Source organism: Lygodium microphyllum, chromosome 25, assembly GCF_053477565.2.
Source record: "Lygodium microphyllum isolate KBCC chromosome 25, Lygodium_microphyllum_v1.1.10, whole genome shotgun sequence".
NCBI lineage: Eukaryota > Viridiplantae > Streptophyta > Polypodiopsida > Schizaeales > Lygodiaceae > Lygodium > Lygodium microphyllum.
This window is the reverse complement of record NC_141159.1, coordinates 106,781,163-106,902,986: the sequence shown is the minus strand read 5'-3', so window position 1 is coordinate 106,902,986 and position 121,824 is coordinate 106,781,163. Positions and strand designations below refer to the sequence as shown.

The following is a 121,824-nucleotide window of genomic DNA, read 5'->3' as shown; positions in this document are numbered from 1 at the left end:
TGCATAACATTCACATCCAAAAATTTTGAAATGTGAGACAGATGGTTTCTTACCAGTGTAAGCCTCATGAGGTGTTTTTCCCTTGAGAGCCTTTGTATAGCTCCGATTTAGAATGTAGACTGCAGTATTAACAGCTTCAACCCAAAAATGGTTAGGCAATCCCTTGCCCTTTAGCATGCATCTTGCCATCTCCACAATGGTGCGATTCCTGCGTTCCACAACACCGTTCTGCTGAGGTGTGTGAGGCGTCGTCAATTGACGCTTGATCCCTTTGCTCTTGCAAAAGCCTTCAAACTCCTTTGAGGAACTCACCACCACCATCTGTTCTAAATTTCTTCACACTTTTCCCTGTTTCATTCTCAACAAGTATTAGCCATTCTTTAAACTTACCAAAAGCTTGAGCCTTATCACGAAGGAATTACACCCACATCTTCCTACTGTAGTCGTCGACAATCAACATAAAATAAGAAGATCCCCCCAAGGCCTGTGTAGGCATCTTACCACACAAGTCAGCATGCACAAACTCTAGAGGAGCCTATGCTCTATTCTTGCTTTCTTGTGGAAATGCCTTTCTCTGTTGCTTGCCCATCATACAAGCTTCACATGGTTCCTTCAATTCAGTTATTGTAGGTAGGTGAGCAACCATACCTTGCTTTTGCATCTCCTTCAATACTGCAAATCCGATGTGTCCAAACCTTTCATGCCAAAGCTTACTTGTGCCCACTCCAGCGGTGGCTGTAAGAGCACTTAGCTCATACAGGTTGTTCCTTCTTTCTCCTTTGCCAACAATTGTGCCAGCACTATCAATAATTTCTGCACCTGTCTTCTTGAACCTCACTTCATGACCAAGATCAGTTATGGCAGCAACTGATAAGAGATTTCTCCTGATTTCGGGAACATACAACACATTCGAAAGCTTTTTGACTTCACCATTTGCAGCAACAAAAGAAATAGTACCTGTGCCCGCAGCAGGGCATTTAGCATAATTTCCAACCGTCACAGTGATGGATTCTTGTAGAGGCTGCATAGAACTGTATAGGCCTTTCTTGTTGGTCATGTGACGGGAGGCCCCACTATCCAACACCCATGAGTCAGTGGTAGATTCTTCTTGCGCCGAGGAGCACACTTCCTCAATGGTCGCCATGAATAATTCCAACTCTGCTTCAGCTGTATTGGCTGTCTCTTTCCCTTTACTTTTAAGGGTACCATTCTTTTCATCTGCCTTCTTGACACGACAATCTGCAATTGCATGTCCTTTCTTCTTGCAGTAGAAGCACTCTCCTTGAAACTTCTTCTTGCCGCCCTTCTTCTTTTTGTCACCATCATTTTTGGTGGAGGAGACACCTTTGCCTTTTGCATTGGCAGAGAATGCATTATCTCCATTGTTGCTTCCTTCTCGAGCTTTCAACCTCAATTCCTCCTCCATTAATAATGCACAAAACTCCTCAAAAGTCAAAGCTTGAGGTCTCACCTGAGTATTAAGGGCAGTTACTAGTCCATCAAACTTTTGTGGACAAATCCGAAGACACCTTCGAGCTAGCTCTTCGTTAGTCTTTTGTATCCCAGCGCCAGCCATCTGGTCGCGCAGATTCTTAATCTGAGTGATGAATGCTTCAACCGTCTCTCTTTCAGCAAACTTCTCCGCTGCTAGTTGATTCTCCAAGTTTTGAATCCTTGTTTGGTTTCGTGTTTCATACTGACTCCTTAGCACATTCCAAGCCTCTGACACTTTGGTTGTATGCTGAATCAAAGTCAAAGCACTGTCAGAACAGCTTGTAACTAAGGCACACAATGCATCTGCATTCCTTCGTTTCCAAGCTCGTAGAAGATCTGCATTCGGAGGAATCATCACACTAGGATTTGATGGGTCGGGGGTAGGCTATGGTTTTGCGTCAGTCCCCAGCATAGTCTCCAGAAGCTCATAAGAATCAAGGATAGTTGTAATTTTGAACTTCCACAAGGTGTAGTTTGTACCATCTAACTTGCCTTCGCTGAAGGTTGGTGGACGAATCCTCAGTGTTTGAATAGCCGGTACAGCAACACCACCTCCTGCACCGCTTCCGAAAGTTGACATAGTTTCTCTTTTCTGTTGAAGCCTTTGCCTCTTGCATGCTCTCCGATCTCTAGAGCCCCCTGGGCTCTGATACCATGTAAAATATTACACGGCGCAACGAACAGAATCTGAGAAAGAGATAGAGAGTACACAACAGATAAGAGGAGAATCAGTAAATTCTTTAACTCCAAACAACTGATACAAAGATGGCTCTGTCCACCCGTGCGCTTCCACTGTGTGAAGCTTAGATGGCGATCTAGACAGAAGATAGGTGAAGAGCTTAAGGCTAGCTGGAACAACAACTCTGACTGGGTGAAAGATGAGTGAGTGATGGCTGCGAAGGGGTTTAGCTTTTATAGCCCGCGAAGGTCGTTAGGTCGGCCTGCTGACCGACCTACCATATGAGCCTCCACTAGTCGGCCAGGGAATATTCCAGGGAATATTCCCTTTACCATTGGGCCGGGGGCACTGCCCTCGGACCCCCGCCAGGGGGGCCGCTGGCCTCCCTGGGACCCCCCAGCCAGGGGCCGCTTCCGCGGCCCCTGGACCCCACAATAGGGGCCCCTTTTAACTCCCTTACCACACAACTCAATGCAATGTGCCTCGAGTTGCTACCAGGTTAACTACTCCGTCTAACCCAAAGATTAGACCCACAACAGTCACCTTTTTGCCATCCCTTCACATAGACCTCATCTGATATACAAGTCAAGACCCAACCAATGTCCGGGCTCACATTTGGCTTATCCTCATAATGGGGGCCTTACAACTTTGAGCACCATGGATCATTGGTAGCACGTAATGAGGGTGGGGCATTGATCATATCTAACACATTTGTCCATCAAATCAAGGAGGGGAGATCTCTGAAGCACTTAAAGACCCATTGAAGATTTGAAGACCTCTCATAGACTTGAGCTCCAAAGCATTCAACCACATCAAGAATCACCATCTTCAACTCTAGTATTCCTTGATACTTAAGAGTGTTGATTTAACACTATTTTCACTTGTGTTTTTTGACACATTGAAGATCAATTTGGTTGCCACTTACTCATAGATTTGAAGCAGATTCTTGGTCATATCTATGATAACCAAGAAGATTTCTATGTGGATGCACTTCATGAAAAGTAACATGACCTGTGTTGCTTATTTACACTACATAGAAGATTTTTGTGATCTACTTGCAGAGAGACATGGAGTTGCTCATACTAAAGTGCAATCAATGATTCCATCTAAAGTTTTTGAAGACACTCCAGTTACCTTGGCCATCATGAAGAATGAGATGTCTTTGCTTGAGGGGGACAAAAACATAGACATGAAGAATAAAGCTGCAAGTAAAGTCCATGGGGAACCAGACCAAGAAGACCATAAGATCAAAGAGCAAAGGAAGAAGGACAATAAGAAGATCAGCCATAAAGAACAAAAGACCACATCATTCAAAGCTGAAGAACTAAAGATGAAAGACAAGAAGATTTTCCATGCTGACAAAGAGAAATCATATGCTGAAAAAGACCACAAGGGCCTATTGGTCCTTGTCTCTCATTTTCTGTTTTAAAAGCATTGTACATGCCTTAATGTTCCTTTCATAAGCTTGAAAAAAACTCCTCATGTAGCCTTGTACTACAGTCCCTGTACACTTTGTGAGGCCCCTATTACAGCCTCTGGATGTCCATCATGTTTTGGTGCCCACATTTAGCCTTTTCTGCGACAGCCTCTGGTGTCTACCATGTTTGTGGTGTGCCCACACTTTGCAGGTGGTTCTCATTACAGCCTCTACACACTTTGTGCCTTTTTTTTAATAGTTGTGATTGAGGAGGGGTGTTGAGAATCAGCAATCACACTCACTAAACAGCCTCTTTGTATGGAGCTTCAGGGTCAAGGATATGCAGGCCAACTTATCCCATATGCACAATGGTGCCTATTGCAGTTTCATACTTTCCTATAAAGCATTGTACTTGCTTCCTTTTCTTAATGCAATGATAGTACTCTTTTCATTTCAGTGAAGTGTCAATGTCATTGTCCACATACACAAGTTTGTGTTTATGAGTCCAAGTCTCAATCTTGGAACCTAATTCACTTGTGTAACAAATAGTGTCTTTATCTTCTTCATCATGAGTCCACACTTCTTCTTTCATCCACCATAACTCACTACCATGCTCTAGATCCCACATTTCTCACAAAAGGAACACTCCCACCTAGATCAAAATGAAAAGAGTCAGTCGGATTATAAAAGTACTCTTGCCCAACTTCTTTCTCAAGATCATCATTTTCAGCATTAGGTGCAATTGCATTAGCCTCATCAATCTTATCTTCAAAATCCTCAAAGACTAACATACTATGAACCTTGGCTTTTGCATTTTTGTATACACACTTTGTGGCATGATCATGTGTATACTTTTCCTCACACTTGAAGTATAAGCCTTTTTCCTTTCTTTCTTTGTAAAGGTCCATAGGAATAGACTTGGGATTCATATTGGCTAAAATAGATTTAGACTTGATGTCTCCTTGTTTGAAGTTAACTCTAGGATTGTTTGCTCTCCTCAAAATTACTTTGATATCTTGAAGCATTGAACAGTGGATAAGTTGGTACCCTTAAGCCTCCATTTGGCGCATGATTGCTACCATAAACATTACCAACTTGTCCCTATTTTAAAAAATTCATTGGTTGTCCATATGGCTGAAATGAGGACTCTCTTTTATATTTCCTTCCATAGTGCTCCGCAAGCTCAATAGCTTTGAAAAGAGTAGTAGGGTTTTTGGCCATGACATCAGCTGATAAGGATGGACATATACTTGTAGAGCTTAGCCTCATCACTGATGCTCTCTACATACATGGTCAGATTGAGGAATTGGTTGGTATTGTCTCTTACACTTAGGCCTCTTTGCTCTAAACCATACCATCTCTGTGCCAATTTCTCTTTTTCAAGGGTGGAGACAAAAATTTCGACCATAAGTGTCTTGAAATCTTCCCAATTCTCTACAAGTATGTTTTCCTTTTTAATATACCTCCACCAAGTATGTGCAAATCCCTCCAAATGCAAGGAAGAAAAATGAATCTTCATATCATCAGTTTTGGAAATATGTCAAAGTAAGATTCCAATTTGGAGGTCCACTCCTCTAGATCAAATGGTGAAGATGAGTGACCATTGAACTTAAACAGAATGATCTTATCTTTCAGCTCTCTTTCATGGAAGGGTTGCTGTCCTAAAATAGATTGGTCATGAGTACTAGGCATTGAACCCCCAAAATGTGATGGAACTCTCCTTATAGGTGGTTGAGAACCAATATGAAACCTTCCCGTTGGTAGAGGACCTCTAGGAAGTTGGGTATTCAGCCCAAAATCTTGGGAGTTGGCACCATTCAAACTACCCAAATAGTCATCATCTCTTTGTGAAGTCTCACCTTCATATTGGCAATTTGGGATACCCCTTCGTCCAATGATTCCATGGCCTTGACCATTTTGGTTAGGTAGCTAAAGTGGGACTGAGGACTCACTATTTAAATAACATTTCTCATTTGCTTCTTTAGATCCCATTTGCATTTGCATCCATTGGGAGAATTGAGCCATTATTTGATTGTTGGATTCTACTGACTTGTCAATAGAAGCCTTTTTTTGAGTAGTTAAATCCACTAATTTCTCAATAGAATACTTCATTTGATTAGTAGAAAAGACCATGTGCTCTACTCTTGATAATAGGTCCTCATGACATTGGGTATGCCTACTTTCATGTGCACATAAGGTATTATTAAGTGCATTGATTTCTCCATGCACTTGGGGCTCTTCAGGGCTCTCTTGGGATGCCTGATCTGGACTGATTTTTCAAAAGTAAGTTTTGGCTACTACACATACAATTGTGTGCTTTGGTTTGTCATTGTAGTCTCAATTTTGTGAGCAATATGGAAGTAGAGGATAAGTTTGTGTTGCTCTATTGACTCCCATCAATGGTTCCCTATGATGAAATGGGTGACTAAAGCTAGGTTTAACATAACGACTAGTGCACTTGAGTGTAAACATGCACACATAAAATTTTCAAATAATTCAATGCATTTTATTGATAGCTTGAGTGATAACATGCACACATACAATTTTTGAAACTATGAAAATAGGGCTCTTTGTCATCTTGGTAACCTCTACAACATTTTTTGATACTTTACTTTGGGGGCCAAAACTTTATCACAAAAGGAGGAAGTCATTAGTAGAGTGGGCCAAAGAGTGACTCTTATGATGGTTGGCAACTTATGGAGAGATCATTGTCCCTTATCATAATGGATCAAGTTAATTTATTAATTTTAAAAATTATTAACCCCCAATCAAATTTTTAACAAGGTACAGGGTCGATGGTTACTTTAGCACTACAAGGTACACAACCTATGGGGGATATGCCTACAATGTTGTGGTGATGTGTGAAGGTGGAATAAGGATACATGTCTAACATTGATTGGTTGGAACTCCCTTAGTGTGTCTCACACTTGATGACTCGATCAATGATAAGGGGGTTTTGATGTAATCGATCCAAGAAGCCATTCTTCATGCAAGCTAGTAGTTGCCCTACCTTTGATATGCCTTGGATGGCATGTGAAGGAAGGGGCTTGGGAGTTTGTATATCTAGTGCATGTGAAGCATTGCAATGGGATCATGTCATGGTCTACAAACAAGCTCACACACCCAAATTAGAACATGGTTTAGAGGTATGTGTGCATGGCTCAAAACCATTATGCACATGACCAAGGGCACGATTCATAAATATGTGTGCATGGCTCAGACTAAAATTCAAGTATGGCTCTCGAGCTCAATGTAGAGGCCATGGAAAAAGTGGTTATAAGACACCTTGAAAAAGATAACTTCTTGAGAATTGAATTAAAAATACAACTTATTTTGGATTAAAATCTAAGCACAGGAACCCTATTATATATTCAATAAATAGGTGATGAAAAGGTCTTAGCACATGCACGAGCATGGCCAATGTCTAAGTCCTATCACTTTTTGTATAAACTTTAATTTTCATTTAATTTGTTTTTTATGTTTAAACGCACTTTTGATTTATTAAAATCTTAATATTATTAGAATGCCCCTTGATGTTGATGTGAGGACATTGCAATCAATGTCAATCACTTACAATGATGTTGTTAAGTGTTGGATGCTTGGTAGCTCATTTCACACCCAATGTTAAAGGTGAAGGTGTTGATGAAGGCTCCACTTTGAAGGTGCTTGCATGAAAAGCCCCAAGTTTTATAAAGGAAATTGCAAGAAATTTCCATTAAAAGTCAAAAATCCCCAAATACATGTGAAATTTTTGTCAATTAATAAGAAGATTAAGGTCAAAACCTCATCTTTGCTCACATATGACAAGTGAGGTGGATGATGGGTAGAGCACGATGACACCTAGATGATGTGGCATCACCATGTAGAGGGATGGCACCTAGAAGAGATAATGTGGAAGATACCAGGTCAAGTAGTGCATGCCATACAGGCAACAAAAATCTAGTGACATGCGACATGGAATGAGTGAAGATGGTGAGTTTGAGGGGCAACAGATCGATAGCATAATAAGTTAAATGGTCTAGGTTATCTGGTGGCAGGCGTGTTGACATGGCATAGGGACAAGCACAACACAAATGATATGATAAGTGGAATGTTAGCCTAGCGACACATCAGAGGTGAGAGGGTTGCAGAATCGAGATCTAGTGCAAAAGCAGTTCGGGTAGAGTGCTCTTGCTCTACTACTGGATTCTTCCAAGTACACACAAACTAAAAGAATCTATATCTACATTCTATACTTCTATATTTCTACACTACTACTTAGGTAGGTGCCTTTTTCGCCATCAGCATTGCTTAGGGAGCCCCAAGGCCTAAATATGATGGGACATCCAATATTTCATATGACAACTAAGTTTATTGAAGTGTCTTTCATTTATGTAGATTAAGTCTCAAACTATATAAAAATATAACTATATTATGCACAATATTTGTGAAAAACAAGATGGATAATCTTAAACAATATATGTCATTGGATGGATATAAAAAAATTAAACTTGTTTTGACAGGCGAAATGCCAAAAATAGGAAAAATAGATGTCAAATTTACTCACACGTAGCTGCCAAATGCCCAAGATTTCCCATAAGGCCCAATCACTATTTTGGGCTTCAATAAGGCAGGAGGGCAAGTTCCCCTACCCTGTTATGTCTGTTGCTCATGAGAGCCAAGCATAGGTTGATGGCAGGGCTAGTCCATTTCCTACCCATTGTTGTTGCTCTCTTTCCCATTGTTACTATGCATTTATGTGCAAGTTGAATCCTTTAGGCACTGATCATCAATGATTGCTATCCCTTTTGCAAATCATCTAATCAAGTGTTGGCATTCCCATTCATTGTCATAAAATTTCTGCCCTTCTACTATTCATCATCGAACATCTACTCCTCACCAAGGATTTTTCGCTAATTGTTATCACTGATTATGAATGTAAAATCCACATGCATCTTTTTATTATTTCTCCTACTTCCATATCTTGGAGGCATCTTGCTGCCAAACTACATCTTTGTTTTCACAAGTTGGTTGATTAATAATGCACCTTTAGTCTTTGGCTAAAGTTCTCTTGTTCATAGTTGAAGTTTTGCTACTCGTCATCATCGACTATGTACCATCCATCATCACCATTTCTCAAGGTTAAATTGCATGCTTTTTTCACCTCTTATACACTTATTATTTCTTCTCCTTCTTTCATTATTTCTCCTACTTCCATATCTTGAAGCATCTTGTTGTCAAATTACATCTTTATTTCCAAATGCTAGTTGATTAATCATGTGCCTTCAGTCTTTGTCTATAGTTGATGTTCACAATTGAATTTCTACTAGTCATTGACTATAGATGTATGAATTTAGAGGAAGGATGGAAAAAGAACAAATGCTAGGGGGGGGGGGGGGGGGGCATTATAGGATTTTAACCAAACCATACAATTAGAAAACAAATAGGTTTATATCAATGATAAGGTACATGAACAACACCTTGGATAAGCATATGAAGAAATGAACTAGCTAATATCGATTAAGGTAGCTAATCTAAAGTAATGTCACAATGAGTTCTTATGCATGCTAGTAGGAGATCTTGCCAAAATGACCCTTTAGAGGAATGCATGGAGGGAGAGAGAAAATTTCCAAATGGCTAATTCTTGGAGAGAATTAAGACCTTATTTCTATCTGTATGAAAATTGGAAATCTCTAATTGAGACCAAACTAAATGCACTCCAAGATGCCCTTAAGCATAAGTTCACCTTGTTGGGGTGAAGGCCAATGTGAGTGGCTGCCTATTTTACTCACTAGCCCTAATTATATATGTACACACTCATTCTTTATTCTTTGAGTAATAAGACAATAAGATGTTGCTCACAAGGAGACCCATTGAAGGCACCACACATAGGGCCTTATCTCTTTTTGTGTATGTGTGTGTGTGTGTGTGTGTGTGCACGTGTGTGTGCATGCATGTGTGCAATCATTCTCCTTCCAACTTTAATGACTAGTATTAGAGTGGGAGGAAATCTCCAGGCAACACCACCAATAGAAAGCTTCACTTTCTCCATTTTGGATGAGATTCGATGTGTGCAGATCAATAAATTGTTGGGGAGAGTATGTAAAATAGCTTATACTACTCCTTTTTTGGTCTAAGGTTGCTTCATGCTCCGTTTAATTGCTACACATACAATTTTGTCCTTTTTTGTAATTCTACATGGGGTTTTTAGAAATTGCATAAAAGATCAACCATTACGATGTTCATGATAGAGACATTGCATATACATTACTAGGCATTGGCAACTAGTGATAGACTATCAAGAAAAGCAATTCTAGGTCACAAGTTGCTTGATATAAGTTGCAAATCAATCTTCTAATGTACTTTTGCATAGTTGGATATTGTTGTGATTGTTGGGATAAAGGCCCACTTTAACCTCTGTGTATGGTACATGCACATTGTACATGTGAATGCACCCTTACGTGCCCTAAGTATAAATACATTTTATTTATCGAATCGTACTTGACTCTGCTCTCTCTCTAGCCATCACACTCTCATGCTCACTCCTCCTCGAACTTCCATCATTCTCAGTTGAGCTCCCCAACAACTGGCATTAAAGCACAGGTTGTGTTGAATGCTCTAGTAGTCGTGCGGGAGTCGGTCATTTAGTAGGCAAAGTCGGAGGTGTAGCAGGCTGCACAACGTGTGGCGCTAGGCATCACACTAACGAATGATAGTAGGCATGACCTGCAGGTTGTGCAACGACTAGGTGTGCAGGCAACTCAGCGGCGGAGTCGCAGTTGATGAGCGGCTAGGCCAATGACTAGCGCCCAACGTGGGAGCAACTAAGCGAGTAGGTGGGGCAAGGATTCATGTGTGAAAGCACATTTGTCAAATTTGACCTTGTCTATGCTTGGCAGAGATATTCAAGTCGGAAATTGAAGACGTTTTGTGTGGTGACCTCAATTAATTTGGGGATTTTAGCAAATTTGTTAGAATTTTTGAGTAAAATTTCTTGACATTGGATCCCAAAAATTTGGGCCTTTTCATATATTGGAAAATTTTTTCTCATTTGGATTAGATTGGGTGACATTTATGCAATTTCAGACATGGAAGTTTCGAGATTTGTGTAGAATTTGATCAATTTTTACATTTTTGCTTGTGTGGTGGCTAGTTCATGTAAAACAATAGAGATTTATTTTTGGTTGAGAAAGAACAGTTGTGTATTTTGCTGGTTCAGCTTGTGCTTCTGCAATTTAGTGCATTTACTCTTATGTTCATGATAAAATGGCTACAACTTTTTCCAGTTTAGACATCAAGAGTTTGATGGAGATCAAACGGTTTGATGGTTGGTCATGGCTTTGACCTTTGGAAATACCGTATGCAAGGCATTTTGTTTCTAAAGGATTGTGAGGATGCTTTGCAGGAAGATAAACCCGCACTAATGTCTGATGTAGATTGGGCTAGAGTAATTAAAAAGGTTGTGGCTTACATAAAGATGGGTGTCACTAATGACATCTTGACAGACATTAAGGGTTTAGATACAGGTTATGCAATATGAGAGAAGCTAAAAACTACCTATGAGATCATCACACATGTTAATCAAGTGCATTTAATGTGCAAGTTGGTGAATATGCAACTGGATGAGTCAAAGCTTGCAGCTAAGCACTTGAGTGCATTTACAGGGATTCTAAATCAGCTCAAAGATGAAAATTTGGACTTCGATGATAAGTTGAGGGCAATCTTTTTTATCATGAAATTGCCGAGCCTTTGGTGGTTTCACTTAGCAATAACCCCAATCTCTCATATGATGGGGTGAGGGTTCTATCTTAAATGAAGAGATTAGAAGTATGTTGAGTGGATAAGGGAGCAACTGTGCTTTTAATGTAAGAGGCAACGTTGAAAAGAAAAATGCAAATGAAGGACTGAGAAATAGGAGCAAGAGCAAAGGAAAAGAGTAACATTACATGCTATCATTGTGGTTGGAAGGGCCACAAGAAACCTGATTGTAGGTATTACAAGAAGGAACAAAAGAGAAGGAAGAATGCATGAGATAAAAGGAAGAAGAAAGATAAGACAGATGTATCTGAGGCAACCAAAGGCAAAGAAAAGGCTAATGTGGCCTCTAGTGTGGTCATAGAGGAGCTTTCAAATATAGAGGCTGATGTATTATGTGCAGTTGATTATGATACCCTTGTATGTCACATCCAGGATATGAAAATTACCAAGAGTGATGTGATTGATGCACTTTTGTCAGTGGATGATGGTGTCACTTAGACTTGGATTATAGACTTTGGTGCCTCTGTTCATGTAATTCCTTGCTTGGAGTGTTTTGCTATGTTCAATGCAGGAAATTATAGAAAGGTATATCTTGGAAATAACCATGCTTGCAGCATTGATGGGATTGGCAATGTACACTTGTCTTTAGACAATGGTAAAGAGCTTGTGTTGAAAGATGTCAGATATATGCCTACCATTAAAAAGAATTTACTATCTGTTGGTCAACTTGACTTGCATGCCTAAACCACACTATTTGGTGGTGGTTTGTGGAAAGTAAAAAAGGGTTCCATGCTGATTGCAAAAGGAACCAACCCTCTCTTCCCCCCCCCCCCCCCCCCCCCCGATTTTGCCTCTCTAGGCCCCATTCCCAACCCATCACCCATACCAAAGATGAAATGCTTGAGAACTAATAATGAGGGTGAGTTCACATCGACTGAATTCAAGTCCTTTTGTGACTTGCATGGTATTAAGAGGAAGCTTACAGCCCCTTATAGCCCTTCTTCAAATGGGGTGGCTAAAAGATATAATAGGACTTTATGTGAAAAAGTGCACTGCATGTTGTCCATTGCTAATCTCTCTCATGAATTTTGGGGAGAGGCACTCAAAACCGCGGTTCACATTTGCAACCGCTCTCTAAACATGTCCTTAAATAATGGCATCCCTGAGGAGGTTTGGTCTGGCAAATCGGCCTCATATGACCATTTATGCATATCTGGTTGTGATGCTTTTGTGCATGTTAGGGATGAGTTGAGGAACAAACTTGACCCAAAATCCACCAAACGCATTTTCATGGGCTATGGTGATGAGGGTGAATTTGGCTACAGATTGTGGTTACCTCAGTCCAAGAAAATTATTCGCAGCCGTAATGTTGTGTTTAATGAGGCAAAATTGCTGAAAGGGACTTTAGCCTCTAATGAAGTTCTGAAAAAGCTGAAGTTTCAGAGTGTGCAACCACCTATTATTTCAAAAAATGAGCCTCATGGTGTTGTACCACAGGCTAAAACTGATGATCAGTTAGTTATTTTTGAGCCAGAAAATGATGGACAACAAATAGGAACATAAGGAGGTCACAGACAACAAGATCGGATGAAAGTGCAGGTGCTCGTAATGGAAATGAAGGTGTTGTAAACTTCACTTTGTGGAAGGAGCAGATCCAAGATATCATTATTTAGTTAAGGCATATTAGAGATGTAGATGGAAAATCATCACACATGTTTGAAGATGATTGGTTAGAATTTGATGCATTGGCCAAATCCACTATTAGGATGTACTTGGAAAAAATTATGTAAAGTACAATTATGAAAAAGACCACTATATATGACTTATGGAAGAAGCTATGTGACACTTATGAGAAGGAAACTACCTTTAATAAGGTGTATCTTATGCAAAAGTTCTTTGAGTTATAGGTAAAGTAGGGATCTACTATCGCCTCCCACCTTAATGAATTTAACATCATATTTAGTTGGATGCAAGCTCCAAAGTCGAAGTTGAAATATGAGGTTAAGGCAATATTTTTGTTGTGCTTCTTACCTACATCATGGGACACCTTTAGAACACCCACCATTAACTTAGCCCCAAATGGTGAGTTGAAGTTTAATGAGGATGTGGATAGTTTAAAGGTTGAAGAGAGAGCACAAAATCCATGGACCAAGCCAAAAATGGTTAGGCATTGGAAATTTATGAAGAAAGAGCAAAAAACAATACAAAGACAAGAACCAAGACTATGAATGGTCATGTAATAATGAATCCAGATCCAATAAAGACATTAAGTGCTTCCATTGTGGTAAAACATATTATATTAAGGATTGTTACAAATGGAACCAAGAGCAAAATGATAAGAAGAAGGAGAATAAGGATGTTGATATGAAAGAAGGTAAAGAAAATGTAAAGATTGAAGAAAATAGTATAGTGATTGTGCATAATGATGATGGTGAGGTGTTATTTACTTCTAATATTCATATACATATGCTAGTTGTAGCAAATAAACAACTAGCTCAAGATTGGATTCTTGACTTTGGTGTATTTGTTTATGTGATTCCTCATAAGGAGTGATTCTGTTCATATAATAATAGTAGTAGGCATGGATCACTCCACCTTGGTAGTGACTATGTATGTGATATAGTTGGTGTAGGTGATGCACAATTTACTTTTTATAGTGGATCTACCTTTACTCTTTAGAATGAATGTCATGTACCTAAGCTTACTAAGAGCTTGATATCTTAATGGTTAATTGAAGGACTTGGAAAACTCATATACTTTTGGGAGTCAGTCTCATGGAAAGTCCATAAGGGATCATTTGTTGTTACTAAAGAAGCCAAATATGATAGTTTGTATCCCCTTAATGTATCTCCTATTAAAAAATATGTAATTACAATAATTAAGTAGCCAAATATATCTTTTTGGCATCACCATTGGGACATATGTCTGGAAAAGAAATGGAAATGCTATCTTGTTTGGATTACTTATCTTCTCTTGATTTTTTAAATCATTCTCATTGTAAGCATTGTATATATGGAAAACATGCATGTTCAACATATAAGAAAATCTTAAACATGAAAAGGAGCGAGCTACTTGACTTATGCCTACAAAGTCTATAGGGGAGGGCATCCTACTTTATTACATTAATAGATAATACAACTAGGAAAGTGTGGACTTTCACTATGGGTAGGAAAGCTGAGACTTTTTATGGTTTTCAAAAATTTATAGCACTTATAGAAAATCAATTTGGCAAGAGAGTTAAGTGTCTCAAAATTGATAATGGTGGAGAACATGTCTCTTTTGAGTTAAGAATTTTTTATGAAGTAGATGGGATAAAAAGGGAACTCATAGCACCTAGTAATCCTACCCAAATGTGTTGCTAAGCATATGAATAGGATGATACATGGAAGGATGTTGAGTATGCCATCGTCTAATGTTGGTCTTACTAAAGGATTTTGCATTAAGACTATGGCAACTACTATAATTTGATAAATATATTTCCTAAGAATACTTTGGATGATGGCATTCTTGAAGAGGCACGGTCAAGTAAGAAGCCCTCATATGATCAATTAAGAATATTTGGTTTGTGAAGCTAATGTGCATGTGCTAAAGAAAAGGCATAGTAAATTAGAAACAAAATCCGCTAAGTGTATCTCTTTGGGGTATGGAAAGAGTGGCAGGACGAGTTATCACCTTTGGGATCTAGAAGTATAAAGATTATTTGTTGTAATGATGTAATCCTCAATAACAAGATAATGGATAAGCAATCTCTTAAGGAAGTGGAAATAAGAAATATTACTTTCTAGGATGTAGTGGCACGTATTATTTGCCATGTAAGACAAGTGCTTGTGTACTAAGTTTGCAGACAAAAGGCACAAGTGACTTGAGCAAGAAGCATTGAGATTTATTAAACAATAGGTTGAGAGCCCTATGGCTACTTGTATCTCTTGTCCCCCTAAGAGATTTTGAGCCTAGGATTGATTGTGTGATGTTGACAAATTGTGGGGAGCCATCTTGTCATAAAAAGGCTATGAATCATGATGATAAACTTAAGTGGGACCTAGCTATACAATTTGAAATGGATTCTATTATAAAGAATTGAACTTGGGATTTGCTTCCTTTGCTAAAGGGAAATTTCTTTGCCATCCAAGTGGATCTATAAGTTAAAGGTTACATGTGATGCTAAATCAAAGTACAAGGTGATGTTATTAGGGATAGGACAAAGAGATTGCTTTATCTATCCCAAAAATATTATGTTAGCAAAGTGTTACAACGTTTCAATATGGAGGGTGGGAAGGCAATAAGTACTCCATTGCCTCTATATGTGAAAATTAGTACTGATGATTGTCCCAGATCTGATGAGGAGAAGGTTGAAATGGCCAAGATTCCATATTCATCATGTATGGGTAGTCTCAAGTATGATATGATTGCCACTCACTTGAACATTGCATTTCAGTGGGAGTAGTGAGAAGGTACATGTCAAATTTTGGTAAGAAGCATTGGGAAGTAGTGAAAGGCATTTTGAGGTACTTGACTAGTATAAGAGAGATGTGCATATGCTTTGGAAAAGTAGTAGTGGTGTACTTGGATACATAGTAGTGTAGACTATACATGGAATGTTGACAAAAGTCGATTGTAAGATATGTTTTTACCTTGTATAGTGGTGTAATCTCATGGATGTCTTGCTTATAGAAATTTTTGGTATTATCTATAACTAAAACTGAGCATAATGTAGCCACAAAGGTGTGCAAAGGAACCATATAGATTACTCATCTAGTGGGAGACAGAGTCTTAGTGACCACATGCCATTGTTACACAGTGATAGTTAGAGTGCCATCATATTGGCAAAGAATCCTATGTTTTATGCAAAAGCCAAGCACACAGAAGTGAGGTATCACATCATTTGTCAGGTTCTTGAGGATAAGTGAGTTGGGCTTATTAATTTCACATTGATGATAGACCTACAGACTTTCTCACTAGGAGTATACCCTCCAAAAAACTTGCACATTACAAGAAGTTGATGGGCATTGGGTGAGGGTAACTCATGTATATTATATCTCACATATTCTCTCATTATTTTGTCCCCCTGAAAGGCACATGGGTGTTTAAGTGAGAGATTTTAGGGGTAAATGCCAAGGTGATCAATCGCCAATCTTACTCACTAGCCCTAACTATATTTGTACACACTCATTCTTTATGCTTTGAGTGATTAAGACAATAAGGTGTTGCTCATAAGAGAGTTATGTAAAATATTACACGGTGCAGCGAACAGAATCTGAGAAAGAGATAGAGAGTACACAACAGATAAGAGGAGAATCAATAAATTCTTTAACTTCAAACAACTGATACAAAGATGGCTCTGTCCACCCGTGCGCTTCCACTGTGTGAAGCTTAGATGGCGATCTAGACAGAAGATAGGTGAAGAGCTTAAGGCTAGCTGGAACAACAACTCAGACTAGGTGAAAGATGAGTGAGAGATGGCTGCAAAGGGGTTTAGCTTTTATAGCCCACGAAGGTCGTTAGGTCGGCCAGGGAATATTCCAGGTAATATTCCCTTTACCATCGGCTCGGGGGCGCTGCCCGATGGTAAAGGTAGCCTCCACTAGTCGGCCAGGGAATATTCCAGGTAATATTCCCTTTACCATCGGGCCGGGGGCGGTGCCCCCGGACCTCCGCCAGGGGGGCTGCTGGCCCCCCTGGGACCCCCCAGCCAGGGGCCGCTTCCACGGCCCCCGGACCCCACAATAGGGGCCCCTTTTAACTCCCTTACACCGCAACTCGATGCAATGCGCCTCGAGTTGCTACCAGCTTAACCACTTTGTCTAACCCAAAGATTAGACCCACAACAGTCACCTTTTTGCCATCCGGTCACATAGACCTCATCTGATATAGAAGTCAGGACTCAACCAATGTCCGGGCTCACATTTGGCTTCTCCTCATAATGGGGGCCTTACAACTTTGAGCACCATGGATCATTGGTAGCACCTAATGAGGGTGGGGCATTGATCATATCTAACAAGTTATTGGAGACACCACATGTAACATCCTCTCTATCTCTCTCTCTCTCTCTCTCTCTCTCTCTTTGTGCAATCTCCATTCTCCTTGCAGCTTCAACACAACTTCGAGTTACCTTATGTCAAGAATTTTGTATAGAAGAGAAGAGATCTTAGATATCCTCTTGGATTCAAAATACTCCCTAGCAAACATGTAGGCCTTGGGAAATTTTCTTACCTGACCATACCTCTACAACCTAATAGGAACCTCCCACATAGTCATTCCACCCATGATCAAGATCTTGGGATGGATGAGTTTCTTGCATCCCCCACCTCAATAATAACTACTTCTATGGAGGCTTCCACTAGTGAGACCAACCCCAAGCTGAATGTTACCTTCACCAACTATCTAGTTCTATCGCTTTTGGTCCTCTATAACTATCTACACTTATTGAATCTCCTACTAAAATAAAAGTCTATAGTGTTTGGGGAATGGTTGCCACCCTTGCTCTTAGATGTGAACATCAAAGTTGACAAAGTGCAATAACTAGGCTTGCTCTCCATACTACATTCTTACTAGCTCATCACTTAGAATTGTTGGTGGACATGGTAAAACACTTGATATTTTATTCATCTCTATTTTAATAGTGTTAGTGTGTGCCAGTCACTTGATATTTTGTACAACCCTACTTGATATTCCTAAGGTTGCGTATATATGTTCATTAAGCCCAAAGACATTGTCTAGACTTTATATTTTATTTAAACATTAGGAAAATATAAACTATTCTTGAAGAGGAGCAAAAATGGTGGATGTAATATCATATTCTTGGGCACAAGATCAATGAAATCAATAAATACATGCATTGAGAAGAGTCCTCTCAATGCACGAGGGAAGATTGTACCCAACTAGTGTTGTATTCTCTTCTTGCATTTCTCTCTTATTTTCATTTGTGTTATTAATCTATGGTTAGACTAGATACATGTAAAAATTGAAATATAAATATATTATTCTCATAATATGTTGAGATGACAAGCTCAACACATGCGGACATTGATGATGGACCGCCTGGTTAGATGGGTCCACATGTCTACACTTAGCACGTCGGTGGTCATTAAGACTCTCACATGGCCACTGACTCATTACTTATTATATTTAGGTTCTTACACCTATTTGTAGAGCTGGCATACTTATAGCGCTAGTCAACTAGTATAGTCGGTTATGCATTGTTTGACTTAGTAGGACACTTTCCTTTATGTTGTATCTTATCTATACTTTGTGTACATTGTAAAGAGTGTGGCAGAAGAAGAAGAAACCAGCAAGAAAACGTTTTGGCCTCCATCTCTCTTCTTGTCTCTTGAGTGAGCTTCTCCTTGTGCATTCTGTGTGTGTTTGATGCTTCATCTTGAGCAAGTCCCCCCACCACATGATTCTTGTCATGGTATCAGAGCTACGCCACTGAGAGAGGCTGAAGTGAAGGAGAAGAAGAAAGGTTCGAGCAAGCAAGCTACAGGTAAGAAGCTCTCCCATCCTTCCACTCTTTCTCTTGGATAGTGCCTGTGGAGGTACCGAAAGCAGGGCAGAGCAAAAATCTCAGATTGCAGTGAGATTTGGTGTGCGCAAAGAGCGATGTGTATTCTGCAAATGAACCTTTAGGGCTTTCCCGCAGTTATTTTGGGCATTTGAGACCGTTTCAGGCCCTGTTTTAGAGCCACAAGGTTTCGAACATTAGTTTCAGGGTACACTATGATTTCGGCTGTTTTGACCAAAAGCGGGTGCGCAGGTTACAGATTGCGAATCTATTATTCTTGAGGTGTTTGTACGAAGCAAACATAAGGTTTATCTACAAACAGGTTTCAGATTGCATGAATTGTTGAGGAGACAGTGAAAAAGGCTGTCTGGTGTATTGCTATGCACTACAGGTCAAGGGTTGCAGAAGATTTGCTTGCTATTTGGTATTAGTTTTGTGATAATGGCAGAGAATAGTGGAAGCCCCATCATTGAGAAGCTCGACAAGAACAACTACTCTTCATGGAAGTTCCGTGTCACGAACTCCCTTATTGGAAAAGGCCTCTACGTGTTTGTTTCAGGTGAAGAAAAGGAGCCAGAGGTGAGTGATCCTCCAATTGTAGAAGAGACAAAGGCACGAAAGGAATGGAATGCAAAAGACAAGAAGGTCATGTATTGGCTATCTGTAGTAATTGACAATAATATACTGGGACATATTAGAAATGCAAAGAATTCATATGCAGCTTGGAACATACTTGAAAGTATGTTTTCTGTAAATACAAAGGCATGAAAGATTCAACTCAAGCAAGAGTTGAATAGATTGAAGAAAGTGAAGATGTCTATCAATGAGTATGCACTGAAGGTAAGGAGCATTGCAGATGCATTGGCAATGATTGATGCAATGCCCGATGATGATGATTTGGTGTCGTCTACCTTGGGTGGACTTAACAATGAAAAGGCTTGGAAGTCTTTTGTAACTTCCGTATATGTCAGAAAGCCATTTCCAGATTTCGATGAGTTGGTCTCCCTTATGATCACTGAAGAGATCAATATGCAGAGTGAGACATCTGAAAGAAGTGGTGAACAGGTTCAAGCTTTCTACTCCAGTTCAGGAAGGGGACGTGGCAGGTTCTCTTCAAGAGGTTGTGGTATAGGATGTGGTAGTGACAACCAGCAAAACAGATTGAATCAGCAATTTGGAGATATGCAGGTTTCAAGAGGTCGTGGTAACTTTAGAGGCAGGGGGAGCTTTAGAGGAAGAGGTGGATGGCTAAACAAAGGCTCTAACAACTCTGGTATTGTGTGTCACTACTGTGGTAAAACAGGTCATATTGCAGCCCAATGTTATGCTAAGAAAGATGATATTCGCAGTGGTAAGCTGTAGCAAGGAAACTATGCATCGTCTTCACGACAGAATGAAGACAAAAATGAACATATGTTTGTTATACAACATATGTTGAATGCTGTTACATGAAAGGGAACACATGATGATGTTTGGTATGTTGATTAAGGTGCATCCAATCATATGACTAGCCATGCAGAATGGTTTGGAGAGATGCAGGATTTGCAAAATGCAGGTTATGTGCAAACGGGTGATGATTCATGCCACCCAATTTCACACATTGGAAAAGTTTCCTTGTCCTTGCATGATGGTAAGACAAAGAGTCTTTCAAATGTATTATATGTGCCATCTATTACAAAGAACTTGGTGTCAGTCAATCAAATGCTAGAGCAAGGGCTGCAAGTCAGATTTAGTGCAAAGGGCTGCTTTGTAGAAGACTTCAATGACAAGTGCAGGTTGGTAGCAAAGGGAAGTAGAGTTGGACGTATGTTTACTTTGGATGCTGGAATTCCTACTATGAATGCTGCTATGTATGCTAAAGGAAAAGATGTTCTTGCAGATATTGAAATTTGGCACAAACGCATTGGACATGCAAATGTACACAGGTTGAAATTAATGCAGTCCAAAGGGTTGGTTACAGGTTTGCCTACATTTAGAGTTGTAGAATTTCATAAGGTATGCAAAGCATGTTAGTTTGGTAAGCACGCAAGACAACCCTTTTCACATGACAGAGATGTAAGCAGAAATATCCTTGATGTTGTGCATACAGACATTTGGGGGCCTACACAAAATGTATCTCTTGGAGGTAGTTCATACTTTGTCACATTCATTGATGATTATTCTAGAAAGCTGTGGGTATATTTTATGAAGGAAAAGAGTGAAGTGTTTGAGTACTTCAGAACTTTCAAGGTTGCAGCTGAAAGAGAAACAAGCTTGAAAGTAAAGTGCTTGAGGTCAGATGGAGGGGGAGAGTACCTCTCGAATGAGTTCAGTGATTTTTTGAAGTCTCATGGGATAAAGAGACAGTTCACCTGCAGGTATACCTCACATCAAAATGGTGTTGCAAAAAGGAAAAATAGGCATATTGCAGAAGTTGCATGCGCCTTGATGGCTGAAAAGAATATGCCTAAGCATTTTTTGTATGAGTCTATTCATATTGCTGTTTATATTATGAACAGAACTCCCACAGTTGTGGTTCATGGGATGACTCCTGAAGAATGCTTTACTGGCAGAAGCCCGATGTATCGCACTTGAAGGTATTTGGCTGTGCTGCATATGTTCATGTGCCAGATGAGCTACAGAAGAAGCTTGATCCAAAGACAAAAAAATGTGTCTTTATTGGATACTCTTTAGAGCAGAAAGGGTATCACTGTTATAACCCTGACACATGTAAGTTTAGAGTGAGCAGGGATGTCATCTTTGATGAAATGAGCAGTTGGTATGCATCTAGTGGTGATGCATTCAATGATGATGATGATCATGACACTCATGTGCAGGCTGAAAAGTAAGAATCACAGACTCTTAGTGGACTAGAGACATCATCTGGTAGTCCATGGTCTGGGAGACTAAGGAGTAGCTCTACATCTTCAGGTGCATCTAGTAGCACTAGAGGTAAAGACAAAGGAAAGAATAAAGTGTCAGATGGCATTGATGCAGTTCTTGATGGAGACCCTAGTGGCTCAGAGAGCTTGGATGATGAGCTTCGTATTCCTTCTGTCAGGACACCAGGTGTACAAAGAGCTCATAGTAATGTAAAGGCTCCATTGAGTGATCTAGTGGTACACAAATCCAGCAGGGTCAGATATCCTGTTAAAATATTTGGTTTTGAAGGTTATGCAACTCACCATTATGCTTATATGGTGAAACTAGTTGAGGATTTTGAGCCCACTTGCTTTGAGGATGTTGTTGGTCATACTCATTGGGATGCAACAATGGATGAGGAGATGGCTGCATTAGAGGCCAATAAGACTTGGGATCTAGTATCATTGCCAAAGGGCAAGAAAGCTATTGGATGTAAGTGGGTTTATAAGATTAAGCACAATGCAGATGGTTCTATTAGTAGGTACAAAGCTAGGATGGTTGCAAAAGGCTATGCCCAGACATATGGCATAGATTATGAAAAAACCTTCAGTCCAGTTGCTAGGATGGTAACTGTCTGATGTGTGATTTCTTTGGAAGTAGCCAAAGGTTGGAGGTTGTAGCAAATGGATGTGAAGAATGCCTTCTTGCATGGTGATTTGAAGGAAGAAGTGTATATGGATCAACCAGTAGGCTATGAAGATTTAGAGTATCCCACGTATATGTGCGGGTTGAAGAAGGCACTCTATGGGCTCAAGCAAGCACCTAGAGCATGGTCTGACAAGATCAGAGAGTATCTTGTCAATATTGGCTTTTATGTTTCTGATGTTGATCACTCACTTTATGTGAGAAAGGGAGATGCAGGTTTGGTCATCATAGTCATCTATGTGGATGACTTGATTATTACAGGTGATAGTGATAGTGGGATTGTTGAAGTCAAGGACTTTTTGAAGAAGAAGTTTGAGATGAAGGATTTAGGTGAGCTAAGGTACTTCCTTGGCATTGAGGTGATCAGATGTGATGATGGTATATGGCTATCCCAAAGACAATATGGCTTGGATATGTTGTCCAAGTATGGTATGACAACATGCAAACCACTTTCAGTCTCGTCGGAGCAGAATGTAAAGTTGAGTGCTGATGTTGGGGATGAGATAGAAGACCCTACTATGTTCAGGAGGATAGTGGAAAGTTTGATCTACATGACCATTACAAGGGCAGACTTGAGCTACGTTGTTGGTCTTGTGAGTTAGTTTATGCAAGTACCTAGAAAGCCACATTTGGATGTAGTTAGACGCATATTGAGATATATGAAGTTCATATTACATTATGGACTTTTCTATGAGGTAGGTATAGATGTACATGTGTTTGGATACACAGATGCAGATTGGGCTGGTAGTATGTCTATCTACAAGTGGATGCAGATTGGGCTGGTAGTATGTCTATCTACAAGTGGATACATGTTCTCTCTTGGCAGTGCAACAGTTGCTTGGAGTAGCAAAAAGCAATCTACAGTTGCTTTGTCGAGTATAGAGGCTGAGTATAGAGGTGCTGTTGTTGTAGCATGTGAGGTAGTATGGCTACAAAAGTTAATGGCTGACTTGGATGTACAGGTGGAAGGTCCATTTGTCATTTATTGTAACAACATGAGTAGTATACAATTGACTAGGAATCCTGTGTTCCATGCCAGGACAAAACATATTGAGGTAGACTACCACTTTGTGAGAGAGAAGGTACTCGCTAGTGAGATTGACTTGGTGTATGTCCGCACACAAGATTAGATAGCTGACATCTTCACGAAGGCATTGGGTACAGAGAAGCTTCAAAAGTTTCAAAGCTTACTTGGAGTTGCAGAGATGTAGTTGAGCTTGAGGGGGAGTGTTGAGATGGCAAGCTCAACACATGTGGACATTGATGATGGACCGCCTGGTTAGATGGGTCCACACATCTACGCTTAGCACGTTGGTGGTCATTATGACTCTCACATGGCCACTGACTCATTGCTTATTATATTCAGGTTGTTACACCTATTTACAGCTGGCATAGTTATAGCGTCAGTTGACTAGTGTAGTCGGTTATGCATTGTTTGACTTAGTAGGCCACTTTCCTTTATGTTGTATCTTATCTATACTTTGTGTACATTGTAAAGAGTGTGGAAGAAGAAGAAGAAACCATCAAATACCATATTGAGAAATATGGTAATTTCTCATAAGTTTGGGACACATGGTCAAATCTTTGGTTTTGTCATAACTTGAACACTATAACTCCAAATCGAGGGCTCTATAGCTCAATAGATTCCATTTTTCAAGCGCTTTCCAATGATAGGTCACATCATATAGTTTTGAGAAACTTATGGGCATGTTATCCGTGTGCCACCTTTTTAGTATTCAAAAAATGGGAATTGGGAGAACTCGCTCATATTGCGTAAGCAAGAAAACGTCTTGGCCTCCATCTCTGTTCTTGTCTCTTGAGTGAGCTTCTCCTTGTGCATTGTGTGTGTGTTTGGCACAGCATCTTGAGCAAGTCCCCCCACCACGCGATTCTTGATATAATATAAAGGCAAGCAATCATTTGTGATGGAATAATACTAGTGGTTATTGGTGTGGTATCATTAATTTGTTTATGGTGTAAGTTATTAGCAAATACATACATGTTTAGATGAGAGAAAAAATAAAAAAGGTGGCTTTCACAACTAAAATAGAAGACTTGTGTGAATGATTAACTTGAATAGTCAATGACAATGGTTTTAAACTTGCTTGGGTTTTTGGCCACATAGAAGGTACCCATGTTATATTGAAGTAAAGGGTTGCAACACACTCTTTGTACTTGTAAATTAAGGTTTTATTGTCAGAGAGAGAACTAGGGAGAGAGAAAGAGGAGAAGGGGAAGCCATAGAAGCTTTGAGCAAGATGGGAGAGAAAGACTGTAATTCTATTAATGTGTCAAAAAGATGTGTAAAATTACATGTCCTCTCCTTTTATACCAATGTCAGTGTGACATGGCATAATGTCAATGTTATTTACACTAAATCCTTATTCTTAGCTTCTTACAATCCATCCCTTCCCAAAAGTTTTTGTCCTAAAAAACAAACTTGAAAGACTAGAAAAGGATAGATGAAACAGAGTACTACTCTGATACAAGGGCTACAAAAATAGGAAAAACACTAGTTTGTACTAAGGAATGGAGAGGATCATAAGTGGGAAAGGTGAGTAGGCCATATGAACATCTATTTTGAAATGATAAACTGAAAACTGAACCATCATAACTCCAAGAAAGGACACCTGCAAGAGATAGACAACTTGTTGTCTACTAGAGAACCCACTGTAGTAAAATGGAGATATCTTGGGATGGGCATATCCAAATCAAGTGTGCTATGAGTCAAAAGAAAACTCATTAGACATACTTGCAACCCATATAGATATCCTTCTTTTGTAATCAAACCAAAATTGACGCTGAACCAAAACAATAAGCTGTCCAGAAATTGTCTGCAGTAGAACCAGAGATAAATGGACTATTGGCCTAATGAAGGTGCAAAATCTTGCTCAAAACCTCTTGGATCAAAAGGTATTCCATCATAATGATTGTCCAAGAGAATAGAATGTCTCTCAACCACATACTCTAATCCACCCGGATCAAATGGATACGATGAAGTATCCCCATAATCAAGTCCATGATCACATCCATAATCCTCCGGATCATAGGGAAGCACAATGCCATCTTCATATTCATGTATGCCCAAATCATGTATTATATCATCATCAGACATGTGCTAGTCATCATAACCATGATCAAGGTACTCATTATCAAATGCGTTCAATGGCTGTTGTAGACCTTGATTAAGTGTAAACTGATGCCCAAGAATATCATCATGAGGTTTCTCTAAGAGTCTAAAACCTTCAACATGACCATCTACATCTGCAAGTGCTTCATGTGATTCATCAACGAAGATGCCATCAGCTTGTACATCTTGCTCATCTGCAAGTGCCTCATGTAATGCATCAATGAAGATGCCATCAGCTTGTACATCTTGCTCTTCATTGTTCCCTTCTTGTACATCTTCTTGGGCTTGTATATCTTCTTGGTCTTCTTGCTCATCCTCTTGTTGATCATATTGTTCATTATCCAAATCTTGTTTTTCAGCTTGCTCATTGTTCTCTTCTTCATCATTAGCATTTGGAAAAGAACTCATCATTACATTTGGATAATCATGAGGTATAAATTGATTGGGATATGGGGTACCATGGTAGTTATGAACTTGCTACTGATCAAAGCTAGAAGAGTACTGATAAGCATAACCATTATTGTCACATCCATAAGAATTGGGCTGCTCAACTAAGAGAGCTTCACAAGTATAATCATAAGTATGTTGCTGAAGAGGTGAATTCTCATAAGCATAAGCATGTTGTCCATAACAGCCATTTTGCTGCCAAGGTTCAATGGAATGATACTCTGCATTATGATATGGTACATCATATTTATAAGCATTAACATGTTGTCCAGATGTACTTGCATATTTCTCATATTCATTTGCATGTTGTATATGTTCATATTCATAAGATGCATGTAGATCATAGTGTGTACTATCAGCATATACATGTTGTCCATAAGCATAAGCATTTAATTCAAGTGTATATACATGTTGGCCATAAGCATAAGCATTTGATTCAGGGCTTGCTCTTTTTTCTATAACTGCTTCATAAGAGCAATACACCGATCAGCTAAAACTCCAAGTTTGTTAATATTAGCCTGTGTTTGAAGCCAACCTTCAGCTAAAACTCCAAGTTTGTCAATATTAGCCTGTGTTTGAAGCCAACCTTGTTCACTAGAGCTGGAGCTATTGTTCTTAGTTTCCATTGTAGTCAAGTTGCTGTGTTGGTGAATTTTAGGACCTCTATCCACCCACCACTGATTGATTTGCAATTGTATCAAGCTTGCATTTGATAAGACCTTTTGAAGTCTGAAAGGTTTAGCTACAGATTTCAGGACATAGCTTGCAAGTATGAGGGCATCATCATCAAGTGTGGAAGAACTGTTTTTGTGTCTTCTTTAGTTATGCTGAGTTGCTTTCTTCTTGAGTCATGCTACCACTATGAACATGTGCTCCAAATCTATAACCCTGCAATGCATGAACCAACCACAACAATTGATCTCTCTCAAGAACACCAGCAAACGCCAAGCCTTCAGTTTGCAAAATAACTTGCAATCAATGAAATGGAAAATCTATAATCTGCTACCCCTGAACAATCAGAGAAGGTGTGTATTGTTCAAGTAGACCAATGCATATCAATGCTGCAACTCCACACAAAGCATTGGTTGTTTCTAGTAGATAACTACAAAGGCTTCATATCCATCACAAGCATACATTACTCCTCCATATTCTTTGCATACATTTGCAAACAACACTCATCAATGAACAGGTCCGTGAATGCAGTTAGGGACACCAGAAATTGGCTATAAAACATCTGTAGCAGCAGTACTGACATGGGCCTTCAGTACAACAGACTTTTTGCATTAACTATAGAAAGTATGTTAGCCTCCCTGATGGCAAAATTTTGATGATGCTAGCTTCCCTCTACAGATGATCATCCATAATATCACTATCTTGCCTTAAAATTCTGGTTTCACTCGTCTGACATGCATACTCACAAAATACACAATCCCCAAATTAGGACCATCAGACACATTCAACTGTACCCTATCCTAAGATTCAACACATTAAGGTCTTCATTGTTTGAAGTAAACTCGATTTCATTTGTACGCAGACCAAAGGAAAATCTCTGATAATCCAGCAGGGCACCACATTGGAACACTTTCTTCAATGTAGCATTAATTGTCAAGATTTTGCATGTTTAAAAAAAAAACCTGACTGCCCTGCTCCTGATCACTGGTCTTTGAAACAAAAAGCCTTGTCTCCCACCATATAGTCACCGAGTCCATACAATCCTTGCAATCATGTTGGCTTGCCATCTACACCTTCATAAAAGGAGTGGTCTTCCACATGTTCCAGTCATGCATTCTCCACCTTGTCCTGGACTGTTAAGGATCAACAGGACTGGAAGATACCTCCCTGTATCTCCACTTGGAACAATCAGAAGGGATACACTATTCCTCTTGACAAACGGCTTGCAGCAGATGGTAGAGGGCTCCGGGATGTCCAAATTAATGACAATTTTGCCAAACTCTATGAGGCTCTTTATGTTACAGAGAAGAAGGCTAGAGAAGCAGTGGAGATGATGACAAAAATAGGATTCTGATTACGTATTGCCATTGGTCTGAAAGCAGGTCTGATAAGCCTTGATGAAGGCTTGAATCCATCACGCCTTTGCATGAAAGCCTGATGGAGGTCAGAGGTTGGAGGCTGATCTTGGCAATAGTTACAGCTAGGACTTGCATTCCAATGCCAAGAATATTATATCTGAGATGACCAACAAGTGGGATTATCAATTAGCTGCAATGCACTTGGTGGATGCTCACCTTTGTAGTGATCCTGGGAAGTATCTCAACGCACTGTTGCTTTCCTTATCAACAATGCTACATTTGGAGCTTCCTCATATTAATGTGTTATCAAAACTGATCTTATTGAAAGCTATGGCAAGCTAGTTTTCAATCTAGACTTTTACACTGATGTGCAAGATCTCTCCTACTTGCAGTTTGGCCTCAACCAAGATCCACATTTTGCGAAGTACAGGAAGCTTACCAAGGATCTTTGTGAGCTTGTGGAGGACTTCTCCCTAGTGAACTTTACAACACTCAATATACAGGACAAGGAAAGTGTGGCAAACATAGTAAAGCTTATTGATAAATGCAACGGCTATGTCTTTTTTGGAATTGAAGGTAACATAAACGAATTTATGAAGTTGGTTGCCAAGGACATGGACTGGGACTACTATAGAACAGATGCTGTTCAGGAGAAATATATGGCATATAGCTTCCCCGCCCTCCCTCTGCATGAACTGTGCTGTTTTTGCGTCTCTCCCATTCGGAATTCCCCCTCTCTTGTTCATTGTGCCGGTTCCGGAATGGCTTTTCCTACATGGAAGCAACACCCTCCTTTCAGCCCTTTCGCTCCCGGTGCTACATGTCTGTGATTTCACCTGCGGTTCTGTGAGGAAGTGGGCAAATCTTGGACTTCTTTGAACTCCTGATCCAGTGTGCCAGCAATTGGAGGTGGATCAGCTTAACATATTGGGTCTGGAAATGCTTACTGTTCTTCGCCAAGATGGAACCTGGAACTGTGGATCTGGTCTCCAGGACTGTTGCAATACTCTCCAAACTGTTCAAGTATGCCAATGTGTATCAATGTACTGCAACTCCACGCAAAGCATTTGGCTTCTTCCATTTTTGCCTCTAGCTTCTGAAAAATCTTCACTACTACCTGTTGTCTTTAGGGTTTCAAAAATACAAAATACTTGTGAAGAGAGGTTGTTGAAAACACCATAGATACTGGAAGGAATCCTTGAAGAAGGAGAAAAAGAAGAAAAGTTTGCTCTCTAAAGTCTCTTCAAAGCCTTCAATAATGGTGCTCCACTTGTTAAGAATGAAGAGTAAAGAAAGTTTCCATCATGAAATGCCTGTAAAAACCTCATGGTTGAAAGCTAGGAGAAGATCTATGTTGCAAACTCCATGAAAGCTTGGAAAAATCTTGGAGAAAGAGGAAAGGAAAACCTCTTTTGAAAAGTAACCACAGTTTAACCCCAAACTAAGCCCTGTTAACCATCCTTTACTCTAGTTACCTCCATTTTTGCATGAAGTTTGATGACGACCTACCATTTAAGCCATTCTCCACGGTATCTGACCTTGGATATCTCCAGATATAGTCTCTTACTAACTGTAGATGATCTGCAGCACTCCACTAGTCACTGTCTTGTACAATTTTTGTCTGAAATTGATTTTGATAGAGGAAAATAGGACTGAAAATAGAAGAAAAGAATGGATCAAAGACCAATGCTTTGATACCACTTGTCAGAGAGAGAAAGAGGAGAGAGAAGACTGCAGAAGAGAGAGAAAGACTGTAGGAAGAGAGAGAAGAAGAGTGGCAAGGAGAGAGAAAGACTAGATTTAGAGAGAGAAAGACAGGAAAGAAGGGGAAGCCATAGAAGCTGTGAGCAAGATGAGAGAGAAAGACTGTAATTGTATTAACGTGTCAAAAAGATGTGTAAAATTACATGTCGTCTCCTTTTATACCAATGTCATTGTGACATGGCATAATGTCAATGTTATTTATGCTAAATCCTTATTCTCGACTTCTTACTGATACCACTTGTTAGAGAGAGAACTAGGGAGAGAGAAATAGGAGAGAGAAGACTGCAGAAGAGAGAGAAAGACTGCAGGAAGAGAGAGAAGAAGAGTGATGAGGAGAGAGAAAGACTAGATTTAGAGAGAGAAAGATAGGAAAGAAGGGGAAGCCATAGAAGCTGTGAGCAAGATGGGAGAGAAATATTGTAATTGTATTAATGTGTCAAAAAGATGTGTAAAATTACATGTCCTCTCCTTTTATACCAATGTCAGTGTGACATGGCATAATGTCAATGTTATTTACACTAAATCCTTATTCTCAGCTTCTTACATTTATTGAGTTTATAATATCATGAGCTACTTCAGATTGCTTGGGGTCACCATATGGTTGCCCTTGGGATTTTTTATGCTTTTGGGATATTTTAATGCAGATATTGCAAGGCAACACCTATAGGTAGGTTATGCGTTCTCCTCAATTTGTGTACTTGAATTGAGTAGCACATTAACAATAATTTATCACATAATAAAATTATCCTGAAATATCATTCACATGCCATGTAGCACTTTCTTAATGAAATATAAAAATCATACATTTTTCTCCAATTCTCAAATCTGATACTCTACCCACAAAAAGCATAAAACACATTAAATCTCTTGTTATCGCATAATTGTTGGCTTGAGTAGTATATTTTAATTAAGATTATTTTATCTTCTCCATTTACTTCATGTAAAGTTTTCATGTGATCATTCATTAAAGAATTAGCTCTATTGCTAGTATCAATAAATATGATTGATATAGGAATGGACAAATTTTAAAACCATAAATGACCTCAAAAGGTGCACCATTGGCAGAATGAGGAGTATTGTTATAAGCTAATTGGAGGACACATAGATATTGACTTGGAGGGTCACTCATAACTATATGTGTATATCACATGGGCTCTCAATCTAAGGGATTTTCAAATACCATTTTTACACATTTGTTACATATAGAAGGATATTATATAAAGGGACGTTTTCACAAATTGAATAGAAAAGGGGTATGTTCTATTCAATAAAAATTCATAGATAAGGGCATTGGTAAACAAGCCTTGAATGCATGTGATATATAGAGGATATACATATAGTGAATCCCCCAAGGATGTTGATCCCACTTTAAAAAATGGCCAATAGCATAAGACTTAAGTCAAGTATAGTACTATCGATTGCTTTGGTTGACCATTGCTTTTTAGATGGAAAGCTGATGTAAAGTCCATTTAGAACCTTATACTTTCCCCTAGTTAACTTCTAACTCTATTTGGTCTATTCACTTCTCATACCCCCAAACCTTTTTTACAATCTTACTCTTATTTACAAGGCACATAACCCTCTCTATTCACTTTATATATTTTTTATTTTATTGTTGTTGTTATTGTCATCATTATCATCCTCATTATTTTGCTTATAGTTTTCTCTCTAACTAAACAAAACACTTTTATAACTAATGCACTCCACTTTTACCAATACCCTCTAGGAGATGCGTGTAGATAGTCTAATGCCTAAAGAGGGGGATCCATCAAATGCTACAAACCATCTTTGTATTGAACCCTAAGGACCTCCCAAAAGTGCTCATAGTGATGAAAATATAATTCTTTTTGCCAAAACCAATGATCATTTTCCAAGAAGAAATACTCATGTATGGGCCAACCTAGATTCTCACAATTGACATACTCATAGTAATATCCTTCCGTATCTACCTCTCATATGAGTATTCCCATTAGCTTAGGTTCATTAGATTCTTCCTGTGTTTTCTTCTTTCAATGTACTATCTCTTTCTTTCAAAGATTTATTGTGTTTATTATTTAGGTGAGCCCCTCTCAGAGTTGGTTCTTTTGCTTTACTTGTGTGTTCTTAGATGGGTATATTCAACTACTTTCCTCTCTTCTTCCAACTCTCTTCCAAATTTTCTTGTCCTCTCCCCCCTCTCCCCCCCCCCCCCCCCCCCCCCCTTTTTTTCCCCTCATTTTCTACTTGAATTTGCTACCTAAAATCAATGCAATACTAGTTGTACCCTTTTCAAAATATATAACATTAAGAACTTGAATTTTTGTATTAGTATAATTTCTTCAAAATGCTCTATCAACTCAGATTGTAGAGATATGTTACAATATTGATCTTACACAAAGAGTATAACTATAGGATTGAAAAATTTTGTAGATTTAAGGTATAGTTTACAGGAGAAACAACTATTTGTTGATGTAAAGTTCTTTTATTCTAGCCAACTACTTATTAGAGGAATATAGCAACGATGTTATAAAAGGAGAAGCATTGTTCCTTTCCTACTTAGTAGACTTTACAACTGATTTTGCATCAAAGAAAAGTAGCCTCCAACTTCTCTAGAGACCAATCATTGTTGTGTTTTTGTTAATGTTGCAGTATTTTGAATTCAACACAAACCATGCATTTCCCTAAAACCATGAGGAAGTTTTGTGTTACACAAAACTACCATAGTTCAGCCATCTAGTAAGCCAATATGTAGATTTTTTATTCATGCAAATTGCTTTTTCCCTATTAAAATTTTTAATTTGTGCACATTCCTTTTCTGATGTTAACTTTTTGATTACTCAATGGTAGTTGTGAGAGCCTTCCTCCATGGTGAATGCTTGGAGCTCTCATGTGCACAGGCTATGATCAAAAGTGCCCTTAGATCCTCCAATGGAATGCTCTTTACACATCTAAGATAGTTACTAAACTTGTACACTAAAGGAACAAGTGTGAAGTCCCCACGAATCTCCTCTCCTCCTCTAAAAATGCTTTCACTACCCTCTTCTTTTTTTTATCCAACCTCCCAAAATGCTTGCAATTCCCATGCTCCCTTCAATTTGGAATATTTAGATCCTCTTTTTTTGGAATTTCAGCCTTTGATGCTCCTCTACTTGTCCACTACAAAGCCCATCAATCAAAAAACATTGCTCTAGTGTTGTTGCCTTCTCTTATGAAATTGTCCTCCTCCCTCACAATCAATGTAGGCCCTCCAATCTCTCCTTATCTTTGCTCAAATATCTCCTTCTTTTCTTGGATAGTGTTTCCTCCCCTAAATTGTCTCTCCTTGCCATTTGTGGTCACCCTTCTTTCATCTCAGATGTTCCATCCCTCTTCTTTCTCTTCTCATGCTTACCTTGTCTTTTGACTTTTCCACCCTCCCACTAGTAGAGCTAGATCTTCTCTATTTTAGCGATAAGCTCTCAAGTTGATTACCTAGGCTCATTCTTATTCCCCCATTGTAACCTTTTGTTACCATAATATCTCTTCCTACTTCTTTATGGTTCCCTCATTAAACCTTAAAGGTAACATTGCTTCTCTCGCTCTCCTATTATGTAATAATATATCTAATTTTAATCTCAACCTCCTACCTTCCAATCCCCTTGCTCCATCATCCAAACTTCCAAAACATGTCATTAGGCATCTCAAGTTGTATATCACTATGTAATCCTAGGCCCTCTTCTATCTACAAACAAAAGAGCAAATAGAATTTTTAACTTAGTACTTCCTAACACTAAAGGGCCATAAATCCCCCCTAGTTCTGCCAATTGGTTTTTTGTAATGGAGGGGAAATTTCTAATTGAAATGAAATTTAATATTCTTGGAAAAACACATGAAATATAACTAAGAACCCATAGCCAAAGCATATATTCATGCGATGCTGGCACTAAGGCCTACTCATGTAATAATACACAACTTCTTACTAAGTGGTCAAGGAATCTCATCTCCATGAAAGGTGGGAGGATGGAAACCTCAAAGCTCCATGAAGGAAAACAATTATGCAATGATTGAAAAGTTATACAAAGTGGCTTAGCAAACATTATTTATGCTAAACCCTAATTCTAGGCTTACTGTAAGTGACAAGCTCTAAAATTCCTACATTATAGACCATCCCTTCCTAAAGTAGTTTTGTCCTCAAAACTAAAGATAAAGTAAATTTACAATAAAATCTTATGTAAAAGAAACTCTTGTCATGTGGGTCTTTTGTTGAAAATGATCCATGAAAGATGACAAAATTAAATTAAATTTGTGAAATTATTACACATAGTGAGAAATAGGGTTGGTGAGGAAAAATGCCCATAATTAAGTATAGATAACACCAATTTGCATGGATGAGGTATCATTATTAAGTAGACATTAGTAGAAATATCATAAAAAACTTGATAAATTTTGGATTAATTTCTTTACTATATAAATTTTATATAGCAAGCTGTTTCTTGTTCTATAGCTCAAGTAATATCACTATTTGAATGGGAAATCATAAGGGACTTTGAAGATATTAATAATTTGGAAAAAATAAAATACTATCTGCACTAGCCAAGCATAAGGTGACACCATTAGTTTATTCAAATGCAAAAATAAAAATTCACATCTTCCATCTATTGCTATTTTCCACAAAGCATATTGTAGAATATTAGACCATGAAAATTCACATCTTCCATCTATTGCTCTTTTCCACAAAGCATATCATAGAATACTAGACCATGTATCTACAATAGAGTCTCAAAGTTTGATTTTGCAACCATTTGAAAATAATTGGTCATGCCAATCAAAACCATTCCATTAACCTGGTACACAACTTAGCTTGACATACCCAATATTTCACAATGATCACCTGTGCGGTTGGATCCTCAGTCAAACTTCTTGAACAAAGTGAAGCAAAGCCTTCTACCCTTCCCTTGTAACATTTGAACTCATAGATTACCATGCTAGATTACCATACTTTATTGGGAAACTAATCTTGGGCCAAGCAATGGAGTGCTTGAGTCAAGCCATATAGAAGTGATAAACCTTTAATGCGACCTTCCCATATCTTCCTTTCTATGTTTGTAAGGAAATTCATATTCTCGTATGCACTCTCCATGATGAGTTTCCACATCCTTCTATCAACGATAAGTTTTCCAATGATTATAGTAGATTTGTATATTTAAACACCTAGCCTATGTTTGCTAAGAGACACGTGATGCCTACAATTATGGGTTAGGAAAACTTGGGTGGCTTGATTAGGACTCGTGGAAGATAAATAAAAATATAGAGGAAAATCTTGATAGTGGGAGTAGCATAAGGAGGTGGTGTGTGTGCATGTTGCAGTAGGATTGAAGTTACATCTTGAGACTAGTACTTGGGCCTCCTTTGAGATGGACATCATAAGTATTATGCTTTAGTCTATTCATACTCTTTGTTTGAAATTTATAATTTATTTTTTTGTTCTATCAAATTTCTAGAATCTTTGTTGAGTATACTTTTTTCCATGTATGGGTTCACTTGTCATCATGCAATGAGAGAAAGAGTATGCCTTATGTTAGGGGCTTTTTTTATTCTTGGAGAGGGTATGGACATAGGGAGGAGAGGTAATAGATCTATATGTACTTGTCGTATTACTAACACATGTGCATTTTATGTTTTATCTAAGGGTTATTATAATCTATGTTTGTTTCCTGACACATGATTAGAGGAGGCATTATGTGAAGATGAGATATTCAATTAGGGATCTCATCTTGTTGTACTTGACATATTTAATTGTATCACATGGATTTATAGTTTTAGAATTTTAATTGAATTATTTGTAGTTGTATCATTTCAATTTATAGGTATTCAGTTATAGTAATATCATTTGAACTTTGTTGTGTCTTTATCCTACTTTCAAGTGCCTCATTGTAAGTTGGTTGTATCATTTGGACTTAGTTGTATCTTTATCCTACTTTCAAGTGTCTCATTGTATGTTTGTTGTATACATTTAAGCACCTTGTGTATATTTATTTCAATTCAACCACTCCCATTGGCTTTTCTTGAGATTTATATAGGTTTGAATTGTAGTCTATGTTTGACAATATAGTAGACATAGACGACAACAATCTAGCCTTGATATGCATTAAAATTTTTTCTTTGCATTTATTAGTATAAGTATTTGTATATCCTTTGAAAGTTTCTTTGCACACCTCAAAATATTTGTCCATATGTTTGCTTGAATAAGTATTAAAAAACCATAAAATTTTCATTAATATGTCCATTGCACTATATATCGAAAGATATCGTGACACATATTTTGATGATAATATCAACACTTATACCAACATACTTGTTTTAGTATATCCTTCATTTGTTATAGTAACTACTCTCATAATAATCTAGATGCTCAAGGATTTGTTGTATATCATGTAACTGAAGATCATCTTTTATGTATATTATTGAAAGACTCTTGTTGGATTTCACATCGCAAAGAGAGAAATAGATAAAATCGCTTCTCATAAATCATCGTCCCCCTGCACTCCCCCACATATATTAAGTAATGTGAATTGATATAATTCATTGTGATAATTAACTTTAATTAGTTTACATATATATATATATATATATATATATATATATATATATATATATATATATATATATATATATATATATATATATATATATATATATATATATATATATATATATATATATATATATATATATATATATATATATAACATATTATACTATATATCATGATAATAACTATAAATTTTAACATGGACATAGTATATCTATTATTATAACATAAATTATATTACTATTTTATATTTAAAGGAGTTTTATCAATTTACATAGACGTAGTAGAGTTGATACAAAGTGTGATGTTAAAAATAGTTAATACTCCATATTATTAATATAATTTAACTAATATATTATGATTAACATAATATATAATTTACATCAATATTTTGATACTTTTAATAGGTTATTTGTAGATTAAATAACATAATATATTGCTAATTAATATATAGTTTAAAATATATTTATCAATTTTAATATTCTTAATATATTAAAATTTATTATTGATATAATTATTAGAATAAGACATTAATATACATAAGTATGGAATGTTTATTAATTGCAATACATTAACATATTAGTATAAATTTATTATTATAAGTGATCAATATAAATATATTAGTAAGATTGATAGTATAAATTATGATATTAATAAAATTATTAATATATAAAGACAAATAGCATTAAGATTTTGACAATGTTATAGACATTATATAAGGGTATGTTATTAATATCATTAACTATATGAAGTACTTAGCTCTATCGACGTATATTGCTAATGTTATTACAATATGAATATTATGTATGAGTATATAATATTTTATTATGATATGCTATTAATATTCTTAAAAATTTTAAGTATTTAAGACTATTAATACATATTGATAAGGTTACTATTATGTATTCACATTTACTATTGTTATTCTTATTGTTATTATTAGCATAGTATTAATATAAACATGAAAATAAGAAATTACACATAATTATACTAACATTAATATTCTTAATGACATAGTTAATATTTAAGGAGATTTATAGTATATTTAATATCCTTGATTATTACTTATATAATATACTAAGTATTTTATAATACATAAAATTATACCTTAACTATAAACTTATACTAAAACATGATGCACACCTTTGTAGAAGTGCTCCACAAAGGGTAAATTCCAATGTATAAAGTGTCTTTTAGTAGGTGAAATATAACAACAAAATATGATGCCTATGTGTGGACTATGTATGGCGAATAATACTTGCTACATGAAGCCTGGCTTAGGGTACAAAACACACTTCATTTGGGTAACACCTCGGTTTCCATAGCCTAGGCATCAAAATGACTAGTCTTGTATGATAGCAAGGAAATGAATTTGGTAGCCTCTCTATATGTGCTTTGCAATTGTGTCATGGCCCATGTGACAACCATCATATCTGTTGCAAGAGAGCCTTTGCATTTATACTAGTAGTGTGTTGAACATCATTTTTTTGACACATAGCATAATGCTATAAAAAATCTCTTTATTGACACACATCACAATGCTATAAAAAGCTTATTGTTGCTACTTTAGGCAAATTTTGAACTTCAATAAGGTGCCTCCCTTCTCTACCATTTTATTTCTAAACGAAAACCATTGCTAATATTTGTAGCTCTATATATCTCAACAAGCTCAAATTGTCTAATTCTTATTATACTTCAAGTAGAGTAAAAATTAGAGGTTTTAGAAAGTCAAGTACTGTAGCTTTACACATATACTTGCAAATATTGAAGGTGTTGGAAAAGTACATTATTGTCTTAAAAACAAGTGTCCTAACTTTAACAATGGCTAGGAATAAGAGTAATAATGAAGCTGAAATGAAGTTGTCCAAGCTCAATAAGGACACTAATGATTTCTTGCAACAATATAAAGAGAGTTTTCGTTAATTTTTGCCTGGAAAACTCATATCAAAGAGGCATGAGATCATTTTAGTTGTCTACTACCAAAAGTAATATAACAAGTTTAACAAATCTAGGCATTACTATTGATATGAGCATCAAAATATTCATATGAATAAGTGCATTGGTATAAGCATTGATGTGATTGTTAAAATATGTGTTAGGATATCGGTCACTATATAGTGCAACACACATATCAATGCGTATTTTGATGGTTTTTTGACACTTATTAAAACATGCATACCGATGAATATCCCGAGGCACGCAAAGAAAATTATGACAAACATACTGGTACTAGTATAGAGATAAAAAGTTTCACAAGGATTAGGGTTGCATCCCTACTATCTATGTTTGCTATCCTATCAAACATAGACTATTGTTCAAACTTGTATAAATATGAACAAAAGCCATTGGAGGTAGTAGAATTGCAATTAAAATACACAAGGTGCTTGAATGTATATGATGAACATACAATGAGCCATTTGAAAGTAGGATGAAAACACAAAAATGAATATTTATAAATCCAAATGATACAACTAAAATTCTATAATTATAGAGAATATAGTAAAAGACCTCAATTAATAAAACTTCAAACTATACAATAAAGGTACAATGAGACGCTTGAAAATAGGATAAAGACACAAGAGAGTCCAAGTATAGACTGAAATGATGCAACTGCCTCCTTATGCTACCTCCACTTGTTGTCAAGATTTTCCTACATATCTTTCCTTATCTTCTTCCATTGATCCCAATCAAGCCACCCAAGCTTTTCCAACCCATCATTGTAGGCATTACATCCCTCTTAACAAAGATGGGCTAGGTTTCTCTAGGTATGAGTCTGTTATAATCATTGGAAAACTTATCTCACTAATAGAAGGTTGTGGAAACTCATCACAAAGAGTGCATGCAATAATAGAACCTTTGCTTTCAAACATAGAAAGGAGGATATGGGAAGGCCACATTAAAGGTTATCACTTCCAAATGGCTCAAGATTTTTCACTATGTTTATTTTTTACAACAATTCCACTAGTAGAGCTAAGAGGACCTTTGTTAATGAACTTTTAGAGAGCTTGCAGATATTTTTCTTCTATTGTAAGCATTGTAAAAACTAAGTTGATTTGTTGGTATTGGAATCAACAACCATATTGGATTGCAAATTTGGGATTTAATTAGGGAACTATCTTTGTTGATCCTCCATATTGTCAACTAGGTCCACTAGGGGTACAACTCAACATCAAGCAATGCTTTTGGTGGATCTACAAATAGATTAGTATAAAACTTGGAAATCATGTAATATGTGTTTTAAGTTTTCTTGATAATATGTTTCTCATCAAGAATATATGTAGCATGTTTAGTCCTTGTTGCCTTTGTTTTGCCTTTCAATAAAGATTCAAACAACATTGAGGAACTACTTTCCTTGGAATTTTGGTGATCAAGGCTCAAGCGCTCCATTGCTAACCCAATATTTCTCCCCCAATGAAGTATAGTAATCTATGTGTCAAAATGTTACAAGGGAAGGATTAAAAAACCTTTGCTTCACTATGTCCAAAAATAATGATTGATGATGATTAGCCATGCATCAGCTATCATTTTAAGTTGTTGAGTTTGTCAAGGTAAGTTGTGTATTGGGTTAATGTAATGGTTTTGATTGGTAGGACGAGTTATTTTGAAATGGTTGCACATCAAACTCGAAGACTCTGTTGTAGCTCAATCTCTTAATATCACATGGTCTAGCATTCTAGAATTGTGGAAAAGAGCAATAGATGGAAGATGAAATTTTCTATTTTGGTAATTGAATAAAGTAATCATGTAGCTTTTGATGAATACTTCATCTCCATTTAAGCATAATCCCAAGCTCTCCAAAATGCCACTCTCAAATGGGATCAAGGTATGTTTTGACATTTTAGGTGGTGGGAAGATGAAATTTTGGTTCATAGATAGAATATAATCACACTTTGATCTCACTAATTGAGAAATAAAGTGGATGTATTAGGTATTATAAAATGAAGTAAGTGGTGCCATGTAAAGAGAAACTTGGAAAGCTTTGTGTTAATAGGTTGGTAAACGTCTTTTGTCTTATTGAAAGGGGGATGATTTTGAAAAGCCTATTGATGATTGCTACATGAAAATTTGGACTTACCTAGATTCCCTCATGGTGGAAAGAGATGTTGGAAGTTTTTGCACTTTTAGAGAATGGTGAGCAAATATTTCTCCTTCAGAGGATCATCGTTATAAAACAAGTTTCCACTAAATAGAGGACTTGCAAGTTTAAGCAAATGTCATGTTTGTATCATTAGTGCAAAAGCTGTGGTGATGTGGCTTAGCATCTCTTCTAGGAATGCAAAAAGTGAAACATTTTTGTGAAAATATTTAGACATGGTTTAGAGATTCTATTCAATCAGCCCTGCTAGCATGAAATCCACATTTTTATTTGAAGATTAAGGCTTTTGGATTAGAAGAATAGGTCAGTGAAAAGGGGATGAGCGAGGCTAAATCAACCCCTTATCCAATAATTCCTTCACTTGAATCATGATTTCTTCTTGTTAGGATGCATTAACTCTTTATGATGGGTGGTTTAGTGAAACACTACTTGGCACTAGACCATTGGTGTTATAAGATCCAAGAAACACCCTCGACTTTCTTATATACTTAAAATATATATGGTGAATATTATGTTGGCTCCAAGAGAGAATAGATGAGAGAGAGAGTGATGCCAGGAGGCATATTCTACGGTGGATTCTGTGCCACGGTGGATTCCGCGAGGTTTTACGGTGGATTCCGTAAAATTTTATTACCGAGGCTCATACACAAAGTGGATTCTTTGTGCGAGAACTCGATGGGGACGCCTATCATTTTTGGGCATTTTGTTAATTTTGTGTGTACATGGGTGATTCCATAGTGGGTGATTCCGCAAAATACATATTTAAATTAATAAAAGTTTATGATTTTGGAGTACGCACTCGTGATAAATTAAGGTTAGGATTGATGTCTAACCAATTTATTTATGTAGTTGAAGATTGCTAGGTATTCACTTTTGTCTGTTTAATTGTATTATTTTTCTAACAATTGTGAATGCTTCAGTTGATGTGTAGAGCGAGCAACAGTGGCATTGGGAAGCATTGGAGGATAGCATGTATTCAAGTTATCGTCAATATTTTTGATGGGCGCGTATCTTAGGCATGGCGCGTATATTTTGTCGCACTTATTTATCAAAGCACTTAATATTTATTTATTATTTTGTATGCGCATGGGCACACGATTTAAATACTTGTATTGGACATTGTATTTGGGTATCGCCTGACTTCTTGGGCGCCCATTAGCTTTAATTCTTTATTGGCACAAAAGCAAACTCAAAAGCTAAAGCATGCTATTTTGTAATTTGGGCTATTATTTGAGCTTGAAGATGAATAATATATGAAATATATGCTTTGTGGAGCACTCACACAAGGCATGGGGAGAGATTACACCCAATTGGTCTCTTGTTCATGTCGTGCAAGCTTTCTACATTGATTTGTGTACAAAAAGTAGAGTTATTTTGTTCTTGGGGAACTTCTGACCCTCTCTACGCGTGCATACGGTGATCGATCTGTGCACTAGTGGTATCAGAGCCAAGTTGAGATTGAGAGCTTCCAATCGCTTACCATCTTGCACGAAGGCAGAGCTCCTGGAACAATCGAGATGTACAGACAGTTTCGTCGCAAACGGTCGCTACCAGTGTGTTCTTGGCGATCAAGAACCCCCTTCTGCACTCTCTGATCGCGAAGGACCACCCTCTGTAGACGGAGGACCACGCGGATATCTCCTTCATCAAGTCGTGAGTAAACAAGTAAGATTCCATAGCTTCATACCTTCAAAGCTTTAAAAGCTTATTAAGCTTAATAGTAAGCTTATTTAAAAAGCTTATTCAACCAATTCGTCAAACGGCGGTAGCGGCATGTCTTGGACGGCGTCAAAACGGCCGCCAACATACTCAGATACACGAAAATCACGCAGGCAACATAAAGCTTAAAGCTCTTAAATCCTCAAAGTCCTCCAAGTCTTCTTAATCCTACAAGTCACAGAGGTCACTAAAGACTTACTCAACAACTATCATAGAGACAATTCACACACAGAAGCACAGAACCAACCTATTGCTCTCTAGTAGACCCTGTTCACATTTGCAGACTTATTGAACCAGTTTCAGCAAGAACAGAAGTTTATACGCAGGTCATACGCAGATTATACACAATTTCTACATAACACTATTCTCTTGGACGACGGTCGTGACAACGAATTCCACATACGTAAAAGAGAAAGACTACAAAAGCCAAACAAAATATACAAGCCTTGTATACCCACCTTGAGCTACGATCATTCTGCTAATAAGATTTTGAGAGTGTGAGGTCTTTTGGATTTTGCAGGATGACTGAACAAAACATGGACGATTTTATGGCTGAAGGTGATTTACCCGAACCAACGATGGAGCAAAAGTTGGATTTGATTATGATGCAGCTCGAAGAAGAACGAAGAGCCCGACAAGCTTTGCAAGTTCAATTGGCCAATTTGCAACGATCTACCACCGACCAAGATGGACCGCAACCCGAAGATCTTATACGACGTACCATCGATGCGACACTTGAAGCCCAATCCATCCGCAAAGAAACAAAGACAAGTAAAAGAAACTTCAAATTTCGCACTTTCAATGGATCACGCGATGAAAAGACTATACTTGCTTTTATCAGTCAATTTGATGATTACTTCCATGAAGAAACATGCGCTAAGAAAGACAATTAAATGTGTCACTAACCATTTAGTTGACCGAGCATCTTTATGGTGGACTGTGGTCTGCAAGAGCATTGATTGCCCCACTACATGGGAGACTTTCCAATTTTTTTTTTTTGCAGAATTTCCTTCCTTCTCAGTTCCATGAAAAAGCCATCAAGCAATGGGATCTTCTACAACAAAGAGATCACGAACCTATTTCCCAATACACTGAACATTTCTAGAATGCCCTACTGCAACTACGTATGCTCGAAGATGTACCTAAAGCAACTCATAAATGCAAGTTTATGTCTGGCCTACTTGGACATCACTATGCAGAAGTCAATATGTTCAAGCCAACAACCCTTGAAGATGCAATTTCCTTGGCTCATGACATTGAAGACAAGATTCAAGGACGAGACAAGCGACCACAAAAATTTCCAACTAATGGTAACTATGGTTCCAAACAATTCAATTCAAATTTTCAAAGATTCAATCAAAGTCGTTTTCTTCCATCTTCATTCCGTAAATCTTGGACACGACCACCTACCTTGCCATCAAACACCAATCCAAATCCTAAGCCATCCTCACAGTCAAATTCCAACATTCCTAAACTTCCTTCCATTACCAATAATGTATCTAAAGCTAAACCCATAGTTTGTTACAAATGCCATCAACCTGGTCATTTAGCAGCCAATTGTCAAACCAAAAAGCCACCTATCCATATCAATTATCTTGGCGCAATGGAAGAGAAGAAGAAGAACATGAGGAAATGCCTGACTTTACAGAAGATGACTTCGGATACTTTGCCAGGTATGCCAACTCCTCATTCTTTGTTAACAATGAAATGTTTTGTGCATGGTAAAGAAAAGACTATTTTACATAATGATGGGAGCATACATGACTTTATTTCTACAAAGTTAGTCAAAGAATTGAATTTACAAATTGTTTATGCACATTATCGCATCAAAGTTGCATTCCTAGGTACAAGATATAATGGAACACAAGAGGTGCATAATTTAGAAATTAAAATTGGTGAAAACCAACAAAATATTGGGATCAATCCTCGATATGTAATGCCCAAGTGCAACATTCTTTAGGGAGCTACCACCAACTCTCGATCCTTTAGCTCTTCCCAAGAAGTTATCCTCATCTCCAATCTCTAAATGTAAAAGCAACAGTCAAAATGAAAAAAATGAAAATATGTATGTGATTCCACAAAAACAAAAGAATGCATTGGAATAAACTTTACTCTTGTAACTACAGTTAACCTGAGTAATATTTATGGCATCTATTTTGAGCCTAGAACTTGCAAATGATTAGAGATACTCTAGCAAGGAATGACAGTTATAACTTGCAATGAATTTCTCTTAAGTCATTTCTTCTCAACTAATATGGATTGGGTCTTACCAGAATGTCAAAACTTGGAAGTATTCTTTAGTATTTCATGCAAAGTCGATTGGCCATGGAACTCCATCCCGAACTAAGAAGAGGACAATCAGGGAACATAGTTTTCCAGATAAAGGATCACTTCTATTTGCTAAAAGGATCCTGGGACAATTTGGTCTAAAGAAGAAACTCCTGTCAAGGACAACGAACCCTAGAGATTAGTGTATGGATAGAAGGATGTTTCATTTCAGATGCATTGATTAATGGAGGATCATCAGTAAACATAATGACAGATGTCACAATGAAGGACTTAGGGTTCCAAGGGATTCAACCTACATAGTGGCTCATCAGTTTGGTAGACCAAAGCAGAGTCAAACCATTGGGCATCCTCCCATACATAAAAACAACCCTTGCAGGAAGAGACTATTGGCTGACATATTTGGTGGTCAAACCAAATTATTATGGGACCTCATACCCTCTGCTATTGGGAAGACCTTGGCTTTTTGAAGCAAGAGCTAGGATGAATTGGTTCAAAGGAACCCTAACCCTAGGCGGAGGACCCAATAAAGCGGTATTGAAGCTGTATGGATCACAAAAAGGCAATGGATCCACATCCATTGAAGTCATAAAACTGACTCCTCTAATGAGGTAACAGATGGTACATCAGGAGATGAAGAGGCTGTTAAGCAGATCTTTTCTAAGAAAACAAATGCACAGTCCCTAACAATGGGCACTGTAAGCCAACTCCCAAGGAAGCAAAATCCTTGTCCATGGGAGAATACCTCCTGCCTCAACTAGTATCAACTTCTGAAATCACCTCTGACAGTGAAATAGAAGCATAGATGCATTGTTCTCCTTGTTACATGACAGTCGTAGAGACAAAGCAGAGACAGTATAGTTACAGAGCAGAGACAGTACAGAGGAAGAGCATATACAGAGTGGCTACAGAACACAGAGAGAGTGGATACAGAGATAGTAACAGATACAGGGACAGAGCCAGAGGCAAAAGTAGAGTCAGAAGTTGTGACGGAAGTAGAAGCACATGCAGAGGCAGAAGATCTGTTCTTCTATTACAGAGCCTCTACAGAAGCAGAGACAGAGCCTCCAAAAGAAGAGGATGAAAATGATGAGGAAGAAAATGAAGCGGGTTATGAAAGTGCAAATGAAGAATTTCCTTTGATAGAGGATGATCTTGTTAATGTCCCTATTACGGAGACCTTAGAGGTTGGATATCTCCGGGTGCTGGATGGAATGACTATGGTTCTATTTGGGTTGATCAATGGACCACAAAGTATGCAGAATTTGTATAAGCAATGGATTAGAAGCATAAAGATTAAGTTCATTAGTGGCTCTTGTCGCCTTGACTGTTCAGCCTGAAGAAAAGATGATGATGATGCCCCCCGCTAATAGAAGCCAAAGCCCTCCGAGCCACGGCCCCTAGAAGGTCCATGCTATGTGACATTCCTAGATGCATCTTCTGAAGATGAATCCCCAAGTCCAGAAGCAATCACCACTCACATAGAAGCAAACGAAGCTCTGATCCCCTTCCAGCAACCTCAACAAACAAATGAAACATCTGTTTAGAAGGAGGACACTGGTTCTAGTGGAACATCAGACGAGGATACTACTCTCTTGAAAGAGTCAGACCTCTACCCAATATGTGGGATGTTTATCCGTGAAGTGGAAGGTGAAAGACAAGTGACATTCCTGGATGCTGAGGGTACCGAACGTCACCTAAAAGTGGGTCTCAATCTTCCAAAAGAAGAACTAGTGGTCATGCGAGACCTACTCAAGGAGAACTTAGATGTGTTTGCTTGGTCGTACAAAGACCTGAAGGGGATTGATCCCACAGTATGTCAATATCACATTGATCTAGAGCCTGATGCCAAACCCATAAGGCAAAGACAAGGGTGAATGAATCCTAATTATTCTGCTCTGGTGAAGGCCAAATTATTGAAACTTCTTGAAGCAGAGCTCATCTATCCTGTGGCTAACAGTGAATGGGTTTCGCCCATTGTGGTAGTACCCAAGAAGAATGGGAAACTTCGAATATGTGTTTAAAAGCTCAATTCAAAGACGAAGAAGGATCATTTCCCTATCCATTTTACAGACTAACTGTTGGACACAATGGCATGCCATGAGCTTTACTCCCTCTTGGATGGATTCAACGAATATAACCAAGTCCAAATCGCAGAAGAGGACCAATCTAAAACAACCTTCACCACGGAATGGGGGACCTATGCCTACAGAGTGATGCCATTCGGGCTCTGTAATGCTCCTGCCACCTTCCAACGAGTAATGATGGCTGCCTTCTAGAATCATTTGCATGATTTCATTGAGGTGTATCTTGATGACTTTTGTGTCTATAGTTTGATCGGTGAGCACTGGGGACACCTAGAGAAATGTTTTGACAGATGCCGAGAGTATAGGATTTCTCTCAACCCTGACAAATGTGTCTTTAGCGTCTCCTCAGGAGTTCTTTTAGGTCATCTTGTCTCTGCACAAGGAATTGCAACAGACCCAGCAAAGATTGAGAAGATTCTCGCTTTAAGATTGCCACCTTCCAATGAGCAATGATGGCTGCCTTCCAGAATCATTTGCATGATTTCATTGAGGTGTATCTTGATGACTTTTGTGTCTATAGTTTGATCGGTGAGCACTGGGGACACCTAGAGAAATGTTTTGACAGATGCCGAGAGTATAGGATTTCTCTCAACCCTGACAAATGTGTCTTTAGCGTCTCCTCAGGAGTTCTTTTAGGTCATATTGTCTCTGCACAAGGAATTGCAATAGACCCGGCAAAGATTGAGAAGATTGTCGCTTTAAGAGCATGGACAAATCTCAAGCAATTGAGAGGATTTCTTGGCCATGTGGGCTATTACAGAAGATTTATTACACATTTTGCAACTAAGGCAGCGCCTTTGCACAAGCTCCTAAGGAAAGAAGCTGATTTCCTTTGGACTGATGACTATGAAGAAGCCTTTAATACCCTAAAATAGTGCCTGATCCAAGCACCTATTTTGCAGCCTCCTGATTGGATGAAGGAGTTTCATGTGAAAACCAATGCATCAGAAGGGCTAGGTGTTGTCCTATGTGAAAAGGGCCCCTCTAAATTAGATCAACCGATATATTATGCAAGCCGAGAGGTCACTGATAGGGAATGAAACTATACAGTGACAGAGCTTAAGTGCTTGGAAATGGTGTTTGCACTGGAGAAGTTTTGACACTTTATTGTCAACACATTTCAAATTCTACATGGATCACGAAGCCCTGTCCTTCTTGATGAACAAATTAGATGTTAAAGGACGACTGATGAGATGATTGCTCCTATTCCAAGAGTTTGATTTTGAAGTGGTCACTAAGCTTGGCCGTTCCCATGTCTTAGCCGATCATCTGTCATCACGGATCCCTCAAACAGAAGAAGAGGAATAGGATGATCCAAACCTTCTTGATGCTTCTTTGTTTCTAGTTGAAACAGTTACTCCTTGGTATTTAGACATATCTCCTAGCAACTCAACAGTATCCTCCTGGCATCTCAAGCCGTGAGAAGAAGATGCTTCTGTTAGAATCAGCCCCCTACACTTGCTAGGCGGTGCATTGTACAAGAGAGGCCAAGATGAACTGCTGCAAAGATGTGTTATAGGATATGAAATCGGCATAGTATTGAAAGCATGCCATGAGAAACCATGTGGTGGACACTTCGTAGGAGAAGCGACAGCCAGGAAGGCTCTATTAGTAGGATACTTGTGGCCGACCCTCCACAAGGATGCATATAATTACTGTAAGAGATGTGATACTTGGAAAAACCCACCAAAACAAGTGCCATGCCACTGCAACCCATTCTTCCCCTAAAGCCGTTTGAGAAGTGGGGGATTGATTTTATGGGTCCCATTGATCCACCCACCAGATGGAAGTAGAACAGATACATCTTAGTATGTATGGATTATGTCACAAAGTGGTGTGAAGCTAAAGCCTTGAAGTAGGATGATGGTAATAGCGTAGCCCTGTTCATGTACGAGAATATTAACACCCGTTTTGGTAGTCCCCTCGAGCTGGTAAGTGACACAGGTACTCATTTCCTTAACAAAATCATGGAGGAGTTGATGGAACTATATAAGATCCGCCATCGTAAGTCCACTCCCTATTACCCTAGAGCCAATGGCCAAATTAAAGTCACCAGTCACATCCTTTGCTTGATTCTGACAAGAACGATTGCTGCACATCGTCATGACTGGAACGATTGACTTACAGAGGCCCTCTGGGTGTATAGAACCTCTTAGAAGGCAACAACAAGACAGACCCCTTTTCAACTAGTGTATGGTACAGAAGCTGTCTTCCCCGTTGAACTGGAATTGCCCTCTTTGCGAGTGGTAGTTAAAGAAATCTTGGGAGATAATGATCCACTACAACGCCATCTCCTGCACTTGGAATGCTTGGATGAGATATGATGGATGGCCCTACAGTACACGGAAACCACTCAAGCACGATGCAAGACCTATCATGACAATTTCATCAAGCACAAGGAGATTTGGCAAGCTTCCTAGCAAGCTCCAACAATGGTGGATGGGCCTGTACAAGGTACTTGCTGTGTCAATCCTAACGGTGCTGTTTAGGTACAGACCATTGATGCCTCTGATGATCTTTCCTTATCAATGGCTATTGTCTAAAGATGTACTTTCCTCCTTGGGGATCTTGACAATCACAGTCAACCTATCCTCTCCCTTTTGGGCGTTGCACTGTCCTTCTTGTCATGCTTCTAATAGCCATTATGATTCTCCTCATGAGGCGGTCTCGTTCTGCTACCCCCTCACAAAACATCTCAACCCGACATTGTTCTCTTCTTGTCTGATCCAGCAACGGTGGCGAGGTTGGTCCTGACATATGGTATTTCCAACATTCTCTTTCTTAATGAAAAAAGAAGAAGAAGAAGAAGAAGAAGAAGAAATTAAAAAAAGAAAGAAAAAGAAAAAGAAAAAAGAAAAAAACAAAAACAAAAACAAACAAAAGGAGTAGCTATTGATTGGAGCACTTACCTACTCACCAAGATGGATCAACATTTCGTTAAAGTAACCAGGGGCAATGCCACAAATGTCACCTATGGATCTTACTTCTCTACTTTCTTGACATACTCAGGTTTAAAGAAGGGTGTGCCTCCACCTCCTCCATCTGATCCAGTACCTCCTCCACCACCTTCAGAAGAGTCAGAACCTATTGATATAGAGGATCTGGATTCTCCTCCTCCCCTGGTCATTCAGCGAAAATGCTTGAAGCAGGTAGCAGATAAAGCTCCTTAAGTTCTTCCTTCAGTTACAATTCCTGCTACATCTGGCAGTGACCTCCCTGCTTATCTCACCTATAACAACGTGTTCAGAGCACATAGAGAAGGTTCCTTGGACATATCAGTCCCTTCACTGAATAGTTTAGTGTTGGGAGATGCCATTTCATTCCTATGTAAAGACATCCAGATTTCAATTGAACTGTCAGTGACAGCTTGTGTTCAACAGATATATTCTTCCTTTTATGAAGAACTCATGTAGTCCAAAGACTAGTTGCATAAGGCAACATCAGAGTTAGCCTCTACCAAAGACACACTAGCAGATCTGTTTAAGTACATGGAGCAACAAACCCACATGATTGAGACCCAAAGAGAAGAGATATCTTCTTTGAAGATTCAGTTAATAGAGACTCAGCCCAAAGTCACTAAAATCTCAGAGGAGAAAGAGAGGATTTCTCAAGACGCGCAAGAGTTTCAAACTCTTTTAGATGCAAAACTCTCAGCCTTACAGATGTGGAATCACAAGCTTCCCAAATCAAGTAGTTGCAAGACCAACTAGCATAGTCACGGTCTGTTCCTCCAAGCCCTAATGTTCCACTAATCCCTTCTCTCTCACAGCAGGACTTGGCAATTCTCCAGAGACAGGCTACCTTGTGTCCTTTATTCCAAGATAAAGTGGAACGATTGCAGTCCAGGATGGATCTACTATGGTCTACATTTGAGCATTTCCAGGAATATGTTCCTCCAGACCATTCTTTCTTTGTCCACTATCAATTGCAAAAGTTGGCTTTTTACATGAAGCTGTCAACGATGGATCTTCCTCTTCCAGAGGATAGTTGGAGTGGGGCTTGGTCTCCTGAGTGGCTGACAACAGTGGTCCGTATGGTGTTTGAAGATTCTGTCACGACGGATACCATTTTGCTATCATATATGTATCTACGAGGTGACTTGTTGATTCTAGATGAAGTAGATATGGCATGGTATGTGGGAAATGTGGTTTTACAAGCTATTTTATATGTCAACTATTTAGAGTTGTGAATAGATGACATATTCCAGAGTTACTCCTCAAAAGTGGCTACTTGCCCCGATAATTCCTGGCACTCAATAATTGATTTTGTGGTCCTGAATCAATGACAGAACACAGCTTCTACCTATGTACAGAGCACTAACCAACTGAGGGTGAATCTCTTAGCTCACCTTTCCAAAAATAATCCATTTGATTCAACCTTTTTTTATGCCTATCAGAGAATATCGATCTTAGGTCCCTCTGTTCCTAGCCTATTGTATTACCAACAAATGGCTCACCGTTATGATACCTATCTTTCCCTTTATCAAACCAATTCAACAGCAATCTTACCCCTTCTTTTCCAACCTCAATATTTTCCTCAAATTCCCATATTTACATATTGCTCTTTTATCAAAGATCGAGTATTTTCCCCTTCTCCCCCATGCCCTTCTCCATCTATCCATGTAACTTCTACATTTCCTATTTATCAATTAACACCCTTCCTATTTGATTCCCTAAAAATTTTGGCCACTCCTTCTTTAACCTATTCCTCCTTTTATGATTTTTCCTACCCATCTCCTCATCCACTTTTACTTATTCCACTTTCATCTCCTGCCACTTCTATCTCTCAACCCCCTCAGTTGGTTAGTGAATATGAAGGGTTTGATCAGCAGATTACCAGAAGACGAGGATGGAGCTCCAATGATACTGGCCAATAATTCCAGGATATTGGACAACTGCCAATCAAGCATACCAAAACTACCTTCATTTTGCTCACCAATATTCACAATCTCTAGATCCTTTTGTGAGATTGACAGCTCATTTTGCTTGGTATTCAGCATACATGCATCAGCATTCCCATGATCAAAAGGCCATTCCAAAACTTTATATGAATGTCAATGTGAACATTGATTCCCACCAGTTGGATGTCCTATATTTTCATGCCCTATGTCTCCCTAGCAGATACCTTGTTTTGCTAGAAAGGATGTGCTGCTTGCAGTTCTTTCAAAATCCTCCAAAGACATTTGTAGATGAATCCTTCTCCATGGATCGCTTTCAAAACCACCAAGCCTTCAAAAGGGATCATCTTCATTGATGCCTTTGCCATGTATCTTGGATGATTCTTAATTATATATATATCTCTTTTTGGAGGTGTCATTTAGATGGTTGTGTTAATGCTTGTGTGTGTTGTAATAATTGTATGTGATGAGTTCGTGCTAATTGAGAATAACTTGTTCGAGTGCTCTTTTCAACCGATTGCTGGTGGATGGAACGCCTATGGTGGAAAGCTAAAGAGAACCTCTCATATCCTTTACAAAATTTTTATGGCTTTTAAATGATTAATCAGACGAGTTAATGAATAATGGAAGTTTTCATTTAGTAGTTTTTTCTATCAGATACATGTGATAAGTTGGGGTCGTGTTTTGAAGAGATTATTGAAGATCCTATGGAAGATCCCAATTGAGCTCTTTAGTGAACTTATATTCTTCTTTTCCTTAGGTCGCGAGGACGCTTCCTTTCTAAGTGTGGGGATATGTTGAGAGTAGAAAAAGACTGAATTTTTGACTGATTTTTGTTGTTTTTGAGGACTAAATGATTGATTTTTGATGGATTTAGAGTGATGTATGGTTGTTACAGGAAGTATTTGAGAGAGTTTTGGATGATATTGATTATGTTTTGGAAGTTCATGATGATTCTCAGTGGAGATATGAGGTTCTCTAATGTTCTATTGAGGTTCTGATTGGTTCTGTAGACCTTTTGTAGAGCCTCTGTCTTTGCTCTATCTCTGCTCTGTCTCTGTTCTGTCTCTATACTGTAATTGTACTGTAGCTGTTCTGGTTGCTGTACTGTAACTGTTCTGTAGACCTTCTGTAAGTGTTCTGTAGAATGTATGTGTGACTTTGGAAAATTTTTTTAACCTTTGGAAAGGATAAATCTAAGTTCAAAAGAGCTAAAACAGTGGAAGAGGCAGTTGCTGAAGACTGAAGAGAAGACTAAGTGACAGTGACAGTAGTGAGCCGTGAAAAGACACTGTAGTGGCTCTAGTGACTCTTCATATCAGAAATACCTCTTGGGAGGTGCATCCACGACCTAAGAAGGATTATTGAGGTTATTATGAGATCATTGTAGTGAGGATATGATGTAATATTGATGGAGAGAGAGAGAGAGAGCCAGAGATAGCCAATTCTATCAAAACAGTGTAACTGTATGTGAGAGATTGAGAGAGAGAACTATGAAGATATTGAAGAAGGATAATATGTGATTGATTTTCATTCAAAGTTGATTTATTCCTTGTGTTCCTTGCTCGATTGAAGAATTTTATGAAGATGTTGAAGATTATGGTTGATTCTATCAAATCCGTGGGAGATATCTACTATGATGTTGCGTGAAGAATTACTGTTTTCTTTGTTTTGATGATCAAAAGAATGAAATAAAAGCTTGTTGATGTTACAAGATAGATTTTCTTGCAAGATAATTCCCTTTTCCTTTGTGTTCCTCTTTGGGCTCCATCCCCTTGCAAGCAGACACTCAAAAGGGACACCATCCCCCCCCCCCCCCCCCCCCCAATGTATATATGATACAATAAAAAGGGGGATAGGGGGAAACCCCTTCCACACTTTTATGTAATATAATAAAAGATACTGGGGCGGGAAGGGGTGCCCAAGCCCCCTATGTGCTTGTGCATGCACACATGCCTAAGGGCTCTTAGGGCTCCCCCAATGTATATGTGATAAATTAAAGTGGCACCCCCCACCCCCTTTCACACTTTTTAAAGGTGGGGGGGGGGGGGGGGGGGATTTCTACACATGTGTTCAAGAGGGCCCCTAGGAATTCATGCATGCACAAATTCTCAAGGGACTCCCTCTCCCCTCCCCTACCCCCTTAAAAAAAAGGTATATGTGATAAAGTAAAAAACGGGTAGGTGCAGGGTGACCATAGGATTACCCCCCTTTCCACACTTTTCAAGGGGATTTGGGGGGGGGGGGGGTGGTATAAACCCCCTTGCACATGTTTAAAGGGTGGGGGATGCCCAAACCCCCTCCCCCAAAAAAAGTATGTGATAAAATTAAAGGCGATGGGTAACCAAAGGTCACCCCTCCTTCCACACTTTTCAAAGGTAGGGATGACTTATACCCTGCAACCCCCCTACCACCCCATGGGTATCTATGCATGTGCAGATGCTCAAGGGGGCTTTTAGCCCTCCCAAAGTATATGTGAAAATGAAAAGGGGGGCTATAGTTGCCCCCCCTTCCACACTTTTCAAAGGGAGGAGATGCATGTGCCCCCACTCCCTCCTCTCCATGTGGGCATTCATGCATGTGTAGATGCACGAGGGGGCTCTCGGTCACCCCTTTCTCACCCCCCCCTCCAATGTATATGTGCTAAAATAAAAAGGGGGGCTGAGCATAGGGTCACTGCACCTTCCACACTTTTCAAGGAGAGGGGGTACCCGTACTTGCCTCTCCTCGCACATGCATCTACCTCTATGAAAATGCATGGGAGCTCTCTAAATCCCCTTCCCCTCCCCTCCTCCATCATCCTGGCCCCCCCCCCCCCCCCCCCCAATAGTGCGCCAAACATATATGTGATAAAATTAAAGGGGGTGGGTGACCATAAGATTGCCCACCCTTTCACACTTTTCAAGGTAGGGGATACATGTGCCCCCTTGTGAATGTCACTTGTAGATTTGGAGGGGCAAGGGGCTTTCAATCCTCCCCCTCCCCCCAAGTATATGTAATAAAATTTAAAAGGGGGAGGTGGAGGGAGACCATATGGTTTCTCCCCCTTCCACACAATTCAGGGGGATGGGGGTGTCTTTGCCCCTCCCTCCCTCCACACATTCCTCTATGAGAGCGGAGTTTTGAGCTCGAGATGTGCCTAAAATTTGCCAAAAAATCCAAAATTTAGGGGAAAAATATTCAAGATCAAAGGCGGTGGCTCCAGCTAGGACGATTTTAAGCACCAAGTGAAATATGACTCTTAAAAGGCACCCGAGCGACACTTGTTGATTTTTGATAATTTTTCAGAATGCCATGCGGGTTGTCAGGAGTTGCCAGCCAATGCAGATGTCAAGTCAGACACTCAGGATTTTTTAGAGCTCGATTTGGAGTCCGGACGGGGAAATGGCCAAGAAACTGGTCAAGATGTGAAAGGGTGGACTTCTTTTTGGCCAAATGAGTGGTGACCTTTGGGCATTGGACAACTTATGCCACATGAAATGTGGCATGCAAATCATGGAGAGAGGAGGGAAGAAGAAAACGTGGCGAGACAGGTGCCGAAAAATGCGCTTGATGCATGGAGATGGAGGTTGCAACCTCAATGCAACCTACCCAAGTGATCATGGGGCTTGCCTACCCTCTGCCTGTTGATCATTTCGCCGCCTCTCAATTGCGCAATGATGGCCTGGATGAAGAATTATGATTTCAATCTTTCTCTCTCCTCTCTCTCTCTCCCTAAAGGGGCCGTTCTTGTGTGAAAGAAGACAATGAAGAATGGTGGAGGAAAGCTTGTCCGAATGAGACCGGATTGCTTCTGGATGGATGAAGACTTGAAGAGTGCTATTCTTGAAGATGCTGAGCATTAAATGCATGTTGGAAATTAGTCCCGTAATCAAGACCAAGAAACCGAAACCTGAAAATAAGCGGTAATGCTATTTTTACAAAGAAAAATGATCTTTTTATGCTATTTGCTTTATGAAACCTTGTTCATATGGAATGAAAGTTCATTATGATATTGTTTGCCATGAGTTTCAACTGTTTGCAACTTGAAAATCAGAAAATATAAGGCTACATGGCCAGAATTAGTGTCAAAATACATAAAAACATGTGTTTTAAGGGTAAAATTGGGGGTTTTGCTATATAAATGAGAAATATGATATGTTACACCAACTAAATCTAAGTTTTTGCTGTCAAAGAACCTAAGGGCCACATCCCAAAATTGACTTTCATTTTCAATCATTATTTATTAAAGAAAAATAGGAAAAAAATCCAAAAATGAAAAAAAAGAAATTAAAATTAGGAAAAAATAGAAAACGGACTGAGGAAAATTAGGGAAAATTATATCTATGTTTGTGCGATGTATAACGATGGAAAAGCACAAGGTGGGCCTTGATTTGTCCCCGTTTCTATGTTGTATGTGTATTTATCGTTCTTTTAAAAGGGAGAAATGCATAGAAATGAAAAGATTTGATTTATGCATTGCACTTGGCATATAGGAAACGGTTTAAATAAAGAGGATGGTAGCATGAGCATATGGCTCGGTGCCTCCTTTCAACGTAGGACACGCTAGTAAAATTCATGGAAAAGAATGCTTTATGCACCATTCACGATGCTGATTTTCTTATGTTTGTGCACTAAATCATTCACATTATGCACTATGCATGGTTCATGGTATCAAAGGAAAATCTCCTGGACTGCATAGCAATTGTTTCCTTAGGACTTTGACCCACGATTGAGAGTGTGAGATTATCCCTTGCTGTAGGATAGAGGGTCCGTTTCCTAAGGGACTGTGAAGTGAGAAAACATTGTATATCTCTTGGAAATACGAGAAATATAAAAGAGAGGAGTTTGTGCTCGTTTGTGTTATATGTTTAGCAGCACGTCAAAGGGCCAATCCCTACAATGTAGGAGAGTTGCAATGGGGCTCTCGGTGGAGTGCCTCCTATGTGTGTGTGATCGTGGCATTGCCAATAAGTATGGGATCTCCCTCTGAGGAGTTTAAGGAAAATGTTGGACTATAAACTATAAATGCATGAATTAAGCTTTAGGGCAGTTTGTCCTTCAGCATTGGATTGACGCTCCTGGTCCACGAGGCCGCGAGGATGTTTGTGTGTCATGAGCATGAGGTCCGGCTAGTGCTATAGCCAGTGCCGGCCCATTTGAGGTCCCATCAGTGGTGCGTTTGCATGGAGCTGCTTATAAGTGGTGGTTTTCGAATCTAGGGTTTCTAGGTACTAAAAGGAAGTTGGTTTATGTCCTCTGGAAAGGACCGTCAAGCCAAAATCCAAAAAGCAAAACGTGTAGAGAGAGCTAGGCGGCGGTTAGAGATAGTAAGTCGTTATTCTCCTCAAAGGAGTATCTCGGTATGTATAAGAGGCAGTGGTCTTAGTCACCTAGCTACTCCACATAGTCTGTTAGGTGTAGGAGGAAGCGTAAGTTCTTCCTTTTCTTCACCAAGTCTACCCACTTCAAGTGGGGGGGTGAACCCACCTGTTCAAACTCCCTTTGCTAATGCGATTGTCGCCATGGCACAACACATTGCAATTCCTGTAGGGACGCTGGATTTACCAGCTTTAGGAGTTCCCTTGCCCATTTTTAATGGGATAGCAGAAGAGGATGCGGAATTTCACATTTGTGAGTTCCAAAGATTGATGTTCAATTATCGCATCCAAGATGAGGGACATCTCATGATGTTCTTTAATATGATGTTAAAAGGAAGGGCTGCGGTATGGTATCACAGCATAGAGTCCAAGACCATAACCACAATTGATCAATTCTATGTAGCTTTCCAAGGAGAATATGCCCTTGAAAGAGGTGGCCAATATTGGTTGCGTGTCTTGAATGTAACACGCCAAGACCCTCATGAGAATGAGAAAACATATGCCAAGAAGCTTAAGGAAGTGTTTCGTAAGTTACAAACTTACATTCCCATTCCGTCGGCTACCCAATTGCAATACTTTTTGCATGGGTTGGATTTTAATATCCAAGTACAATTGAGCAGTGTGGCCTTGGCAGATATAGACACCGCTATTACATGGGCAGAGGGAGTAGAAGCACGATTACAAACGGCCTACTCCTCTCGAATGAACGTTAATGCAGGTTTAGTACCTAGAGGCAATCTACCATTGACGAATGGAAGTCAAGGGATGCCTATGACTAACCCTAATGGGAGAGGAATTATGGTTCAGAATGTACCTTTGCTGCCAGCTCCTCCCAATGTGACTATGCCTATGGCAAGTCAGTTGGCTCCACCAAATGTTGGAGGCCAAGTTTTGAATTCTAATGTTGTTCTTGTGGGTCAACAGCCAATGCCAAATTAGATTGTTAGGCCAATGGAATGATGGGTCGATGATCGAGGCTATGAGTTGAGTGCATCTAATGTCCTTGGCGAAGTTAAGGATATGATGAAGCATTATACCGATATGATTTCCTAACAATATTGACAAATAGCTTTTGACGTTAATTTCTTGAAGAAGCAGCATAATCTAATAGGGAGTCGACGCCCTGAAGAGGGTGGACCCTCAAGATTCAGTTGTAAGTGGTGCGGTGGACATCACTTCCCTAGAAACTGTCCAAATGTGAAATGTGACATTTGTGCGAAGTCAGGCCATTTAGCTGCTACCTGTTGGAGTAAGATTAGTTCTCTCCAACAAGGGAGTAAACAGCTAGGCCCACTGAATCATAGAGCACAAGGAAATAACTTGTAGCAGAATGATGCACTAAGACAAATATTGTAGAGGAAAAAACAACTATAGAACAGTTGCCACAAGACAACGGAGTCAGCCTTATTGAGGTTGTACAAGTCAATGATGCTGAAACCTCTAACTTAAGATCCGTGACAAGAGGCCAAAAGGCTAAAGAGGTTGACAAAGATAATGCAAAGCTGGTTGAGGGAAACCCTAAACAAGGGGACGCAAGTCCAGAGTCCTAGCATGGAAGGTGGACCTCTAAGGACTATTGACAAGAAAGTCGATCCTAAGAAGGATGAGAAAGTGCCAAGAAAGAAGGCAAGAGCTAAGAAAGAGGCACCAAAACCAATTCAAAGACCAAAAGAGAGGATGGTTTGGCGAGAAAAGAGAGCTTTGGCTACCCATCATGACTTTGATTTAGCAAGTTCTCTTTGTGAAGTTAAACCAGATGTGAACCTCTTGCAATTGATTAAATTATCGCCTGGAGTACGCAAGGAATTCAAGAAGATCTAGCGTATTGGGTATATTGTAGAACCTTTGGGCATAGCATGAGTAGGGGAAGATTGGTTTGACCATGCTGAAAAGAATTGCCCTAGGGTTCCAGCTTATGTGGATGGAATATTAGTGGAGCATGCTATTGTAGACATTGGATCCTCCATCAATATCATGAGTTCAGAGTTGATGGAGAGGTTGGGTCTAGGCATCTATAGTAAAAGGACCCATTTTAAAAGAACCTAAAAAGGGGGAGGTGTTCTATATATTTTCAGCAACCACCATGCATAGTATCAGCTGCTGTTTAGCCCGAATTTGGGAGGAAAAGTGGTATCATCCGATAGCTTTTGCTAGTCGAAAATTGGGCATTTCAGAGATCAATTATACCTACATGGAGAAGTTGTGTCTGGCGATGGTCTTTGGGACTAAGAAATTCAAGCACTACATCCTCTATGAAAAGGTAGTGTTCTATACGAAGGCGGAAGGGCTTAGATTGCTTATGAATAAGCTACAGCCGCCTGATCGTTTGGCAAAGTGGTTAATCACTTTGTAGGAGTTCAATTATGAGATTAAGAGTATCACCGAGGCTGCAGGGTATTGTGGAATGCCTTGTGGATTTTGGGGAGCCAAAAGAGATCTTGGCTGAAGGAAGTGATATTGAGGAAATGTTTAAAATTGATACAGCTTCTATTCCATCTTGGTATGCTGCTATTACGCATTATCTATCAACAGGGGAGATGGGAGCTGGTCTGTCAAAAGCTGAAAAGAGGAAAATAAAATAACATGCTTTGAAGTTTTCCTTGATTGCAGGGACACTATATCGGCAGGATGTTGATGATATTTATCGCCGATGTGTGATGCCTGACGAGGTTCCTTTCATCTTGGAGGAGTGTCATGACTCTGCATGTGGAGGCCACTTTGCAGGACTGTTGACAGTGCAGAAAGGTTGTTAACCCTTAAACGAACGAAGGTGGAAAATTTGAAAAAGCTAAAGCAGAAGACAAAGACAAAGGCCAAGGCAAAGAGAAATGGAAGATAAAGACGCACAAGGAGAAGAGTCCTAAATAAGGGAGAAAGGTGCACAAGGAAAAGCACAAGTCAAAACTTTTGTAAAAGAGTGCAAGCCCATCATGGTTTAATTCAAGGAGCGCCAGGCTCTCACCCGCGCAATTTGTAAATGTAGATGGGCGGTGGAAAGGAAGCTAGGAAGATAGAAGGAAAATGGAAAAAGGGCCTAGGCTATGGTCGGCTATGTAAAAAAGGGGAAAAGGGGACGACTGCCCAAAAGGGATTTAGGGTTTTGTATATAAAGTTGAAAAGTGAATGAGAAGCTCATTATGGTATGTGGCTAAAAGTAGCTCTCCTCTTCTTGTTCTTGTTCTTGTTCTTGCTTGCTTGAGCTTGTGCTTGAGAGAGGGAGTGTGAGAGTGTGAGGGAGTGAGCGTGTGAGGGTGAGGGACCTGTCAAGATTGTGGGAGAGAAGGAAGGAGTCTCACTTGTAGCTTTCTTGCTTGCACAATGGGGGAATACACACAAAGGTGGAGGCTGAAAATAGTTTTCCTCTTCTTAGTTGTGTAAGCCAAAAAAGAACTCTCATACAAAGAAATAGAAGAACCCTATATATGGGTCTCAAACCAAACTCAAATAACTAAGGTGGCATACTAAGTGAGCCACGAACTAGAGTAGATAAGGATAGCTATCATGTAGCTATTATTCATGGGCGGTGTACCAACCGCGTCTGCAACTGACAAGTCGGTGACATAAATACACAACGGTCACCCTGGCGTATCACGAGTGGAGCTCGATATCTCAACACTCCCCCTCGAGCTCAATCCCAATTCCTGCACACCAAGCAGGTCTCTGAACTTGCGCAGCTTCTCTACGCCCAATGCCTTCGTGAATATGCCAGCTACATGATCCTCTGTGCTGACATAAACTAGATCAATAAGACCTAGTAAAACCCTCTCTCGCACATAGTGATAATGCAACTCAATATGCTTTGTTCTAGCATGATAGACTGGGTTATTTGCCAAGTGTATACTACTCATGTTGTCACAATAAATGACAACTGGCCCATCTGTAGGCTGATGCATATCATAAAGTAGCTTATGCAACCAAGCTACCTCACATGCAGCCATTGCTGTACCCTTGTACTCAGCCTCTGTGCTAGACAAGGCAACTGAAGGCTGTTTCTTGCTGCTCCAAGTGACTGCAGCACTCCCCAAAAGAGAACACATATCCACTGGTAGATCATCTATCAGAAATGCTACCAGCCCAATCAACATCAATATATCCATGCAACTGTATTTGAACCCCAGTCTCATAAAATAGTCCATACTGCAATGTGGACTTCACATACCTGAGTATGTGTCTAGCCGCATCCAAATGTGGTTTCCTTGGAGCCTGCATAAACTGACTTACCAATCCAACAACATAGCTCAAATCTGGCCTGGTAATAGTCATATAAATCAAGCTTCCTACTATGCGTCTGTACATAGTAGGGTCTTCCAGAAGCTCACCTGCATCTGCGCTCAGCTTCACATTCTGCTCCAAAGGAACTGAAATAGGCTTACAGCCTGTCATCCCATATTTGGACAGCATGTCCAATCCATACTGCCTCTGTAAGAGCTGTATCCCACTTGGTGATCTAATCACCTCAATGCCCAAGAAATAATGCAGCTCTTCCAAATCCTTCTGCTTCAAGAGCATTTTCACATGAAGGATATCTTCATCACTGTCACCTGTCATAATCAAATCATCAACATAAATGACAAGTAGCATAATACCTTTCTCTGTTTTTCTCACATAAAGTGAGAAATCTGCCTTGGAAATCTGAAAGCCAATAGTGACAAGATATTGTCCTATCTTGTCAGACCATGCTCTAGGTGCTTGCTTCAAGCCATACAAGGCTTTCTTCAACCTGCAAACAAACTCAGGATAAACAGCATGCACATAACCTGGTGGCTGCTCCATATAGACCTCTTCTTGCAAATCACCATGCAAGAAGGCATTCTTTACATCCATTTGATGTAAAGACCATCCCTTTGATGCAGCCATAGCAATGACTGCTCTTACGGTTTCCATCCTTGCAACCGGACTGAATGTTTCTTCATAGTCAATGCCATATGTTTGTGCATACCCCTTGACTACTAATCTTGCCTTGTATCTGTTCACAGAACCATCTGCATTGTGCTTCACCTTATAAACCCACTTACAGCCAATTGCATTTTTACCTTTAGGCAAAGGTACCAATTCCCATGTAGCATTTGCTTCCAAGGCATCCATTTCTTCATCCATGGCTTTCTCCCATTTTTCTTTTCCCATGGCTTGCTCAAGAGAAGTGGGTTCTGGTTCCTGTATCACTTTGACCATATATGCATAGTGAATGGCTGTAAATCAATCATATTTCAGCCTATCCACAGGATACCTAGCTCTCGTAGACCTGCGCAAAGTAGGTTCACTCCCAGATGCTCTCAAAACATCCCTGGTCTTCGTTACTCCAGGTGTAACAATAGAAGGAATACCCAACTCATCATCAATGCTCTGTTCTGAGCCACTGGATTCACCATCCACATAAGAGTGACCTGCATTCACATCAAACATGGGCTGATCTATCTTCTCTTTTCCTTTTCGTGATACCTCTATACCACTATTTGCATTGCTTTGAGAAGATTCTCCTGATCTCAATCTGCCTGTCCATGGCGAAGAATGTGAACCACTACTAGAGGACGCTCCAGGTCCACAAATATTTTGTGACTGCTGCTGTGAATTCTGTGCAGCATTACCATTTTGTGCATCTACATCATCAATCACATTTATTGGTTTATACCAGCTACTCATCTCATAAAAAACAACATCTTTTCTCATTGTAAACTTACGAGTAGAAGGGTTATAGCATCTATACCCTTTTTGCTGCAGAGAGTAACCAATAAAGATGCACTTCTCAGCTTTTGGATCCAACTTGGATCTCAACTCATCTGGCACATGTACATAGGCAATGCAACAAAAAGTTTTCAAATGAGAAATATCTGGTTTCCTACCAGTATACCTCTCCTATGGAGTCATCCCATGTATTGCTGCAGTGGGAGTCCTGTTCATTATGTAGACTGTTGTAGCAACTGCTTCAGCCCAGTAAAAATGTGGCAAGTCTTTTTCGCTGAGCATGGCACAAGATACCTCTCCAATATGCCTGTTTTTCCTTTCTGCAATTCCATTTTGTTGTGGGGTATGACTGCATGAATATTGCTGTTTTATGCCATGCTCTTGCAGGAACCTTGCAAACTCATTTGAGAGGTACTCTCCCCCTCCATCCGACCTTAGGCATTTTATTTGCAGGCCTGTTTCTTTTTCAACCATGGCTTTAAGAGTTTTGAAATGCCCAAAAACTTCACTTTTCTTTTTCATAAAATACACCCAAACTTTTCTGCTATAGTCATCAATAAAAGTGACAAAATAATGACAGCCTCCAAGAGATGCAGCTTTAGTAGTCCACACATCAGAGTGGATTAATTCCAATGACTTCTCACTCTCTTGAACCTGTCTAGGAAATGGTTTCCTTGCCTGTTTTCCAAATTGACAGGCTTCACATACCTTATGCATTTCTACAACCTTGAATTTAGGCAATCCTGCAACAATATTTTGGGCCTGCATTGATTTAAGTCGCTGTACATTAACATGACCAATGCGTTTATGCCAGATATCAATATCTGAAACTACACCGGTCCCATGTGCAAACATTGCTGCACTTAATTTAGGCATGTCTGCATCCAATGTAAACATTCTGCCCTTCTTCTTTCCTTTTGCTATCAAGCGACCTTTATTTTTCATATCCTCAACAAAGCATCCATGAGGATTAAATCTGACCTGCAAGCCCTGCTCAACCATTTGACCAACAGAAACCAGATTCTTGGTGATATTCGGGACATGAAATACATTGGACAGGTATTTCTTTTTCCCATCCTGCATAGACAAAGGAATTTTTCCAATCTGCACAATAGGATGTGCAGTATCATCACCAGTCTCCACAAATCCTGGTTTTTCCATTTTCCTTGCATCCTCCATCCATTCTGCATGACCTGTCATGTGGTTTGATGCACCTAAGTCAACATACCAAACATCATTGCTTTCTTCTGCACTTGTCACAGAATTGTTCGCGATTTCTATAGTAACTTTTCACCGACCTGTAGAACAGTAGTCGCACCGCCTAAAACTGGGCCTTTTCCTGAGTGTGTGCAGAAAACTTTCACCTCCAAAACAGGCCCCGAAATGGCCTCAAATAAAAAAAACAGGGTCGCCGCGGGCTAAAGCCCTCGCCCGCAACATATACTGCCCTCTTGCTTCACCGCGAAGGGCGTCTCAACCTGAGACAATGCACTCTTGCAATTTCCGGCTGTGCTACCTGCAGAGATATGCTCCCAAAACAAAAAATGAAAGCAACACTGCTCCTCTTACCAGAACACCGCAAGCTTGGCTTGCTTTCTTGAGCTCCTTACCACGAACAAGGCTTTGATACCATGTCAAGATTGTGGGAGAGAATGAAGGAGTCTCACTTGTAGCTTTCTTGCTTGCACAATGGGGGAATACACACAAAGGTGGAGGTTGAAAACAATTTTCCTCTTCTTAGTTGTGTAAGCCAAAAAAGAACTCTCATACAAAGAAATAGAAGAACCCTATATATGGGTCTCAAACCAAACTCAAATAACTAAGGTGGCATACTAAGTGAGCCACGAACTAGAGTAGATAAGGATAGCTATCATGTAGCTATTATTCATGGGCGGTGTACCAACCGCGTCTGCAACTGACAAGTCGGTGACATAAATACACAACGGTCACCCTGGCGTATCACGAGTGGAGCTCGATATCTCAATAGGATTGTGGGGTGGAGAAGCTCTCCATCTTCTCCTCTCTTCTTTTCTTCACTTCTCTTCTCTTGTCTTGCTCACGGCAATGGAGCTTGGAGCTTGGAGCGGGAGGATCAAGCTTGCTTGAAGCTTGCACTTGGATCGTGGAGCTACCGGAGTGCGCGGGAGAGAAGGTAACTGGAACGGCACGGAGGTAAGCTCACTACACCTGTAGATATGGATGGCGCGTCGGTTATGTGAGAGGTAGCCATTAGTGCTCGGCTTGGAACGCTTGAAACAATAAGCGGTTTGTGGGTCTTGGCGGTTGAGCGAGAGCTCCTACATTTTGGTTCCGTTGCCGGGACAAATAGATTCAAGCCTTGAGCGCTTGCGCGCTTCAAATTGAGCATTGGAGTAGGGTTTTCCTTGAACCGGTGCTTGAGGTAGATAGGTAGCAAGCGAGGGAGTTTGAAGATGGTATTCAATCTCCTTGGCAAGTAGGTTTTTTGATTTTTTGAGATTTATGTTGTGAGATGGAGTAGTGTAGGTATTTACTTTGTGATTTGGATACATTTAGGATAGGAAAAAACAAAGAAAAAGAAACAAACAGTAGGGTTCTCTTGTTAGATATGATCAATGCCCCACCCTCATTAGGTGCTACCAATGATCCATGGTGCTCAAAGTTGTAAGGCCCCCATTATGAGGAGAAGCCAAATGTGAGCCCGGACATTGGTTGAGTCCTGACTTGTATATCAGATGAGGTCTATGTGACCGGATGGCAAAAAGGTGACTGTTGTGGGTCTAATCTTTGGGTTAGATAGAGTGGTTAAGCTAGTAGCAACTCGAGGCGCATTGCATCGAGTTGCGGTGTAAGGGAGTTAAAAGGGGCCCCTAGGGTGGGGTCCGAGGGCCGCGGAAGCGGCCCCTGGCTGGGTGGTCCGGGGGCAGCGCCCCCGGCCCGATGGTAAAGCGAATATTCCCTGGCCGACTAGTGGAGGCTCATATGGTAGGTCGGTCAGCACGCCGACCTAATGGCCTTCGCATGCTATAAAAGCTAAACCTCTTCGCAGCCATCTCTCACTCATCTTTCACCTAGTCAGAGTTGTTGTTCCAGCTAGCCTTAAGCTCTTCACCTATCGTCCATCTAGATCGCCATCTAAGCTTCACACAGTGGAAGCGCACGGGTGGACATAGCCATCTTTGTATCAGTTGTTTGGAGTTAAAGAATTTACTGATTCTCCTCTTATTTGTTGTGTACTCTCTATCTCTTTCTCAGATTCTGTTCGCTGCGCCGTGTAATATTTTACATGGTATCAGAGCCCAGGGGGCTCTAGAGATCGGAGAGCGTGCAAGAGGCAAAGGCTTCAACAGAAAAGAGAAACTATGTCGACTTCCGAAAGCGGTGCAGGAGGTAGTATTGCTGTACTGGCTATTCAAACACTGAGGATTCGTCCACCAACCTTCAGCGAAGGCAAGTTAGATGGTACAAACTACACCTTGTGGAAGTTCAAAATTACAACTATCATTGATTCTTATGAGCTTCTGGAGACTGTGCTGGGGACTGACGCAGAACCACAGCCTACCCCCGACCCATCAAATCCTAGTGTGATGATTCCTCCGAATGTAGATCTTCTACGAGCTTGGAAACGAAGGAATGCAGATGCATTGTGTGCCTTAGTTACAAGCTGTTCTGACAGTGTTTTGACTTTGATTCAGCATACAACCAAAGCATCAGAGGCTTGGAATGTGCTAAGGAGTCAGTATGAAACAAGAAACCAAACAAGAATTCAAAACTTGGAGAATCAACTAGCAGCGGAGAAGTTTGCTGAAGGAGAGGCGGTTGAAGCATTCATCACTCGGATTAAGAATCTGCGCGACCAGATGGCTGGCGCTGGGATACAAAAGACTAGCGAAGAGCTAGCTCGGAGATGTCTTCGGATTTGTCCACAAAAGTTTGATGGACTAGTAACTGCCCTTAATACTCAGGTGAGACCTCAAGCTTTGACTTTTGAGGAGTTTTGTGCATTATTAATGGAGGAGGAATTGAGGTTGAAAGCTCGAGAAGGAAGCAACAATGGAGATGCTGCATTCTCTGCCAATGCAAAAGGCAAAGGTGTCTCCTCCACCAAAAATGATGGTGACAAAAAGAAGAAGGGTGGTAAGAAGAAGTTTCAAGGAGAGTGCTTCTACTGCAAGAAGAAAGGACATGCAATTGCAGATTGTCATGTCAAGAAGGCAGATGAAAAGAATGGTACCCTTAAAAGTAAAGGGAAAGAGACAGCCAATACGGCTGAAGCAGAGTTGGAATTATTCATGGCGACCATTGAGGAAGTGTGCTCCTCGGCGCAAGAAGAATCTACCACTGACTCATGGGTGTTGGATAGTGGGGCCTCCCGTCACATGACCAACAAGAAAGGTCTATACAGTTCTATGCAGCCTCTACAAGAATCCATCACTGTGACGGTTGGAAATGATGCTAAATGCCCTGCTGCGGGCACATGTACTATTTCTTTTGTTGCTGCAAATGGTAAAGTCAAAAAGCTTTCAAATGTGTTGTATGTTCCCGAAATCAGGAGAAATCTCTTATCAGTTGCTGCCATAACTGATCTTGGTCATGAAGTGAGGTTCAAGAAGACAGGTGCAGAAATTATTGATAGTACTGGCACAATTGTTGGCAAAGGAGAAAGAAGGAATAACCTGTATGAGCTAAGTGCTCTTACAGCCACCGCTGGAGTGGGCACAAGTAAGCTTTGGCATAAAAGGTTTGGACACATCGGATTTGCAGTATTAAAGGAGATGCAAAAGCAAGGTATGGTTGCTCACCTACCTACAATAACTGAATTGAAGGAACCATGTGAAGCTTGTATAATGGGCAAGCAACAGAGAAAGGCATTTCCACAAGAAAGCAAGAATAGAGCACATGCTCCTCTAGAGTTGGTGCATGCTGACTTGTGTGGTAAGATGCCTACACAGGCCTTGGGGGGATCTTCTTATTTTATGTTGATTGTCGACGACTACAGTAGGAAGATGTGGGTGTACTTCCTTCGTGATAAGGCTCAAGCTTTTGGTAAGTTTAAAGAATGGCTAATACTTGTTGAGAATGAAACATGGAAAAGTGTGAAGAAATTTAGAACAGATGGTGGTGGTGAGTTCAACTCAAAGGAGTTTGAAGGCTTTTGCAAGAGCAAAGGGATCAAGTGTCAATTGACGACACCTCACACACCTCAGCAGAATGGTGTTGTGGAACGCAGGAATCATACCATTGTGGAGATGGCAAGATGCATGCTAAAGGGCAAGGGATTGCCTAACCATTTTTGGGCTGAAGCTGTTAATACTGTAGTCTACATTCTAAATCGGAGCTACACAAAGGCTCTCAAGGAAAAAACACCTCATGAGGCTTACACTGGTAAGAAACCATCTGTTTCACATTTCAGAATTTTTGGATGTGAATGTTATGCACATGTTCCAGATGAGAAGAGAAACAAGTTACAACCAAAAAGCAGAAAATGTATCTTCTTGGGTTATAGTGATGATCAGAAGGCTTACAAGTTATATGACCAAGAGGCAAAGAAGATCATCGCGAGTCGTGATGTGGTGTTCAAGGAGGAGCCGCATACAGTGGAGGAGGAGAAGGCAAGTTCTTCCATTTTATCATCAAGCGAAGAAGTAGTCCATTATGAACCTGTCCCGAGAGCTATCCCTATCCTTAAGGAGGAGGAAGCATCATCTTCAGATGATGAGGAAAAAGTTCACCAACCTGACATCACCCCACCGGAAAAGCCATTGCTGCGCTGGGTGAAGCAGCTCTATGACCACAATAATCCTATGCCTGCATCTGTTGAGGAGAAGGCAGATGGACCAAGGAGGTCTCAGAGAATAGAGGAGCAAAGGAAGGCTTCTGCTCACATAGTCAATATGGCCTTGATGGTTGAGATTATGAGAGAAGTAAAGGAGCCAATTGACTTAGAAGAAGCACTTGCAAATCCATCATGGAAGGATGCTATGCAGGCGGAGTATGACAACATAATGAAGAATGACACTTGGGAGCTAGTGGATCAACCAGCAAAGCGGAAGGTTATTGGCACCAAGTGGATCTGGAAGGTAAAGTACAAGGCTGATGGTACCTTAGAAAAGTACAAAGCTAGACTGGTCGCCCAAGGATTTTCACAAGTTGAAGGGTTTGATTTTCAAGAGTCATTTGCCCCAACTGCCAGAATGACCACTATTCGCACAGTACTTGCAGTGGCTGCCCACAAGAAGTGGCCAGTGTACCAAATGGATTTTAAGTCAGTGTTCTTAAATGGTGACCTCAAGGAGGAGGTGTACGTGGCTCAGCCACCAAGGTTTGAGGCCCCCCATTCTGAGAACAAAGTGTGTAAATTGAAGAAGGCATTGTATGGGCTTAAACAAGCCCCTAGAGCATGGTACCAGCGGATAGATAGGTTCTTTTTAAACCTAAACTTCAAAAGATGTGCCTCAGATGCTGACTTGTATGTTTACAGGGATGGTAAAAAGTCTGTAGTGATTGTCCTATATGTGGACGACCTTCTTATTACAGGTGACTATGAAGATATGATCAACCAAACTCGAAAGGCTTTGAGCTTTGAGTTTGAAATGACAGACTTGGGCTTGCTGCACTATTGTTTGGGGATTGAAGTCTGGCAAGAGCCAGGAAAGATCTTCATCTCTCAGAAGAAGTATGCATGGGAGATCTTGAAGGCATTTGGCATGACCGAGTGCAAGGAGATAGCTACACCTATGGAGGTGAATGCAAAGTTATCCGTTGAGGATACATAAGCATTAGCAGACATTGGGAGGTATAGAAGGTTGGTCGGCAATCTGATCTACTTGTGTAACACCAGACCAGATATCAGTTTTGCTGTTGGTGTTTTGAGCAGGTTCTCAAACAAACCTCATGAGAGTCATTGGAAGGCTGGGATGCGGGTGCTCAGATACTTGAAGAAAACTCTTGACTATGGTATCACATACAGTTTCAGAACTTCTCTTGTGGGAAACTGTGACTCAGATTGGGCAGGAGACATTGATTCTAGGAAGTCAGTTTCTGGTTATTGTTTCTCTTTGGGTTCAGGAATTTTCTCTTGGATTAGTAAGAAGCAACCAACAGTGGCATTGTCTTCTACCGAAGCAGAGTACAAGGCAGCTTGTTTTGCTGCATGTGAAGCCGTATGGTTGAGAAGGATTCTATGGCATATGGGAGTGCAAGATGAAGAACCAACTGTGCTGAGATGTGACAATCAAAGTTGCATCGCCATTGCCAAAAATCCAGTGTTTCATGCACGCACCAAACATATAGAGATCCAGTATCACTATGTGCGTGATTTTATGGAGGATGAGATAGTGGAACTGGTCTACTGTCCAACAAAGGAGAATGGAGCAGACATCTTCACCAAAGCACTTACGAAGGATCTACTTCAAGCTCATCTTCAGAGACTCGGCATTGGGCCGAGGAGATAGTTCACCTATGGGTGGACATTGAGGGGGGGTGTTAGATATGATCAATGCCCCACCCTCATTAGGTGCTACCAATGATCCATGGTGCTCAAAGTTGTAAGGCCCCCATTATGAGGAGAAGCCAAATGTGAGCCCGGACATTGGTTGAGTCCTGACTTGTATATCAGATGAGGTCTATGTGACCGGATGGCAAAAAGGTGACTGTTGTGGGTCTAATCTTTGGGTTAGACAGAGTGGTTAAGCTGGTAGCAACTCGAGGCACATTGCATCGAGTTGCAGTGTAAGGGAGTTAAAAGGGGCCCCTAGGGTGGGGTCCAGGGGCAGCGCCCCCAGCCCGATGGTAAAGGAAATATTCCCTGGAATATTCCCTGGCCGACTAGTGGAGGCTCATATGGTAGGTCGGTCAGCACGCCGACCTAATGACCTTCGCGGGCTATAAAAGCTAAACCTCTTCGCAGCCATCTCTCACTCATCTTTCACCCAATCAGAGTTGTTGTTCCAGCTAGCCTTAAGCTCTTCACCTATCGTCTATCTAGATCGCCATCTAAGCTTCACACAGTGGAAGCACACGGGTGGATAGAGCCATCTTTGTATCAGTTGTTTGGAGTTAAAGAATTTACTGATTCTCCTCTTATCTGTTGTGTACTCTCTATCTCTTTCTCAGATTCTGTTCGCTACGCCGTGTAATATTTTACATCTCTGTTGTTGTATAACAGGCTAAAATAGGGAAATAGGGGCACAGATCCTTAGAGTGCCATTTGATTCGAGCACCATAGTGGTTCTAGGTATGTTTGGCATTCCCTTGTAGTGTCTTGAACCTATCAGGAAGGAGTTGGGCGATTCGGTGTAGTAGACGTCAGTCTAGAGGCATCGCGTGCAACTCATGGGCCGTCGGCCGCGTAGTCGGACCAGCTTGTCCGAGTCTCAAAATCAGACCCTTGGACCAGTCCATAATCGGACACTCGAGGACAATTGTCCGATCGCACCATCCTATCCGATCGGACCACTCGGGTGCTCGGACTCGGACGCTCGGAATCGAACGTTTGGACAACCATCCGATCGGACCAACCCGTTCGATTTTGAGACTTGGACCACTCAGACCACTCAAACCACTCGGACCAACCCGTCCGATTTTGGAAATTGGACCACTCGGACCACTCAGAATCATGCCACCCAGAATCGGACTAGTCCAAAATCGGACCACCCGGATTTGGACCACCCGGAATCAGACCACCCAGAATCGGACCACCCAGAATCGGACCAGTCCAAAATCGGACCAGTCCAAAATCGAACTAGTCGAGAATGGACCAGTCCAGAGTCCAGAATCGGACCATTTTTTTGATCCGACGCCCAGAATCCGACATGACCAAAATCGAACCACTGGGCCGATCAGACCAATCTAGAATCGGACGTCGGATTTTGATAATCGGACTCCTGAAAATCGGACATCTGAGAATCGGATAGAAAACTGTCAAAATCAGAGAGGTATCTAGAACACAAATTCTGACGCATCTAAACCCTGAAATTGACCCCAAAGACCACGTAGAGCTAAAGGCACATAATAGATCCATCATTGGGATGAAACTTAGAGCAAGTAGTTCAAAATTTGGCTATAAAGGGTCCTCCAAATTGCGAATGCTGTTTACCCTCCGCACCTCCCCCAAGTAGGTTGGAGAGAAAACACGCGCCATGACAGGTCCTCCAAATTGGACCCTAGTGTAGTAATGGCTCTACACAAGTATGGATTCTCACTTGCAAAAGAGCAACCAGAAGCCCATACCCGAACAGAGAAAAACAGAGACCTTAGAACATCAATGGGCCAATCTAGCCATCAAGGGCAAAAAGACCACACCACGAGAACACAAAGACATTGTGTTCAGACCATGTCTAGTCAGAGCGAAATGCAACATCAGCAAGCTACAAATGCCAAAGTGACTAGACATGACCCTCTTGATGAGAGATGTACCTTGAGCAACACTGCACAGATGACCCAGGACATTGGTGGAGAATCCACGTCTGGTCATGCAATTGGGGACTCAAGGGCATCTGTCAGAAGGCTCAAATTTACAAGCCAGGACCCGAAAGATGAAGACATAGTACCACATGCTTATCTCAGGGTCACTCAAACTCACCGCAAAAAGGGAGCATACTATCGATGCTCTGATTGATGAAGGAGCAAATTTTAACATCTTGACCTATGAATCATGGACCTTACTAGGCCAACCAAAGCTCACACCGACTAGTGCAACTCTTAGTCCTTATGGGGGACACCCACAAGCACTCATAGGGAAGTGAAAAATCCTTGTGACAATTGAAACGGAAAGCTTGCCTATCCTATTTCATGTTCCTCCAAATAGTGCTAGCTGCAGGAAAGAAACCCTCTTAGGAAGACCCTTCAAAAGGGCGACCAAGTGTGAGGCCAACTATGTAGCACAGAGGATACACCTGACACTGCCGGGTGTGAGGATAGTCACAACCTTTAGCAAGGGTGACCTCATCAAACCTCGAGGGAAAAGCAAGGAAGGTACTGACGTAATAATCAAGCCTACTAATGAGAGCAAGGACTTGTTGGAAAAAATGATACAAGCACAGGTTGGCTAGAGACAAAACAAATACCATCATGGGGGCCATCCCTCTACAACAAACACTGCATGCCTCATCCCTCCCCTTCTTGTCATATGCGCTTGATAAACCACACTAAAATCCCTTCCATGCAAACAGTTGTATCCTGTATCAAGGCCTAACCTTTGATTCGCACCTTGCAGGTCCCCCTACGAGGAAGACATGGAGAGACGAGGACAGCTAGCTTGCAAAGATGCTCTCCGCTTGCCGAGGGGAACATGCAGTACATGCCCCTCCGCCGGTGCGCTATGTGTCCACCCTCAAACGGTATGCAAAGAAACGAGGGCCTAAGCGACACCGTCTCGGATGTAGGCCAAGGAATCCCTAGGCCAGGGGAGCAGAAGCTCAAAGCAGCATGCAAGAAGTGGCAACACTAGTTGCGCAAACACCCAACGGACGCTCGGGCACCAGGTGCTCAAAGGCAGAAAGGGCAGCTCGAGATAGGGAAGAATTCAATGATTTGTTCAAAAGCATTTTGGAAACGGTGGCGGCCAGGGATTACACCATTCATGTCCTGGCCGACATGTTCCCTATGCAACCCCACAGGAGCCCCGCACCAGCAGAGCTCCAATCGCCCGACCACCCAAACTCGCCTTGCCTCGTACAAATAGAGTAGCCCCATGCTGTATAAAGTCTTATTAAAAGCTACCTGGCCAGGACTCTTTGTCTTCAAATGGTTAAGTGTTGACATGTTTCCCAATTGTATGAACTTTTCATATCTATGTTTAATGTATTTCACGTCTTTAGAAAAAGAAAAAGCTAATCAAGTGCAGGTGATAAATATCTAAGTCAACACCATAGAAATCAGATAAGTGATGTCTCCTTGCGTTGCATTGGTTTATTATAGTTGCAGCATATACCATGCATGTACTCTCATGAAGTGACAAGTGGATGCAGGATGATACAGGTCTTTGTGCGAAAGTGTTCAATGCCCGATCACCGCAAGACCATCAACCCCACAAAGAGCCGCTGCAAAGCCACGCTGCTGAAAGCAAAAATCACCCTTACCGACTACCCACATCACATGGCCCAAAGCATATTCATGGGCTACACTCTCTTTCTGGGTCAAGCTCTATAGTTGGCTCACGGTAGTCGTTACCTCAATTGTACCAACATCACGTGTGTCGCAAGGAGGTTTGTAATATCTCAAGTGTATCTCCCCATCTCAACAACTGCTTCTCTAACAACGAGGCTAGGGCACAATCATCACTGTAATATCCGTTTCCTGAGCCTTCGAAGCTTGACATTTTCCAACCCATTGAAAGGCTGATAGCCTCAACATATTGTAATGGTTGTACTCAGGCAAGTTCCAAAAAAAAGAAGAAAAAGAAAGAGAATAGAACGAAAGAAAGAAAGAAAGAAAACAGCACAAGAAAAAGAAACAAAAAAAAGAAAGAAAGAAAGAAAAGAAAAAAAAGAAATGAACGAAAAGATAAGAAGCACCCACGATCACAGCACACCACCTAGGGGTCCTCAAATTAGGTACGTCTAGTGACCTTGGTCGACTGGCTCCATCCCTAGTCCCCTAGCCCTTTAGCATCACCCACAGTTGTTCAGGGCACATCAAGGGCAGGACATACCTAATTCTCTCTTGCACTCTGCCTTGGTACCATTGCAATCAGTGGTGGTAAGCACCGCACGATTAGCCATGAAAAGTACACAGTCCTCATCAAGCAAGTCCAATAGCTTCTAGCTACTGAAAGTGCAGTGTCCTTGTATTCAATTATGCTACGTCGTGTAGTCACAATGCAAAGGATGTCTCATATACCTTCATGTGTACTTCTTCTCAACATGGACAACTTTGCTTCATCCACACATTGTTACGAGAAACTAGTCCGCGGTCTTCTAACTACGTAATATCTAGTTATGCACGAGCACTTACATAGTATCTGCACCGAAGTATATACACAGTTTGGGTTCTCAAGTGCAGGACAATACTCTCAGCTTGCTTAGAGTTCGACCTGTCTCCCAAACTAATAAAAAATGTATTGTGCATGATAAGAAGACTAGCACTACCCCTTAGGGAGAGACCACACAAGAGGTTTTCAAATTGCAGGTATTGAAGCCTCCAATGATATTTCAATCGCTCTTTAGCAACACCCAACTCTAAATGCTTATCCCTTACCATTCGACAAGCCCGCAAAGAATCGTCAAGTGCAGAATCCCCAACAAACCTATACTTGTGTTGGCCATCAATGCAATCCCCAACATAGAACAGCCCTACCACCAACTCCAACAACCCTTCCACCTGCCATCTTGGCCAGCAAACAGGCCCCCAGGACCTTCTTTCACACCACCACCAACACTCCTCCATGGAAACCACAAGCATCCTTGTTACCCACATCTTCGGTGCATGCTACAATCTGCTACCTATGACGGTGAGTGCCATGGGACTGGCACTCGTCTAGGAGGGGGTAATGTTAACCCTCAAACGAACAAAGTTGGAAAATTTGGAAAAGCTAAAGTAGAAGACAAAGACAAGGCTAAGGCAAAGAGAAATGGAAGACAAAGACGCACAAGGAGAAGAGTCCTAAATAAGGGAGAAAGGCGCACAAGGAAATGTGCAAGTCAAAACTTTTGTAAAAGAGCGTAAGTGCATCATGGTTTAATCCAAGGAGCGCCGGGCTCTCACTCGTACAATTTGTAAATGTAGACGGGTGGTGGAAAGGAAGCTAGGAAGATAGAAGGACAATAGGAAAAAGGGCCTAGGCTACGGCCGGCCATGTAAAAAAGGGGAAAAGGGGATGACTGCCCAAAAGGGATTTAGGGTTTTGTATATAAAGTTGAAAAGTGAATGAGAAGCTCATTCTAGTGTGTGGCCAAAAGTAGCTCTCCTCTTCTTCTTCTTCTTCTTCTTGTTCTTGCTTGCTTGAGCTTGTGCTTGAGAGAGGGAGTGTGAGAGTGTGAGGGAGTGAGTGTGTGAGGGTGAGGGACTGTGGAGTGGAGAAGCTCTCCATCTTCTCCTCTCTTTTTCTCTTCTCTTCTCTTCTCTTCTCTTGCTCGCGGCAATGGAGCTTGGAGCTTTGAGCGGGAGGATCGAGCTTGCTTGAAGCTTGCACTTGGATCGTGGAGCTATTGGAGTGCGTAGGAGAGGAGGTAACTCGAATGGCATGGAGCTAAGCTCACTACACCCGTAGATATGGATGGCGCGTCGATTATGTGAGAGGTAGCCATTAGTGCTCGGCTTGGAACGCTTGAAACAATAAGTGGTCCATGGGTCTTGGCGGTTGAGCGAGAGCTCCCACAAAGCTTTACGAGATGGATATTGGTGGTCGTCCATCTTTCAAGATTCTTTTGAGTATGTTAAGAGATGTGATACTTGTCAAAGGCATGACAGCCAAGAGAATAGGAAACATCCACTTATGCCTATCATGGCTATCCTTCCATTTGAGAAATGGGGCATTGATTTTGTGGGTCCTATTACTCCATCGTCTACTATTCAAAAGAGATACATTATAGTAGTAACTGATTATTTTACAAAGTGGTCAAAAGCACGGGCGATGAGACATGACAATGCAAAAGAGACTACAAGTTTTCTTTTAGAGCAGATTATCTGCCGTTTCGGTCCACCGAAGGAATTAGTGTCGGACCGTGGCACCCATTTTTTGAATAAAGTGATCAAAAGCTTGATTGAAGCTTGGCAAATCAAGCACAATAAAATGACCCCCTATAATCCGCAAGAAAATGGGGAAGTTGAAACTACTAATAAATAGTTTGTGGGGATCTTGTCTAAAATAGTCTCTAAGAAGAAACGAGACTGGGACATGAAGTTGTATGTGGCAGTATGGGTGTATAATACAACGTTCAAGCATACTCCGTTTAAATTGGTTTATGGGGAAGAGTGTGTGTTACCCCTCAAAATTGAGTTTCCAACCATACGGTTTGCAATTAACCACTATTTGGGGGATGAGGATTCCCTTTTTGAACGTTTCACGACCCTAGTCCATCTGGATGAGCTGAAATTGCAGAGCTTACTACACAAGGAAGTAGCTAAACGTCGGATGAAGCAGTTGCATGACCTTAGAGCAAATAAGTATACCTTTAAAAAAGGGCAATTAGTCCCATATTACGATGTTCGTAGGGAGTTGTTTCCAGGGAAGTTGGAACCTAAAAGGGATGGCCCCTACAAGATTGTCAGGTTAGGGAAAAATAGGTCTACGGCTCTATTAGCTAATCTACAGGGAGTAGAGTTTAAAAATAAGGTTAATCTTAATAATATTAAACCTTATTATTTCCAAGTATTATAATATAGAGAAATACATTGCAGGTCCATGCTGGGGATGATTTGAGACCTGCAAAAGAGCTTTAAAGCCAATTGATGGGGTGGTTAATCCCTTATTTGGAGCACCCATATTTGGAGCAGAGATACCTTCAAGGGAAACTCATTTGGTGGAGCAAAGGATACAAAGTGATTGAGCAAGAAGATGGAACCTTTGTGTGGGAGATCAAAGTCTTCTGCCATCACTGCTTACGACTGTTGACAAGTATCCCTGTTGAGTTCAATGAAGAAGGTGGGATGGAGCCGTCAGTTCATCCTCTACACATGCTAAATTTTGACTATCATAATTATGAATAGAAGAGTTTGTGATGGCAGGCTGTGTAAACCCATTGTGGATATACACATTATATTTTGACAGAGCGTCCAGGGGCCCTAATAAAAAAGGGAGTGTTGGAGTAGTAATCCGAGATCCCCGACGTAGAGTTACGATGAAGTTAGCTGCTTATCTCGAGGCAGGATTCACTAACAATATGGCAGAGTATAAAGCCTTGATTATGGGACTGCATATTTCCAAACAAGGTGGTATTCGTCGGTTGTTAGTAAAAGGGGATTCCCAATTGATCTTGAATCAACTAGATGGGACATACACAATGCGAAATCCCATTCTTTGTATGTATCATCGAACTGCTATGATCCTACTTGAGGAGTTTGAGAGAGTGTCTTTTCAGGTGATTCCACGTTACTGGAATCAGTTTGTGGATTCACTAGCAAATCTTGTTTATGAAGAAGACATTTTCTTCAATTGTGGTCCTAGTTTGGATATTGTTAACAATGATGAAACATGACCTGGTCGTTTGTGGGGAATGTTATCAGAGCATGCAATATATGGCAGACGATGGTTGATATGGCTGATGCAAAGAGTAGCCGAGACCAATTTACTGCTATTATCCTAGACCCATAGGTTAATTAGACAACATGTTATGCGTACACCTCTTGCTATATATGCAGGAGGGATGGGTCATAACCTTATGCATTTAGTTTAGGGCTGCGAGCCTGTTTTTCCTCCTTGGAAGGAGCATATTCTTGTATATCTGTACTATTTCAGGGAGGGATGTGTAGGTGCTATTCTATTTTATCTCGTTAGGTCAAGAGGCCCTATTTTGCGAGGTGTTACTATTTTATTTCATTAGGCCAAGAGGGCCGAGTGGAGTGCTTTATCTCGTTAGGCCAAGAGGGCCAGTTGTCTGTTTAGTACAGGTGCGGTTAATGGTTTTTTTGTTTTAGTTCTATGCTAGATAGGTTCGGAAGAAGAGCTTGGAAGGAGCCTTTTGTTGCGCGGAAGCTTCTCGTGGCCCTATTTAGGTGATATTTCTCCTTTATGAGCACTGTGGTTTTTATGTTATATGCATCTGTGTACTTGTAGGGGCTTTTCATTTCTTGTTGGGGACCGGCAACCAAGGCATGAAGCCCCAGGTTTAGGTTCAATATGTTTGAGGGAGGTTTGAGTAGTCGTTGCCTCCTGTAAAGACATTGTCAGGCATCAAAAGACATGTTTTAGAAGGTGGTCCTAGTGACCCTGTTCTACTAGCCTGCTAAGCAGTCGTTCTAGGAGTTCTTGTTAGTTGTGAGGTAGTTAGAGAAGGCTGCCAAAGGAAAAATAATGATGATAGAAGGAAAGAATCCTTGAATATCCCAAAAGACAATAAATATATACAGAGGTGTGTAAAAAGGGGTTCTAACCTCTACAAAAAAAGAAAGGAAATTTATAAGCAATTGATCACCACCTTGCGAAGGCTTGGTAGGTTCCTGGGGACGAGTCAGATCCAGGGCCGATGCCTTGTCTTCCTAGGGGTGGAATCTTGCTGGAAAAGAAGAAATTAAGGAAGGTTGGGGCGAAAATAAAAGTGAGTGTCAGAAAAGGATTAAGTGTCACCTTGCTAGGGCTTGGTAGGTTATTGGGTACCGAGACAGGACCTAAGACTGATGCTCTATTCTCCTTGGGTCACAATGCTCAGCTCCCTCCTTTTTACATGCCTGAGTATGAAATCTAAAAGAAGCAATGTGCTTAAAGAAAATACTTCTTGATCAGGCTATAGGAGTCCTCGCCTAGTAGGAGCTCCTGGTTGTGTTGTCCTTAGTTAGGTAGGTAGTTCAGACCATCACTTAGGGCAACCTCTTTAATAGTTCTTTTTAGTTTGGCCTTGTTGAAACAGTCGGTTAGTGACTAGCTTTGGACCTTTTATCAGATTATGCTAGGCCTACTCCTTGTGGATGTCATGCCTTGGTTTTGTCACGGGGTAGGGTGAGCATTGTGCTGTGTTTAGTATATTTATTTTGTATAAGCTTGATGCTTCCTTTGGTTGTTTTGTGTAGATCTGTTGTGGGATTTGACAGGCTGAGTCGCCCTATCCCGTGGTCGCCAATGAGAGCGAAGTTTTAAGCTCGAGATGTGCCTAAAATTTGCCAAAAAATCTAAAATTTAGGGAAAAAATATTCAACATTGAAGGCGGCGGCTCCAACTAGGACGATTTTAAGCACCAAGTGAAATATGACTCTTAAAAGGCACCTGAGTGACACTTGTTGATTTTTCATAATTCTTCAGAATGCCATGCGGGTTGTCAGGAGATGCCAGCCAATGGGGGATATCAAGTCAGAGGCCCAAGATTTTTCAGAGCTCGATTTGGAGTCCGGACGGGAAAATGGCCAAGAAACCGGTCAAGATGCGAAAGGGTGTTCTTTTTGGCCAGATGAGTGGTGATCTTTGGGCATTGGACAACTTATGCCACATGAAATGTGGTAAGAAAATTGTGGAGAGAGGAGGGATGAAGAAAACGTGGCCAGACAGGCGCCGAAAAATGCGCTTGATGCATGGAGATGGAGGTTGCAACCTCAATGCAACCTACCCAAGTGATCATGGGGCTTGCCTACCCTTTGCCTGCTGATCATTTTTCTGCCTCTCGCTTGCGGAATGATGGCCTGGATGAAGAATTCTGATTTCAGTCTTTCTTTCTCCTCCCTCTCTCTCCCGTAAGGGGTTGTTCTTGTGTGGAAGAAGACAATGAAGAATGGTGGAGGAAAGCTTGTCCGGATGAGACCGGATTGCTTCCGGATGAATAAAGACTTGAAGAGTGCTGTTCTTGAAGATGTTGAGCATTAAATGCATGTTGGAAATCAGTCCCATGATCAAGACCAAGAAACCGAAACCTGAAAATAAGCGGTAATGCTATTTTTACAAAGAAAAATGATCTTTTTATGTTATTTGCTTTATGAAACCTTGTTCATATGGGATGAAAATTCATTATGATATTGTTTGCCATGAGTTTCAACTATTTGCAACCTGAAAAATAGAAAATATAAGGCTACATGGCCGGAATTAGTGTCAAAATACATGAAAACACGTGTTTTAAGGGTAAAATTGGGGGCTTTGCTATATAAATGAGAAATATGATATGTCACACCAACTAAATCTGAGTTTTTGCTGTCAAAGAATCTAAGGGCCACAGCCCAAAATCAACTTTAATTTTTGGTCATTATTTATTAAAGAAAAATAGGAAAAAAGTCCAAAAATGGGAAAAATGGGTTTAAAATTAGGGAAAAATAGAAAACGGGATGAGAAAAATTAGGGAAAATTATATCTATGTTTGTGGGATGTATAGCAATGGCAAAGCACAAGGTTGGCCTCGGTTTGTCCCCGTTTTTATGTTGTGTGTGTATTTATCGTTCTTTTAAAAGGGAGAAATGCATAGAAACGAAAAGATTTGATTTATGCATTGCACTTGGCATATAGGAAACGGTTTAAATAAAGAGGATGGTAGCATGAGCATATGGCTCAGTGCTTCCTTTCAATGCAGCACGCGCTAGTAAAATTCATGGAAAAGAATGCTTTATGCACCATTCACGATGCTGATTTTCTTATGTTTGTGCACTAAATCATTCACATTATGCACTATGTATGGTTCATGGTATCAAAGAAAAATCTCCTGGATTGCATAGCAATTGTTTCCTTAGGACTTTGACCCACGATTGAGAGTGTGAGGTTATCCCTTGCCGTAGGATAGAGGGTCGGTTTTCTAAGGTACTGTGAAGTTAGGAAACATGGTATATCTCCTGGAAATATGAGAAATATAAAAGAGAGGAGTTTGTTCTCGTTTGTGTTATATGTTTAGCAGTGCATCAAAGGGCCAATCCCTACAATGTAGGAGAGTTGCAGTGGGGCTCCGTCGGTGGAGCGCCTCCTATGTGTGTGATCATGGCATTGCCAATAAGTATGGGATCTCCCTCTGAGGAGTTTAAGGGAAACGTTGGACTATAAACTATAAATGCATGAATTAAGCTTTAGGGTAGTTTGTCCTTCAGCATTGGATTGACGCTCTTGGTCCACGAGGCCGTGAGGGTGTTTGTGTGTCATGAGCATGAGGTCCGGCTAGTGCTATAGCCAGTGCCTGCATATTTCAGGTCCCATCACTCCATATATCTTCAATCACTCAAGGGGATATCGAACCCCCTCCCTCCCTCCTCCAACTTATATGTCATTAGTGAAAAGGGGGATGACCTGCCTTCCACACCTTTTAAGGGTAGAGGTGGTGCCCAATCCACTCTGTGGGATTTTGGGCACATGTAAGAACTTGGAGAGGCTCTGGTCCCCCCAATGTATATTTGATATCATTAAAGTGGAGGGACTCTAGGCCCCCCAACAAATATGATCAAATAAAAGGGGGTGACCATGGGATTTGCCTCCCTTCTATACATTGCAAGGGCTAGGGGTTGCTAAAGCTCCCCACAAGCCTCTCCACATGTGTAGAAACTTGGGAGGCTCCAACTTTTCCCCCCTCCCCCAAATTGTATATGTGATCAAATTATGGGGACCCTATGGTCAAACCTCCCTTCCACACATTGTAAGAGTTGGAGGTGTACTAATACCCCCCCTTCCACACATTAACACCTTGGGGGGGCTTTCATCTCCCCCCCCCCCCCCCCCCCCCCCCCCCCCCTCAATTTTTTTTTTAAATATGTGATATAATTAAAGGGGAGTGGGGGCAAGGGGGGGTTTGGGTAAATGCTTCCTAGTATCATAAGGTTGCCTAAAAATGCAACTATATAGTAAGTAATAATTATTTGAGTTGTGCTTGGTTTGTGCTTCTACATGTGATTCCCTAGGCTTAGTGGTAAACCTCACACGTGCCATGTCACGAGAGTGTAATCTTGTGATGTGCCTCAATTTTGTATCTTTCTATTTCATGAATACAAAGGATCCCTAGGCTTAGTGGTGAACCCTCACATGTGCCATGTCACGAGAGTGTAATATTGAGATGTGCCTCAATGTTGTATCTTTCTATATCATAAATACAAAGGGTTCCTTTTTTATATATCTTGTGTGCCTTTTTGTTGTGCCATTTTTGTGTCTCATTGTAGATTACGATTGGAAGTCCCATGAAGGCATGTAATACTTGGAATTATGCAACTCTAGTGTAGAGTAAACTAGCTTGATACAGGAGTAAGCTCATAGATGCAAAGGAGATCCTAGCACAATGTGACACAATGACCTTGACATGATGTGACACAACATTGCATAATAACCCATGTCGATGGATATTTTTTGGCATGTTTCTTCAAAGTAATTGAATTTTAGGTGAGATTTTGTACTAAGGTACATATCTATGATATCATGGTTATTACACATCATTACTCACACTATTGCAATCTACAAGTATATGACTATACAATAGTAGTACTTCTAACCATTGATGTTGTCTGTGAGAAATGTGGGATCTAGAGCATGGCAGTGAGTTATGGTGGATGAAAGAAGAAGTGTGGACTCATGATGAAGAAGATAAAGACACTGTTTGTTACACAAGTGAATTATGTTCCAAGATTGAGACTTGGACTCATAAAGACAATCTTGTGTATGTGGACAATGACATTGACACTTCACTGAAATGAAAAGAGTACTATCATTGCATTAAGAAAAGGAAGCAAGTACAATGCTTTATAGGAAAGTAGGAAACTGCAGTAGGCACCATTGTGCATATGGGATAGGTTAGCCTGCATATCCTTGACCCTGAAGCTCCATACAAAGAGGCTGTTTAGTGAGTGTGATTGGTGATTCTCAACACTCCTCCTCAATCACAACTAGAAAAGGCACAAAGTGTGTAGAGGCTATAATGAGAACCACCTGCAAAGTGTGGGCACACCACAAACATGGTAGACACCAGAGGCTGTTGCAGAAAAGGCTAAGTGTGGGCACCAAAACATGATGGACATCCAGAGGCTGTAACAGGGGCCTCACAAAGTGTACAGGGACTATAATGCCAAGTTACATGAGGAGTTTACAAAGCTTATGGCAGGAAGCATTAGGGCAAGAAAAATACAAGGCTTTTAAAACAGTCTATCAGAGTTATGAGAGTAGAAAGACTGATGAGTCTTGTCCTTCTGATCCTGGTGGTCTTCATCTTGATCTTCTTCTTCCTTTGCTCCATTTTCTTCTTCTTCTTTGACTGCGACTAGATAGGCCTTTTGGGATCTCTTTTTTGCGTGGCAGAACTTCTCGGTGTGTCCGGTCCTTTTGCAGAAGTCACAGAAGAGCTGATCCTTCTTGCCTTTGTACCTGTTGCCAACATATAATGCATGCTCATCTCTAGAGGTACTTGGTTCTTCCTTAGTTTTTAGCTTATTTTCCTCTTCTAACAGTGATGTCTAGATATCAACAAGTTCAGGATTTGGCATGTTGATTAAAGTTGTTGATACATTATTATATTCAGGAGGCAAACTCTTAAGTAGAACACCGATGCAAACATCTTCATCCATTTTAATGTTGATTCCTGCAAGTTGGGTTAGGAGTTCTTCCATGTAATTGAGACGTGTGGCAAGTGATGTGCTAGAATTCATTTCAAGCTTGAAGAACTCACTGCAGGAGACCATACTTTGATGATTTAGATTGTGCACCAAACAAGGTGTCAAGTCTTTTCCATGTATCCTGTGAGGTCTCATAGTTATCCACATGATGGATATAACTGTTGTCTAGCTCCAGTTTGATAATGGCCTGGGCTCTGTCATCATTCTTTTGCCAAGTAGTTGCAAGGTCCGCATCCCGAGGTTTCTTCTCTTTGCTATTTGTGATGGCCCAGAGACCCTTTTTCATCAAGATGAGCTTGATGCGGGTTTGCCAGGTGTGAAACTCGACTCCTTTGAATCGAGCATTTGGAGAGTCTTTTCCCATGTTGAGGTTTCAAGATCAGCAGCAAATCAACACCAGAATTCTGAGATTTTATTAGTAGAAGAGCAGAATGCAGTGTGTCAAGGGACACAGTTAGTGACAGTGTGAAAACACACTATGTCAGTGTTGATGTTGAGCTTGATTCTTCTTGTTCGGGATCGTTCGGTCGCTCTTCAATCTCCTCAAGTCCTTCCCCTCCTTGATTTGATGCTGGGTTAATGGATTAGAGTGACAGAGGCTTGGGTTGAGTGTTAGGAGTGAGAAAAAACTGAGGAAAAAAAAATTGAGAAATTTTGGCTATGGTGAAATTAGGGTTTCTGAGACAGGGGCCTGGTTTTTCTAAGATTGCAGGAGCTATACTTGATCATTTTCAAAAATTTTTACATGCCTAGGAAGCTGACTTCATGGGCTATCGAAACCCTATGAAAATCGTCCAGATCGTGGACTATATGACGCGGCAGGCAGCTCGATCAGATTCAGCGCAGTTCAGGACAGCGATGACGAATTTGTGCAATGCCAGGGCTGTAGATCACCAATGTGGTTGTTTGTTGTGCCAAGAGGGAGCGCCCTGAGTGAAGGAAGATATGTCTAGAAGGAAGTTGCTGAAGATATGCCCTAGAGAGAGAGATATGAAGGATCCATGGAGGGTATGTCCTGCAGGTAACAGTTGAAGACTATGGCAGTGACTGGGAATTTTCACAATGCTGAGCTCCAGATGGTCAAATGTCCTGGATTGATGTGATACAGGGAAGCTTTATGAGTTGGGAATACTTTTCCAGAAGGAAGCTCCAAGAGATTTGACATGTGGAGTGAGATATAAGCAGCTCAATCTGACAGGGTGCTGCTCGCTATGGCTACCATGGAAGCTTCACTAAGGATAGAGTTGGGAGATGAAGTCATGAGCTGACATTGAGCTAGATTGAGGTTGAGAGGAATCAAGAGAGGCTGGAGAAGCAATGCCATACCCAACTGGGCTCTGATACCATGTGAGAAATGCGGGATCTAGATCATGGCAATGAGTTATGGTGGATGAAAGAAGAAGTGTGGACTCATGATGAAGAAGATAAAGACACTGTTTGTTACACAAGTGAATTAGGTTCCAAGATTGAGACTTGGACTCATAAACACAATCTTGTGTATGTGGACAATGACATTGAAACTTCACTGAAATGAAAAGAGTACTATCATTGCATTAAGAAAAGGAAGCAAGTACAATGCTTTATAGGAAAGTAGGAAACCGCAGTAGGCACCATTGTGCATACGGGATAGGTTAGCCTGCATATCCTTGACCCTGAAGCTCCATACAAAGAGGCTGTTTAGTGAGTGCGATTGCTGATTCTCAACATTCTCCAGATGTGAGGAACACTATAGATAAGAGTATACTGAACAAGTTTAAGTTACAACACACACACACACACACACGCACACACACACACACACACACACACACACACACACACACACACACACACACACACACACACACACACACACACACACACACACACACACACACACACACACACACACACACACACACACACACACACACACACACACACACACACACATGTATACATGCATACATACACACATGCACATGCATACACATGCATACATACCATTCAAAAGTAAATGTGCCAACAAAGCTGAGAGAGATCCATGATGTGGTAGAGATGCATAGAATACCATTCAAAATGATGATTTGGAGAGAGATGAAACTATAGAAGGATACTTCATTTGAAGAAGAAGACTAGCTACATTATTTCCTTAAGATTACATGTAAGAAAAAGGAGCAAACATGGCTCAAATAGATGAAATATGGAAGATACTCAAGGAGTTGGAGAAGACTCACAAAGGACTTGGACTGTTGTGCAATTTGAAAGAGAAGGCTGAACAGATAGAAGATGACTTGGAGGAGGTCGACGACTAATTCATCATGGTGTTAGAGAGAGCCAAGTTGTGGCAAGTCAAGATGATCTAAGACCTTGACATGGAGGTTTAAGGATACATTATGCTAAACTGGGACTAGGATACTTCTTGTGGATCTAAAGAAGAAAAAGAGCAAGTTGGTGAAGCAAATGAGAGGCGAAAGAGTCAAAGAGTTGAAGAGTGGAATGAAGCTAGCAAAAGAATATCAAAGATCCAAGAAAAGCTAAAAGAGAGTCAAGAGAAGAAAATGGTGACATGCGAAGATGAGTTTTGGTTAGATGAAGAAGAGAAGAAGAATATGTTTAGTAGCCAATAGCCAACTATTATCGTCAAGACTATTATCAAGGAGTAGAAGAGCTAGAAGGAGGCTACCAATACCCCATTGAATACTACCCAAAAGAATGAGAATACCACTACCCTAAAGATTACTCCATTGATTACCTTGAAGAAGAATACTTCTACAATGACTGCTAGCATGAAGGAGGAGAGTTCTACCGCAAAGAATGCTAACCCATAGAAGAAGCCAAGGAAGTACAAGAAGAAGAAGGAAAGATTGAGTACCACATGAAAGGAGAAGAATGGAGGATGGATGTGAGTCCAAAGATAGATGAAATCATGAAGGAGTTAGGCTCTCATTAGGCTACAAGAAGGAAGATGAAGATAGGTGGACATGTGAGAAGGATGAACCCTTTTACCTCAGGGGGGTCACTCATGAATATATGTATATATAACGTGAGTTCAAAAAAATGAGTTTTTAAAATACCATTTTTATACATTTTTTACATACAGGAGGGTGTCATATAAAGGGGTTACTTACAGATTGAATAGAAAAGGGTTGTGTTTTATTCAAATTCACACATTAGGATATTTATAAATAAGCCATGAACGCATGTTATATAGAGAGTATATATATAGTGAACCCCCCGAGCCTTTTACCCCCATGTCACAGCCTTTCTTGAAGATGACCATGTGTTAGAGGATATATAATTTGAGAAGGCATAGGATACTTGTGACTAAATGAGGCTAGAGATACCTCTACTTGTTAAGACTGAGGGTGAGGCCACGATGTCACCATCCTTTGAGGCACGGGCAGACTTTGATGATGAAGTTAATGATGAGGAAGTAGATAAGGAGATAGACTTGGAAGATGAGTATGGAAGGGTGAAAGCACCTTAGATGGGGCATCCTCTACATGGAGCTGACACTTTAACCTCAGATGATGAGATCAGTGAAAAAGAAGAAGTGAACAGAGAAGAGTTAGAAAAAGAAGAGTCATGCAAAGGAGAAGACAAGGGAGAGGCTGAGCTCAACCATAATCTTGAAACAGCTTGGTCCCAACAGCACAAAGAAGAAGAGGAGGGAGAGGATGAGCTCGATCCTGATCTTAGAACACCTCTTCCCTGACAACTCAAACCTCAACAAGCAACCAAACCCCAACAAGTTCAATGATGATAGGTACAAAAAGAGTTCAAGGAGAGAATCATGAGAATAAGTGAAGAGACAGAAGAGGATGATAGGAAATAAGAAGAGAAAGGTTTGTTAGATGGAGCTATAGATAAGATAGAAGAATAGATATGGAACAGCAAGTAGAGCTAGCTAGGAAGAAGATGGAAGAGAAAGAAAAGATAGAGCATGATGAGAAGAAACAAGTAGAGGAAAATAAGATGAAGAAAGTTAGGAAGAAGAATAAGAAAGTAGAAAGAGATGGAGGATCCAACATAGTTGAGAGAGTGTGGAGAGCTAGAAATCCCAAGAAAGACGATGAGAAGCAAAAGGAAGTTGAGTTAGAAATTGCACAAGACAAGTTAGGTCTAGGCATAAAGGCCAAAGAAGAGAACATAGAAGATGAGTTAGATTTTGACAAGAAGAGGAGAGTAAAAGATAGATCTAGGCAAAGAGAGGACTAAAAAGAAGAAGTAAAGATAAAGATAGAAGAGAATGCGAATGAGGAGAAGAAAAAAAGAAGGCAAAACCAAACACCGAGAGATGGAGGTAGACTACTAAAGCTAAGATGAGAGACGAGAATGAGGATGCCTCCAAAACCCCCCAAGCTAAGCTTGTGGGCTAAGGATGAAAAAACCCCCACTTTCGATCCAAGCCCATATCCCATCCTAGCCAAATCGGATTAAAGTAGGAACCAAGTGCACTTAAGTAATGAAATCTTTGGCTATGCCTTTGAACTTGAGAAGGTGAATCCTAGTTAACTTGGACAGAAGGAGTCCGAGGATGAAACCTAAAAAAGGAAGAGCATAAGAGAGTGCTTGCAATATGGTTGACTAAGATAACTTAGTGCCATGGAAGGGAACCTTGATAGCTGAACCTTGGAGAAAATGGATTAGCAAGGAGAAGAATAAAGCGTTACATGGGCTAGAAAAGCTGGCAATGGCGATGGAGAAGATCACAAGAGAGAAGCTTGAGGCCTTCTACATGCGCGTGGCAGTGCACACAGGACTATTGTAAAAGGCTCTTCCAATCGACCCATTGTTCCTTCCCTTTATTACAATCCTACCTAAACCTTCTCTATGATTATATAAGTGATATGTGATGTGATATATAGAGCATATGAAAGCATGTTACTTTGATATATGATGTGATAGGTAAAAGAATTTGGGCATGGGCATTGTAGGGGGGCCTTAGGCCCCCTTAAAAAAATTTCGAATCGTGGAGGGGGGCTATTTTCACCAAACGGCATGACGCCAGGATGCTACCCCCCAAATCTACGACGATTTGCAATGGAGGCCATCTCAGGCTTGCCTGAGAGCAACCCCCCAATTTGATCTCAACAATGGATTCTTCCATTTTCTCGCTCCTTATTGCTCACCAGTTTGCTCATGCAATGGCTACCCGGTTGAAGAGCGTAGCATTCACTCTTTCTCTCTCCTCCTCTCTCCTCTAAGGAGCTGATCATACATAGAACATACGTAGAAAATCAAGAAGGGAGATGAAGGATGCTTGTCCAACGTGCACCGGATTGCTCCAAAATCGAAAGGAGGATGAGAAGCAATGTCCACTACTATTGGATAATCGATGGTGGGTCCGTTGGCCACCTGAAACCATTTCATAAAAACACACAACACGCAAATAAGCGGTATGCTCAATTTTTACAAAGAAAATTTCATTGTTTTGATTTTTGATGGCTTTAATGATGTGCGCATTGAAAGTAAATTTGTATGAATCATGTTTGAAGTATGCTTGAGGGTTGTACATGATAAAATGCAGAAACCATAGTCATACATAGTCGTAATTAATAATTTAAAACCCGAAATGCTTCATAAATGAGGGAAAATGAGGGTTTTTTCTGTTTTGGGTTGGGGAATGAAGTTCATATGGGATGAAAAAACTGAAAAAACCAGTGTTCACTCAATATGATCAGTGAAGTCACATAAATAAAAAATAAAACATTTTTATGAACAAATAAATGAGAAAAAATGGAAAAATTAGAGAAAATTTTAGTTTTTGCACCTAAAAATTTAGAAAAAAATAAATTTTATTTTTGTGAACTTATAACAAGATTGGAGCATGATGATTAAGCCTTTGTTAGCCTTTTTTCTATGTTAGAGTATGTTTTAATCAATTTTTGCATGAAAAACTACATAAAAATGAACGTTACACCTACCCAACGAATGCAAAACCTAGACAATAGGAGAGAAAAGGGATTATGAAAGTGAGTGTTCATTGAAAATGTTTTAAATTTTGATTTATTTGATTATGCATAGCATATAGGCCGACCACTATTTAAATTTAAGAGAGACTAGTAGCACGAGGAAACTCAGTGCTAGTCTCTAGCAACATCACAATTATGAGTAGCTTGGAAACCATTAAAGGATTGGTTGAGCACCTCACGCGGCTAGGTTTTTGAATCGTAAAATGTTTGAGTATGAGGTGTGTCATCCACAATTGCATTATGCATATCACATGATAACTCCTAGATGCATAGTAATTGATTGCCAATTACATGACCTATGCGGAGTTGTGAGAAAACCCAAACTGTAGGCTAGACGCTCGAATCCTTGGAAATTGTCAAGTGAGAAAATTTTCTATTCTAGAATGTTTGAAATATATAAGAGCGGATTGTGTTCATATGTGCTTTACATTAGAGCAGCGCATCATCTTGAGTCCAATCCCTGAGGTGTAAGAGAGCTACAGTGGGGCCACTCCATTTAGCCAGAGAATGCCTCCTTTATGTTTGTATCACGATGGTGTACTACACAGAGATGTGGAAAATCTCCCCCTGAGGATTAAGGAAGGGAAATTTTCACTACAAATGCAATATCTGCATCAGTGCTTAGGGCAATGTGTTCCTTAGACACTCCTGGTCGTGAGGTCATGTGGGGTTATCTTGTGAGTGTTATGGAGGCCCGGCTAGTGTTTATAGCTAGTGTCAGGCCTGTTCTAGGTCCCAACACACTCGTCAAGTAATTCATCTCCATATTTGTGAGTTGTATGCTGGAAAATTTCACAGGATAATTGAGATGATATTTGCCAGGTTGGCACAAAAGAGCTCCCATGGTGAACTTTAACGCATCAATGTGCATGTGGAATGCTATGTTCCAATCTGGGGCTTGTAGGATTGGTGTGATCATAAGAGCCTTCTTTAGTTTCTCATAACCACATTAGCATTCCTCGATCCATCCAAATACAATCAGTAACTTGTAAAGGGGTCTAGCAATCAATACATAGTTTAGAACAAATTGCTAATAGTACCCTGTGTGTCCCTAGAAGCACTGAACTCCCTTATAGTTTGTGGGTGGTGGCAAATAGACAATGGCCTTGAATTTGGAGAAGTCGATGGCAAATAGACAATGGCCCTGACTTTGGATAAGTCAATGGCAATGTCATTCTTAGACACCACGTGCCCTAGGATAGATCCATGTTTTACTGAGAACTAGCACTTCAAGGGGTTCAAGGAGAGATTATACGATCTACACACACTACTCAAAGACTGCACAAATTTTATCTAGTGTTCCCTCCAACTAGAGTGGACACATAGATCATCAACAAATACCTCCAATTCTTGTCTAAATATATCTTTGAACATGACACATATGAGGCATTGAAAGATAGGTGGTGTGTTTTTAGCCCAAATGGCATGACCATATAAGAAAATATGCCCCATTCGATCACAAATATTATCTTATGTCTATCATCAGGGTGTACCTGCACCTAGTTGTAGCATGTGAAGCTATCCAGGAAACTGTAAGCTTCCTTTTATGCTACTATTTTGAGCATGTGCTCTGTGTTGTCAAGAATTGCGTGATGGGGGGATGTGCTTGAGCTACTACGCCAAATACACACTGAATACACAAGAGGAAGCTCACTCAAGAACACAAGAAGAGAGATGGAGGCCAAAACGTTTTCTTTATGGTTTCTTCTTCCTCTTCCACACACTATACAATGTACACAAAGTATAGATAAGATACAACATAAAGGAAAGTGGCCTTCTAAGTCAAACAGTGCATAACTGACTACACTAATCGATTGGCACTATATCTTTGCCAGCTGTAGGTAGGTGTAACAAACTAAATATAATAAGTTATAAGTCAGTGGCCATATGAGTATTGTAATGACCCCCAACGTTCTAAGTGTAGATGTGCAAACTCATCTAGCCAGGCGGTCCATCATCAATGTCCACACGTGTTGAGCTTGCCATCTTAACACTCCCCCTCAAGCTCAACTCTATCTCTGCAACTCTAAGTAAGCTTCGAAACTTTCAAAGCTTCTTTGCACCCAATGCCTTTGTGAAAATGTCAGCTATCTGATCTTGTGTGCTGACATATACCAAGTCAATCTCTTCTACAAGTACCTTCTCTCTCACAAAGTGGTAGTGCACCTCAATGTGTTTTGTCCTAGCATCGAACATTGAATTCCCAGCTAGCTGTATGCTGCTCATGTTGTCACAATGAATGACAACTGGGCCATCTCCCTGCATGTCCAAATCACCTAATAACTTTTGCAACCATACCATCTCAAGTGCTGCCATAGCAGCACCTTTGTACTCAGCCTCTATGCTCAATAAAGCAACTATAGGTTGCTTTTTGCTGCTCCATGTAACTACTGCACTACCAAGGGAAAACATGAATCCACTTGTAGATCTTCTGTCTAAGATGCTACTAGCCCAATCTGCATCTATTTATCCACCGGATCACTCAATGGAGCCTTTGCATTACTATGAGCTCTCTGTACACTTGGTGTCCTAACTGAAGGAATGCCAAGCTCATCATCCAAACTCTCTGAACCACTAGAATCTCCATCAAATCCCAAATGATTGGTAGATGCATCATTAACATCTAGCACTTTCTTTTTTCCTTTGTCCTTCCCTGCAACACTTATAGATCCACCTGAAGATATGGGACTACTCCTTAGTCTCCCAGACCAAGGGCTCATTGTAGGTATAGTACCAAATGATGTTTCTAGTCCACTAAGACTCTGTGATTCTTGTTTTTCTTTTTGCACATAGCTGTCCTGATCATTATCATCGTCTAATACATCACTAGTAGGTGCATATCAACTGCCCATCTCATCAAAGATAATATCCCTATTCACTCTGAACTCACCTGTGATGACAAGGTTATAACAACGATACCATTTCTGCTCTAAAGAGTACCAAATAAAAATACATTTTTCAGCCTTTGGATCAAGCTTCTTTCGTAGCTCATCTGGCACATGAACATATGTAACACATCCAAATACCTTCAAGTGCGATAAATCGGGCTTCTTGCTAGTAAAGCACTCTTGAGGAGTCATCCCATGGACTACAACTGTGGGAGTTTTGTTCATAAGACAACAGTATGGACAGCATCAAATAAAAAATGTTTGGGTATATTCTTTTTAGCCATTAATACCCGTGCAACTTCTGCAATATGCATGTTTTTTCTTTTTACAACACCATTTTGTTGTGGGGTATACCTGCAAGTAAATTTCCTCTTTATCCCATGAGTCCTCAAGAAGCCACTGAACTCATTAGAGAGGTACTCTTCCCCTCCATCTAATCTCAAGCACTTCACTTTTAAACCTGTTTTTGTTTCAATAGCTGCCTTAAAAGATTTGAAGTACTCAAACACATCACTCTTTTCCTTCATGAAGTATATCCATAGCTTCCTTGAATAGTCATCAATAAATGTGACAAAGTATTTGTTGCTACCAAGAGATACATTTTGTGTAGGTCCCCAAACATTTGTATGTACTACATCAAGTATATTTCTGCTCACTTCTCTATCATGTGAGAAGGGTTGTCTCGCATGCTTACCAAACTTGCATGCTTCACAGACTTTATACAATTCTGCAACTCTAAAATAAGGCAACCCTATAACCAGTCCTCTAGATTGCATTAATTTCAGCCTTTGCACATTTGCATGTCCAATACATTTATTCCATATTTCAATATCTGCAAAACTACTCCTTTTCCTTTAGCATACATAGCAGCATCCATTGCAGGAATTCCAACATCTAAAGTGAACATTTGGTCAACTCTACTTCCTTTTGCAACCAACCTCCACTTATCATTAAAGTCTTCTACAAAACAACCTTTTGCATTGAATCGGACCTGCAATCCCTGCTCTACCATTTGGCCATTAGATACTAGATTCTTTGTAATTGATGACACATGTAATACATCTGTCAGACTCTTTGTCTGGCCATTATACAAGGACAAGGGAACCTTTCCAATGTGTAAAATTGGGTGGTATGAATCATCAACCGTCTACACATAACCTGGGTTTTGTAAGTCCTGCATCTCTCCAAACCATTTAACATGATTGGTCATATGATTAGATGCACCTGAATCAACATACCATACATCATCATGTGTCCCTTTCCTGTAACTGCATTCATCGTATGCTGCATAATAAACAGACGCTCATTTTTGTCTTCATTCTGTCGTGAAGATGATGCATAGTTTCCTTGCTGCAATTGTTACCGTGTTTCTGCAGCACAAAGGAGCGGGAAATAGAAAAAAAGGCACAGGATAAAAGCAGAAAAAGGTGCCTTGACCGGTAGCCGATCCCTGAAAAATTTAAATGTTTGGCATTACCCTCAAAAAGCTTCAATGTCAGGCCAAGGCAATGAAAGAGAAAAAGGCGCACCATTAAAATGCAGAAGCGCCCCCGAATTTGTGTAAAAGAGTGCTAGGCTCGCTCCTGTGCAAAGTGTATGCATTAGTTGGGAATATGATAAATTAGAATGGTGGGAAATGGGAAAAAGGTCCTAGACTACAGTCAGCCATGTAAAAGAGGGAAAAGGGGATGACCGCCCAAAAGGTTTTAGGGTTTTGTATATAAAGTTGAAAAGTGAATGAGAAGCCCATTCTTTGGTGTGTGGCAAAAAGAGTCTTCTTCTTCCTCTCTTCTTCTCTCCTTCTTATTTGTGTGTGCTCTTGAGAGAGGGAGGGTGAGAGTGTGAGGGAGTGAGTGTGTGTGAGAGTGAGGGATCAAGAGGGTGAAGCTCTTCACCATCTCCTCTTCTCTTCTTCTCCTCTCTTCTCTTCTCTTCTCTTGCGCGTGCAGCTATGGAGGATGGAGCTTGGAGATGGAGGAGGCTTGAGGATGCTTGAGCTAGCATCACGAATCGTGGAGCTACCGGAGTGCAAGAGAGAGGAGGGTACTCGATCGAGCATCAAGGTAAGCTCACTACACTCGTAGGATCGACGGCGCGTCGGCTAGGTGAGAGATAGCCATTAGAGCTTGCTTGGAATGCTTGAAACAATAAGCAGTCCATGGGTCTTGGTGGTTGAGCAAAAGCTCCCACATTTTGGTTCCATTGCCGGGACCAACGGATTGAAGCTTGATCACTTGTGTGCCTCATATCGAGCATCGAAGTAGGGTACTCATCCCCGAAACGGAGCTTGAAATAGGTAGGAAGTGGGGTGTTTTTAATCTTCAAAACAAGTAGGTATTTTGGGATATTTTGGTTGGTTGATGATTGGAAAGCATGGAGGATCTATTTCAGTTTTTTTGCCTTCAATTTTCGTTGCATTTAGCGTAGGTTAGAGTTAGGAAATCGAACCGGAAACGGGTAGGGTTTACTGTTTCAAAACAGGGCAAAACAAGGAAAAATCGTGCAAAATACGCAAAATGCTCGCTAATGAGGTCTAAGATCGACAAGAGAGTGATTGGGGGTGTCAATGCCACATTTGGAAAGGCATATAAGAGCCAAGAGGCCAAAAGAGAGCTCATTTGTGCCATTTCAGTGAGAGAGAGAGAGAGAGAGAGAGAGCTAGAGAGCCCCAGCCCGTGTGATTGGATCGCATAACCGACGCACTCACCGACTTGTTCAGGTATATAAATCCCTTCCTCTATCCCCCTAGATAGGATCTGGAGGGTTGTGCTTGGTATGATTGCGTAAATCCCAAGAATTGAGTGAGATCGACATCACGCTGGTTCCGTCGTGCCGCGTTCAGCCGTCCGAGTGGTTGCTTCTGGGCCGAGTCCCAAAATCAGCCCTTGGCCCCTTATCATTCGGCCACTCGGCCCGAAACCCTAGTTAGCCCTCGGACCACCGTCTGAGGCAATTGTCCGAGTCAACCCACTCGGCTGTCCGAGTCAAAGCTCTTTGCCACGTGGCACATTTGCCATTCGGCCTGTCCGAGCGACCCGTCCGAGCCCCAAATTTGGAGATTCGGCCACACCCGGGATTCGGCCCTCGGCCAAGTGCCATTCGGCCCGTTCAAATTACCCTGTCCGAACCTGCCATTCAGCCCGTCCGAATAAAAACTGTCCGAGTCAAATCTGAAGATTCAGCCCTTGACCCCGCGCCTCGGCTCGTCCGAGTAACCCACTTAGCCCTGCAATTCGAACCAGTTGGTCCGAGTGCAACTTTTTGTCAAATCTGTTAGAAATTTGACCCAACTCGGAAAATATGCATTAGCGCAACTTGTCGAAACCCTTCGGGCGCTCAGAACTTGATTCTGGCACATGTGATAAGAGAAATGGTAGTACACGGCCACTTAGCGATTAGCAATAGACAGTTGAGGGACCCAAGAACTCAGATGCGAGCCGCTGAACCGTAAAACCTGATCGGCACAAAGCGAACAAGGCAATGTACAAGGAAACCCTAAACCTTGACTAAGCGGCCAGAAAATGGACCTGCAAGCCTATTAGGCCTAAAATGAGCGAGAGTGAGTAGGACGCCGGGGAATTGCTTGCGGCACTCACATTGCATTTCCGCACTTGAAGTACACTTAAGAAAGCTGAAAGCCTGATTGGGCACAAGTGCACGAGGAACAACACACTCATCGAGTAACCATAAATTGAGGTTTGTATTCAATAATCAAAGGAACTCACTAAGATAAATCGCTCAAGGAACCCACCAATAGGATAGGACCCAAGACATAGACAAATACGCGAAGCGCAGGGTAGAACCAAGCAAGGAGCGCTAACGACTAGGATCCATCATGACTATTCAACCTAATCGACAGCACAGCGGGGCGCAAGAATTCGACCATGACGGAAGAAAGCTCAGACCATTGGTCTAATGAGGAGCTTGATTTGAGTGTATTCCTAGATGCTGTACAGTAGATGGTGAGTAGTTACGACGCGCACACCCGGTACGAGCACCGCGAAAGGATAGCAGATGCAATCATTGCAGATCTAGAGGAGGAGAGAAGGCTAGCCCGCAAGGCATTGCAGGGCATAGCTGATTATAATAGGGATCAATAGGCTAGGAGCCAAAGGCAAAGCATGGAGTTGCATGAGGTGCAACTTGGCTGGCCGAAACCAAACAGACCATGAGAGAGCGTTAGAGGGAGACTTAACACTGAGTGAGCTCCTCATGAAATGACTACTTGATAACACCGCAGTAGAGTAGAGTGCCACCGCACTAGCAACATCTCTGCTTGCAGGATTAGGGGCAAACTAGAGCTCAAAGAGCCAAGCCAAAATACCGATTGTTTCCAAGCAACTCGACAAGTACCAACCGCATGACGATCTATACAGCTTTGTTGAGCAGTTTGAGCAAGTCTGCGAAGCCAACGACCTCAACGACCAGACTCAACGTTTGCAAGCATTCAGGCTTTGCTTAGGAAATAAGGGTAGGAAGTGGTATACAAGCCTAGATGCCGTGGAATGAGCCAACTTCAATAATCTCAAGGATCTTTTCATCAAGAGGTTTGCCAAGCCCGGATACTCCGATAACCTACTAGTACACTTGATGAATGTCAAGCAGAAAGAAAAGGAGGACATCCATGACTACGTGACCCATGTGAGAAGTCTCTTTAAGAGAATCCCTCTAGGCAAGCGACCGACTAACAGAGCAGTTTCAACTGTATTCATTAGCAAAATTAGAGACGAGGGGTTATACAAGGCATTGGTAGGCAATTCAAGCTTGAAGCGGGATGTGGTGGCTAGAGTTTTTGAGGAAGCCATCAAAGTCGATGACCAGCTGAAAGAGCGGAGCTCTAGGAGATCAAATCTAGAAGAGACCAACCCACAAAGCTTAGAGAGAATGTCAGCCTCTAGTGAGCGGTCAAAGCCATCATCCCAAGATAAGGGGAAGGTCACCAAAACAGACCAAGGCTTGGCTGAGGTCAAGATGGAATTAGCCAAGATACAAGACATGTTGAGATGACCAACACGCCCGCACATCCAGTGCGTGTACCATGGCGGAAACCACTTGTCAGTCGAGTGTCAAGACCCTAGGTCAAGACCTTGCGCTAATTGCGGTAGGTTCGGTCACGATATTGCACATTGCAAACTACCACGAAGACTTCCATACTCTCAACCCTATGGCTAGCCTTATCTAGCTAATAGGCCACAACCATTCTTCGAAAGGGGAGCCCCATTGGCTCTACTCGTGCCTAACGATATGAAACCAGCTGTCCCTAGAATGGACATAAATCCTACAGGCATCCCTAGACCGCCTGGTCCTTATGTGACCCACCCACTGAGCGACGCTCCAGTACACTACGTGGAGGAGCCGAATAAGGAAGAGGCCTACATATACCCTTACATCTCGCATGAAGATGAGGGAAACACAATCCTCATGGATTATCGACCCATGTCGGTGATGGCGTTAGGACGGGGATAGGGTAGAGGCCTAGGAGGGCAGCCACAGGATCCAGTCACTTGTTGGACTTGCGGACACCCCGGTCATGTCTCATCACGCTGCCCTAAAAGAGAGCAGCAAAACAGGAACTAGGCTGACCAAAGGTGCGCAGAGTGCGAAATCACCCATCTTTTCATTGACTGCCCAAAGCGGAAGCCGTCCTCTAGCTCAGCTAATTTGCCATCCGTCCCATTGGGGCTGTTTGGTGTCGAAAACCCTGACGGGGAGGCCACACCAATCCCCTTGTGAGTTATGACCCAAGCCCAAACAAAGCAGGCCGGCATCTCTCTGCCACGACCTAGCAATCTTGACGCAACCTCAATAGGAAAGAAAAGTCGCAGGCAAAAAAAGAAGAGATCGGAAGCTAATGTAGCATTAAAGACCAAGAGTGCTACGTCTTTACCTACTGGGAAGAAAGTCTCAGACGCGGAGGCAGAGACTTCAGCCCCTAAGACAGTTGAAAAGGGAAGCGCTAAGATAGGGGAATACCCGCATCTAAAGCGACAATTAGAGGCCATAGAAAAGGTGAAGGAATGGGTGAGGGAGGCTCAACAGCATCTCAAAGATGATGAACCCATCATAGAGGACGAGATCGATGATCTCTCTAGCATGAGCATGCCAATGTCACTGCCTCAACCTAAGGCAACCGAAGCCACTATGCCACAAGCAGTGCCGCTGAGACCAAGCCTAGACGCAACAGAGCCGCAGATCAGCCGCAGCCATTGGCTCGGATAGTCTAGGCTACAAGAAGAACGAGTATCTAATGACCTCTTGACCACGCTAGTGACCACTCCTGTAACACTTAGCCTGGGGGATCTGCTTAAGCAGCACCCTGCCCTATGGCAAGACCTTAAGCAGTGGGTCGAGGGATCGCAAGAGCAGGTCACAGTAGACCCTCGAGACCAGGATGCAGAAACACAATTGCCAAGCCTGACGCTGCACTCCATGCCTAAATCCTTGCACGTCAACACCTTTTGGGAAGGCTCTGAGATGCACGCAGTCCTGTCGGTCCTAGCTCTGGGTGACACAACAAGGAAGGGAATCGTAGACACGGGAGCCGAGGTTAGTGTGCTTAGCCACGCAGTGCTGCAGACTTGGGAAAACTTGCCTGTCAAAGCTGCTCGGTTTAATGTTACGCTAGCAAACGGTATGAGAGTGAAGCCATTCGGGGTCCTGAAGAATTAAAGGTCGCAGGTGTCTAGTTCTCTGTCAACTTTATAGTCATGAAGGGAGTGGACTATGATGTCCTATTAGGCCGACCCTGGATGTGCAATGCTAGAGTCATTGAAGATTGGGGTAACGGCTTGATCTTCCTTGGCAATAGAACTGACACCGTAAGAGTAGAGATGGACACTTGGAACGCCTCATCAGTCGACCTAGACGCCATCTCTGCTTTGCTCAAAGGGAACACTCAGGTTAGGAAGCCCTATGGATCCTTGACCAAGTATATCCCATGCCCAGAGGATGAGCGGGATTGGATGCACGCACTCGCTACAATTGACCTGCCATACTCAGACCATGAGGCATATGAGCAGGCCATCAAAATGATCGGCAAGACAAACGAAGCACTCTCTACACGAGTCTACATGATGGCAGCAAGCCTCCATGGAAGGCCTAAGCCTATTACCTTCCAAGTGCCATCCAACAAAAGGGAACTCCAGGGGGTACTGGAATACCTAACGGACCAGCTAGCTGGCAACCCAGCCACCAACTTCAAACCACTCCAGGACCTCTTAGAGGATTCCAAGTGGCAATGGACCAGGGTGCACGAGCTGAACCTCATGTATAACTGGGCCATGGTTCCTGACCAATGACACTGGGCATACCAAGCCCTAAGAGATGATGAGCAGTTGAATGACAAAGATTCCTGCGATGAATACAAAGACTGCCAATCCTTCAGTGATGAGAGAAAGGGTGAAGTGGATACCATAGAGTATGGCACTGAAGGACAAGAAATTGAGCAGATACGAGTAGACGCCAAGCCGCAGAAAAGGCAGGCCCTTAGACTGGAGCAAGGAGTTATACGCATGAAATGTGATCGTGCATGGTTAGAATGTATAGGATCCATAGACCTTGAGCAAGTAGGCCTAGCCCAATCAGGAACGACATCAATACTTAGAACCGAATCGCCATCCGAATTGTGGCCACTAGGGGAGACCACCTCTTCTAGCGAAGATGGAGGATTTGACTTTGAATTGAGAGTTACTTCGGATAGCGACCCAGAGATCCCTAGGCTGCCCATGACAAGACACACCAAGGGGGACTTACCCGTCCACCTGAGGCACGAACGGTTAGGGAAAGATGGGCCAAAGCACCCCAGGGATGCACGATCAGAAGAACGGTGGAAGCCGCAGGATCTCCCTAAACGCTTCACTAAATTCAAAAAAGGGGATAGGATAGTGGTTCTGCTAGGTGCCAAGCATCAAGGTAGATGAGCGAACCAATTGAAGGACTAGCCAAGGTCAAGGAGGTAAACCTAGCTCTGGAATGGGAGATACCCCGACCAGTCTTCATCGCCGATGACTTGACTGGTGAAGAAGAGTTGAGTCTTGTCGCTCTCTTGCGGGAGTACATAGACGTATTTGCTTGGTCCTTATAAGAGCTATGGGGGGTAGATCCAAGTGTTGTGACTCACAACATACCCATGATGTCGGATGCAACGCCGGTCAACTAGCGATCGTACCCCATGAATCCAAAACATGCTCATGCTATCAAAGAGGAAATTAACAAGCTAATGAGAGCCGGATTCATCTACAAAATTGAGCACATAGACTAGGTATCACCCATAGTCATTGTAATGAAGAAGAATGGCAAAATTCGAGTGTGCATCAATTACAAGAAGGTAAACGCTGCTACAAAGAGACACAACTACCCCTTGTTATACACCGAGCACATGCTTGAGAGGGTGGCAGGAAAGAAAGCCTACAGTATTCTGGATGGCTTCTCAATGTACAATCAGGTGCAAGTGCATCCTGCAGACAGGCACAAGACCGCCTTTGCCACCGAGTGGGGTGTCTTTGCATACGTAGTCATGCCCTTCGGGTTGACCAATGCCCCTGCCACTTTCCAACGCCTCATGTGCACCATCTTTAAAGACATGCTTCGCAAGGAGTTAGAGGTCTTTGTCGACAATCTGTGTGTCCATTCAACCTGGATCAAACACTTAGACAAACTCCGAGCAGTCTTTGAATGGTGCCACTTATATCATCTCTCCTTGAACCCCTTAAAGTGTCAGTTCTGGGTGAAACACGAATGTATCTTAGGGCACCTAGTGTCAAAGAATGGCATTGCCACTGACTTTTCTAAAGTCAGAGTCATTGTTGACTTACCACCACCCGATAACTACAAGGGAGTTCAATGCTTCTTAGGACACACTGGATATTATCAACGCTTTGTACTAAATTACACACTAATTGCTAGACCATTGTACAAGCTGTTGATAGTGTTCGAGTGGAATGAGGAATGCCAGCATGCATATGAGGAGTTGAAAAAGGCTCTCACTACTGCACTGATCTTACGAGCCCCAGACTGGAACATAACGTTCCATGTACACATAGACGCCTCTAAGTTCGCTATTAGAGCCATACTCTGCCAGCCTGGTGAACATAACTTAGACTACCCGGTGAGTTTTGCAGCAGGTAGCTCACAGAGACCAAGATGAACTATTCCACGACGGAAAGGGAGGGGTTGGCCATGGTATTTGCGATAAAGAAATTCAGGCATTACCTGTTGGCCACTCCCTTTGTCTTCTTTGTTGACCATCAAGCCTTGCTATATCTTGTGAACAAGCCTTGCACTACGGGACGCATAGCTAGATGGTTACTCCTTCTATTGGAGTTTGACTTCTCTGTGGTTGTACGCAAAGGAAAGCAACATTACATGGCTAACCACATGTCCCGCATACCGGACGATTTATCGGATGCTCATCTCTTTAACCTATCGAGTGAGAGAGAATTGTTCAAAGCTGATCTGACGCCGTATTGGGCCAAAGACATAGTGCGAGTACTAGAGAACGGACTACTTGAGCGACCCATTGAGAAGGCTAGGCTGAGAAGACTTATCTTGAAAATTCAGCCATACCAACTAAGGCAGGCCAACTCTACAGGTTGGGACAAGACGGTTTATTGTGAGATGCATATGTGAGCACGAGATGTACGACGCATTGAAAGAAGCACATGGTGGAATCGCTGGAGGACACTTTAGCGGGGACACAACAGCCCGAAAGGTGCTACAATCCCAACTATGGTGGCCCACCCTTTTCCGCGATGCAGCTAAATTCGTAAAGCACTGTGATGAGTGCCAAAGGACCAAAGTGTCGGTGCGGAAAGACAAGATGGAGTTGACCCCTGTCATAGCTCGACAACCCTTTGAAAAATGGGGCATCAATTTTATTGGACCTATCAGTCCTGCGGCACAATATTCCCAAGCTCGCTATATCATAGTGGCAACCGATTATCTAAGGAAGCGGGCAAAGGCACGAGCCATGAGGAATAATGATGCTAGAACCACTACAAAGTTCTTGTGTGAGCAAGTCATTTCACGGTTTGGCTGTCCAATCGAACTTGTAAGCGACCAAGGCACACACTTCATTAATGAGGTGATTTCCCACTTGTTCTCTACCTTCCTAATAATTCATCAGAAGTCCTCTCCCTATTACCCTCAAGCTAATGGCCAAGCCAAATCCACAAATAAAATCTTAATCAATGTGCTTACAAAGGTCTTGTCTACTTCAAGAAGTGACTGGGACAACAAGCTAATGGTGGCCTTGTGGCCCTATCACACAGCTTATAAAACGGCTGTAGGACAGACACCTTTTAGGCTGACGTATGGAACTGAAGCCATTTTGCCCGTAGAATTATTCATCCCTAGCTTAAGGCTAGCAGTCCAGGAGCATTGGGAGGGAAGAGAGGCTTGGACCAATCGCTTAGTGGAGCTAGAGCGCCTAACGGAGACCCGACTCCTCGGCACTTACTCTTTGATTTGTGAGAAGGCTCGATGAAAGATGTGGTTTGACAAGCATGTCAAACAGCGAGACTTTGAACAAGGGGACCTTGTTCTGCTATACTCTATAAAGGGACATAAACAAAAGATGAAGTTTCGGGGGCTAGGGCCTTTCAGAGTACGCATGATTGGTAGAACTGGGAATGTTGAGTTGGAGACACTTGAAGGTGAAGGAATAGACTTTTTTAATGGCAGCCGCATAAAGAAGTACTATCCTCCTTCCCATCCATTACATGAGCCACCCATGCTAGAAACCCCAATAAACGTCTACATGGCTACTATAACCGACCTTACAGATCAGGACGAAGAAGCAATGGCATCGGCATATCTACGAGTCACAGTCACAACAGGAGCAACCTATTCTTTCGATGCCTTAATTGATGAAGGTTCTGGCTACAACATCTTGATGCATGACCATTGGACACGCATTGGTCAACCGAAACTACAGCCCACCAACGCCAAACTCACCACGTTTGGGGGTAATGCTTATCCACTCCTGGGGAAGTGCAAGGTAGTCATTTCTGTTGAGTTTGAAAGTTTACCAGCTTTCTTCCATGTGTTGCCTAACACTAAAGGAGCCAGTAATGTGTCACTATTAGGTCGTACTTTCAAGAAGCAAATGAACTGTAATGTGGATTACAACCTAGACCGTATTAATCTTGCTATAGGCAATGCGCATATAGTGACAACTTTTAGCAAGGGCTGTTCCGACTCCTCCAACATTACGAAGCCACTGGTAGAAACCCCTATGACCACGCTCCAGCCCAAGTCTAAACAAAAGAAAACTACGGCCTCGTGCCAGGCTCTCGACCCCGGGCCCAAACCCACCAAGAGTGCTCACAAGGCCAAGGAGTCCAAGCTTATATGGGTTCCAAAATAGCAAAGACCACATCCGGATAGACCACCCAAATGTGATCCTAAAGACCAAAATCATCAGCCATCTCACGGCCTAAGAGGCAGTCTAGACACTATCAACGTAGACACACAACCATGCCGCGATGGATCCCCAAAGATATCTTGCGAGCACAAGGATACTACAAGGGAAACCCCTGGATTTGGGTGCCTAAAAATGGCCAGCTAAAAAGCTCATCTACAAGCAATCTCACCCTAGGGAGGGAGGCTTGCACACATGGTGCCCAGAACATAGTCAGCAAACCATTGCCAATTGTGGCTAGTAAGCCCCAACTCATCTATCGACCAAAGCAAACGCCACAAGCCTTGAACTTACCTAATCCAGAGAACTTAAAAACCCCTATGACTAACATCGATGATGGAGTCACCACTATCCAGTCCAGTTGCACCATCCCCACCAGCAGGTCTTAATCCTTCCTACGGGATACGAACTTTCCTCTCCTTGGCTAAGGACCTCGCCGCGACTTCTGGGGATGACTTAATAACCTGCATCAAGATGTTGGACGATAATTTCACTACATTTGCTAGAAGTTATGAGAGGCTAGACCTAGGCCTTCTTCACAAAACACTTGCTTCAGATGTTCGTGCATTACCATATACTTGGGAAGAATACGAACTTATGACCACTAAATTCCCCAAAATTGCTGCCGAATTGATAGCAAACAATGAAATTTCAAAGGAGCAAGCTACCCTCAGAAGACTAATCACTTCATATTGTAAGCCTCCTCATTCTGTCCCTGAACACAAGTTGCAAGAGCTCACGCAGATGGCAAGCTCGCCTTCCACGTTCTTGTAGTAGTGGTTTGCTCTAAGAATCCAATGGGAGAAAAAAGGTTGCCGGATAATGACCAATGTTGAGCAGTGCAGGGCAGTTAAAACCATCGAATATGACCCTACTTATGGGGCACCTATCTCATTTAGGGTTTTGGCCATCACCTGCAATCAGCATTTGGATGATGCTCACCCCTACATTGACCAATTCCTCACGGAAGAGGAATTACATGTTGCCATCCGCCTTAATACTGGAGATCTTTTTCACGATATCTTGATCTACATCTCCCAAGTCTCCATCCAACCATCTGCTCTTGATTGTCATGCTCAACTCGAATATAATCCAAAATTCTACACGTGGCTTCTTCACACGTAAAATCCTACCCCAACAGGCCCAAAGCCCTTCACCCTTTAACCCCTAGTCCTAGGAAGGATTATTTTCTAAGCTGGAAGAGGAGGGGGTATGTGGGTATGTGGTGAAGATGAAAATAATTAGATAGGAAATGAATAAAAAGGGGATACAGTAAAGTAAAGGTAGTGGAAAGCCTAAGCATATAGTATGGAAAAAATGGCTTCCTAAAAAATTCATTCAAGAGTTTTTATTCTCACATAAACAACAAAGTGATATGTGGAAAATGTTAACGAAAGTTATGAATTATGGCAGGAGCAGAAAATGTTGCAGCAAGACTGCGCCCATCGACTCCCGTTCACAGACAAGGAAAGGGAGCAGTATCGCATCCATTTAGAGAACCACGCCTTCGGCTAGCTCAAGTTCCGAACCATCCACAACATCGAAGTCGTGGTGGTCAAGGAGGAAGTAGCCAGGAGGGTAGTTGAATAGTGCAACCTTACAAAGTATATTGAAAAATTCTTGTAGGAGCCAGATCACTTAAAATGCGTAGAATGCCTTAGAACATACAACTCGGACCAAGAAGGTGGCATTGTAACAATGGGCCGAGGAGAGGGTGCGAAGCACGTGCAAGTCCGGTTGGATCCAGCCTTGGTGGAAAAGGCTTTGGGATTGGTACCAAGGACAAAAAGGAGACAAAAAAAGGGATGTTTATGCCTTGCTAAAAATAAAGAAGGAAGATGTGCTCACGAACGACCGCATAAGCATCCAGGGCATCCCTGACACAGAAGCAAGGTTGCATGCCAAGTTGATGCACGTGCTCTTTTCCAGCCAACGTTACAATTCCTTAATGCATCGAATTAGCATGCCAATGCTGGAGAATGTAGCAGCCCATACCCTAGACGAGGTGGATTGAAATGGCTACGTGTGGAAGACGATTGATCAAGCGGCCAAGGCGCTAGCCGTGGGAAGTGCACCAACAGGAGGAGAATCTTCGGCTTCTAAGGTAACGGAAAGGAAGAAAGCCCCCTCCAAGGCCTCTTTCATTGGATACGGGCTTGACTGCACTCATTCAGGAGGCATTAAAGGAAGCACACGAGGCGGTGGAGGGAGAAGGAGAAACACCGGAGAGGTCGCCTCCTTGCCAGGATAAAGACAGGTCCACCGACATAACGGAAACATAAGAAGAAGGGGAGGGACAAACTAGCAGAAAGACAATCAGGATAACGAAGAAAAAGGCGACGTAGAGGAAGAAAAAGAATGATGAAGGCAGGAAGAAGAAAAGGGAAGACTTGGAAAGGGCGAAAAAGGAATCCTTGAGAGAAGTAAAGGAGAGAGAGAGAACAAAGAAACAAGAGGAGGAGAGGGAAAAAGAGGAGTTACAGCAAGCAAAGGAGGCGTTAAAACAAGAAGCTAAAGTAGAGAAAAGGAGGGAAAGAGAACAGAAAGGGAAAAAGAAGGAGGAGCAGAAAAAAAGAAAGGAGGAAAGGAAGAGAAAAGCGGATGAGGAAGAGGAGGAGCTACGAAGAGAGGAGGAAGAGGACCTGGCCGAGGCCACCCGTCGGTCCATCAAACAACAGTGCCGAGCAGATGAACTAAGGAACCTGAGCCCGCGCAGAGAAGAGAAGTCAGGGTTTAGCACCCAAGTGCCAAAGTTTGTGCCACCTCCAGTCCCTGAAGGCAAAGGCAAGGCCCCGCTCCATCCGATCCCTACCCTCCTGGTGCCTTCCGCGGAACTCACCACTATCACCCCCAGCATCCCCACTAGTGCAGATGTGTCAAACTTCATGGCGTGGATGCAGTATTTCATCAACAAGGAGATGGGCCAGGGGCAGAGCACGGAGACTACGGCCACAGGTCAGAAGAGGCCAGCCACGGATGCAGAGTCTAGGCAAGAGCCCAAAAAGCAAAAAGTCAAAGCCTCAACCTCGCCCATTCACACAACGATGATTCCACTGGCTAATTATGATGAATATGTCGCCGAGCTGCTCTCCCAATTGGAGAGAGCAAAGGAGGAACGCAAGATAGCCGTGGCTGAGTTGGCAGGCGAGAAGGAAACAGTCGCTGCCTTCCAGCTGGACAAGACAAGAATGATAGCCTTGTAGCAGCGCGAGATTGCAGATATGAGACAAGAACTGAAGGCTAGGAATGAGAGGGAGAAACATTGGCGACAGCTGCTCGAAAACGAGACTCAAGAGCTAGTAAACATGCAAAGAGAGCACAAGCTCTTAATAGTGCAGTACCAGGAGCTTGCTGCCAATCTGCTCAGATTGATGCACTGGTGAAGGAGCTAAATGCCAGGGACGAAGAAAGAAAATGAGGCATGGAGGAGCAGCAACAGGAACTCAAGCGCCTGACCGATCAGCTGAACTTTGAAAGAGAAGAACAAGAGAGGCTAGTCAGGGAACTAGAGGATTATGAGCAGAAAATCATGATGCTGACCTTAAGACAGGGAGAGGGCTTGGAAGTAATGAACAAAAGGGCAGAGGAGTGGGCTGCGCACAACGAGAAGAGGGTGAAGACATTGGCGCGCCGCCTTGCTCTGACAAAAAAGGAAAAAATCATCGTGGAGAGCAAGGTAGAGGCAGCCCAAGTGGCCTTCAGCACTCAACAAAAGGCCTTCCTCGACACTATCCTGGACGCCACACACGGAGTGCAAGGAGAGCCACTGGAGGCAATGCAAAGGAAGCTCGGCATGGCAAGAAGAGCCCTACACACTAGACTACAGATGCCACCATTACCAGTGGAGGTTAGGCTGAGTTTGGATGAACAACGAAAATATCTAATGCTGGCAGGCCTAACCCCCCAGGAGATAGACGCCCTCGGGTTCGAGGAAGAAGCAGCACACACAGAACGGCAGGGGGAAGAAGCATAGCTAGAAATTGATGTGAATCGATTCAGGGAAGATGTAGTCCCACAACCCCCCTCACCGCAGGCCCAAGACCTACCACAAGAAGACCTTGCTGCAAAAAGAAAAGCTATCTCTAAAGAAAGATGCAAAAAGCTGGTGGAGGAGGCCAGACAAAAACTGAGAGCCAAGCCAGTCGTGCTACCATCTGCGCCTCTGTTCAAAGAGAGGAGAGAGAGAAAGGGAGAAACTCCATATCCATGAGCCTTCAGGCTTTCAAGCTCATTCCTTCATTTCCACACACTAAACTGAAAAGCACACACACACTACAAGATAAAGTGACCTAGTGTAAATGTAGACTAGATGGACTAACTCTAGTCAGGTCACTAACTGACTACTAACCTGACTTATTTAATGTAGTCACATGTAGACAGCTGTACACGCTAGCTGTCATAGATGTCGGTCATAGATGAAGACACACTGACTGTGAGCTTGATTTCTAACACTCCCCCTCAAGCTCAAAAACAAAACTCAAATCATCTGCATCACTCCAAGTAGCTGTCTAAAGTGAATGAACTTATCTTTACCAAGTGATTTGGTAAAGATGTCTACTACTTGGTCTTTAGTCTTCACATGCTCCAAGTCAATCTGATCTACTACTTCCCAATCCAAATGCATAGCCGCTGGTTGACCTCCTGTCATACGTGCAACCAGCCCAGTCAGCATCAGTGTACCCCATCAAGTCAAGGGGTTTCCCATATGTATAAAACAACCCATGATCTGTGGTACTCTTTACATATCTCAGAATTCTTCTAACTGCATCCAAGTGTGGTTTGCGAGGCTTCTGCATGAACTGACTGATCAGTCCCACAGCATAACTCAAGTCAGGTCTAGTGATCGTGAGATAGATCAAGCTGCCTACCATCTGTCTGTACATAGTAACATTCTCAATCTCTGTCCCAACATCAATCTGCAGCTTGACATTCTGCTCCAAAGGCGTATCCATAGGCTTGCAATCAGCCATACCATATTTCTGTAACATGTCACGAGCATACTGCTTCTGTAGCAGCCATATGCCTTGAGGTGTAGAAACAACCTCAATCCCCAAAAAGTATTTCAGCTCTCCAAGGTCCTTGACCTTAAATTCAGCCTGTAAATACGTCTTTATTTCAGCAATCCCATTTTCATCATCTCCTGTAATGATTAAGTCATCAACATAGACAACTAGGAAAACATAGCCACTATCTGTCTTCTTCACAAACAGACTATGATCAGCATCTCCCAATCGGAAACCATGGTGTTGTAAATAGCTGCTGATGTGAGCATTCCATGCTTTGGGTGCCTGTTTCAACCCATATAATGCCTTTTTTAGCCAACATACATGTGCTAGAAATTTTGGATGTACATAGCCTTCAGGCTGTTCCATGTAAACCTCTTCCTGTAATTCTCCATTGAGAAATGCATTCTTTACATCCATCTGCCATAGTTTCCAGCCTCTAGCTGCTACCAAAGCAATCACAGTTCTAACTGTAGCCATCTTTGCTACAGGACTGAAAGTCTCCTCATAATCAAGACCATACTGCTGCGCATACCCTTTTGCAACTAGCCTGGCCTTATATCTTTCCAATGATCCATTTGATTTACATTTTACCTTATACACCCACTTGCATCCAATAGGTGTTTTGCCCTCAGGCAACTGTACCAAATCCCATGTATCATTTTCAGCCAAGGCTGAATATTCCTCATCCATAGCAGCACACCCATTCTCATCTGCAATTGCCTCATCAAACTTACTTGGTTCTCTAAAACTTGTTACTTTTGTCATATAAGCATAATGATGGGCTGAATATCCAGTGTAAGTATACCTATCAACAAGTCATCTGACCCTCTCTAATCTCCTGAGCTGTGGCTCATTGTGAGCTTGCCTCTCATGAGGCGGCACATAACGGCTCTGCCTAGCACCTGGCATCATAACAGACGGAATCCCCAATTCACTGTCTAAGCTGTCACTGCTAGATGAATCATAACCTACAGTGAGTGGACCTATTACATCTTCAAAAACCTTTTCTTTTCCCTTATCTGTTCTCCCCCTCACTGACATATCCGTGTCAGTGGATGCAGTAGTGCGACTCCGTAACCGTCCTGTCCAAGGACTCACTGTAGATGATACATCACCTATCTGACCAGTCATGGAAGTACTCTTTGCAGGAGTATTTTCAACATGACTCATACTGGGTGAGCCATTAGTAGGCACTGCAATAGGATTCCCATACCAAGATGCTAACTCATCAAATACCACATCTCTGCTTATGAGTGTCTCATGCGTAGAAGGTACATAACACTTATAAGCTTTCCGTTCCTGTGCATATCCAATAAACACACTTTTCACTGCCTTAGGATCCAATTTCTTCCTCTTCTCATCCGGTATATGCACATATGCAATGCTGCTAAATACCTTCAAGTGGGAAATATCAGGTTTATGACCATATAGCCATTCATATGGAGTGACATCATGAATCCCTGTTGTAGGGGTTTGATTCAGCACATATACAGCACTCACCACTGCTTCAGCCCAATAACCATTTGGCAGACATTTTTCATTCAGCATAGCTCTAGCTGACTCCATCAAAACCCTGTTTTTCCTCTTTGCAACACCGTTTTGTTGCGGTGTATAACTGCGTGTGAGCTGTCTTCTGATCCCATGTTTAGCAAGATACCTATCAAAGTAGTTTGAGACATATTCACCTCCTCCATCTGATCTCAAGCATGATATGTAATAGCCCAATTCATTTTCAACATGTTTCTTGAAGTCTTTGAATGCATCAAACACATCATCCTTATGTTTCAAGATATAAAGCCAAGTGTACCTGCTGAAATCATCAATAAATGAGACATAATACCGTGCACTCACCAAAAGAAGCATTATGTGAAGGACCCCAGACATCAGAGTGCACCAACTGTAAAGGCCTAGTGCTGTTTTTTACATGTCTCATGAAAGAAAACCGTGCTTGCTTCCCAAACTAACATGCAGGGCATACATGACCAAAATCATTATACTTGAATTTGGGTAATCCAAGTACTACTTCTTTCTATTGCATAGATTTCAGCTTTTGTACATTGACATGTCCAATCCGCTTGTGCCAAATCTCTACATCCTGAATGGCACTCTCATCATGTGCAAACATGGCTGCCTTGAGTCCCGGAATGGTCGCATCCAATGTAAACATCCTGCCATCCCTTCTGCCCTTGGCAATTAACTTGCAGCCATTTCCATACTCCTCAAAGAAACACCCATCTTTGTTGAACCTCACTTGCAAATTCTGTTATGCCATTTGACCCACAGACAACATATTCTTTGTTATGGTTGGTACATTTAATACATCATGCAAGCCTTTCTTCTTGCCATTAGGCATCATAAGAGGAACAATCCCTTTATGCTTTATGTCATGTTGGGTGTCATCCCCAGTACATACATGACCATGTGTACCTGCAACCATCTCATCAAACCACTCTCCATGCGGGGTCATGTGGTTTGACGCTCTAGAGTCAATGTACCATCTGTCATCTCTATCATGTCTTGATGCATTTTCAGATACATGCTGCATGGCAAAGAGTCTATCAATTGACTCATCATGAGCACCACTGGAAGATGCATAGTGCCCATGTTGTCTACCCTTTGTCTTCATATCTCCTTGCTTCTTGTAACAATCCTTTGCAATATGCCCATACCGGACACAATAATGGCAGTCCTTGTCCCTGTTGGACTGATCAAATGACTGCCATGAACCAGAACCACCACCTCTACCTCAGGGTGATCTCCCCCTGCCTCTAAACCCATCAAATCCACACTGGCCTTGTGTATTTGCACCATGCCAATTACTCTGTTGCTGCTGCTGTCCATAAGTATTACGAGTGTCACCGCGACCTTGAAATGAACCACGACCTCTAGTTCCTCTGCCACGCTGGCTAGAGTACAACACAATGTCTCTACTCTGAGATGCACTAGAACCTGTATTCAAACCAAGTTTGAATTCCTCATGCAGCAACAAAGCAACTGGCTCTTCCCAGCTAGGGGGCTCTTCTCTGACAGAAATGGAAGTGTCAAAATCTTTGTACTCTTTGCCTAAGCCATTCAAAGCAACAACAATCATATCATCTTCTGATACACTTGAGCCAATAGTAGCAAGTTGATCAGCTATGGTCTTAATCTCTGTGGTATACGTCTGGATGCTCTTGCCATTCCTAGACATGTTGTTGAATTGCTGTTTCAACTGGATCTTTCTTGCATGTGTCATGGCTCCATAATTTTTCATCAATATGTCCCAAGCATCCTTCGGAGTCTCACATCCAGTGATTTGAATTACCATAGCATCAGATATACATAAGGAAAACCAATGCAGCACCTTGCATGCTCTTTCATGCCATAGCCTGTAGGATCTTTTCTGTTCATTTGTTGGATTGTGTGCAGGCAACTCAGGAGCAACTTCATCTCTTGTACATAAATCCCAATAACCTCTGCCAACCAGAAAGTTTTTCATTCTGAATTTCCATAATGTAAAGTTCTTATTATTCAACTTCTCTCCAACTATCTGAGTGATATTGTCAGTCCCATGTGCATTAGCCATGATGCAATAGACTGTCTATCAAGTGCCTGACTCCCTGCAATCCAATAAGTATGACTGACTAAGTTCAGTCTGTAACAGTTTATGATAGTTTTCTGCACTAAATTGCAGGAAAAAAAACTAGGGTATTTCAGCCCACTAACACCCCAAAACAACCCACAAACAAGTGGTCTCAACTGTAGATATAACTGTCAATACATAAGCTATGTGTTTGCTTCAGCTTAAGCTTCTATAACCTCATTGCCAGGGTACATACATGCAGTCTGAAAACTGTAAACTGTGAGTAACCATCAGCAATTTCAAGTCCAAAACTGAGTGGTAATCATGTCATACATGTTCCAAAATCTCCCAGGTAGCTGCTAGTACATTTGGCAGTCAAGACATGATCATAAGGGTACAGAACAGTGCATAACGAGCACATACAAGTGTCAACAAATTCAGTTGCAAGTTGTGGTCAACTAGAATTCAGCATACCAAGCTCCAAGCAGATCCAAAATGTCTTTTGGCCATGTCATACATTTACTTTGTAGTGGAAAGTTCAATACATGAGCATCTGAGTAGGCATAGACCACCTGTCTTCATTGACCAATGGCATAAACCTCATGAGCTCTTTGTAATTAACCAGGACAGTGTAACTGCATTTACTTTAGCTTCAAAATTCAGTTTTCAATGATGCTCATTGCTTGCTTCAATTCTCCATGCATTCAACATGTATAGGCCAGTTCATATAGATGATGGAACCCCCAAGATGACATGTATTGCTTCAGTAATGCACAATACTTATCATTGACTGTGTATGACAGTTTTCAGCCTGTCAAAGATTTTTAGATCTGAGTATTCTGAGCAAAAGATCTCAGCTCCAAGACATTTGATCCAATGTATACATGCTTTGACACATTCTTGTGCTCCAAAGATGCCTTCTGAGTGTAGTACAAGGCTCTTGTGTGTCAGTAATGACTGAATGCATGTTGTCCATTCATGTTTACAGCAGTTTAGAAATGATTACAGGTCTGTGTCTGTCACTCCAGCTCATAACAGAGCTCCCACACAAGCATTTACTTCTTGCACACTTCAAATACCTTCAATAGTGAGCATACATGCTCTATGAACCTTGTCCAGGTGCCCCACTGAAGATTGACAGGTTGCTGTCCACTCAGATCAGCAGGCGCAAATCATGCAGAATTCCTAGCCTTGTTTCTAGCTGGTCCTCCTCATCATGAGGCTCAATGACCATTTGTGTAGATGCTCAAAGATGCCCACCAAGGCTCCCAGGAAGACCTCAACCACAATGATAAAGCATGGAGTCCAAGATGAGCAAATGCATACCTTGACAGAGTAATTGCAGCCTGTTCCTCTTTTCAAAAGACCTTGTTCTTTAGCTTCTTCAAGTATTCTTGACTTCCTCCTGCTCTAGAGAGCTTAACCTGGCAATGCTCTGATACCATGTTCAAAGAGAGGAGAGAAAGAAAGGGAGAAACTCCATATCCATGAGCCTTCAGGCTCTCAAGCTCATTCCTTCATTTCCACACACTAAACTGAAAATCACACACACACTACAAGATAAAGTGACCTAGTGTAAATGTAGACTAGACAGAATAACTCTAGTCAGGTCACTAACTGACTACTAACCCAACTTATTTAATGTAGTCACATGTACACAGCTGTACACACTAGCTGTCATAGATGTCGGTCATGGATGAAGACACACTGACTGTGAGCTTGCTTTCTAACAGTCTCTCCCTCCGTGCCTAGATGATCTTCCCACAGGATTCCATGCAGAACTGGTGGTGTGGGAGGTACAGGAACTAGGAAAGGATCCATTCTCCTTCAGTTTCCTCCTACCCAACAATCTGCGGATGGTCTTGCCTCTCAAGTGATGGACGAGGTGATCGCGGTCGGTGGCTGGTTGGGGAAGAAATGGCTCGAAGAGTGGGAGAAGACCCCAACCTCTTGGGGCACCAAAGCAGTTGACTACTGGCAAGATAAGGTTTTTGGAATCCCCCATACTGTACAAAACTACAAGAGCCAACCCCTTTGGAGGAGGTGAGTATGCGACATAAGCATGCTCGCATGGATGGATTTTTGTAATACCCTTCCATTCAAGCGGAACGACCCTACCTACATGGCGTACCCTCGAAGGGTAGGGGTAGATTTTGATGCCACCCTCCATGGGCAGTATGACTTTCCTGTTATTTATAAATCCACTGCAGTATCCTTTGAGAATGCCCTTCTTTTTACCGCAGAAAGCCTAGACGAGTCTATGATGCGCTTCCTTGCAGACTTTTCCTCATGTCCTAACCCCGCTTTTATAACCACTTGTAATTATCTTAGGTTACTTAGGCTACTTCTTAAGCAGGTTCTTTGACCCTAACGCTATAGATAACTGCGCCATGGCTCGTCTCATGATGAGGGCTAGTCTCCTTTCCTCTTTTTTCCTAGCCCTCCTGGTAGACATGAATGACAGCCAATTCACTAGATGCAACCACCCCTTTCTCTCCACCACCTCCCTTCATGTCCGCATGAATCTAAAATATTACATGCAAAGTCACCAATTTTTGAGCAAGTCTCTCCAACCCCTTCTCATCCTCATTTCGATCAAGACAATTAGGCCTATGTATCATTTCAATCAAAAAAAAAAAGCAAGAAAGAAAGCACCACAGTCACTGCACCTAGGATTCTCCCTAGCTCCCTCCCCACTTCATGCTTAGGGCACATCAAGGGCAGGACTTTCGGACCTGTCTCCCTAAGGCTCACACCGCACCTCCAACGAACCACAAGCTGGGTCCTCAAGTGTGGGACGTCACCAAGGGCTTGCCCAAGGTTAGACCCATCTCCCAGTTTTACTGCCACAAGCACCACACCCTACACGGCAAGTAGACACACCCCTTAGGGAGTACATAACTTTTCTTGTAGGTTACGTTCGACTCTCTAGAAATGGCTACCCGCAGAAGAGGATCACTACAACACCCTTTAATGACCCAAACGTGCCGGCATCCAACCATCTGCCTTGCTAACGGCCACCATGATCGAACCAGGTCAAGGTAGAATTGCCATTGGCATGGATCTTGGAATCGCATCAACGTCCAAAGATCCATGCCCAACGCCTCAAGATCCACAGATCGCTTATTGATTCCACAAGCCTGAAGACCTTCAACTCAAAACTGAAGACCTTCAACTCAAAGACAAGGATCTTCAATCGAAGCCACGGGTTTTCAAGACAAACAGCGTTTGAGGGGTTTCTCTAGAATAAACCCCTCCAATACCATCATCCTAAGGGATTGCTTATTACTTCAAGCGTTTCTCATACTCAAAAGACGACCGGCTACATAACCAGCGCCACAACCGTGTGACAGATGCCAAGTATCTTCATGGAGCCTAAAGCATACCGGAATCTTTCCTAGTCATCGCCCCCAACCTCCATCATCTATCATTCCCCCAACCACGCACCTACCTATTCTGCCTAACAACCGACCTAACTAGCCATTATGTCCCACCGTAGTGCCATGGGACTGGCACTTGGCTAGGAGGGGGGTAATGTTACCGTGTTTCCGCAGCACAAAGGAGCGGGAAATGGAAAAAAGGGAAATAGCAAAAAAGGTGCAGGATAAAAGCAGAAAAAGGTGCCTTGACCGGTAGCCAATCCCTGAAAAATTTAAATGTACGGCATTAGCCTCAGAAAGCTTCAATGTCAGGCCAAGGCAACGAAAGAGAAAAAGGTGCACCATTAAAATGCGGAAGAGCCCCTGAATTTGTGTAAAAGAGTGCTAGGCTCGCTCTTGTGCAAAGTGTATGCATTAGTTGGGAATAGGATTAGAATGGTGGGAAATGGGAAAAAGGGCCTAGGCTATGGCTAGCCATGTAAAAAGGGAAAAGGGGATGTTCGCCCAAAAAGAATTTAGGGTTTTGTATATAAAGTTGAAAAGTGAATGAGAAGCCCATTCTTTGGTGTGTGGAAAAAAGAGTCTTCTTCTTCCTCTCTTCTTCTCTCCTTCTTGTTTGTGTGTGCTCTTGAGAGAGGGCATGTGAGAGTGTGAGGGAGTGAGTGTGTGTGAGAGTGAGGGATCAAGAGGATGAAGCTCTTCACCATCTCCTCTTCTCTTCTTCTCCTCTCTTCTCTTCTCTTCTCTTGCACGTGCAGCTATGGAGGATGGAGCTTGGAGATGGAGAAGGCTTGAGGATGCTTGAGCTAGCATCACGAATCATGGAGCTACTAGAGTGCAAGAGAGAGGAGGGTACTCAATCGAGCATCAAGGTAAACTCACTACACTCGTAGGATCGACGGTGCGTCGGCTAGGTGAGAGATAGCCATTAGAGCTCGCTTGGAACGCTTGAAACAATAAGCAGTCTGTGGGTCTTGGTGGTTGAGCAAAAGCTCCCGTAGCAATTTACCACTGCAATATCATCCTTCTTTGCATAGCAATGGGCTGCAATATGGCCTATTTTTCCACAATAATGGCAAATAATAGCAGAATTTCCAGAACCTCTATTCTGCCATCCACCTCTTCCTCTAGAGCTCCCCCTGTCTCTATAGTTTCTTCTAACTCCAGAAACCTGCATTTCACCAAACTATTGATTGAACCTATTTTGTTAGTTATCGCCATCATGTCCCATACCATGGCTTCTCGAGGATCTACCACATCCCCTTCTTGAACTTGAGTAAAATGCTTGGACCTGTTCACCATTTCTTTTAGATGAATCACCTTGCATATTGATCTCTTCAGTAATCATGAGAGAGATCAGTTCATCAAAATTTGGAAATGGCTTCCGTACATATGCTGAAGTAACAAAAGATTTCTATGGGCCACTCATAGTGGATGAAACCAAATCATCATCATCCGGCATTGCATCAATCGCTGCTAAAGCATTTGCAATGCTCCTCACCTTCAACACATACTCATTGATAGAAAAATTTCATTTCTTCAAGGCATTCAACTCTTGCTTGAGTTGAATCTTTCGTGCCTTAGTATTTACTGAAAACATGCTCTCAAAAATTGTCCAAGCTGCATGTGAAGTTATTGCATTCCTAATACGTCCCAGCATAGTATTATCAATGATTGTAGATAGCCAGTATATCACCTTTTTGTCTTTCACATTCCACTCTTTCCATGCTTTTAACTCATCTACAGTCGGAGGGATACCCAGCTCTGGCTCCTTTTCTTCAGCTGAGACAAACTCATAAAGGCCCTTTCCAATGAGGAAGTTCGTCACACAGAACTTTCATGAAGGGTAGTTGTTCTTGTTGAGCTTCTCAATAATGGAATTTTCACTGTTCTCTGCCATTATCACAAGCAAGGATGCAACACAACAAGCTAGTCTTTTGCAATCTTTCACAACATGTGCACATCAATACACCAAGCAACCTTTTTTACTGATTGCTCAATAGTACATGTAATCTGCAACCTGTTTGTAGATAAACCTTATGTTTGCTTCCTGCAAACACCTCAAAAATTACAGATTCGCAATTTGTAACCTGTGCACCCACTTTTGATTAATATAGCCAAAATCACAGAATACCCTCAAACTGCTGCCCGCAACCTTGCGGCTCTAAATATACAGTGATCTGCTCGCACACCAAATCTCATAGAAATCTGAGATTTTTGCTCGACCTTGCTTTCGCTGCCTCCACAGGCACCATCCAAGAGAGAGAGTGGAAGAATGGGAGAGCTTCTTACTCGTTGCTTGCTTGCTCTAACCTTGCTTCTTCTCCTTCACTTCAGCCTTCAAAATTAGCCTCTCTCAATGGCTGGCTCTGATACCATGTCAAGAATCGTGTGATGGGGGGATGTGCTTGAGCTGCTGCACCAAACACACATTGTATACACAAGAGGAAGCTCACTCAAGAACACAAGAAGAGAGATAGAGGCCAAAACGTTTTCTTGCTGGTTTCTTCTTCTTCTTCCACACACTATACAATGTACACAAACTATAGATAAGATACAACATAAAGAAAAGTGACCTTCTAAGTCAAACAGTGCATAACCGACTACACTAATTGACTGGCGCTATATCTTTGCCAGCTGTAGGTAGGTGTAGAAAACTGAATATAATAAGTGATAAGTCAATGGCCATGTGAGTATCGTAATGACCACCAACGTGCTAAGTGTAGATGTGCAGACTCATCTAGCCAGGCTGTCCATCATCAATGTCCGCACATGTTGAGCTTGCCATCTCAACATGTGTAGGGTAGTGGATAGTTCTTCCTCTTAGTTGTAGCATTGACCTTTTTATAATTCACACACTCGAATCTTTCTATTTTTCTTCAAGACAATTACTATAGGTGACTCCCAGTCTATGTGCTCAATTTTGTAGATGAATCCATCCTTTAATAGCTTGTCTATCTCCTTATTAATAGCATGTGCATCCTGAGGATTCATTGCATATGGTCACTGCTTGCCTAGCATTGCATTAAGAGTCATAGGGATGGTATGAGCCACTATCCTCGGATCTACTCCTTTTAGTTCATCTAAGGACCAAGCAAACACATTTATGTACTCTCTTAGGAGAGCGATGAGATTAGCCTCCTCTTTTTGAGCTAAGTCCTTGGCTATGAATACGGGTTGGGGCTTTTCACCTTTCCCTGCTAAGTTGACTTCCTTGACCTTAATGGGCCCCTCTATTGGTTCATTGCCTATCCCTGCCTCTTAGCTCCAAGCTAGATCACCATCGTATTTCCCTTTTTGAATTTTTTGAAATGCTTCAGTAGATCTTGGGGCATCCTTTGCTCTTTGTCTTTTGACCCCTTTTACCATCTCCTCTTTTCCTCCTTCAACCGCATGCACCTAAGGTGGACTGGTAGACCCCCTTTGGTGCATTTGGTCTTAGGTAGTCAGGGTATCTCTCGATCACTCTTGAAGCTCACTTCTGATTCAGAGTTAAACTCATAACCCTCACTAGAAGAAGGAGTTTTCCTTTGAGGCCGATTCAATTCTAAAGAGTGGTGCGGTACTTGGTTGAACTAATCTAGCTTGTTCATAGTCTATTACACCTAGGTGGTTTGGTTGTATTCCATCCGAAGAACTCCTCTTTCAATCCTAAAGATATTGTCTTTTGGTGGCTTGGATTCTACTCGTATCTATTCGATCACTCGGCTATTTGTACCATGCTCTATTGTCTCGGCCTCTTTCTCACTCTCCTAATTTGTAGAGTAGTAGTCTTTGTACACGTCGTCCAAATCATCATATTCTAACTGCTCGTTATCTCCTAGGTTTCTACTCTAAGTCTTCTCTTTGTCCATGTTTAGTGCCCAATTATACCAAAGGGTTAAGTCATGCACTTTGTTCCATTGCCACTTTGGCTTGTCCATGAAGTCCTTGAGGTGTTTGAGATTGCCAGTTAGGTTACCATCAAGCTCTCTCATCAAATATTCAATAATCCCTTGGATTTTGAATTTGGTAGATGGGATATAGAAGCACACATGTGTTGGTCAACTATTAGAGCTGATGGCCATCATGTAGAGTGGTACGGATTATGTGATTTTACTCTTTGGCAGAGATGAGATGGTGTGACTTTATTAGGCGTACTAACAAGATAACTATCTTATAGGTCAAGGCTGAATCGATTTGAAACTTGCAAGAGAGGCTGAAAGTTGGTTGATGGGGTAGCTCTTTGCCTACTTAGAATATCCATATTTGGAACAAAGATACCATGAGGGAAGACTTGTTTTGTAGAGCAAGGGTTACAAAGTGATTGAGAAAGAGGCATGACATTTGTTTGGGAGACCAAAGTCTTCTACCATCACTTCTTAAGGATTTTGACGAGCATCCGTGTTGGATTCAATGAAGAAGGGGGGATAGAGCCTTTGGTTCATCCTTTGAACATGCTGAATTTTGACTATCATAGTTACGAATAAAGGAGTCAATGATGGTCAAATGCATGAGCCCTTTATAGATATATACCTTAAATTTTGATGGAGCATCCATGGGTCCCAATAAGAAAGGCAACGTTGGGGTAGTCATTAGAGATCCTTACGTAGAATTACGATGAAATTATCTACATACCTTGGGGTATGATTTACTAATAATATGGCATAATATAAAGCCCTGATCAGATTGAATATTGCTAAGAAAGTTGGTATTCACTAGTTATTAGTGAAAGGAGACTCCCAATTGGATTTGAATCAATTGATTGGGATGTACACAGTTTGGAATCCCATTGTTCATATGTATTAATGCACTGCTATGAATATGATTGACAAGTTTGAGAGAGTGTCTCTTTAGCTAAATTCATGATATTGGAATCAGTTTGTTGAATGATTAGAAAATTATTCTTATGAAGAAGACCTCTTCATGAATTGTGGTCCTTCTTTAAATCTTTCCATTGATGAATGAGACAGGTGTTGGTTGATCATGGGAACTTTTATCAGAACATGCTTTATATGGTAGGCAATGGTTACTGTGCATAATACAAAGAGTAGCTGAGACCCATTTACCATTGTTATCTTGGACCCATAGGGTGGTCAGAAGGCATTTTATGCATACACCTCTTCTATATATGGAGGAGGTATGGGTCATAATCTGATGCATCTAGCTTAGTGCTAGGAGCCCTCTTTTCTCCTTGGAATTGAGTTTCTTGTTGTATGTCAATACTACTCCAAGGAGGGATGTGTATAAGATGTGGTGGTTTTTTATTTAGACCAAGAGGGCTAATTTTTTTGGATGCACAATGCTATATTTTGTTAGGCCAAGAGGGCCAACTTGTTTGTTGTGAAATATTATATTTCTTTAGGCCAAGAGGGCTTGGTAGGTTCTTAGGTAATGAGACATGACCTGAGGGTGATGCCTTGTTCTCCTTGGGTCACTACACTTAGCTCCCTCCTTTTTACATGCTCGAATATTAAGTCCTAAAGTCTATAAGAAGAGATAAATAAAAAATTATCTGAAAATGAATGACCCGTCGACTATAGGAGTCCTCGCCTAGTAGGAGTTCTTGGTCTAGTTGTCCTAGGGTAGGTAGGTAGTTCATGCCACCACTTAGGATGACTTCTTTGATAGTTCTTTTTAGCCTCTCTATGTTGGAGAAATTGGTTGTCGACTAGCTCTAGATCTCTATTAGGTTCTAGTTGGCCTATCCCTTGTGGTTTTCATGCCTTGATTTTGGTTAGGGGATAGAGTAAGAGTTGTTCTTGTGGTTTATTTTGTATTTTGTTTTGTGGCAGCTTGATGCCTTTTATGGCTATTTTTTGTGTAGATTAGCTTTTGTGGACTCGACAAGTTGAGTCGTTCTATCCCATGGTTGCCAATGAGAGAAATATTTAACCACCAAGAAGTGGTGAATAAGTGTTGATTGATGCAAATTTAAAGCGGAATTTAAAGACCAATGCAAGCAAAGATGTAGATCTGATAATTTTAAGTGGCCATGGAAGACGGGAAGTCCCAATAAATGCAATCATCAAATATTATGGAGGATCATCTTATTTGCTCCTAGGATGATGCAAGATTCTTTAAAGTA

The 121,824-nt window shown here is 41.4% G+C and overlaps 1 pseudogene; it reads left to right on the top strand.

Annotated features, from left to right (window-relative positions):
- The first annotated feature begins 27,732 nt into the window (after window positions 1-27,732).
- On the top strand, window positions 27,733-87,014 carry LOC148014591 (GPN-loop GTPase QQT1-like; annotated as a pseudogene).
- The last annotated feature ends 34,810 nt before the right edge of the window (window positions 87,015-121,824 follow it).